General features: G+C 34.2%; 8 protein-coding genes and 1 pseudogene across 15 annotated transcripts in view; 5 read left to right on the top strand and 4 right to left on the bottom strand.

Annotated features, from left to right (window-relative positions):
• LOC140964389 (uncharacterized WD repeat-containing protein C2A9.03-like) overlaps window positions 1–8,407 on the top strand; it is a 15,346-nt gene extending 6,939 nt beyond the window's left edge. For 3 of the 4 annotated variants that reach the window (XM_073424123.1, XM_073424132.1, XM_073424115.1), the window contains 4 exons: window positions 5,633–5,724; window positions 5,794–5,899; window positions 7,581–7,667; window positions 7,793–8,385. In XM_073424123.1, the coding sequence (XP_073280224.1) occupies window positions 5,633–5,724; window positions 5,794–5,899; window positions 7,581–7,667; window positions 7,793–8,206 (699 nt within the window). In that variant the 3' untranslated portion in view covers window positions 8,207–8,385. Of the gene's footprint in view, window positions 1–5,632; window positions 5,725–5,793; window positions 5,900–7,580; window positions 7,668–7,792 lie in introns of all 4 variants that reach the window. The other variant, XM_073424140.1, reaches the window with a different exon arrangement.
• Window positions 8,408–21,831: 13,424 nt separating this feature from the next.
• Window positions 21,832–25,349, top strand: LOC140964382 (probably inactive leucine-rich repeat receptor-like protein kinase At3g28040). The gene is made up of 2 exons (XM_073424101.1): window positions 21,832–23,641; window positions 23,742–25,349. The coding sequence occupies exons 1-2, from the start codon at window positions 22,104–22,106 to the stop codon at window positions 25,231–25,233; spliced, it is 3,030 nt and encodes a 1,009-aa protein (XP_073280202.1). The 5' UTR covers window positions 21,832–22,103; the 3' UTR covers window positions 25,234–25,349.
• A 2,527-nt stretch (window positions 25,350–27,876) lies between these two features.
• On the top strand, window positions 27,877–28,450 carry LOC140958953 (uncharacterized; annotated as a pseudogene).
• A 440-nt stretch (window positions 28,451–28,890) lies between these two features.
• Window positions 28,891–34,349, bottom strand: LOC140964376 (eukaryotic translation initiation factor 3 subunit H). Its single transcript, XM_073424088.1, has 12 exons — window positions 34,214–34,349; window positions 34,046–34,125; window positions 33,815–33,931; window positions 33,462–33,565; window positions 32,315–32,381; window positions 31,244–31,377; window positions 31,079–31,127; window positions 30,293–30,364; window positions 30,108–30,209; window positions 29,969–30,036; window positions 29,706–29,858; window positions 28,891–29,421 (listed from the first exon to the last, which is right to left on the bottom strand). Exons 1-12 carry the CDS (start codon window positions 34,221–34,223, stop codon window positions 29,364–29,366), a joined length of 1,014 nt encoding a protein of 337 aa, XP_073280189.1. The 5' UTR covers window positions 34,224–34,349; the 3' UTR covers window positions 28,891–29,363.
• Window positions 34,350–35,739: 1,390 nt separating this feature from the next.
• Window positions 35,740–63,897, bottom strand: LOC140964367 (histone-lysine N-methyltransferase ATX2-like). Its single transcript, XM_073424075.1, has 25 exons — window positions 63,096–63,897; window positions 62,946–62,997; window positions 62,665–62,739; window positions 62,342–62,561; window positions 59,621–59,744; window positions 59,375–59,479; window positions 57,835–58,043; window positions 57,385–57,477; window positions 57,171–57,268; window positions 56,432–56,599; window positions 50,434–50,568; window positions 49,262–49,309; window positions 48,053–48,170; window positions 47,877–47,942; window positions 47,740–47,801; window positions 47,452–47,508; window positions 46,637–46,705; window positions 46,270–46,465; window positions 45,147–45,428; window positions 44,137–44,198; window positions 43,985–44,062; window positions 37,575–37,670; window positions 36,797–36,900; window positions 36,573–36,719; window positions 35,740–35,944 (listed from the first exon to the last, which is right to left on the bottom strand). Exons 1-24 carry the CDS (start codon window positions 63,737–63,739, stop codon window positions 36,578–36,580), a joined length of 3,303 nt encoding a protein of 1,100 aa, XP_073280176.1. The 5' UTR covers window positions 63,740–63,897; the 3' UTR covers window positions 35,740–35,944; window positions 36,573–36,577.
• A 12,451-nt stretch (window positions 63,898–76,348) lies between these two features.
• LOC140964342 (geranylgeranyl transferase type-2 subunit beta 1-like) lies at window positions 76,349–111,845 on the top strand. 4 transcript variants are annotated; one of them, XM_073424025.1, is made up of 11 exons: window positions 76,349–76,535; window positions 105,633–105,718; window positions 106,698–106,848; window positions 107,283–107,372; window positions 107,650–107,766; window positions 109,587–109,653; window positions 109,833–109,981; window positions 110,871–111,004; window positions 111,107–111,205; window positions 111,304–111,379; window positions 111,660–111,845. In XM_073424025.1, the coding sequence occupies exons 2-11, from the start codon at window positions 105,665–105,667 to the stop codon at window positions 111,752–111,754; spliced, it is 1,032 nt and encodes a 343-aa protein (XP_073280126.1). In that variant the 5' UTR covers window positions 76,349–76,535; window positions 105,633–105,664; the 3' UTR covers window positions 111,755–111,845. The 4 variants fall into 4 exon arrangements, with proteins under 4 accessions (XP_073280126.1, XP_073280146.1, XP_073280135.1 ...); XM_073424045.1 differs by lacking the exons at window positions 76,349–76,535; window positions 107,283–107,372 and adding an exon at window positions 100,707–100,722; XM_073424034.1 differs by lacking the exon at window positions 76,349–76,535 and having other exon boundaries at window positions 105,363–105,696.
• LOC140964360 (zinc finger CCCH domain-containing protein 42) lies at window positions 100,540–103,172 on the top strand. Its single transcript, XM_073424063.1, has 5 exons — window positions 100,540–100,611; window positions 100,871–101,064; window positions 101,152–101,261; window positions 101,416–101,603; window positions 102,508–103,172. Exons 2-5 carry the CDS (start codon window positions 100,892–100,894, stop codon window positions 102,973–102,975), a joined length of 939 nt encoding a protein of 312 aa, XP_073280164.1. The 5' UTR covers window positions 100,540–100,611; window positions 100,871–100,891; the 3' UTR covers window positions 102,976–103,172.
• Window positions 111,846–113,060: 1,215 nt separating the features above from the next.
• On the bottom strand, window positions 113,061–123,049 carry LOC140964332 (importin beta-like SAD2). Its single transcript, XM_073424012.1, has 22 exons — window positions 122,739–123,049; window positions 122,349–122,484; window positions 122,012–122,099; window positions 121,606–121,758; window positions 121,152–121,314; window positions 120,594–120,778; window positions 120,312–120,485; window positions 119,574–119,719; window positions 119,343–119,466; window positions 119,079–119,259; window positions 118,554–118,713; window positions 118,417–118,458; window positions 118,221–118,339; window positions 117,940–118,138; window positions 117,362–117,493; window positions 116,002–116,105; window positions 115,723–115,902; window positions 115,091–115,230; window positions 114,853–114,992; window positions 114,561–114,721; window positions 114,013–114,139; window positions 113,061–113,904 (listed from the first exon to the last, which is right to left on the bottom strand). The coding sequence occupies exons 1-22, from the start codon at window positions 122,826–122,828 to the stop codon at window positions 113,735–113,737; spliced, it is 3,114 nt and encodes a 1,037-aa protein (XP_073280113.1). The 5' UTR covers window positions 122,829–123,049; the 3' UTR covers window positions 113,061–113,734.
• Window positions 123,050–123,893: 844 nt separating this feature from the next.
• On the bottom strand, window positions 123,894–133,414 carry LOC140964324 (ATP-dependent DNA helicase 2 subunit KU70). 2 transcript variants are annotated; one of them, XM_073423997.1, is made up of 19 exons: window positions 133,249–133,414; window positions 133,091–133,168; window positions 132,375–132,491; window positions 132,154–132,268; window positions 131,020–131,125; window positions 130,750–130,867; window positions 130,518–130,601; window positions 130,380–130,438; window positions 129,166–129,299; window positions 129,040–129,083; window positions 128,798–128,874; window positions 128,063–128,210; window positions 126,878–126,939; window positions 126,287–126,347; window positions 125,868–125,960; window positions 125,668–125,788; window positions 125,228–125,330; window positions 124,866–125,046; window positions 123,894–124,192 (listed from the first exon to the last, which is right to left on the bottom strand). In XM_073423997.1, exons 1-19 carry the CDS (start codon window positions 133,309–133,311, stop codon window positions 124,079–124,081), a joined length of 1,878 nt encoding a protein of 625 aa, XP_073280098.1. In that variant the 5' UTR covers window positions 133,312–133,414; the 3' UTR covers window positions 123,894–124,078. The 2 variants fall into 2 exon arrangements, 1 of the variants encoding a protein (XP_073280098.1); XR_012172872.1 differs by lacking the exon at window positions 123,894–124,192 and having other exon boundaries at window positions 124,873–125,046; window positions 125,228–125,322.
• Window positions 133,415–134,400: the final 986 nt, after the last annotated feature.

Below are 134,400 nucleotides of genomic sequence, written 5' to 3'. Positions count from 1 at the left end.
TTCTACAAATATTCATTGATGAAAATTTGATAGGACATAAAACATGAAGATAATTATAATATTTTTAAAAACTTATATTTTTTGAGAAAAAAATATTTAAAAAACATAAGAAAATTTTAAAAATCTTATAAACCATTTTAAGTAACTGTATATGTAAAGTAATTTGTTTTACATAAAAATTATTAGAATTCATTCTTATTTCTCTTTTTCTATCCCTTTAATGCATATAAGAGTAATTATTAGACATAAAATTAATTTAAACTCATTTTGAATCTTTTGAAGTGTTTTCTTATGGTACCAAAAAATTATTTGTGTTTGTCATGCATAGGGTTTTACGATTTGACAAATTGACACGTCAGTGCAATCCTCATTATGTTCACCATTAGCTTAGTATAGGGCTTTGCACGCACAATTATAAGAAATAAAAACGTGTCTTGGGTAACAAATATAACTTTTGACCTGAAGATTAAGAAACGTTTTTACTAAAAGATAAATCTTTCACTATCATTTAGTTTTGTTAGGTTAAGCGTGCATGAGTGAGGGTAGTATTGGGATGAATAAACTCCTGAGAAGTTCTCGTGAGTTAAACTGCTAACATTGTATCGCTTATTTTAAATTCCATTAAAGATATAGTTTCTTTTTTTTAAAAGGGACTATAAATTTCATTCCAAAAATAAAATTTCAGTTTTCTTCAATTATTATAAAATTCATTAATTCATGAAAATGAACAAAAAAAACAAATATATTTATTAATATTATTTAATGAAGATAGAACATTTATGTAAAATCACACAATTTTATTAGATTTTTCAAATTTATTAGTCATGTATTATTTATGTTATTAATAGATGTTAATTTACTTAAGTTAAAAATAAAAATTGGCACAAAAACTTCTATGAGGCTTTCGTGAAACATGTCTCCTATCCAATCTTAATCATGAAAAATCATTGTTTTTCAATTCAAAAATTTACCAGGTTGGCCCATATGAAGAATATATCCATGAGACTGGCTCACAGAAGACTTATTCAAAAATGAGAGAACTATAAAATTTTGAACAATAGTGTAAACTATAATTTTATTCGATTTATTTAAAATTCATTAATTAATGAAAAAATAGAAATCAAACAAAAATATAAATTTCATTATTTTTTATTTAATTTAAATTTCATTAAAGATATANGATGTAAAGTAATTTGTTTTACATAAAAATGATTTGAATTCATTCTTATTTCTCTTTTTCTATCCCTTTGATGCATATAAGAGTAATTATTAGCTATAAAATTAATTTAAACTCATTTTGAATCTTTTGAAGTGTTTTCTTATGGTACCAAAAAATTATTTGTGTTTGTCATGCATAGGGTTTTACGATTTGACAAATTGACACGTCAGTGCTATCCTCATTATGTTCACCATTAGCTTAGTATAGGGCTTTGCACGGTAAATCACAATTATAAGAAATAAAAACGTGTCTTGGGTAACAAATATAACTTTTGACTTGAAGATTAAGAAACGTTTGAACTAAAAGATAAATCTTTCACTATCATTTAATTTTGTTGTGTTAAGCGTGCATGAGTGAGGGTAGTATTGAGATGAATGAACTCCTGAGAAGTTCTCGTGAGTTAAACTGCTAACATTGTATCGCTTATTTTAAATTCCATTAAAGATATAGTTTTTTTTTTTTTTAAAAAAGGACTATAAATTTCATTCCAAAAATAAAATTTCATTTTTCTTCAATTATTATAAAATTCATTAATTCATGAAAATGAACAAAAAAAAAACACATATATTTATTAATATTATTTAACGAAGATAGAACATTTTTATTAGAGTTTTCAAATTTATTAGTCGTGTATTATTTATGTTATTAATAGATGTTAGTTTACTTAAGTTAAAAATAAAAATTGGCACAAAAACTTCTATGAGGCTTTCGTGAAACATGTCTCATATCCAACCCTAATCATGAAAAATCATTGTTTTTCACTTCAAAAAGTGACCAGGTCGGCCCATATGAAGAATATATCCATGAGACTGGCTCACAGAAGACTTATTCAAAAATGAGAGAACTATAAAATTTTGAACAATAGTGTAAACTATAATTTTATTCGATTTATTTAAAATTCATTAATTAATGAAAAAATCGAAATCAAACAAAAATGTAAATTTCATTATTTTTTTATTTAATTTAAATTTCATTAAAGATATATTTTTTTAAAAAAATAGAGTGTAAATTTCATTAAAAATGGTGAATAAATGTCATTTTCTTCAATTTATTTTATAATCAATTAATAGCTGATAACAAATAAACAAAAAACATGTATTTATTATTATTATTATTATTTTAAATTTCATTAAAGATAGTTTTTTTTCCAAAAAAACGGAGTATAAATTTCATCCAAAAAAGAAGAAAAGTTTAGATTTTATTCCAAAAAATGGTAGCTAAATTTCATTTTTCTTCAATTTATTTTAGAAGTCATTAATAGCTAGGAAAGAACATTTATTTATTATTATCATTATTTTTTTAAAATTTTATTAAAGATATATTTTTTTTTAAAAAAATAGAATGTAAATTTAATTTCAAAAACATGCAGGCTAAATTTCATTTTTCTTTAATTTATTTTAGAATATATTAATTAATAGATGAAAAACAAACAAATAGACATATATTAATAATTATTATTATTATTTAGTTTATCATAGATGTTAATTTACTCAAATTAAAAATAAAATTGGCACTTAATTTTGTATGTCGTTCCACAATATATAAAATATTATAAAACAAAATGTAAACTCGATAGAATAAAATTTGTTTTGTTTATGAGATTGAAACTATATCATCCCCATGATATGATGCACGCAATCATTGTTCCAAATCTTCTAAAAAAATGACGAACGAAATGACTTTCCTGAATTGCGTCAAATTAAACGATGACACAGTTCTAAGATATAGTCATTTGAAAAAATTTTCAAGTTTTTTCCTCACATTGATTGANCGAAATCAAACAAAAATGTAAATTTCATTATTTTTTTATTTAATTTAAATTTCATTAAAGATATATTTTTTTAAAAAAATAGAGTGTAAATTTCATTAAAAATGGTGAATAAATGTCATTTTCTTCAATTTATTTTATAATCAATTAATAGCTGATAACAAATAAACAAAAAACATGTATTTATTATTATNGACGTTTATTCTTATGAGTTATAGTTGATGATTGTCAAAAACTGAAAAATCATTCAATAATAAAATAAATATTTGGAAAATAAGCTTACTGGATAAAAATAATGTAGAAAACCGAAAAAACATCATGATAGGGAAGTAAACTACGAGCATGTCAGATCCCAGATGAAGATTTTAAATAACATAATAGATTTTAAAGACGATCATATACTTGCTGAGTATACCAAAATGGTTATATGTATATTATAACAAACTNCTAGAAAAGTGCACGTGCGTTGTACGTGAGCAACTAAATTGATCGATATATAAGTACGAAATTTTGATAATATTTAAATGAATTAAAATATGGCTAATAGCATTTATTAATTGAAAAAAACCAAACCACAAAATCAAAAATCATGACCACAGACGGTATATGAATCGGAGAAGTTATCTTATCCACATGACACACTTTTCAATATATATATTACTTGTAGGTAATTTAACAAACTCGGGAAAGATTCTCTTCAACTTCTTACCGTATAAATATCTATCGATCTTATCTTTCCTCCTCTTTTATCCTAGATTTTCTCCTAATTTTTTTACTTTTCAACTTTCCATGATTTATGTCAATGCAATCATCGCACATCTATGTCTAATTTCAAATTATCGAAGCGCATCTTATTTGCACACACATAATGCGTGTGTTGGGCGCTAGTTCAAATTATACTAGATACTTTTGCCTCTCTCATGTTATCAGTTATCTAGTTGTACACTTCTATCGAGTCAGTTCCATGCCACACGAGCTCACGGGGATCACGATAATCTCTATCCGTCAACATATGTGACACATGAACTAGACAATCAAAGATACATTAGCTCAATATTTACACATAGCATGTCTAATACATTGGGGGAATTCATTGATACTAGGGTTGAATTACCATTTTCCCGAAGTCCATAATTTCTTGATGTTTTCAAATATGCATATAAAATATGAAAGTCCATTTTATTCATTAATAGAGTCGTGCACAACTCTAAATAGAATTTCTCTATTCGATAGTGTGAGTATTAAGGGAATTTTGGGATCTTCAAGTTGGCCATCTAGAACTTTGACCTCCCCTGCTACTGATCTCCTTCGTTTTCGTGGACTCCACCATTAGTACCATTCTATAGTTTATCGTCAACCAAAAATACTAGCAGCCTGCCTTAAATTAATGGTTATGCAAAAGGGTTCAGCAACGCACTGGATAAACTATTGGATCGGCTCTCTTGATAAATTTAAGAACGTATCGATCTTAGATATTTTGAGAGATTGGGCTTATGTGTATCATTGATACAGCTTTGATATTATGTAATTCCCATTGCTAGTGGACAACTAGTCCACTGTTGTAACTAATTCTTATCATATCATTAATAAAATATTGTTTCTTATTTTAAAAAAAAAATATTGGTGGTTGTGGAGCTAGGTAGCACGGATACTTCAAAATTTTTTTTTTTGAAGTATCGGATACGGATACGGATACGACACGCGGATACGGGTGTCAGATACCTCAAAATCCGTGTCGTTGACTTTGTTTAAGGTTGACCAGCCGGATACGTTTTGGACACATGGATACGGCGTGGATACGTTTGGGCAAAATTGCAAATATTTAAAAGTTTTAGGGGTTAATTAAAAAAAATTAAAATTGCTAAGGACTAAAAGAAAAATAATTTAAAATTAATTGGGCTGGGCTTTTAAAACCCCCTAAATACATTTGTGTGTCGTTCTTTCTTTCAATTTCTGCTGAAGACTTCAAGCGGCTCTCAATTCACTATGTCGCCCTTCTCTCAATACTAAATTTATATAAATATAAATATATATAATATTTATATATATTTTAATGATTGTCGTATCCTAGCCGTATCGTGTCTTATATTTTCAAAATTTGACGTGTAACCGTATCCGTATCGTATTCGATACGATACTCGTACCCGTTTCCATACAACATAGTTGTGGAGTATATGAAAGTGGAAACTGCTAATATATTGTGGGAGTCATGGTAGATCGTCAGATGATTTGAGTGCAAGAATTAGATATTTCAAGAAGTTGAGAGTACATATGAATGTAACATTATGAAAAATCTTGTGTCATAATGAAGTTTATTTAGATTTTTGGTCAAGTAATTGGTGCAATGGTGGAACAGTTTGATTTCTCAAGACTTTCTTGGTTCAAGAAACACTAAGAACATGTGTAAAAATTCCTAATCCTAGAAGAAGTGTCTGAATAAATATAGAAAATGTTTTAGTTCAAAGTTAATATACACTCTTCCCCTTGATTACCCCGACTGCATCCTCGAGTTTCTGATCAGCAGAATGCCCCACTGAGAATTGCACCTTTAGCTCCAATTGTTGTGAAATACTGTTCTGGTAATATTGCGATACGGTTGGCATTTCCAAATTGCCACGAGAGAATTTATGTGGTGAACATTTCAGAATGTCGATAAACCAGGCGTAAGCTTCTGCGCAAGGACCACATATGAGGAGAATGCTATTACAAATGCCATCGAAATATTTGACTGCTCCAGGTATTCTTGTGATTTGATGTCCTTTATTTGATGATTTTTTTGCACTGTTTAATTTACTCCTTTTTATAGTGGTGGACTCCATTTCATGGTATCCAACAATGATTGTGGTGTAAGAGAATATGACATGGAAAGGTTTCAGCTCTTAAACCACCTCTGTTTCCCATGGCCAGTTAATGTGAGTTTTCTTTCTGCAATGCATTTTTTCTCTCCTTTTACTTGGTTCTGCATGCTTATTGGTTTTAAATCTTTCCATTGGATCCGTCCTTCGGGTCACGAAGTGGTCTAATAGATGGTCTTTTAGTTATTAAAGTTTATTTCTGGAACTTTCAAATTTTTTGTTGCTTCATATGATTGATCATTAGAGCATCTGCTACTTAAATGATCTTGTAAATTTTTTTAGAAAATAGTAAAATACCACCTACGTCTATGTGGTGCTCGGGGGTTCCCACAGTTATGCAAGCAGACACGAGCCACCTATTTGCTGTACTTTTGAACGTGAAGTAAAATGTGCATACCTTCAAAAGAACAAAATTAAAACATGTGCATGCTATTAAAACCTAATGGTCCACAATTAAAAGGTGTGTGTAATCTTTCAAGTCATTTCAAAATAAAACCTTAAAAAACGTTCTTACTGAGGTGAATAAAATAGGATAACATTTTAACGCATTCCCAAAAGAAATCTGAGGTAACATATTCTCTTACAGGTTAAATATCAACATAGATTACGTGGAGACATCCCTCTAAGTAGCTGGAATAATTTTATTTTGGTATGAAATAAGTAAAAGTTATATCATGCCAAGTTCGAGTGTGCTCTTTCCTCCCCCATCTCCTTTCTTTCCAAATCTATCACGATAACCTTCAGCAAAGAGGTATTTCTTTCCATAGCAAAAAGATATCCCCTTCGACAAAAACTTTGAAAAGCCCGGATAAGTTTGCCGATGTGGCCTCTAAACACCCTTTCATGTTTGAATGATTAGGACTATAGTTATTTGAGGCGGAAGACACTAAATAAAGCGTTACTGTGCCTTGGAGCCTGAAGTGCAAGGTGAAGTAAATAACATTTGGCATAAATTAAAAAGTCACATATACAGTGATTATGCTATAATATTACTTAAATTAAATTAAATATATTTTACAAAGATATGAAACCATATAAATAAAAAAATCTATTAATAAATAATTTTGCGTAAATCATAACTAAAGAAAAACTTCAATCATCTCAAATCCATTAAAGCGCAGTACTTGTCTTAAGCCATGCTCCTGGAAGGTTACCCAGGCGCACCCTGCGCCTAGGAGCTGCGTCTGTCGCCTAGGCGCAGCCAGCCGCTACTATGATGAGGACTGTCAAAAAGTTTGAGTTCGCCCTTTGTTCCCATCATCTCCTTTTTTCCAAATCTATCACCTGTACCTTTTCAATAGAGGTATTTCTTTCCACACCTGTATCTTTTCAACAGAGGTATTTCTTTCCACAGCGAAAAGTTGGAAAAGATATTCCCTCTTAGGCAAGAACTCCTTGAAAAGCCAGGGTAAGTTTCCCGGTGTGGTCTCCAACCCCTTTTATGTATGAATAATTTGGACAATCTTTAGCATGACCAGTCGCAATAATTTTAACCAGCCCATAGACTTTCTATTCGTGTGGAAAATGAGGTAAAAAAAGGACTAATCAGAATAAGAACATGTTGTCATGTGTGCTTGTATAAAAATACCACCTATGCCTGCGTGGTGCCCGGGAGGGGAATATTGAAAATGAAGAAACTTGAAACGTACAGACCTTTCAGATGATTCTGATTGTGCGATAATTTTTGTAAGACAGTATAATGTCCCCTCGAAATTGATAGAAATTCCACATGATACAGCACACATCTATGAACCCAGACGGCAAGCTTCTGACGGTAGTTGGAGACGATTGCGATGGAATACTTTTTGACACTCACAATAGGAAGGTATTCAAGTTACTTTTCGAGTAGATTTTCACTCAGCTTCATCACATAACTTGGTAATATTACATTTTAGGTGCAAAATATCAACCTTACTATTTAGCTTGTTTCCCATGTGTTATTATTTTCAGAAAATCGCCTCAATAGTTGGCCACCTAGACTACTCGTTCGCTTCTGCATGGCACCCAAATGGGAGGATCTTTGCCACAGGAAATCAAGATAAGACGTGCCGAGTGTGGGACTTGAGGAAACTTTCCATGCCTGTAGCAATCCTCAAAGGAAATATTGGTGCATTTAGATCGATCCATTTCTCTAAAGACGGGAAATTTATGGTTGTAGCCGAAGCTGCAGATTTCGTGCATGTGTACAATATCCATGAAAACTTCGAAAAGAGGCAAGAGATTGATTTGTTCGGGGAGATATCTGGTGCATCTCTAAGTCCAGACGACGAATCTCTCTATATTGGACTCTGGGACCGAACATACGCAAGCTTGCTACAGTACAATCGAAGACACTCCTATGGATATCTCGATTCCCTCGTGTGATCGATCATATTCGATCATGTCTGATCACATAGTCATAATTATCGTACAATCTTTTGTCTCAAACAAGTAGAGATTGAATATATGAATCTTGTTTCGTCTTTATATAAGTAGAGATAAAAAAAAAAAAAAGGAAACCATCACTTTGGGTTGAAGTAGGCAGCATAAACAGTTCTAAATTTGGTGTTTAATTTTGTAAGAGATTATTTTTGCTCCAGTCGAAGTAGTACTGAACCACTTGCGTAGCCTATGAATACGAGTAATAATTATATAAAATAAGGAAAATAAATGTTGAGCTTTATTGTATTATCATTCTGTTCATGTTCTTGTAGAATTGTTACTGATATTTTTGAAATTTTAAAATAAAATTAATTAACAACAAACTCATATGATGATTATGAAATAAAATATAATCTATGCAGTGTTGATTATCTGATTTCTACCATTTAGTTTTATACAATTGATTTATAAGTGGGACACACACGATAATCGAATATGAAAAAAAATTAAGGTTTGAAATCGAATATAAGGTTGAATAATTTAAAGATTTGTGCTAGAATTGGAGCTTGAGTTTGAGTTCAATTCAAAAGATTCGAACATGCTTGTGAGTCATTTGAATTATTGTCTGAAAATAAATATTTGAGCTCAAATTTGGTTCGAAAAAGTTCGATAATGTTTGAATTTGACTCAAAATCAATAATTTTAAATATGTGACCAAAATCAATAATTTTGAATAAAATCAAATAATTTGTGTCCTCATATGAACTATCATAATGAATTTTTGTCCTAGATCAAATTAAATTTTCACATTAGTCTTTAATTTATAAAAATCCAAATATATACTTGAAAACCCCTTGCTTTCTCTTCACATTACCTCATCCTTGATGAATTTTATTTATATATAAGGTTGTGGTTTGATTGATTTGATTTGGAGAATGATTTGAGAAATAAATTCTAAATACAATTTGAAATTTTTTGACTTGATCTAAAAAAGATTTGATGAATTTGATTTGGAGAAGGGTTTGAATTCGCAATTGGATTGATGAATTTCAAATATATATTTTTTTGTTTAGAAAAGCAAGACCATGAACTTCAAATTCACGTTTACATATTTATATTGTGTAATTAATGTGTAAATAAGTAAGTTATGAATTTAAGATCTGATTTATTGTTTTATTATTTGAAGTATAATCAAAATTCATTTATTTCAAATACATCTCTTAAATGTATCACAAAGAGAGAATTTGGAATTCACCACAGTTATTATTGAAATTGCATAACTTGATACGAAATCCACTTCAGTTTTGTCTGCACGTCAATGAATTTAAAAGCCATGGATTTGAAATCCATCATATCAGATCCATCGATACAAACACAACATTAAACAATTTCACTAGGAATTGTTATGAATTTCAAATGTATATATAATTTGAAATCATTCCTCAAATCTTCTTCAAATTAAATTTCTCCCCAAATCAAATCTATAAACAAAGGTATTTTCATTTCCCTGTGCGTATGTTGTTTTAATTATTTTTTTGTTAATAATAATAAAAATCAAGATAATAAATTAATAATAATACTGAAACTAGTGGCGAATAAAATTTATGGTAAACCTGAAATAATCAACTCCACCGATTTAATTAGTAAATTTGATTCGTTTTATTTTTAAAAAAATTGAATAAATTGGTTTATTCGATTTGGTTTCAATTACGTTTTATAAACAATGGTTAAATGTTGATTACACATTTTACATTTTTGGTCATGTAAGTAAATTTAAAGGTTAGTCCATTAATTTGTACATTTTTCAATTTCAGTCGTGTTTTAGCAAAATGCTTATTTGACATTGGTAAATGATAATGTGACTCCAAAATTTATTGATGTAGTGCCGAACCATACTGACGTGTCTGTCGTCACATAGCATGTTGATGAAAAGGAATAAACTTGAGAAAAAGAAAAAGTAAAGTAATAGTTATTGAACTAAAATCATAAATTGATATATAATAGAACCAGCATATATCTATACATACATATAAAAGCGTGGACGATGAAATTTTTTACCAATTGTTAACGGACATAATTAGCATTCACATGTGACTTCTTTCTCATTATCAAGTGACATATGTGGTAATTTCACATTTTGTCTATTATTTAATAATTAATACTGATACCCCATGGATGAGCCCATTAAGATAAGACCCAAACCAGATTTTGGACCCTTGGCCCATCCCCAACCAAGGTAAAAGGTCCGTCCCAGGCCCATGTATTCTCCTATAAATACAAAGTTTGAACATTCAATTGATATATTCACTATATTATTTTTCAGCAGCATCCTTAGCTGCTCCCCCTTATATCCTTAGTCTCTGACTTGAGCGTCGGAGGGGCTACGTCAGGACACCCTCCTGGCCCTCTTCTAACGGTCTTATTCGTGATTTCAGGCTTAGGGTAATTTCGAAACCATCGTCTGGATTAGTGACACTTGCTGGAATTGGACCTCAAATTTCCCGTGAGTATCACTTGGCGCTATCTGTGGGAAATTTGGGCTGAGACATAGAGATGGCAGGTAGGAGAATGAGCAGAAGAACTAACACAGATCGCGTCCTCAGATGGGACCCGAACCATCTCATGTCGAGGCAAAACATGAACAACCGCGTCTTGAGACGAGACAGGAACAACCTTGTCAAGAGACAAGAGCCGAGCAGCCCCGTCACGAGACAAGGGTCGAGCAAACCCGTCCCAATGAGAATGTGAGGAACTTGACCCTGGAACAGTTGGGCCAGTTTATCACCCGGACAGTGGATGAGGCCATGAATAGGAACCAAGAGTCTATGTTTACAGAGGAACATGCCGCTTGCCAGGAGCGAGAGGAAAATGTTGAGGGCTACTAGAACAGGGTTGAAGAGATACAGCCCCTCCAAAGTGGAGAAATTATTGAGATGGAGGAGATGTAGAAGGAAATACGAATGTTGAGGCAGCAGGTAGGAAACAGAGCGCCGGCCCCCAAGAGAGGAAGTCCTTTTTCACTGGTCATTTTGGAAGAAAGGCTTCCTCCAAATTTCCGACAGTCAAACGTGGGAGAATATGACGGACATACTGACTCCGAATAACACTTGGGGAGATTTGAGAATGCGGCTCTGTTGCATCAATATTCGGATGAAGTCAGGTGCAGGGTGTTTCTGGGCACATTGGTGAGGTCAGCCCAGTAATGGTTTAACACCTTGCATCCCAACTCTCAACGATCTTTCGAGGATTTTTTCGCTACTTTCTTGCACAGATTCGCTAGCAGCAAGAGGCACCAAAGAAATTATTTGAGTCTGTTCGTGATGAAGCAGTAAGAAACTGAAACTCTGCGAGAATCTATCCGGCCTTTCAATGATGCAGCGCTGGATATACCATATGCTTCCCCTGACATCATGATAAGTCCTTTACCCAATGACTGAGGGGATGATAGTTCTTTAAATCGTTGGTTAAGAAACATCCTTCAAGTTATGATGATATGTTATCTCAGGCGGAAAAATATGTAAATCTAGAATATGCCCAGCGGCATAAGAGGATGGACCAGCGGCCTGGGGAAAGTAGAGTTGAGGGAGCGGACAAAAGAGGTAAGAAGAGAGGTGCGGGCGAGAGGGATGATGATAAAGCTAGGGGCGGAGGACAATTCTCATCCCATGTTCCTCTAGATAGGATTCGTGACGAGATGATAAGGGCGGTGATAGGCGAGAGTCGGCATCGATAAGTTGGACAGGGGCGAACGGTGTGGGCGAAGCGAGGCGAAGGTAAAGAAGTAGGGCGAGATATCGAGAGTGGGTTGGTGTTGGCGAGGGTGAGAGCTGGCAAGGGCGGGGGCTTGAGGAGGGCTGCGGCGTTAGAATGGGGGAGCGTGTGAAGCTGGTGGGTATGGCTGTGCTAGTGCTAGCGCACAGGTGAGACGTAGGTGGAGGAGAGATCGTGAATGGAGTGCATAGGAAATACTGCGTTGGGGAAATGAGGATGAAGTGGCCCCGCACAGATCTGGCCTTTCAGAGTGGAAATATGATTTAATTTGCTTTCGAAATTTTGGAGACTAATGAGCAACAGAGGAAGAACACACAACTCACATGTTGTAAATCGAGGACAACGCGATTAATCGAACTTTGAACCTGCGATTCAATTCGACTTAGGAAGGGGAGACTGGTTATACCCCATGGATGAGCCTATTAAGATAAGGCCCAAACCAGATTTTGGACCCCTGGCCCATCCCCAACCAAGGTAGAAGGCCCGTCCCACGCTCATGTATTATCATATAAATACCTGGTTTGAGCATTCAATTTATATATTCACTATATTATTTTTCAGCAGCATCCTTAGCTGCTCCCCTTATATCCTCAGTCTCTGACTTGAGCGTCGGAGGGGTTACGTCGGGACACCCTCCTGGCCCCCTTCTAACGATCTTATTCGTGATTTCAGGCCCATGAAAATTTCGAAACCTGCGTCTGGACTAGCGACACTTGCTGGAATCAGACCCTAAATTTTCCGTGAGTATCAAATACAAATTAGCCACATTTTACGGTTATGATTTTTTGCTTTTGGTTTTCTCTCGTTACCTTTATTTCATTATAATATTTAATTATGACATATTGCATTTTATTTTATTTTTAAAATATTTTATTTCATTCTATATCTATATATATCTTTTATAAAAGTGTGGATTACAAGCTTTGTTTTTCAATAATGAAAAGATAAAAATGACCTCATTATCAATACACATTTAAAAATTCAATAATGATATATATGTAAAATTATAATTGAAAAAATGGAATATTAAATTTTATATTTATTCTATCTAGTATATAATTAATAGTTAATGAATTATCACAACAATATAAAATGATTAAAGTAATATATATCATTTCAAAAATAAAATGTAACTCTTATATTAATTTTGTCAAATAATCTATCTTTATATTAGATTTAAATATTTTATTCTTTTAATTTTCTCTCTACATGTTTCTTTTATAATTTTAGTGCAAATTTGTAATTATATTTTTAGTGTAATTTCTGATTAAGTAATAAATTATATTATCACAAGAAAATATATCAAAAAATTAACTGCAATAGTAGAATAACATGATAATTATCGAATAACATGATAATATGGAATTTAATACTAACATATTTTATGATTTTTTAAAAACTAAGAACTGAAAGTAAAGATTTTAATAAATTATTTAGGAAAATTTATATTAACAATTATGAATGTTAATATATTAATAATCTCATAAAATATGAATCTCGTAGAATTCTAAAAACAAAAGGTAAAAAAATTTTCATATGAGATTAAATATTATTTAAATTGAATATTATGTGTTATATTTTAATATCAATATTATTATTTCATTAGTTTTGATGAGTTAGTCGCGAGAATTTTAAATTGATAATTATTTGTTCATAATATGTTTCACTTATGTAAATTATGATTTATGCATTGATAAAATCCATGATTTAGTTGATTTTTAGGTTATTCTGCCGTATACGTAGAGTTTGGATATATAATTTTTTTAAACATTTGTTTCAGTTCATTTGCGTCCTATGTATTATATTTACTATCAGTAATTATATAACATAAAATCAACTATTTCGTATTCGTCATCTTTTTACGAAAATGATTAACTCAAATTGCTATTGAAGTCCATTGTATCTCATTGTAAACTTATTTTAAATATTTGATTTTTACCATGTGGGATAAGAGCTATCACAATTTATACACTGATAATGAACATAAAGTTACACTCATTTTAAAATTTGAGTACCAGACATTTTAGTAGTGGCATAAATTTACGAATCGTTAGTACCGATTCCAATGTATGTGACAAACATCAAACACAAATCATGAAACAAAAGACGACATGATGACTAATAAAAACGACTAAAATTAATAATTCACCCGTCCGCCACGGGAAACACCACTTCCCGTCCGTCTTTATTTTGATGGGCCCATAATTCAGATTGGCGTCATGGTTGTTAATTCTTAAGAAAAACAATTTAATAGATTAAATGTGATCGCATATATAATTCTTGTTAGTTTTTTTAATAATATCATCATTAAATTGAGTTTTTGTTGCTTTATTTAATTGATAAAGGTTAGCTAAGATGTTTGTTTCCTAACGAATTGATAATAATAAAAGATGAGAATAATTTTATAATGGTAAATATTCGAAAATAATTAATATTATTTTATTGATCGATTTAGCGTTGACCAAATCATGATTAGTTTTCATTTTATTAATGGTTTTTTTTTTTTTTTCCCTTTTTGGTCTTGGGCCATAGCATTGAATAATAGGCCATAAAAAAATCTTCAATTAATTCACTTTTCTTCTATTGGATTTTGACCCATCTTCCTTGAGAAATGAGCTTATAAATAGTTCTCACGGATCTTTATTCGTAAGACAGATCAATCATGTCTATATTTACAATAAAAATTAATATATTTGATATAAAAAACAATACTTTTTCGTGGGTGACCCGACCCATATAGAATATATGTTTCACAAAATTGACCCGTGAGACCGTCTCACAGGAGTTTTGTGTAAAAATTTTACAAAAATTATCACAAAACTAATTAACTTTGACATCACTCACTTTGTTTTGTGATGATGATAACAAACTATTGAATTCGTTCTTTGGACTATTTAATATTAGTCATTCAGTTGTATCTTCACATACTTCCTGGATCTTCTTGAATCAGGCAATATCAATTTTTATATTTTTTTTACTTGATAAATTAATTTTAAAATTAAATATTTCTTGAATTCTCGATGTCTAAAGTTAAATAATTGCATACAAATTAAGAATGCATGGGCCAATAATTTTTTGTTTTTGGACAGAGTAATAAAACCAAGGAATTGCTTGTGGTCCCAAAAGTTTCTCTGCTACAGAACAAAGCTTGAAGGCCACCCGTGACTTTTCCCCATTTGCATCATGTGAAGTCATTTTAATTTATCTGTCATCACTAAAAATATAAAAAGAAAATTCAATTTTTCTTACACACACACACACACACACACACATATATATATATATATATATATATCATGTAAGCCTTCACAAAACAACAAATATTCCTAGTCATTTTTCTAATTTTTTAATCCCCAAATAATAGTATTATTTTAAGGGAGAACAAAATATTTTATACGGATCTTTATTTGTGAAACGGAACAACTGTGCTCGTAATTACAATAAAAATAAATATTTTTTTATATAAAACAGTAATATTTTTTCATGGATGACCCAAATAGAATATCAGTTTCATAAAATTGACTTGTGAGACTGTCTAACAAGAGTTTTGTGATATTTTATTCGTGAGAAATAAACTTTAAGTTTATAGAACTAGGTATAAATTTTCTATTCGGGATCGTGCCTTATATTCATTCTCATTGGAAGATACCCGAAAATTTAACATAGTTACTATTAGAAATCTTCATTAGAAAAAAATGGTCATAATTCTATACAAAAATAATGAGATAAAATTGGGATTAGAGTATAATGAAATATGGACCATATATCACGAGAAAGGGAAATGTGAAGTCTATTTCAAGTGACAGGGAAAGATCAAAAGATCTGATGCCATTTAAAACGAGACACAAAAAAATTTAAAATGGAAGCATATATTATAATAGTAAAATTATTATTTTATAGATAAATAAATAAATGCATATTATCTATATTATATATGAGCTCATTTTCTCTAAAATATACATTCTCCACGATATCATTATGTTTAAAATAAGGCAAAACATAATAAAAAAATAAAAAAAATTAAATTTAAATAAAAATATTATTTTAACTTCGGTATATTTCACACAAAAAATTATTATATATATTTTATGTTAAAATTTAATTTACATACACATTGTTTGCAAAGATTTTGTGGCGCCCCAAACCTCGCCACGTAATTAACAACATGTGACGTCATATGCATAAAAATATTTTTTTCAACGACGTAATAATATAATACATATACGACAAAATAGTGCAATCATCACACTATCTACATCAATGTAGCAGCAACAATATAATAAATACATACACACAACTCAAATAAGACAATAAACTATAATATCTCTATCTACTATCAACTACAGGACTGTTTGACTAGACACACCTAGTCATTCACCTCTATCCTGTCTCACGGCATAGTCCTATAACACGTCCAACTGAAACAACTCCCAAAGGATGAGCATATACAACAATCATCATCGTAATACATAACAGTTATATTAACAACAACATAAAATATAACTGAAATCATAACAGAAATACCCCTGTGTTGTTTCTGGACAATCAAGCCATCAACGAAATCTCTCTCATACTACTGCAACAACAACATCAACGATACGTCCCACCCCTACTCCGGCGATAACGATACGTCGCACCCCTACTCCGACGACAGCAATATTGTCGAACGAACAACATCAACGATACGTCTCCCAACAACGACAGCCAACAACGTCAACAATAATAAACAACAACTAATATAATATCAAATCACCCAATTTTGGTGATTTACCATCTTTCAACACAATAGTATTTATCAATACTAAACAATAACAACATATACTCGTACGTCAACACATGCATGATAATCGAGTATATAAAAAATATGGCTATTTCTTTGATCCTGAGGCTTGTAATATATCTAAATAATTCAACAACAATTATCAGATCATTGTCACCGTATCAACACAATCATAACAGCCTCAATATATAACATCAAATAGCCAAACAACAATCAATTCAATAAAAATATAAAACTCGATTAGACATCTTCATCGTTCAACAATTAATATTCCGATGTATTTAATTCACAATACTACTATCAAATACACCCTAATTAATTAACCTCAATTAATAGGCTATTTTACAACATTCGTTAAACTACGAAAACTTTATATCAACATGTAGCCTATACTTCGTAGACTCCGAATATATAATCAGAATTAATAACATCGGACAAACAACTCTCCAGTTTCAGTCCAACGATTAAAATCCCTAATTATAATAAATTGAGAATAATTCAAAATAACACCACTATAATCCTCTCTTCTTCGTTAAAATCATACGCTACTCAACAATTTTCAATTTCTGTATGATTTAACAATTTATCATATTTATTCCAGAAATCGACGAATTTCAAACATCACCAAAACTATAAAATTTATACCTCAAATCGAAGACCTCGTGTCAACGATCCCAAAACTGAAGTCGATTCGTCGATTGGATAAACCTATAAGTCACAAGATAAAAAAAAAATCTGAAATCTATTTTCTCTCTGCTCTGCTCTGCTCTGCTCTGTCGTTTGTTTCTATCTTCTGTTCATTTGAGTAAATGAATTCCACCGACTCAAATGAAATTAAATTTTTTTAATATTAAATTATATTATATTAATAAAATAAAATAATATAATATAATATAAAATATTTAACATTTTTAAAATCGGTATGTTCTTTTGGACCAGTCAAACGATCAAATTTATCAAAATTCAGAACATGAAACTTCGATATTTTTGAGTTTTCTACGTCATCACCAAAATTTCAAATCATTTGGACTTCATATGACCAGCATATGTCATATTTCATTCTTTAAAAATCGTTAATTCTTTAGTAATCTCACATTAGTAAATCAACAAATTGTGATATTTACTTCAAACATTACAGATTTATTGTTTACTATAATTATTCTAACATACATATAAATATATGACTTCTAATTGTGAATTTCATAATATACACTTGTTCATTTAAGTTAGCAAATTAAGTCAATAATTTTTTTAATGTGTTCTTTTGTAATTCATTGTACATCTTAAATGTTTTTGGACATTAATACATATTCAATTCATCAATTTACAAACGATTTTTCTTTATTGCAATTAAAATTGGCTATAAAAACGAGTGGATTTTTCATGGTTGTTAATGACTATTTAAAGTTTCTAACTTATATTTTCTTTATTTTATTTTCTTTTATTTACATATAAATACGTGTAGATTTTAAAATATGTTAAAGATTATTTGTAAAAATATTTTAAAGATTATTTATAAGAATATTTTTTAATGTAAAATATTAATTGAATTATTATGTGATTGTGGTTTTGTAATAATTTTTTTCAGATTAATTTTTTTAATGAATTATTCTTTAATTGTGGTTTTGCTACTTGTATCTCTCATTGCACGGGGTAGAAAACTTGATGTCATGTATGGATGTAAGATCATGTCTAATTTACTCAATAGTTTTCTTTCACGGGTTTAAGACATTTCACATGCTCTAATTAATATTTGGTAATTAATATTCATTGATTATTTTTTGTTTATTTTCATTTTTTTTATGTGCATATGTCATTTTGTTTTTGTGACAGTGTTTGTTTCTTTTTATATATATTCATGTTTGCGGGTGTTTGTGCTTATTTTTTTTTATATACCATGGTTGAAAATATTATATGTATAGATAAATTTTAATCATAACGTGTCATTGGTAAAATAGTCCACTAATTTTATTTTACAATGATTATAATATTTTTATTTAATGATTCTTTAATTTTTAAAATATAACTAATAAGATTTGTGAGCTCTTCAACTCTTTTGTATTTTTCATTTTTTTCGTATTATTATAAACACATTATAATATTTTTATGAATTTATATTTTTTTATATATTTAAATTTTTTTAATTAATTAATATCTATAAATTTGTGAAAGTCTTGATATTTTTATTTAGATGGTAAAAAAGACTAAAATCTGAAAATTTCCAATAAAATGTTTAATATTTCAAATATAATTAATAAATTTTGTGAAATCTTCAATTCTATTATATGTTTCTAACTTTATTAAACTATTACAGGTATATTAAATTATTATAAAATAATTTTTTAGGAACTTAAAATTTTTTTATGTATTTAAATTATTTTTATTAGTTAATATCGAAAAATTTATGAAACTCTTGATATTTTTATGTAGATGATAAAAAATGTTAAATGTTGACAAATCCCAATAAATTGATTTAAGTAATAATTAAATAAACGGTTGCTCAATAATTTAATAATTTCACTTATGATTCATTATGTATTATGATAATATTTTATATAATAATGTTTTTAAAATTAAACCTCTTATTATTTATTTTGTTATCCAATTTTCAGTTACATTCTAAACATGATACAAATTGTGATTGTATTAGCATTATTCTACTACGAATCATCATACAAATATTGATTTGTTGTCTTGTTTGTTCTTTTCAACTTATTAATTAATTTTCTGTTGTATATGATGAAAATATATACATAAAAATAATATTTCCTCTTTTCTAGGGGAAGTTGGTGAAAAATCCCCAACCAAAACATTTATTTGGGATCACTCCCTACCCACAAAATTGTGGTACTATGTCATACAAATTGTGGTACACTTCATGTGGAAATGTGGTACACTTCATGTGAAAATGTGGTACTAAAAAAGTACCCAGGGACTGAACACAAAAAAAAAACGGCGGCTGGGGAGTTAAGTCCAATTTCCCGTCTTTTTTCTACCTATTAATTAATTTATCATTATATATGATGAATTTATATACATAAAAAACTATTTTCAACATTTCCAAATAATAAAACAGTTATTTAATATTACTCATTCATTATGTTAATTAAATTATGTTTACCAATTCATTTTGAATTATTATTATGATCTCCAACAATTATTATTTATGTTTAAATTATTATTATTAANTATTTAATATTACTCATTCACTATGTTAATTAAATTGTGTTTATCAATTCATTTTGAATTATTACTATGATCTCCAACAATTATTATTTATGTTTAAATTATTATTATTAATTAAAATTGTTTTGTGTTCGATGTAATTATTTGGTTATTAGAAATATATTTTTGATTTAAAGAAATGATTTCTGGAATGTAAATAACATTCATATCAGATTTGTTAGGTACAATAATTGTTCATGTCAGGTAGAACAATTGAAACGTGACGTTTGAGTTGCTTTATGGTTTTAAAATATTTAAATTATTATTGCATCGTTACAAGCGATTATAACTTTTGTAAAGCGGTAGTAAGCACATTATCTTACAATTGGTATATATCAGGTCATGAATTCGATTCGCATAGATTGTAAGGAGTGTAATTATTGAGAGCGATATTGTTGAAGTGCAATACTTGTTCTTGTCGGATACATCGATCGAATTATGACGATTGAGCTGCTGTAGATCAATATTCATAATACAATTAGATTCGTTACTCACATGCAACTCATGTACAAGTCATGTGCTTTGCTATTAGTCATATATACATATATATAATATTGCGAGGCATCGGGAAAATGAAGGTCATATATCAGAAAGTTTATTTATTGGATTAATACATTTATAACTTTTATTTAAATCCTCATACTCTTCTTTTACTTTCTAAACATTTTTCTTTGTTTAAGATAATAACATTTGGGCAGTACTGACTTATAATTTACTCCTTCAAATGAAAATTATAAATTAACAAAAGCTTATTATTAAATGAATAAGTCTTCTATGAAACAGTCTCACGGATCTATATCTGTTAGATTGGTCGATCCGATCTATATTTAGGTTGAAAGTAATATTTTTTATATAAAAAATATTATTTTTTCATGTATCGAGTCGAATATAATATTCTTCTAAAAAAATTGGCACATGAGACGATTTTATAGGAGTTTTTGTATTTTTAGATTTAATCATATCTGATCGTTGTTTTAAATAGATCAAAGATATATGAAAATATCTAAAAAAATTGGTAAGATTGTTAGAAGAATGAAAGGGCAAAAGGTAAATAAATATACGACCCAGAAAAATCATAAAATCCTATATTTTGAGGGTGAAATATCAGGAATGAACCACATATGATATATTTGCATAATATATCTAGATAAATAAGTTTGTAATATATTTTTATTATAATTTTTTTTAATAATTCACATTAAGTTACTTTTAGAAAGTCCAAATAATTTGTAAAAAATATTTATATTTTTCATGACCTAATTAGTAATTGGACAAGAAAAATTAATTCAACTCAAAAGAATCTTATATACTTGAATATGTCTTTTGTGAAACAGTCTCACGAATCTATTTTCGTAATATCAGTCATTCATACTTAAGAAATAATATTTTTAGTATAAAAATAACATTTTGTAATGAATCGGATCGGATTGGATATTCGTCTCACAACATTGACTTATGAAATCGTTAGATATTCGTCTCACAAAATTGACTTATGAAACGGCCTCACGAGAGTTTTATGTATAGTCTAACATTCGAATGGAACCACCAAAGCTAGAGAAAAAAAAGAACATGGAGATAAAGATAGTACAAGTATGGGAAGAAAAATATAACTACGATAAAATAATCATGTTTAATAAAATAAAAAATGTTTTACGAGTGCATCATATTGAATTTAAATTTGTACATAATAATAAAAAAAGAAGTGATTTTATGTTAATTTTTATTGCAAGAATTATAAAAATTTTGTTAATTTTTTTAAACTTTATTTTAAAAAAAGCTATTAAATTAATTGTGGAACCATTTTGGAAGATGAAACATGACAAACAGTAACCTCACAAAACTGCCAAAACATTCTGCATAGATTCCAATTTTCCATGACTTCATCAAAAGATAAATGAATCCGTTTTCACGTACACTACAACCACAAAATACTTCCCACACTCTCACGTTAACACACTTTCACAGCCATTTCTGTGCAGAATCCAACGATCCCACCTCAAGATCTAGCCATTTCCACTGAAAAAAGAAAAGAAAAAAAAATCTTCTGTTTCTTGACCAGATTCTTCCCTGTTTTGGGATGGATAATTAGCCATTCTTCTTTTCTTTCAAGATTTGGTGATCAAAATGAAGTCTTTTGCGGTGTTGATGTTTGCTACATTCCTGTCAGCAGCATTTCTAAGAGGGTGTTTCAGTGAAGAAACTCTGCAACTCAACGACGATGTATTAGGCCTTATCGTGTTCAAATCAGCTCTTCAAGATCCTGGGAGAAACCTGGAATCATGGAATGAAGATGAAAACTCCCCCTGTGGATGGAAATTCGTGAAATGCAACTCCAAAACAGGCCGTGTGACGGAGATTTCACTCGATGGGCTGGATTTGTCGGGGAAGTTTGGTAGGGGCCTGGAGAAGTTGCTTTCCTTGAAGGTACTTTCTTTATCCAGTAACAAGATTTCGGGTGGTATAAATCCAGAGTTGGCTCTTGTTACAAGTCTTGAGAGGCTGAATCTCAGCAACAATAATCTTTCAGGCAAAATCCCTTCGTTTCTTGATAACATGAGTTCGATTCAGTTCATTGATCTGTCACAGAATTCTTTATCAGGGCCTGTTTCTGATAGCATGTTTGAAAACTGTCCCACTCTTCGGTTTTTGTCTTTAGCTCGAAATTTTCTTGAAGGACAAATTCCAGGCTCTGTTGCTAAATGTGCTGTTCTGAATCACCTTAACTTGTCAAACAATCGTTTTTCTGGAAACCCGAGATTTTCCGGGGGAATTTGGTCGCTAACAAGGCTTCGAACGTTGGATCTTTCAAACAATGCTCTATCCGGATCAGTACCAGTTGGTATTGCTGTTCTACATAACGTGAAACATGTGTTTTTAAACGGAAATCAGTTTTCAGGATCCTTGCCAGCTGATATTGGCCTGTGCCCACATCTAAATACATTGGACCTTAGCAGTAATCTCTTTGCAGAAATGATTCCAGATAGTTTTCAAAGGCTAACAGCTCTTAGTTATTTGAATTTATCCGATAACTCGCTTACAGGAGATTTCCCTCAATGGATCAGTAAACTGAGCAGCCTGGAATACATTGATTTTTCAAGAAATGGTTTTATGGGATCTCTTCCAATGTCAATGGGAGACATGAAATCTTTAAAGTTTCTGAGTCTCTCTGAGAACAAATTGAGTGGAACCATTCCAGAGTCCATGGGAGATTACTCAAGCTTAACGGTAATCAGGTTGAGAAGAAATGGCTTCAATGGAAGTATTCCCAAGGGCTTATTTGATATGAACTTAGATGAAATGGATCTTTCACGAAATGATCTTACGGGTCCGATTCCTTCTGCTTCGAGTAAAATCTTTGAGTCCCTTCAGATATTGGATCTCTCGGATAATAGTCTCACTGGAGAAATTCCAGCAGAAATTGGCCTTTCTGCCAAGCTAGGATACTTGAATCTATCTTGGAACCATCTGGAATCGAGAATGCCTCCAGAGCTCGGGTATTTTCAGAATTTGACTGTGTTGGATCTTAGAAACAGTGGCTTAATCGGAGCGATTCCGGGTGATATATGTGATTCTGTGAGCTTGGCAATCCTACAGCTTGATGGAAATTCATTGACAGGTCCAATTCCTGAAGACATAGGCAACTGCACTTCACTCTACTTGCTGTGAGCTTTAGAAGTTTTGGTGTTTATATCATAACGCAAGATTTTGACTCTCTCTTTTTAATTTTTTCACTATGTGATGTGATCATAAATTGTATTGCAGGAGCTTGTCCCATAACAATTTGAGTGGTCCAATTCCCAGAACAATGTCGATGTTAAACAAGCTCAAGATTCTGAAGTTGGAGTTCAACGAATTGACTGGAGAAATACCTCAAGATCTTGGAAAGCTTGAAAATCTCTTGATTGCTAATGTATCCTACAATCGGCTTGTGGGTCGACTGCCTTCTGGAGGCATTTTTCCAACGTTAGATGTTAGCGCGATCCAGGGTAATTTGGGTATTTGCTCACCTTTATTGAACGGGCCATGTAAGCTTAATGTCCCAAAGCCTTTGGTTCTTGATCCATATGCTTATGGCAATCTAGGAGGGGATCGAGACAAAACTGATCACCAACACCCGAGTAGTAACAATTCCACAAACTTTAGGCATCACAGGTTCCTCAGTGTTTCATCTTTGGTGGCAATATCAGCTGCAGCTTTGATTGCAGTCGGGGTAATGGTGATAAGCTTGTTGAATGCTTCAGCTCGGAGGAAGATTTCTTACATAGAGAATGCTTTAGAAAGCATGTGTTCAAGCTCCACAAGATCGGCTAACTTGGCAACTGGAAAACTCGTTCTTTTCGACTCAAAATCGACTCCTGATTGGCTGAGTACTAGTATTGAACTGATACTAAACAAGGCCACTGAAATTGGTGATGGGGTATTTGGTACGGTGTACAGGGCTTCATTGGGGAGTGAAGGAACAGTAGTGGCAATCAAGAAACTGGTGACAGGCAATACACTCCAGTATCAAGAAGAATTCGACAGAGAAGTAAGAATTCTTGGAAAAGCAAGACATCCGAATCTGATTTCATTGAGAGGATATTACTGGACTCCACATTTGCAGCTTCTTGTATCAGATTATGCAGCTGAAGGAAGCTTACAGGGCAAATTACACAAGCAGACGTCATCTTTTGTCCCACTTCTATGGCCTCACCGGTTCAAGATAGTGCTAGGAACAGCGAAGGGACTCGCCTATTTGCACCATTCGTTCCGTCCCCCCATCATCCACTACAACATAAAACCTGGCAACATTCTCCTAGACGAGGATCTGAACCCAAAAATTTCCGATTTCGGACTTGCAAGGCTTCTAACAAAGCTCGATAAGCATGTTGTGAGCAACCGGTTTCAGAGTGCACCGGGATATGTGGCCCCAGAATTAGCATGCCAGAGCTTAAGGGTCAACGAAAAATGCGACGTTTATGGCTTCGGTGTGCTGATTCTTGAGCTGGTGACAGGTAGGAGGCCGGTCGAGTACGGAGAAGATAACGTCGTGATATTGAGTGATCATGTTAGAGTTTTGCTGGAACAAGGAAACGTGTTGGATTGTGTGGATCCGGGCATGGGAGAGTATCCCGAAGAGGAGGTTCTTCCGGTACTTAAACTGGCCTTGGTGTGCACTTCCCAAATACCTTCAAGCAGGCCTTCAATGGCAGAAGTGGTGCAAATACTGCAAGTCATACAGACCCCAGTAGCACACAGAATTGAAGCTTTCTGAGACTATATGAAGCCAACATGAACATATTCATCTGTTGTGTTTTTCTTAATTTTCTTTGGTAGAAATTGTATCGACACTAGCTTTTTATTTGCAATTCTAGATTTCATTCTTGCAAATTTTGTTACTTTCAAAATAAATTAATGTTAATCTTCAGTAGTATTTGCATAGTTGCATGGCATAGAAAGTCGTAGAGATTGACAAAATTCCAGACTGTTTTACATTTGGGATTTTGGTATAAGATGATTTATAAATCATTGACAAGATGACACACACATATTGTGAGGGTCCGTGCTCTTAATTAATATTTAATTGCCAAACAACAAGTATTAAATGGTGTAAACAGCGAAAACGAGTTTAAAACGTTCATTTGGGCCTACAGAAATTTCGGCATGACCTCCCCGTAAGTAGGACATCCCAAAAATTTCAAAACACAACAATAACATTACACTCGAAAATAACATCAAATTCACAATCAACCACACAAACATCCTAAAGCCGCACTGGCCAAGACTAGACACGACATACCACAATTAAAATCCCAAACAACATAAAAATATCACCATACAGCTACACAGGGCATCTCCCTGGCAAATGTATCAAACCAGCATAATATATATAAATATCTGGGAACTCTGACACAAACCGACTGACTACTGGGTACAACTCGCTGACGCTCCACCAGACGCGTCAAATCCTCTGGAATGACCTGCTATGACATCAAAAACAACCACAACATAAAAAGAAAACAGGGGTCGGACCCCAGTACGACAAACCAGTAAAATCACGACGTATATAAAAGACATGTAATAATACCAAGTAAATGCAATGATATGCGATGCATGAATGGTAACAATGGAATAACGGATACCAAATGGAGTCCAAACGAATAGCATCATCAACAGTAACAGTGGCCACCCGTGCCAGGAATGCAGCATCAAATCGCCGCTCGTCCATGCACGTAGCATCGGGAATGCGAGTAGCTAAGTCGCTCGTCCCTAGCTGTCATCTGGGAATGTGGCTAATCCTAACCCACTCATCCCTCTGATGACTCGATATATCTCAACAGAATCAACATAAATCGTCGTCAAAAGAGTCAAGGCTCAATATGTTATGCCAATACAATTTAATACATGAATGCAACAGAATAAACATTCAAGGCACGTAATAGCAAACAACATTCACCGAATATTCTTACACGCCAATATAAGCGTCATAATAATATAGGTTTGAGCGTACCTCAATTATAAACTTATAATACCACGGTAATTTCTTAAGGACTTCCTGATGAACTCGTCCAACGATAAAACCTACAATATAAATTCACTATATACTTCAATATAACGCATTCCAACTGACTAAAACATTTTATATCGGCTCGGTAAAAATTAAATTTCCGAGCAGCCTATATAAACCTTATACAATCTGAATTCAAGCTTAATACCTCAATAAACGAAACTAGAATGCACAACGGTAATCTCGCGGAGATGGCTCGCCGGAAACACTGTTCACGATCTGAAAACGAGCTGGAAATTAGGGGAAAAGCTTAATTCTTCACTTCTACAAAGTAATTCACCAAAAACAACCAATAATCGAAGACAAAACTTTACCTAAACCGGATCAAAGCCCACGCGCCTAGCTGCTGGAAATCAAACCGATCGAACTCGATAACTTCCGATTCAAGGTAGGAAAGTCTCTAATATACTGGAGGAAGAAGATTGCTACGCCGCTACAATAAAAATCTGGCCGCTGTGGGCGTCGCACGCTTGCTGCAGAAGAAGGAGAAAGGCGACGGGCAAGGCTGGGGAAAAGCTTCTGGATTTGAGCGATCTGATTCATCTATCAAATGAGTTTAATAAATAAAATGAGAAATGGGCTGGGCCTATAGTTATTGGGCCTCACACATATTTTGATTATGAGTAAAAGAAATTTTGAAATATTCGATCATATGTGAATAATCATGACTCAGATTTATCTAGTCTATGATTGATCATAAATAATTGCAAAATCATAGCTTCGGAGTTAGCGAATTGTGAGTTGGTTTAGTGAATAGATTAGCGAATCAGACTGCTCATATCTTAACTAAAGCATCTGCTTTTATATCTGATCTTGTGGGATGGGTTTGTCTCGAATTAGACATATTTGATATCGATTTGAAGCTAGAATGGTTTTTTTCAAAAAAAAAAAATTAAAAATTTAATTTGACTCGAATTAGAGTTCGAGTTCAGCTCTATTTGAACTATTGCTAAGAAATAAACACTCGAAAGCCTAAAATATATATACATAATTATGTTATATTAATAAAATATTATAGCTTGCAAAAGTTCGCAAATTGTCGAACAAAATAATTTGAACTTGAGTGTNAAAAAACATAAAAACTTTTGTAAGATGTTTTTACTGATCAATTTTGTTACACATATTTTCTAACTGGTTACTCACGAAAAAATAATATTGTTTATGTCAAAAAAATAATTTTTTATTGTAAATATGAACAAAATAAACTCATCGATAAAAACCGTTTGACCATCTTACCAGACACTCCATTTTAAAAAATCAAAACAAACAAAGCCAAAATGATTTTTTTTTTTAAATTCAAGAAAAGGCGAACTCTGGGCACTTCTGCCAAAATACGCACAACCGATCGAAATGGATCCATAGCGAATAACACTACGCCCCTTCACGCCCGACGATGCCGACGACTTGCTGTCATGGGCTGGCGATGATCGAGTAACAAGAAACTTAACATGGGACACTTTGACATCAAAAGAAAAGGCCATAAGTTTCATCCAACAAGTGTGTATCCCCCACCCTTGGCGTCGATGCATATGCATCGACAACCGCTCGATCGGGTTCGTGTCGATGTGGCCGGGATCACAGGACCAGAGGTGTCGAGGGGACATCGGATATGCCATAGGATTCAAGTATTGGGGACAAGGGATCGCAACGATTGCTGTGAAGATGGCCATTCCACAGGTGTTGAAGGACTTTCCTGAGATCGTAAGGCTGCAGGCTCTTGTAAAAGTCGAGAACAAGGCTTCACAAAGAATGTTGGAAAAAGCTGGATTCACAAAGGAAGGTTTGTTGAGGAAGTATATGTATTTTAAAGGTAACATTCTAGACTCGTTTTTGTTTAGCATTCTGTCCACTGAAGTGTGTTAATTGTCAAGAATCTGGAATGTGTAAGATTTTAATGTTTAATATAATAGTGTTAATTTGGCTCTGGAAATTTTCCAAGATTTGAATGTAACAATGAAGGTAGGAGAAGCAGTGAAGGGATTCCTTGAACCAATCCTACCTCGATCTAAATCAAACTTTTACATCTAAACACAACCTAAAAAAGATCGTCTCTTTAAGCTATAGAAGTGTTGAGAGTGGACGTGTTCCAAGCTCAATGATCCATATATAGCATGTGGATTTAGATTATTCCATGGGGGCTCACAACAAGTTTGGATTTTCACAACAGTGACAAACTAGTTTTTAAAAGTCATTTTTGTCCGAGCCCGGCACTTGGCATCCAAAGGACTTAAGACAGTTAATTCCGCAAGTGGGCAATTAAACCACTCGGGCCTCTGTGGAGTCATCCGATATTCCGATCACTGTCATTAGCTTTTTAAATTATTGCGACCCCTCACCAAATTACCAAAATATTGCAACCAAAAGGAAAAAATATCATGTAGAAAAAAACAGCTTTTTTCGTGTTCTTTACATGCCCATAGACCGGAAGAAGAAAGGTAAAAAAGACGATTTTTAAAATTTATAAAAAAAAAAGAATAGAAAAGATAAGAAAGCCAAACTAATGTTGCTTTTAAAAAAAGTTGAAATTCTACCGGCCGTCGTCCAGTTTTCTATATCTGTATATTGTCGGGATCTAACTACGATTTTGATCTTCCAGTCTATGCAACTCCATGCCCCCGAATTGAGTATATAAAATCACATGCGAAGTTCTAAATCAAAAGATTGTTTAAATTAAATACAAAATCTACTCTTCAAAATTCACTGAATCTCATCGCGGAACTGTAATTGGATGACACTAAAATAAGCCAAAATGGCTATCATACAAAAACGAATACTGCGAGAACCCATCAATGGCCATAGCCAGACTTCCGTTACTTCTGCTGCGGGCTGGCCTTGCCTTAGTTCTCATGAAGAGCCTTCGTCAGATACAGTCGACTGAAGCTTTGTCCGGCCACCCTGCATTCAAATTAACCATTAAACAGAACCTCAGAAATAGCAATTCAAGAATATCTTACTCTTGTTGAAAATGGCATAAATTCAAAGGTTGCAAAAGTTCAAAGCTAGAAAGAACTGGCATAAATTCAAAACGTGTTGCAGAAGACAAAATATCAAGAACATGTGCTTAGCAGGTATACACAACAAAGAAATGGTGAAGATAGCAGCTGCTCACAAATACGAAAGAAAATTATAGGTCACAGGTAGAACAGAGAACAAGCTGTTTTAATATGTGGACAACATACCCATTAATTTGGTTGCAATAGTTGGCAATTTGATTTGTTATGAGAAAACTATCCAATCTCGATGGCTCAGGAATAGGCTTAAAGATGGGGTTTGAAGGATCCTCTTCAGGTAATGGCTCTTCCCCAGCATTTTTTCGAGACATGTTTTCAGCCCTGCGGGACAAGACAGCAATGAAGCAAAATAGTTCATCAGTAAGTATAGAATAAAGAAGAAATCTGCACCATGCGAAACTGGAGACAGCTAGTAATTTGCAAAAATTTACCTTCTTTTTTGAAGCCACGCTTGCTGTTGGGCTTGTTGACGAGAGAGATTGCGATAATAATATTGAAACTGAGAAACAAAAGATTGCATTGTGTCACCAGCAAATTCGTAGTATTCTAACGGGAAAGAAAAAGTCAGACCTTTTGTTGTTCCAATGACAAATCATCCATGCACTCGATCAGAAACTCTACGTTTCTCTCTAAAAGAGGATTGGTTGACAATTGAAACCTTTCATAGTCACACTACCACAAAGTAACAAATCAATTTAACTCGCTCTCCAAATCAATAAAAAGGAACTTTCAATAAAATTATGATTGATCATTACTCGCGTGACAGGAGTATCAGCTTCCAGTTCGGTCATAAAAGCATTGATGAGAGCAGAATTTGAAACCTTAATCTGACAAGTACAAAAAAATTCAATCAAATCTTCAGTAAGTCGTATCTTGCAAACAGTCAAGAACTTATGAGAACTCAAAGACTGTATTTTTTGCATTTTTACCAAATATTCTAATATTTTGCCAGTTTCAAAATGACACTACAATACATTGAAAATACAACTGTGATATCCAGGTGCTCAATTTGTGTCTGTGTGTTACGTATCATCCAGGAGTTAAATCAAACAAATGCCAGTAACAAAACCCATTGTATGCTCGTTAAGGCAGACCATTGAACCTCATAAAGGAAATTCTACCAAACAATCCAGTTAGAGTGTATTAATTATGTAAGTCGATATCTCAAATTTCATTTTCAACTATTCAAATAACTAAAACTTTTATAGCCTCAATTCACCTCGAAGAAAATAAACTGCACTCTAAGTATCCAGTTATTTCAAAATTTATTAATAAATTCATCATTTATTACTTCATGATAAATGCCATGAGTTTTTTTTATCAACATTTAAAAATTATGTCAAAGAACAAGCGTAAATTACAATCTATGTTAGTCTGTGAGTATGTAACCATATATTTCATCTGAAGCATGGAAGGATGCATTATAAAATACAAGGCCAGCAGCAAGATAACAAAAAAATAATTATGTAGCAATAGAGCTCTTCAACACTAAAGTTATTAAATGGGAAACTGTGCAATAGAATAACCGAGTATCAGCTTACAGGGATCTCCTCAAAGATATCCACCCATGAAAGATTCTTCTCCCTCAACCTGGGGAACAAAAGTTTATTACAGGAAATATTTTGCGATCCTGCATAATTATGCTAGTTCAAGATTCAAGACTAGCAAAAAATTTAAAAAAAGAAACAAATTAATGCAGATCATACTTCTCTCCTGTAAAGTTATTACTGCGATACAGCTCCATGAATGAATCAGAAAGCTTTAAGGCCTTCAATGCCAGGACACCTTGGTTAGATCTTGATGGATCATAAATAATACAGACACATCTCCTTATGTTATCCTGTAACAACAAAACATTAGTATGATACATACTAACTTCCACTAAATCAACACGAGCAGAATTACTATGTTTAATCACAGAACAAAGACGAAAACATCTCAGATCCAATGAACACTAATCTGAGAAAATAAACTCAGCCAGGCCCAGGGGATAATACCTTTAACAAGAAGAAGACACTCCCCTCTCCTTGCCCCGGTAAATGCTAGCCCAAAAACTGATTAATGAAAGTGAATGTCCACTAACCAATTCTAGTGTTGTTTATATTGCTTTTTACCGCTTTCAATATTTTGCCCCTAGTCCAAGTAATTCTAGGCCCAACACATTCGAGCCCATAACAATACTCTCCTCTAAAGTCTGAATTATTTGGGCCCAGCCTATGCTTTTCTACAAAATGACTCATCATGGGTTGATCAGAACTTATGATGAGGCTTCGAGCCAACTTGCAGGTCCCACGATGTACCATCTGTACTAGTTATTGTATACAGCAGAAAACAACAAAAATGCATAAAAAAAAAAGCAAGATAGCACAAGAATGATCAAGCTTCAATTTCAATGACAGATGCCCAATTACCAATCATCTAGACCCAAGTACAAAATGAAATAGGTCAGATATTCTTTCGAAAAACCTCGAGAGAAATCAATGTTTGTATAAACCACAACATATATAATATGCAAAAATTTTGAATTTAAAATGCCGTTGAAGCCTCTGAATATGTTTTTAGTACTCGCAAACAATACATGATCCTTCTACTTTTCCAAATTAAGATAACAGAATTCTCATAGGGATGAAAATAACAAGGAGAAAAAATATTTCCATGAGCCAGAACTAAAGTTACCAACATAGCAGCCACAATCCTCATAGTTTCTTGTTACATTCGAATTATTACACCAACTAGCGCAAAGCAAGAGATTACATCAGGGAAAACAGATCGTTTACCTGGTAATTCATAAAGGTCTCTATTAATTCCACGGTCTGATAAGAGCCAAATAAAGTTGATTGATACCTGTAAAGAGTCGTACAAAATCAGTATGGACAAAGCAGTCTGCACAAATCATATGATAAGATAAGTATTCCAAATTTGCTAATAAACCGGCTGCCTTAATATATTTATAAAAAATTTATGGGTGAGAACCAAATATTTTACTTCATACCTTTGAAGCTTAAGAATGTGATCAGTTACGGTTGCATATGCCAAGGCCATGAACCATAATTACATAATAATATCGACAAAAAATGCGAGATTTAATAAAATTAACCCGCACTACCGACAAAAGTCAAATTAATAATTAAGTTAAAAAAGAGTTGGAACTGCAAATCGAGCATGATAAAAGGATCGGTGCAGCTAAAAATTTAGAATATGGAATGCGACTATGTTTAGCAGTTCAGAATAGCATCAACTCTAGGTATGCAAAGCTGCGGACTCAATAAATGCCCGTTGAAAAAAATATAGCCTCTCCATTAACCAAATTCGCCAGATGTTTAATTCCCATTCCACCAGGATAGGAAACATCCCCCCCCCCCCCAAAAAAAAAAAAAAAAAAAAAGAAAAAAAAACTTTGAGATTACTATGCCAATCCAAGAAGTTTTAATATATAGTGTACACTGTGCGGCAAGTAAAAAAAAAATGATTATATTTTCAGTTGACAGTCTTTAAAACTAAAATTGATTATGAATAACTTTTTTAACATGCATTTTATGTTTATGAATTAAAACTGGAATGAGAGCTCCATGAAAGTTAATTATTTGCCTCTTAAATTCATTCTTGAATTGAATCACTTTAATGTTATACTGAGCCCACCGTAAGTTAGGATCATAATAGTAAAAGATATAATTCTAAGATTGATAAATTAAGCAAGGAAACAATTTGTGGCTTGCACAACTAAGTAGCATCTACATTTGACATGTTGGTATTTTTAAACATGCATAGAGTAATAACAAGAACTTCTACGGGTTTCATTCTGCATACAAACCAAACACACGACCAACCGAACAAATCACTCACATTTACAGTCAAATTTTCTTGTTCTTTTTCTCCTGAAATCTGAAAATTATTATTTACGCGGTGGGGAGAAGATTCACTCACCATCCAACGGTGTTATTGTCAACATTAACTTCTCTAAGGCACCTCATCATCTCAAGCTGATAAGTAGCACCCTCAGCTTCAATCTCCTCATCTTCCTCCCGGATCTATAACAATATATTTGAAAGACGATAATAATTACAATTACAAGAATAAAATTGCCCAACAATGCACCATACTTTGTCCAATATATTTGAAAGACGATAATAATTACAATTACAATATATTTGAAAGACGATAATAATTACAATTACAAGAATAAAATTGCCCAACAATGCACCATACTTTGTCCAATATTATCGAATTTCAGGTAACAAGAATGTTAACGGGAAGGACATGCCATGGAATTCGCATACCGGAAATGGAAAGCAGTTAGTGACTTCAAGAACACTACCAACATCCAACCCCAGAAGCTGCCCAGTTACCAAAGCAGGCGAGAACTCCTTGCAGTGCTTTACTATCTTCAGAATAGCCTGTGCCGAATCCATAAACCAATTGTTTAAAAATTGATTACTTAATGCATACATAAAAGAATCAGCAAAATATCCAAACAAAACTAATTAATCAACAATCCATAATAAGCATACCAATCCTTCGATCTGGACGACTCTGAGTGGCGGCGTCGCCTCCTCCGTCGCCGCAACTTGCAAAAATGACCGCGCAGCATCTGCAATCAATTAAAACCACGACAAATTCACACACTCGCGTCACCACATGGCAATCGAGAAAAAAAAATTAAGGGAAAAGGTACGCACTGTTTGCCATGATTGATTCAGAGCGAAATTATTCAAATAGTACGAATCGAAACAGGTACTGTCGCCGTAGAAGATAAACCCTAGACTTCAGATTCGTTAAAGTTGGAACCATTGCAGGGGGTCGAGTATATTTATACCTGCTACCTGTACATGAGCAAAGAAACTACCAAAATTACCCCGCATTCACGGGTCGGGCTGGTAAACAAAAATTGCACGGCCCATTAAATACTGGATCCGGAAAGAGGCCCAATTTTATCTATGCAGTTAGCATATACACTGATTATAGAGGCAAAAGAGCTCCAAATATGTATTTTTGGATTTTAAAAAATTATTAAAAAAATCTGTGGTAGTGTATTACTTTAATTTATTTATTTATCCTAAAAGTTTAACATAATTCATCCATAAGTTATTTAATTATTTATCACGTCAATATTAAATTATTGGTTTCCACAACTATTTTAAAATTTAATAATTATTAATAATTAAATATACGCTGCTGGATTTTTTACATAAAGTTTCCTCTATAAAATATTTTGTTATACTCAAAATTAATATTTAATAAATATACCCACATTATTTATACGGTCATATGTTATATGCGCGCTTAGCACAACTTTTACTAAATTAATTTTTTATTACATATTAATTAAAATTAAAATTGAGGAAAATATGTTGAAATAGATAGCGTCAAATTGTGTTGCTTCCACTCTTATATTTTTTAAATTAAAATATTTATGTTGTATCATTATCAATAACTATAATTTTTTTAAAAACAGTAACATGAAATCGATAAAAAGACAAGATCATACATACCTTGATTTTAATTTTAATGAGTCAAATGGTGGGGCGATTATTTGAAATGAACGATATTTTCAAAAACAATAACTAGAAAACATACATTAATCTTAAATTTTAAGGTTTCGTAGGATATAAATAATGCGAGTAAAATATTTGATCTATATAAATTAATTTTAACCTCTGATTTTTATTTATTTTTAAACAAAAACTAAATATTAATATTATATTAATTGGTTTTACCATATCACATATTGTATCGTTATTTTTCTCTATTTTTCAAAAAAAAAATTTATTTTCCTTCTAAACAGGAACTAAAAACGAAAACAGAACCATATCCAAACAATTCAGTTCGGCTTCACATTTCATTAAAATCAAAACCATCGAAGGTTTAACATTTCATTGGAATCAAACCATTGATTCTGGAACCGACAACGTTAGTTTTGGAACTGTGGTCAAACCCAGGTGGAGATTAAGGATGTTACATAGAATAAAGAGTATTTTAAAATTATTAAAAAAACCAAATAATTTATCTAAGACTAAGCTTGAATTAATCATACACAAAAACTCGTGTAAAACAGATCAATCTTAATCATGATAGATAACATACCATTTATCTTACTATCCTACGCATTAATGACATTAAAATAAAAACGAACAAGCTTTAAAAAACTGGTTTTTTTTTTTCCTTTTACACTTTTAGAAAACCAATTTACACAGCATTCTGCATGTCAACAAACTTCAAATTTAAATAAATAGTTCCAAAGTTTCTCCTATATCATAAGAACTGGGTTAAACTTTATTGGTTTAATGATAATGTCAAGAATGCAAAGTTGAGCAGAAAGAAAAGCTCAAAGGCTCTCTAACATGGTTCAGGAAGCCGGAAGCTCCAAAAAACAATTCGATCCAATCCCATGTACCAACTACATACAGAACCTGCATACAGTAAGTAAAAATAAGTCATTAATAGCTCACGGATGAAGAAATAATAACCCTCCTGACAGAATTAATTCTTTATCCTGAGCCACTTAGCTAACAGCCCTAAAGCACACATAGTTTAGGTCCTACCTCGTCTTATTTAGTTCCTGTAATTTCCTGCATACACATATAATCTTGAAATAGAAAAGACTTCTGACTTCTACTCTGTAGCAAGGATAATTTCGTCCTACAGAATGTGCCATTTGTATCTCTCCAAGTACCAATACCAGAAACAAATAATTTGCATAGACACTTTAAAATTCAACCCAAACTCGATAGCTTCTATAAATCCAAGGACTCCTCTCTATGTCGGACTGCATAACAAAGGCCTTACTGGCTTCAATGACTTAGGTGACAATAGAACTTCAAACTGTCAAAGTATGCTCTCAAGTTACAGGTTGTACACAAAAGGGTCATGTTTGACGGACTTGACTGCATATCGTGTTTAAGTTCATTAAAGGAACGAGCCAGGTCAAAAGGGTCAGATGGAGAAACTGATAGCTATATTCATCATTGTAACAACTTAAGAATATAAAAGTAAATAAATATTAAAGAAATTAGAGAGATTGTGGGCTGACTGACTGACCTATTTCATTCACCTTCCCAGTCTTTCAGTTCACTACGGGGTACATATATCCCCTTTTCTCGTTCCACAGATTCAGCATCATTCACCACACCCCGACACCTAGGAAATCCACAATAACAAGCTAGCCGTTGGTCTTTTGAAGCAAACCTGAATATCGGAGGAAACACATTAACTGATGTTTTGGAAATCAACACAAAATACAGTTATATGACAAGGCGAAATACCTGTAATCATATGTCAGTTCTTCCCACTGTTTTATATCTCGTTTGGCAAATATAATGATGTGATTGTTGCCATTGATACTAATAGTTCTTGAATAGCAATTCGGCTGAAACAAAAAACGAACTTTTGAGGATAAAATTACTAGAACGTGATGCAAAGGATGACTGATGTGACAGCAATTGCTGTTGAACATAGAATTATTGTTCCACATGGGAGCGAAAACCTCAAACAAAGAAACATGAAAACACAAATCAAGTTTATAGCTATGGCAATAACTTCACAAGATTACCAAAGTCAGCACTACTGCACACCTAATCATAACTTTGCAGGTATGAAGCAATCTAAGTAATATCACATCCCAAACTTCAATTCCGGATGGAATTTTTTTTCCCACCAGCACAAATGAATTATGGGGACGACAATTTAAACAATCTCCAAGACCGTTAGGCTTAGATTGGAGATAGAATAAAACCAATAGATATTCAATTGATCATAATAGCATCCAACAAAATTATAGACAGATTGGTGTCTCCAATAACAGGTAATTGCATGCCTTTTGAAACAAGAATATTACACAACTGAAACAAGTTGGAGATGATGTGCATTTCCATAAAGCACCATAATTTACCACTTCCAGCTGTAGAAAATTTTATTTTAGGTTTTTTCACACCAAAAATCAGTTAAAACCAGAGAACTTAGTATCTGCGTCATTTTAATCTTTCTCCAATAACGAGAACATTGTTTCAAGAAACAAACAATGGTTATATGCTTCATACATACTTCACATGAGTGGTTAATCAAATGTGCTATGCTTCCAGCCCTTGTGGCATCCACAACATGTTCATCATCAACACGAAACATGTAAGTTCCAGCACCCTGCATGAAAGACGTTAAAGATTCAAAAGCAGATTTATTTCACCATTAAAAAAGAATGTACACTTGCTATCTAATGAGCTACTTTTACTCAAAATGCAAATAAATTTCATCCTTAACTGTGAAAAATTATGGACACACAAGCCCAAGATGATATATTATAATACTAAGCTTGGCGAACAAATAATCATTCAAATCAACAAACCATCAAATAATTATCTAGTACCATATTAAATTGTATTGTTATAGGCATTCCATTACATGGAAGTGTTGAAGACAATAGCATGCATACATCTGAAAAAAACAAATGCACTCATCAAACAAGAGTTCACAATTTCAGTAGAAAATGCATCTGGAAGAGTCGATTGCTGTTGGAATGTGATATCCAGGCAGCGGAAAATGGAATTAATTAAATATTTTAACTAATAAACTATGGTGGCTCTTTATATAAGATGAGCTGGAGCATATGCAAAGAGGAGGGGGGAGGGAGAGAAGAGAAGAGAGATCTACTGACCAAGATCGAATTGCAAATCAATTTTGAAAAAGTGAATTGCTCTATAACCAACAAAACCAGAAAATGTGATGAAAGAGATGCCATGTTCAATGGACGAGATACAAATTGATGTTCTTAAATGAGATGTGCCATAAAAATGTTGCATTTCCTGGACAGTCTCTGTTAGAAGGCAGCATTATTATATCTTCCTTCTATCAACGCATATGGGAGTTGTTTAGAATGTCTATTAATCGCGGTTCATAATATGCCTATATCATATTTTGTTCACTTTGACAGTTCATCGTCTTCCCAATCATGGGATCTGCATTTTCCAAGGGCTGTGAAAGATGAGGAATTATTAGAGTTGACTGAGTTAATAGGTGTGTTAGATAGGATTAGGTTGATTGAAAGGGTAGATGATACCCGAGTGTGGAGTGGGATCCTTCTGGTCTTTTCTCAGTCAAATCCTTCTTTGAGTTATTTTTTCCCGAAAGTAGCTTTCCCAATTTTTCATATTTCTATGTTATATGGAAGGTTCCAGTTCCAACAAAGATCCAGGTATTCTCGTGGACATCGATTCTAGGTAAGTTGCCGACCTCGGAGATTATGCAAAAGAAGTGGTCACCAATTGCTATGTGCCCCAATTGGTGTGTGTTGTGTAGGAATGATATAGAAACACAGGATCATATGCTCATTCATTGTGCATTCACGAGCAGCTTTTGGGCTAGAGCTTTGAAAGAATTGGACTTGGTTTGGGTGGTGTCGAAGTCAATGTATGATTTATTCGCTATGGATCTAGGACAGCTAATTGGCAAGAGGGGAAGAATTTTTTGGCAAGTGGTGGTTCACGGCACATGTTGGTCAGCGTGGCTAAAGAGAAATCGAAGAATTTTTTAGAATACGGAAGACAACAATGACGAGTGTTGGGATAAAATCAATATCAAAGTTGCTACATGGATTGGTGCTCATGAAGAATTTAAGAATGTGTTGATCTTAGATATATTGAGAGATTGGGATAATGTGTATCATTGACAGAGCATCGGTCTTATGTAGCTTTTGTTGACAGTGGTGCCCACTGATTGTAATTAAAATCTATTAAATTATTAATAAAATTTCGTTTTTTAATAAAATATAAAAAAATGCCTATTAATTGGGTGATGGAGCAGTCTTCAGGAAATTGACTTGAAGAAAGTAACTTGTTTGGCTTAGAGAAAATTAATAATAACATAAGCAGAAGATATAATGTAATGCATCATTGACATGATATAGTGAATCTTATAACATCATGTATACAAGCAAATAGACTAAACAGTGTGCATGCATTTAATCTCATTGGGATTGAGTGTTGTTATCAAACCAGGTATCCACTAAATTCACTTTTCAAATAGAAGTGACGTAACAGTGAATCAGGGAAAAGAAGGAACAAGAACAATGAACTTGTAATTCTGACTGAGTTGCTAAGGCCAGCATATTTAGATAAGGTTTATCAAAAAAGTAAAAATAATCAAAGATTCCAGTCCAATGCCTAGATTAGCCATGTTTCGGCATCTTATTTGATAAAAATATCTCAGAAATTATGAATCAGTTGCGAAATTAAGAGAAGGGATTTCATTTTGTTCACTTCATTTTGAGAAAAACGCAATGGATAAATAAAAGCACGTCAAGAAGAATAAAAGAAATTTTTATTTTATTTATTATTTTTTATATCCAAGGCTAGAGCAGAGTACACTTAGCAGACACCACAAAATCTCAATAAGTCTTGGAGAATATATTGTCTTACTAAACTTAATTTAAACTAAATCAAATATTATCATAATTGATTCCATTAAATCAATCATCTTGATTCTATCAAATCACCACTCCCACTCAAGTTGGTGCAAAGATGTCCATCTTGCCCAACTTGTTCACTTACTGTTCAAAGAGTTGTATAGATAGGCCCTTAGTTAGGATGTATGCATGTTGCAATGTGCTTGGATCAATTAGCGTGCAAGTAAGTCTTTCTTCAAGCTTCTATTTTATAAAGTGTCCGTCGATTTCAACGTGTTCGGTCCTTTCATGAAGATCAGGATTGTGAACAATATTGATCGCTGCTTTGTTGTCACAAAATAGCTTCAAAGGAAAATTCCCTGGCCTCTTTAACTCATCCATCAACCTTTTTAGCCATAAAACTTCACTCTCCTTGAATCATGGATCTAAATTCGGCTTCTACACTACTTTTTGTAACGAAATTTTGTTTTTACTTCTCCAGGTTACCAAGTTACCCCTGACAAATGTGCAATAACATGAAGTTGATCTACGGTCGGTCATTGATATAGCCCAATCAGCATCATTATACACTTCAATTTCTCTCTTTTCATTTTTTTCAAAGAAAAATCCTTTTCCTGGTGTTCTGTTTGGATACCGTAGAATCCAATATACGGCATCAAGATGTTCTTCATATAGTGAATGTATGAATTGACTTACCAAACTTACAGTGAAAACAATGTCAGGCTGGGTATGAGATAGATTAATTAGTCTTCCAACCAATCAGTGATATCTCCCTGTATCAACTGGGACTTCATTCTTGATATCACCTAGATTCTCAACATGAGTGTCAGAAGGTTAGCATCCAATCATCCTAGTTTCTTTCAAGAGGTCCAGAACGTATTTTCTTTGGGATACCCTTTCTTGGACGTTGCCACCTCCATTCCAAGAAAGTATTTTAACTGCCCCAAATATTTAATCTCAAACTCTTTTGCTAACTTTTCTTTCAATCTAATCACCTCTTCTATGTCATCTGCTGTTAAATTTATGTCATCAACATAAACAATCAATACGGATATTTTGTCCAAATCAGACCTTTTTGTGAAGAGCGTATGGTCAGATTGTCCTTGATGATAGCTTTGTCCATTGACAAATATTGCGAGCCTTTCGAACAACGACCTAGGAGATTGTTTTCGTCCGTATACGGATTTTTTTAATCTGCACACTTTCGATCCAAAATGATAATTAAATCCAGGTGGAGGGTTCATATAGACTTCTTCATCTAAATAACCATTGAGAAAAGCATTTTTCACATCCAATTGATTTAATGACCAATCAAGATTCACTGCAACAAAAAAAATTACTCGAACTGTGTTAAGAGAAAAGGTTTCATAGTTAATGTCATATGCTTGGGTGAAACCTTTACAACCAAGCGAGCTTTATACCGTTCCAAAGATCCATCAGAATTATATTTTGTAGTAAAGACCCACTTACATCCCACAACAGCTTTACCATTGGGTAGTTCAACATTCTCCCAAGTAGAGAGTTCTTCTCCAGAGCTCTCATCTCCTCGGAAATCGCTTCTTTCAACTCTAGTATCTCTAGTGCCTCATGTACATTGTTTGGAATACTAACAGCATCCAACTTAGAAACAAATGAGTAACAGGCGTGTGACAAATTTTTACAAAACACAAAATTAGATAGAGAATGTTTTGTGAATGACCGGGTACCCTTTCTTTGAGCAATTGGAAGATCGATATCACTTGAGGGAATTATGTTGGGGGCGAGAATTACCTGATCCAGTCTTAGAGTTCATTCATGGCTTCGAAGTGGGATATGATCTCCTCAATTCTTTGCATTTTCTCTTCGAGAATAAACAAGACCCTTGAAGGGCTCTTATCTACCTCCGTAAAATGTTCAACTACATGTTGGACAGAAGAATCTTAATCCCCAAATTCAATTGTTAAATCTGAATTAGTTCAACTGCTATCTACACCATTATACTCTGCATGAGAGTTGTAGTATGATTGACATTCAAAAACGTAACATCCATTGAGACTAACAATTTTTTGGAGATAAAATCAAAACATTTGTACCCACGTTGGTCCGCAGGGTAACCAACAAAGATGCACTTGTGAGCTTTGGGGTCGAGTTTCGAGATGCCAGGATTATGGTTGTGGACGAAGGCAACAATTCCAAACACTCGAAGAAGAATATCAAGAAGTAAACGAGTCTCAGGGAAACATTTTTGGAAATGCTTATTGGAGATTTAGAATTCAAAGTTCTTGTAAGCGAGCCATATATCAAAAAAGTAGAGTCAAAATTCTCTTTCCCCAAAGATACTTAGGAACTTTAGTTTGAAAACTAATAGCTAGAGCAAATTCAAGATGTTTATTTTTCCGCTCAGCGACTCCATTTTGTTGAAATGTATTTGGACAAGAACTTTGATGTACAATTCCATGTTCCACGAAAAAATCCACCAGTAAAGGATTGAAGTATTCATTTCCATTATCACTTCGAAATTTTTTTACCTTAGTATGAAATTGAGTGTGAAATCATGGTGTAAAATTTTTTGAAGAGATGGACCACGTCAGATTTATCTTTTAAGAGAAACACCCAAGTCATTCTAAAATGATCATCGATGAACAAGATAAACCAACGTTTGTCAGACAACGTTTTAACTTCGCACGGACCCAAAACATCACTATGAATCATGGTAAAAGGAGTTTATTTTTTGTATGATAGGGGTGAAGAAATAGCACGATGATGCTTTGCTAATTCAAATGCTTCACAATGTAAAGGAAGAAGGTTTGTATTGCACTTCTCGCAAAAAAAGTTTTGATTTTCCACCCTTTTGGTCATCATCAAGGTGGTTGTTCTTACTAACCATGGCATAATTCTCTGTAGCTATCGGCAAATCAATGGACTTTGGTAGTATCACATGGCGTCGAGCCTCTTCCCTACGCACTTTAGAGAAAACCTCGCAAATGTTCGGAAGAGGGTTACGGTCATGTATGCGGCCGTGAACCTTGTCAAGTTCTTTATCCTGACCAACAAGAAACACGAACACACGACTTTTTTCCTCTTTTTCCCATATTCAGTGATGTCCTTGCTACTTTCTCATTCCTCCACTTCAAAGAGATTCAACTCCTGCCAGAGTACAAGCTCATAATATGTAGTAATATCACGAGATCCTTGTTGCATCCTCCACAGACAAGTGTTAAGCTCATGTAGTTCAGAGTAATTTTCCAGATCATAGTACGTCTCTCGAACAACCTCTCACACTTCCCGGGTTGTTGGAAGAAACATAAACGGTTTTCAGATAGCGGTTTCCATTGAGTAAATCAACCATGTTGTCACCAAAGAATATTCAGATCGCCATTGTTTATATTTGGCTCAGTCGAGGGTGGAGGTTTCACCTCTCTATTCAAGTAACCCAATTTGCCTTTGCCATCGATTACAAGACGGACAGATTGTGTCCATTCAAGATAATTTCTCCCATTCAATAAGGGAATCGTTATCAGCCATCGATAGGACAACGTTTGAAGGAGGTTGAGAACCGCTCTCCGATATGCTGCCACCACCACTTGTGGCAGAAGAAGCAGGCCCGACGCCAACCATGGATGCTGTGAAGTTCATGACCGATCCTGAGTCATGCAGAAATAAAAGCAAGACAAGAAGAAAAGAAAATTTTATTTTGTTTATTGTTTTCTATATCCAAGGCTAGTGCATAGTATACTTGCAAACACCACAAATCATATCTAAATAAAATCTCAATAAGTCTGGAAGAATATCTTGTCTTACTAAACTTAATTTATATAAAATCAAATATTATGATAATTGATTCCATCAAACCATTCATCTTGATCCTATCAAATCAACACATACTCCAGTTTTATTTGTGGACACTAACCACAGATCCCTCGGACTTTAAAGTATGTCAGGCGCAGCTATATCCATGGAATATTTTGGATTAGGCACCAGTCTATCCATAGACCTCGTTGGCATGCACCTTAACACCCAAAGTTTCAGTGATAGCGTGTCAAAATACAATTTCATCAAAACAGATGGAGTGACTTACAACTAGTGAATTATATATTGAAAGCTCCCTTTTATCAGCCACCGAAGGTCGAATAATTTCCCCAGTATACTCAACTATCTACAATGAAAGAAAGTAAAATATTTAAGATGTAAATTATCAGAATTAATATGCAATATATCAAAGCAATTTACCATGTCTCCTGCCCTATGCGGACATTTAGTGAAGACACCAAAACCATGTATCCTAGATTTCCCTAAAACCAAGAATAGTTCAGATGTGAAATATTAAATTAACAATTTCCACTGAAAATCCAGAAAAAAGTAAACAATAAATTATTGATTGATATCATAACAAATAACTCAAATCAAATGAGAAAAATGTTAATTAAATAGATCCATCCCCCTCCATTTATCACTTTACTCAGGTGCTGGTTGTGATAAGGCGTCTGTGAACACAGAAGTATTTTTGTGTACCCCATGTAATCTATGACAAATGATTGGTGATCAGGTTAGGGAAATAATGATTCAAAACATTTGCATGCACATAATTCAATTCTCATCCAAAAATGTTACATAGAAGGTTGTGAAAGATGTGCCACGAAGCATACGAGTAACTGACATAGTATTGAATCACGTATAAACAACATGAGGAAACCCCAAACAAGTATGGCTGGATGAATGAAAAAGATCCAGCTGGGATTGGATTAAACACCTTGGCAATGAATGTGAAATTACAGGAAACCAGAATAACTCAAGACCAACTTCTGGTGATGTTCAACAGTCCAATGAATTGAATGGTTCCACGAAAAAGGAGCAGTCTGTAAAGATAATGATAGGATAAAGCAAGTAGCGCGGGAGATGAGAATTTACCAGGCAGAATTTTTTTTCATAAACACAAAACGATATAAGTTACAGATGAATAAGATATAGTTGCAGCAAAAAATCTACTTGTTCTACCACCTCAGGCATTTATAATTAGAAAGACAACTTAGAGGAGAGAAAAACATGTGCTAACGTTAACAACCAAATGTTTACATTAAAACTTTCACGGCAAGGCAAACCACACCGGAGACTCCCAGGATTTGAAATGAGATGAAAGGAGCAGAAGAAAATATTGACAGCATAACAAACATTCAAGTGTGACATTTGCTCCACCAAGCAACAAAAGAAAAATAATAATTAATATCCGCAGAAAAGCTTACCAAATGCTAGTCTCTTTCTGAAGGTGTCCCTCATGAACTTGTACTTATCAGACACCAAAAGCATCTCACTAGATGGGTCAAGTTGATGCATCTGTAGCTTCTGAAGGTCAACAGAATATTTAAAGCCATCAAGTGCACTGGAGGATTTGTTCCAAAATGGCATATGAGGACCGTATCCACCAACCAAGTATGGGTTGTTCTCCAAATACAAGCGCTTTGATGAAGCAGCGGCAAGAACTTCAGGTTCATTTTTCCCTCGCCTTTTGAGAGAATTATAAGGCTCTACTTGCAAAGAAAAACCCATAATGAGATGATAATTTATATACATATTTTTCCAGTCGTAATTCTAGGTACTATTGCATGTAACGTAGGCTTAGCGGTTCTAGAACCATCAATGATTGGTGAACCAGCAGATCCACAGATGAACAACAACTAAAGCAAATGAATTCATTAGCAAATCCGTGATTGATGCAATAAAATTCCAGATAAAGAATCAATCAGAAACTCTCATAACAAAAAATTCTAAATCGGTAGACTAACACAATCTAAATCTTATTTGTAAAATCAGTTGTTGTGCATCATCAACTCAGTACATCAAGTGTTTTGAGTTAAAGAACTGAAGCTTGGTTTGTGTCGAGGTACAGATTAGTGAGGTGAGTGCTCATATTTACAAACAGAAGTTTTTTTCTCAGTCAATAAGAAACATATAAATTATAAAGGATAAAAAATTCTCACAACTAGAGAGCAAATAGAAGCTCTTCCACCAAACCAAACACTATTAAAATCTTCTAAATAAGAATCATTCATATCCCTCACGACAAACTACCACACTCGTGTGAAAGTTCTATATTGAGTAAGACAATCAATATGGCAACGAACTAAAGAGAGATGCAAGAAAAAGAACTGAGCATACAAGATTGCAAGTTTTTTTCCTGGAAAAGATTGCAAGGTTAATAACTAAGTGGATTCGATATTTCACAGTCAACCATTCTCAATCACATAGCACCAAATGAATACATGCACAAGTAGCATTTTCAAATGACACTGATTGTGTATATCTGAGAGAGAGTCATGTATAGAATGCAAAAAATAAATAAAACAAACAAATAATCGATTAGCATACCTGCACGGGCACAACCAGAAGGATTTGAAGGTGGATTATAGTCTCCGAGTTCACAGGCTTGCTGCCCTATTCGTTCATCGGGCAAAGGCTCACTGGATAAGGGCCTGTGTTTCTTGCAGAAGGAAAATAATTGAATGCACTGATCCTCCTCATCCTCATCAAACGGAATCAAATGCAATCGATCAACATCCTCAGGCTTCATATAACATAAAAGTACACGTGAATGTAAGAAATTATTAGCAGACAACAATTGACAACAAAACAGTAGGTGGGAATAAGCTGATATGATTAAAAAAACACTCCTTCAGACAGAGGATAAATATATTCCTCCAGAGTCAGGTGTAGGGAAACTCTAGTCATTTCATACCTCGACACAAAAGCCAGCAACTCGTGCACAGAGAGGATGATATGCCACACGACAAGTATTGTTTGAACACTGCAAAAGGGTAGGAAAAAGATGACGCAGTGCAACTGAACTAAAGAAACCAAAAATTACTTCAGAAGATCACCATCATAATGATTATGTAAATCTGGAGCAATATAAATATTACATAGCTCAAATTTCAATGGCCATGCCTGTAAACTGCGGCTATCTGTTTAGCAATGGAGCGCAAAAAAGAAAAAGTCATCTAGCTTTCGATGAAGATTCTGAAAAATAATATCTAACAAAAGCATACTAACGGAGTAAGATTAAGAATTATGATAAGCAATAATTTTTCCTGGTTCATCATCACTGAAACACGATGCGTGAAGGGCGTATCGTATGAAGATCATTGTGTAATGGCAATGTAAAATTAATCGGACTGGGAGAATATTAGCAATTCATCACACACATATTAAGCATAAATCCAAAAACAAAAACATATCTAATTAGAAATCAGATTTTAATCTCTTAGTTGTAGAATCTCCAAGGAAGTTGATCTCCTACGATTCACGAATCATGAGAACAGAAATTGTCCACAAAAAAAATACGCAGAAGCATAAAACAATTTAATTTGGAAGAAAAATTTTCCATTATTGTTTCAATCAGAGACATGGCACCTACATCTTAGCAACACCTTGAAAACAAACAAGCAAAAGAAAAATAATGGGACATCAAAACCTTGTAAGAAGACAAGAGCAAAAGAAAAAAAAGAGTGTGACAAACCAGGCACAAGGCAGAAAGAACCAGGAATAATCTACCTGAATACATGCACCATAAGGAACACCACATATGCTACATAATAGCTTCCACCGGCCCTTCACAATTAAGAAAGTAAAAATGTAAAAATATTCAGTATTATAATTTTCAGTAACAAAACTAAACTGAACATTAAGAACACTGCCTAGCATTCTGAAGCTTTTTTTCAGGAGTAAATCAGCAGAGTTTGTAAAAAAGGACCTGGGGCACTTCAAAAGTATTTAATCAGGATAAGATTTGAAGAGGAAGTCAGAACTTAACACAAGGGATAATAGAATGAGAGAAGATACCTTGTGGATTCTGTGAATCCCATCGATGGGCTCCATTTTCTTAATATCAGATAAACAAGTTTCTGGTTATAACAAATTAATTGATTAACTTCAATATTTTTATGCACGATGGAAAAAATTGTGAACACAACAGAAACCTGGTATCCATATAGCACAAGCAAGATGAGCCCACTGCCCATCTGTGGTCGGCTTCATGGCACCCCCTAAATCATGACACAATCACATACTTTAATATAACAAAAAGCCAATGCCCCAAATAGATATGCAGACAAAATTGAGGAAGGAAAATTAAAACAGATGAATTTTTAAATACCTAGAATAGGACACAAACAGCAGGGAGGAGGAAGTTCAGGAGCTCCAGGACGACACAAGTTGCACAACCAAAGAGCGCCACCAGTAGGCTCAAGTTCACCATAGCATTTAGCATGCACCTGGATGAATATTTACTGGACGTTACAGGTAATAGAGATCAAGCAAATAAAATAATTCCATTTTAAGAAAACAAAAGATAACAAAAAATTGCAAGTGAGACTGATGGAAGGAGAGAAATTTTAAGGTCGCGTTGCTGATGAAAAGATGGCAGTTTGAAGAGCTTCAAAGATTGCAGAAGTCAATGTCAATTCAATTTAAGGGGCCTTCGAATGTGCTAGAAAATCAGCCAATAAGCTCATGTTATAAGACGGCAATGAGTAGGTAAATTATTTTGCTTTCAGCTACAGAGAGTTTGTTGCTGGATACATATCATATTATCATCAAGCAGCTTTATTCTGGATATTTAAAAAGAAAAGACATATAAACATCACCGATAAACTGCACCATGATACTGCAAAAACTTTTAGCACGAACATATAAGATAAGAAATTTAAATGATAATAGTACCGCCGTAGAATGGCATTCTACCAAATATACAACCAAGATGAAATCAAACAAGTGAAGACAGCCGAGATGAATCAAACAAGTATTTCCAAACATAATCATGACAAACTCCCCACAAGAAGCAACCACTCACCCGCTCGCTCACTCAACAAATATAAAGCCAATAGATATGGGATGCTGGATGCAACTATAACTTTAGGCCATAATGGTTCACAAGAATTGGATAAGATACGAATGAGAAGTTTTGGAATGGAACAGGGATAGAAAATGAATGTCATTTATATACCATTTCTATGATTGGTATCATAAAAAGTTGAAAAAAAGAATGGAATAACGAATCCCAATTTGATTTCAATCTTGTGATTGGTTGGTGAAATAAATGGTAAAATAGATTGGCTATTCCCATAGGAAATGGAAGGGATGACTATTCCCAGATTCTATTCCCATGAATCTGGGAATAGACATTCCTAATACCAATCATGTAATTTTGGAATAGCTTTGGGAATCCTCATTCCATTCCTATGTACTAAGCATGAACAAGAAAACAACCAAAACAGGAAGCTACAGTAGAATATGCATAAAATAGAAGAAAGCAGAAGATTTCAATTTAAAAACAAAGACATAAAAAGGTAAAACACAGACATACCATCATTCGGCATTTGTCACATTGAAGGAATAAATTGCTCTCGTACTCCTGAAATAAAAAATGTGCATCAGCGGATAAAGTGAAAACTTTGTAGAATTGATACATCAAGAGGCTGATAGAGAGTTTAAGAGACAATACCGTTATGTGATTATTGAAAAGTAATAGAGACTAATCCAACTGTCTGGTAAGATTAAATTTGAATACAATTATACCCTCCTTTTTACCTTTTCAAAAACAATGTTTGTTTTCATTCATTCTTATAATTTCTGTACAGCAAGCATCATATTTTCACTGAAAAGTCCAAGCAGTGGGGATGCTCAAGGCAACCCAGCTCTGGAATATATTCAAGGGTGCTCTTCCACTGTCAAACCACTTCCAACCACTCTTTTCCTCAGTTACCAGCACCATCCCCACCCTTTAGTCCCTGCCTCCCTCCAAAAATTAAGTTCCATTTTACTTTCAACATCAACACAGCTCCACACGATGGCAGAGCTCACAACTTCTTCTGCCACCATTTCAAGACAACCCAAGCACCATCATGACCAGCACAAAGCCAGTTGCCACTTTTTCCTCTTTCCAACCCTTCCCATTGCGTCCCCTTGTTCTTTTCTCATTTCTCCACTGGCACCCACCATATATAGTTTTTGCTTTATTATTGAAATATTGAATGCAGTTTTATTTTTCATTCATTAGGTTTTGGAGGAGATTACGTTGCAGAAGCTGCTGATGAATTTGGAAAGGAATTTTGAAATGTTAACGAGAATGAGGATTGAAATAACTCAAGGAATTAATGCTCAACACTATTGCTCTCTTGATAAAAACATCGCATCAATTATGGTGTGATGGTTCATCAATCTAAAATCCAACTTATTACCAACCACGTTCATTTAATGAAGTTTGAGGAAATATAAATCAAATGAGGGAGCGTCATTTATCAATCATCCACCTAAAATAGTAATGAAAACATCTGTGCATACTTAATGTAATTAATGTTGCTAAGCAAGCAAAAATGATATAAAGAGTGAACAAATATCAAATATCTTTTGAGTTATTTTCAAAGAAAAATGAGAGCAAATCGCTCTGAAGAAATTCTTGCTCCATAAGTAAAAGAGGCAAAGTCAAGTCCGAATTTAATTAATACAGCTGACCCATAACTAGAAAATAATATTTACCTCATCCATATGGCAAACATTGCACTTATCAAGGTCCCTCCATTCAACGTGAACAGATCTGTAACCTTCTCTACCCTTGGTTCTTTTAGATGCAGATTGAGAGGCTTTTGATTTCAGCCTGTAATTTGACATTTCCTGCAAATATTAGGAAGAAAATTTACAATCCATGATAGGCATCAGAAAAATGGGTTCAAACAATTTTTCACTGCAACAAGAAATCACTAAATTACCAATGAGGGTTTACGGCAAAAGCAAACAAACTGTAGCCCTCATGTAACAGTAAATATAGAACAAATACGCACATGCATACACGTGTCCTCCCCAGTATTTATGACACGTGTCATTAATTTTAAAGGTAAATGCCGATTACAAAAATACAGAAGTCCAGATAAGATACAACAAAAGGACAAATTTACATGGAAGTGTGACTCTGTGAATTTTGTGAATTTGGCTGAATGAATGATTTTATTCCTTAAACTTGGTATTTATACAAGATGCGTAGAGATAATTACCAAATCTCTCATAAAAATAAAATATTCTACTAATCCTATCAAATCTCTCGTTAAAATAAAATATTCTACTAATCTTACATAAAAATAAAATATTCTACTAATCTTACCAAATCTCTCATTAGCCTATTATAGAATAAAAAAAATAAAATCCTAAATACAAATCTGACTAGGAAAAATTAATAGTAATTCTAACACTCCCCCTCAAGTTGATGGATAGATGTCGATCATGCGCAACTTGGATTTAAAAGAGTCAAACTAAGGTCGATGAAGATTCTTTGTAAGAATGTCAGCAAGTTGACCGTCGGACGGGACGTACGGAATGCAAATTTCCCCCGTGTCAATCTTTTCTTTGATAAAATGACGGTCAATCTCGATATGTTTAGTCCGGTCATGTTGAACTGGATTATGAGCAATGCTGATAGCAGCCTTATTATCGCAGAATAACCGGAGAGGAGTAGTGAAAGACATATGCAGCTCCCGAAGTAGAATCTGTAGCCACAACAGTTCACACACACCGTTAGCCATAGCTCGAAATTCTGCCTCCGCGCTACTTCGGGCAACAACAGATTGTTTCTTGCTCTTCCAGGTGACCAAATTTCCCCAAACAAAAGTCCAGTAACCCGACGTGGAGCGACAATCATGAACCGAACCTGCCCAGTCCGCATCAGTATAGGCCGACACATTCCGAGAGGAATTCTTGCGAAAAAGAAGGCCCGAACCCGGAGTACCCTTAAGGTAATGGAGAATGCGAAAAACAGCCTGAAGATGGTGTTCATAAGGGTCATGCATGAATTGACTGACTACATTCACGGCGTGAGCAATATCTGGGCGAGTATGTGCAAGGTAAATGAGGCGGCCTACCAAATGTTGGTACCGAGACTTGTCAACGGGAACACCGTTAGGAACGTCGCACAATTTCTCATTAGGATCCATTGGAACAGTAACAGGTTTGCAATGTAGAAGACCTGTGTCGCGAAGTAAGTCGAGAACATACTTGGTTTGGGACAGAGCAATCCCTTCAGATGAGCGTGCAACCTCCATCCCCAAAAAATAACGTAGCGGTCCCAAGTCCTTCATAACAAAGGTAGAACTGAGAATTCCTTTAAGCCTTGCTAACTCCGGAAGATCACTGCCGGTAAGAACAATATCATAGACATACACAATCAAAATCGAAACAAGACCCTGAGAAGAGTGCTTAAAAAACAAGGTGTGGTCCGATTGAGCCTGAGAATAACCGTGGGTAGTAATGACTGATGTAAACTTGCCGAACCAAGATAGGGGAGACTGCTTAAGGCAATAAATAGCCTTACGAAGGCGACAAACATGACCCGGAGGAGAGTCTGCAAGGAAGCCCGGTGGGAGCTTTATGTAAACTTCTTCTTCAAGCTCACCATTTAGGAAAGCATTCTTGACATCAAGCTGATAAAGAGGCCAATCAAGGTTAACTGCAAGTGAGAGTAGAACACGGACAGTATTAAGCTTAGCCACCGGGGCAAAGGTCTCCTCGTAATCCACCCCATAAGTTTGGGTATAACCTATGGCAACTAACCGAGCCTTCTCTATTGAACCGTCGGACTTATACTTGATTGTAAATATCCAGCGGCAGCCAACCGCACGATTCCCCGCGGGTAACAGGCCCACCTCCCATGTATTATTAGTAGTCAAGGCATCCATCTCCAACATAACAGCCTCCTTCCATTTCGGATCCTCCATGGCCTCATCGATAGAGGTAGGGACACGGGTAGTCTGTATAGCAGAGGCAAAGGCTCGATAGAAAGTGGAAAGGTTAGCAAAAGAAATAAAATTATTCATGGGATATAAAGGTATCCTGGTACAAGCCCGCGTCGGTTTTCGCAGAGCAATCGGAACATCCAAATCAGAAAAGACCGGGGTAGGTAAAGAAGAAGATGTATTACCTGGATCGTCGGTCGAAGTGGAAACAGGCAGTGGTAGAGGAGTGGCATGACCTGAAGTAACGGCAGGAGGGCGGCGCCGGGAATAGACCTGAAGAACCGGAGGCAGAGCAGGTGAGTTAGGAAGAATAATAGGGTCCGGAATAGGGAGAGAGGCCAAATCCGGGGCCTGGTCAGAGGGCAGGGTCGACACGGAAGAAGGTTGAGTTAATAAGGGAGTGGGTAATGGTATGGGAATAGGGTCGGGAAGGTCACACTCCCCCTGAGATGTAACCGAGTCGTAGTAAGGAATGTTTTCAAAGAACGAAACATCCATGCTAACAAAAGATTTGTTAGTGATGGGATTATAACATCGATAGCCCTTTTGCGTAGGAGCATAACCCAAAAAAATGCATTTTATTGCTCTTGGATCGAACTTGGAGCGAGTGGGGGATGTATTATGGACAAAGGCAGTACAACCGAAAACTTTAGGGTCGACGGAGGTAAAAGAGCGGTTCTGCAGGAAGTAGGAGTGAAACAATGTAAAAAGAGTTTTAAAGCGAAGGACTTTGGATGGTAGCCGATTAATCAAATAGGCAGCGGTTAACACGGCATCGTTCCAAAAGCGAGTAGTAACTTTAGATTGGAAGATGAGGGAGCGGGCAATCTCAAGTAAATGGCGATTTTTCCTCTCTGCGACACCATTTTGTTGGGGGGTGTCGGTACAAGAGCTGTGATGAAGAATCCCGTGAGAGATAAGGTATTCCCCCAGGATGGAATTAAAGTATTCACTACCGTTATCAGTTCGCAGGACTTGAATATTGGTATGAAATTGAGTTTCGACAAAGGAGTGAAAATTTTTAAAAGTGAGGGCTGCCTCAGATTTATCTTTAAGAATAAATACCCAGCAAAATCAAGTATGATCATCAATTAATGTTAAAAACCATCTTTTATTGGTATAACTCGGGGACCGAGATGGACCCCATAAATCACTGTGTATAAGGGAAAATGGTGCAGAATGCGTATATGAATGCGGTGGATAGTGAACACGATTGTGCTTTGCTAATCGACAGATATCACATTGAAGAGAAGACGGATTTTTATTTGTAAACAAAGAAGGGTACAAATGTTTTAAATAATGAAAACTCGGATGAACTAATCGGAAATGTAAAAGCTTAATTGGACAAACATTAGAAAAGGAAAAAAAGCCCAAGTGTAAAGACCGATCTTTAATGGGACCAGCACCGTCTTCGTGGTGAAAGATATAGAGGTCATCCACTCGTCTAACATTGCCAATCATCCTCCCCGAACGACGGTCCTGAAAAACACAGACATCAGGGGAAAAATGTAAGGAGCAATCTAGATCAGTGGTTAATTTACTGACGGATAGTAAATTGCAATGTAAATTAGGGACATGTAAAACAGAGATAAGGGTTAAGGTGGGTGAGATAGTAATGGAGCCTTTGCCAGCAATGGAAGAAAATGAGCCATCCGCAACCTTGACTTTATCACGACCCGAACATGGAGTATATGAAGAAAACAACTCGGAACATCCCGTCATGTGATCGGTGGCACCGGAGTCTATAAACCATGGCCGATGGTGTAAGAGCGAAGCTAAAGCTCGAGGGATGTTACCTTGACGAACATGGGAAGTCGATGCGGAAGCAGGAGTAGGCTTGAGGAGACACAACAATTGATGAATTTGATCAGCGGAAAAAGTCGTAGGGGCAGGGGCAGAAGACCGTGGAGAGGTTGTAGTAGCCACAGCGACACCTTTTCCGGTAGTCTTCGAGCTCGATGGTAACTTTGGGGGCTTGCCATGTAGGGCCCAACACTTCTCCCGAGTGTGCCACGGCTTATGACAGTAATCACACTCAAAATAGTCAGATTTGCCCGATTTCCGGGAGTCATTGGTTCGAACTTTGGCTGGGGTTGGGGCCTGGGTAGCCATGGCAGAAGGCTCAAAAGAGGCGACGTCGGGGCCGAGCATGACCGTACGGCGGCTTTCTTCACGACGAATCTCGGAGAAGACCTCCCGCGGAGTCGGGATAGGATCCCGGCCAAGTATCCGACCACGAACCTCATCGAGATCCTTATTAAGGCCAGCAAAGAATTGGAAGACACGGTCTTTCTCGATCAATTTGAGGAACCGAGCATGATCCGCAGAGCACTTCCATTCAAAGTCATAGTACAGATCGCATTCCATCCACAAGGCCATGAGATCGTTGAAATATTGGGTGACAGATTTGGATCCTTGCTTAGCATCCCTCATCTTAGTAGTCAACTCATAGAGTTGAGCCGAGTTCCCAACATCTGAATACGTATCCTTGACAGCGTCCCACAAAGCTCGTGCTGAAGGTAGAAACAAATAGGAGCGACCAATAGAGAGCTCCATGGAATTGATCAACCACGACATAACCATGGAATTCTAAATTTCCCAGGCATTGTAGGACGGGTCGGTTTTGGCAGGTTCAATCGTGGTACCATTGAGGTGGCCAATTTTTCCTCGTCCTTTGATGAACAAAGTGACCGATTGGGACCACTGCAGGAAGTTGGTACCATTAAGCTTATGAGTAGTGATCAAAAAATTGGTGGAAATTTCATTTTGGTTAAGATTGGTGGAAGAGTGGCCTCCACCAGTGGGTTTTGTGGTAGATTCGCCATCAATTGGAGTGCTCGGGGAAGATGAATCAGCCATAAAGCTTCCAAAAAGGAATTCCGGGTTGCTCATAATAGAAGAGCAATCGGAAAACAGGTAATGGAGATCGTAAGGTTAAAGTATCGGATCGATTATCGCTCTGATACCATGTGAATTTTGTGAATTTGGCTGAATGAATGATTTTATTCCTTAAACTTGGTATTTATACAAGATGCGTAGAGATAATTACCAAATCTCTCATAAAAATAAAATATTCTACTAATCCTACCAAATCTCTCATTAAAATAAAATATCCTACTAATCCTACATAAAAATAAAATATTCTACTAATCTTACCAAATCTCTCATTAGCCTATTATAGAATAAAAAAAATAAAATCCTAAATACAAATCTGACTAGGAAAAATTAATAGTAATTCTAACAGACTGTTATGTTTAGGAACAGTTGACATAAGTAACTAGATATTTTCCTAATACTCTAATCATAACTTTTGGGGGGAAAGAATATGCTCTCCCAGGTAAACTCTTGAGGGCAAATGCAGAAGGTCCAAGCAAACTGTCAAAAGAAAATTTTATATGTCATGAAATGTTGAATTGGGATCACCGGATCAGGCTTTTATTTTGATTCAGTTTCTAGATGGTATAATTTGTCACGCTAAAAGGGAAATTTGAAATTGTTTAAGGTTACACAGGATATTACATTCTAAATGTTATATAATCAAACTGACTCAAAAAAGTATTGAACTGTCATTTTACATGCATTGTCCGATTGAAAAATTACTGATTTTGCCTACATACTTGGAAAACATAAAGCAAGCTCAATGAATTACAGATTCCTAGGGGTAAAACTAGTGCGCAAATCAATTTAACTTGGTAAATGCTTAGGAGAGAAGACTAACTTCTTCGAGTAATAGATAGTACGATTGTACATCCTACCTTGATGAGTTTTGAAACTTTTGGGTGGGAAAAACCAAACATAAATGACCCGGATTTAAAGCTCTGTTCAGTTTTAACAGCAGCTTTGTGATCAGAAAGGCCTGTTCGCACCTTCCTAACTCTTTCATATATTTTATTCCAACAAGCAGATGGAGTTGATCCATTAAACTGCAAGGAAAAATAATTCAACAAAAGGGATAAATCTGTATTAAGGGTGTATATAACAAGGTAAAACAAGTTCAAACAAAATTTACATTGAATCAATCGAAAACAAAAACACATCAAACAGTAGGTAAGGGAACCCCATAATAAAAGGTAAAAAACAACAAGAAAATAAAGTAAAACACGAAAAGAATTGATATGTATAATTTTAATTCATTTCATTTCACACAAGTCTCTAGGATGCCTCAATGCCATAATTCACATACTCGAGAAATTTACATTCACAAGGACGCATACTCAGCATAAATTTGATGCAATCGATTTAGGTTCACATCCAAAAAGCACAAGCGCTGAAGTTAAACATCAGTAATGGCGAGTCTTGAGAACAAGTGAACAACATAGTACAGTACAGATGAAATAGCATCAGAAAATAAAAAATAAAGGGAAAAGGACGTGAAAATAGCAATGAACATGAAAAGTAAAATAATGCAGAGAAAGACAATGAACAAAACGTAAATGCACGAGAATGGAACAAGGTGAAACTGATAATCTTGTAAATAATATCGCTGCCTGATACCTCTTCTCCATCATCTGTTGTAACTCTAAATAGAGGTCTGGTCCTGGAGTCGACATCTCTTAGTACTTGCATCTTATATAAAACGCACACACTTGGATCTGAAGCCGGATTAAAACCAAATATGGAAAAAGGATGACGCCAATAATAATATAGGATACCGTGAAAATAAATAATTAAGCTACAGCCCAAAGAGATATCAAGAGCAGTAAATCACCCGCTATTGAAGAAAACTTCCTCATAGCAGTATACCCCTCAGGCCATATAAATCTCTCATTTTGGAAATTATCAGTGTCTTTGAAAAGCTTTCCTGCATGTCCAATCACTCGTAATGAGCTTGAGAGTTGCTTCATAAATTATATGGGTAAAGATCTACTCCCTTCACAAGTAAAAATGAAGAATCATGACGCCATAGATGCTATCACAAGTATGCAAAATAGATAGAATAATTAGTGTTAAAGGTCCATAGGCTTTGGGACCGCCTTTTCAAAATCGAGCCCCATCGTATTGCAGGCTCTCATATATTTTCAGTATCAGGCAGTGGCAATATGGAACACTCAAAATAGGAGAAGCAAGACTACTTAATAGAAACAGCAAGTCCTATAACATTTAGAGAGAATCAATTCACAAATATAATGTACAGAGATGTTAGTTTATCAAGACCTACCAAGGCTAATCACTTGCAACTCTCCAGATTCAAGTTGGCAGCTCTTGAGGTCTTCAAGTTTCCTTGATATATCTCCATGGCTTAGGCCCTCTTCATCACATGAATCAGCTCCATCTTCTTGCTCCCCACTTCCACTATCATTATTATCAGCCTCACCACTATCTTGCAGCTGTAGCATTATTTTCGGGAGCTTCTGTTCACTAAGATACCTAATCAAATTCATCCAATATTAATAATCGATTATGTTTTAGCAATCATAAAAGATGCAACATTTTGTTCGACTTTTTTTCTCCACAAAATTTTAACGCAAAAATATCTTTAAATTAATCTATTCTTAACATATGATTCATGCTCATGAAAATGACCCAATACAAGCAAATATTTAATATACAACTCATTAACTGTCATTAAAACTTAAATGCATGAAAATCATGGTTTCAGTCTGCAATTCATCCAAAATCCATACAATAAGGCAATGAGGTATTATCTCCCCATTCAGAGATGAGAGAATCCTGAGGATATCAAAAACTTGCCAAGATACTTTTTTCTAGTTTGATTAGAGAAACCGTCATTCTATACAACAAAAATGTTGAAAACAAACCTTTCAAACCATGCAAAGTCAACATCTATAAACATGGGTTCGACCATCAACACATTACATAGAGTACTTTGGTCATTTAAATCGACAACTCGCATCATTTCTGGACAGCTAGCCATGGTTTAGTTTGGTATAATCAGGTTCTAGAAGGTTCTCATAGCATTTGTACAGTCGACTGCGGGTACTCAAGTGAATCAAACTACTCATGAGTAACTCGTGAGCGGCTCGTCAAAACTTGACTCGAGCTTGATTTGACCGATCTCAAGTCGAGTTTGAGCAGCTCATGAGTAACTCGTGGGGATTTTAGAAGGGAAATAGCCGATCACCACAATGTTCAAAATGGGTAAAACAAAGCTAGCAAAAAAGATAAGTATGGTACAAAGTTCATCAAGAACTATGGAGAATTGGAACGAATTTTAATGCACTCTAGGGAAACGTATCAACCAAACAGTAACTCAAGACTTGCCACAATTAAAATTATTTCATCAACCACACTTAGTTTTTAACTTGACAGCCCGGGGATGCCCGGTGTCCCATGCATCGCTTGTGTTACTTTGCTACTTGTATTTGTTGACTCGCCCATATATGGGGGGCTCAGGATTATGATGTAACCTACCTCTTTTGGTCAATAAATTCACATTTACTGATTAAAAAAACAGAAAGCGGAAAAAGAAAAGCATCTGGGCTCTCGCGATAGAGAACGTGCCACATGTTGATGATACAAAGAGCTGAAGAAAGTATAGATGATAGGTGAAGCATTGTCTCATATACCGTTTTAAACCATTTCTGCATATGAAAATTTCTGGACAAAGACACCACACTAGGAAAACATGACGGGGTTCTGCATTCTCACTCTTTCCTCATCTACAGAATGCTGTTTGGCAAATGCACTGGTTCATTTAGAATTCTAAAGGTCTGAGCTTTGAGGACTTAAAAACTCACATTTTTGCCTCCTGCATTGCTCGAGCAAAAGCTGGTTTCTTGCACTTCAAATGGCAGGAAGAAAGAAGGCCCTTGAGAAAAGAGAAAACCTGTTTTTTCGTTACCCTGAATGTTATAAGAAACAATCAAAAATCCATTAGACTACCCAAAAATTACCCGTGATGTCCAGCAGCATAATCACTACAACAAAACTGTCTCATAATCTTGGGTAAGTAAATTTCTTCAAAACATTAAAAGAAAAGGTACCTAGCAAAATCATAGGTGCCAAAGAACTGCACTAGGACTGATTTTTCCCCAGATGTTTTGTTTAAACCTTTGCGTGCACCCACTTGAGATTCATCTAGAACAATAGCTGGCCAAACAGCATGTCCTACATAAACAATTGATAATTTAACCGAATAGGGGCTTTAGCTCTCACTGTTCGATAAAAAGTCATACAATGTGCACCAAAATACAAAATGAATTTTTTCGGTAAAGCCACAGCATTTATGAATGTTTTTTTTTGGGGGGGCGGGGGATGGTATGAAGCCCTACGAGCTCGAAAGAATTTAGTACGTAAGAGGTAACGAACAGGCTAACATCTAAAATTACAAGTAAGAAAGCAAATACCATGTAAACCTAAATGGCAGCCAGTTATTTCCAAAATAACAAAATTTTCTGCGACGATTAGCGCTTTACAAGTAAATGTTACTTTAATAAGCGATCGCTAAATTTTGAAAAATGGTAATGGAACTTTCTCGAGAGCAATTAAACGAGAGAAAGAAAAGCAAGAATCAGACAAATGGCATCAGATATAAATGAAAGAAAATAAAAAGGAAAGTTAATGAGCATTTAATGTTAATTTAGGCATCCATTGAACAAATCTGGAGACCAATTATTATGATCGAACCACCGCTATCGAGTGTTAAATGGAGACTGCAATTCCAACTAATCTTTGTTACGTATTTAAAATCCAAATGTTTAGACAAGTCTCTGAAGCTTATGGGAGGAGGGTCGTGGACACTCTTTCCTTTAAAATAAATTTCTTAGTTCTTCGTCAAATATGCAATTGTTTATTTTCAACGTGTAGGGACTAGGGGTTCGTCTTTTTTTAACAAGTAGTTATTGCGACAATATGTTGTTTTAAATTTAATTGTAACACTATTTTACAACTATTGCCCAGTATGTCAGTACACTATCTGCATTCCAGGGAAGAAATAGGGAAAATGAAACCCGGCCAACTTAAATTGTTTATTCTCTTTTCCGTAACTTAAGAATTTTATTTATGCTAATCAATACAAGGATCAGTAATAACCAAAGAATCAATACATTTAAGTGTTCTACAATTATGTTTGTCAGGAAAGAGTAGTACAAATTCTCGTCGTCGAAGGTACATTAACTCATCATTATTACAATAGCTTAACAAAACCAGCCAATTAAAATATTATGATAATAGACACTGGGGTTCAATCAGCAGCATAAATATATGAAGCAAGGCCAACGGAGTTCGAATGGACTTTCACGAGCTTGTAACTTGTGGACTATGCAGTGCACAAGAACCTTGAAATTCCTTAATCATATACACAAAAGGAGGGCAATACAACTTTGAAGAAATAATTTAATACAATGAATTGAACTCCAAAATCATTATATTATATTCTCTCCCTGTCATATAGAACTGCAATTTCTAATTGTCAGATCAGACATTGAGAAATGAAAGGGTGGAAATAGATGCATGTCTGACAAGTGAAGCGAAAGAAATTAAAGTTATTATGCACTCCATGGCATGAATTAAAGGGATTAATTGCAATTTTGCAACAAACTCATTATTGCTTTTATTTCACTACGCATATATTGATAGCATCAAATATTGTGTAAAATCGTACTTTAGTCCCTCGACGAACCTTAGAAATGGGACAGACTTTGTTTGATCCGATTCAAAGTAATACAACAATTAAAATTAAAATTTATTCATGTTGGATTGCTTCTAGCAACAATGCTCCAAGATACTTGGCTATTTATTTCATCATATAATTTTACAAAACATTTAAGCACATCAATTTTTTCCTACATAGACTAAATTCACTCCAAGTACAGCCATGAAAAAATTTGAGGAAATGTTTTAGGATCTACTATCAATGCTTAGTTTCATTGAACCCAAATTAAATTTTGTTGAACACTTTCTCAGTACCTCATCAAAAAGAATAAGCAAAAATATCTTCTATATCAGTTATTTCACAATTTAAGTTATTAATTTAAACAATGTGCACAAAATGATTTCCCTTCTGCAAACCCTTTATTTCACTGGCATTGCTAGATTATAAGAAATGACTAATTTGAAGCCTCCAATATGAACTTAACGTACGAAAGAACTTGCTTTAACATGGATAATAATTTTCCATGATCAAATGATTGGCTGTGAACAAGGCAACATCTTCTTGCTTTCCACTGCAGTAATCGTGGTGGGATGATATCATTAATTTAACAGCAACAATTATATACATCTTGTTGTGGCACCATGTGCATATTGTTTGAAATGATTGTTCCCTTTATGAACGCTGACTTGCCCAAATTTACTATATCATTCCCAAATGTTCAAAAATCTGTATGCTCAGCCACTAACTGAAAAGCCGCTAAAACAAAATCCGTATCACTCAACTTAATTTCCAGTACCCAGTTATTTAGCAAAAAGTTCTCTTTCCACTTAAAAATGAAGAATCTCTTCAATAATCATCAGAGATGCAATAAATGCATTTTAATCCTACTAGCCAAAGGGAAATCATGAACAATCCTAATGGCACATAGCAGCTCTTTTCGGAAGGATGAGGAATGGGCAATGAAGAAGCAACTTCCTATAACAAATGATTTCAAAAATATATACATCGCAAAGTAACATGAAATCCATTACATTATGAAGGGTAATTCAACAGAAACATATACTGTAAATGATATGCAATGTTTAAAAAAAATCAAAGGGGCGCCGCGCACCAGTAAGTTTAGCCCAAATTATATCCCCACATTCAACCTCCTGGCAATCATCCAAACTTGCAGCCAACACCATCATCTCATTCACATCAATAGCATCAGTTTCTGAACTACTCTCGAGGCAACTCAATTTTAAACTCTGCATTTCCTCATGAGAGACATAGAACTTGACCCGTTCATTTGCCAAAATTAAATTCTCCTCGTCGTCGTCCTCATATTTCACCTACATTACACACAAAAATTACCAAAATTTCAATTATTCGTGTCATAGTATGAAAATGCACAGTATTATTTATCTCAATTAATCAAACGTGTAAGAACAATACATGATGTCGCCTAGCCTCCAAATCATAACCAAGCACACTGCCAGAATACCATCGTGCATCAAGTGGCCAGTACACCTGTTCCATATAAATTCATGCAGGTACAAGTGCATGTAAAATTCACAAAAACTGTCAAATTTTCCACTGTCGATATGATTAGCCCATTACCACCAATAACATTATGAAATTGGATAGAAGTCACGATGGATATATTTATTAACGCAGCAACATCAAATATGCACAAAAAATATCATGCCCACTTTCAATTCAGTTAAAGTTCATACCTTGCATTGTAACCCAATAAATTTCTTAGGATCAATGCCCTCAAAGCGGAGCCTGCATACAACACGAAACACCCAATTTAGATGCCAATCCCAACAGATTGTTCTCAGTAAGTAAACCTGGGAATGATAAAGAAAAGTAATTTACAGTACCAAACCCATTTTTTTGTCCTAACACCTCCGGATTTCTTCAAAACACTTTTGGAAAAAACATCTGGATCATTTTTCCGCTTTTTACTCTTACAATCAACAACACTGGTATCAGGATTAGTATATTTCTCAACACTTCGACATTTAATTTTATCAACATTATGGCAAACGTCTAATTTACTGAACTCCTCGCAGTCAACCCCCAATTTCATCAGCTCCGTGCCGCTCCCAACTTTCCTCCGCTTTACAACACTCTTCCCACATCCCTCTTCTACCTCCGGTGTCCCACTAAAACCGTCCTCACTCAATTCCGTTTCTAAAAACGATCCCTCCTTCCTTTTCTTCTGTCGTGAATAAACCCGAGTTACAGCCGGCTTAATCACCACCACACGCAATTGATCACCGTCTTCCATTTCCTGATGTGATGACTTACGGACGGCGGTCTTAACTTTTTTTAATCCAGAAGCGGTGACGCAAGGCGAAGTCGCGGAGTACACCTCGCAAAGGGTCATGTACTTCAGAGGAGTGTTACCCGTCTGGAACTCATCCTCACCATGCTCTTCCAACGGCGGAGATTTCAATTTCACGCCGTGCTTTTCCTCCGCTGCGGCGGGGGATAGATTTGATGTAGGAAATGCAGCAACCATGGGGAGATTGGGATGTTTTTAGCCTGAATTAATTCACTTTTCTCCTCTCATTTCAAATCTTCCTCTTGATTCCTGTAATGAAAATTGAAAGGGAATTTTTTATTAGGGTTTTTGAGAGGGCGAAATAATCAGATTTCCCTCCGTTTGGCACCACTGGTCGATGGCGAATATATATAGTACATGTGTGTGTGTGAGTGTGTCCTCTCTGTCAATGTCTCCACGTAATAACAGGCGGCAGCAGTTGGATATGCCGTACATATACAAATAGGCGTGTAGAAATATTTTTTTAGGGATATAAATTATGAATTTTGATATTCTATATTATTTAAAAAAAAAAATTGATATTTTTAATTATATATATTTTATTGAATGAATTATAATAGTCTAACTATGTGATTATTACAGTGTCTTCGTTTCGGACCGGTTGATTCGATCAGTTCAATCGGAACTGGTCACGGGCTAGTCCAGAGTACTCTCAAAACCATTTGACCAATCAAGAATATGTTAAATCCGTATTGAAATGGTGAACCGGTTAAAAATCGGTTGGATCGGTTCACATTTCAAAAAAAAATTATTTTTAGTTATATAGATTATTATTTGAATTTTGAACTTTGTTAAAATATTATTGTGGTAGTATTAGAGATATTTTTAAATAAATTCTTGATGAATATATATTTTATTATTTACATACACATTTAATATCTTTATAATTATAATTTAAATATATTATGTTATTATTTTATATAATATAACACTGATCTAATCCGATCGTCTGGTTGAATCACTGTTGTGAGGTAGACCGGTTCAATCATCGATCTAGTTATGAAAACATTGGTTTGTTGATCAATTTTAGTTTTTTTCTCAAAATTATATAATTAAATTGTTAATCTTTTATAATTATGTGGTAAGAAAAATTTTTGTGGCATTCATGTATGTTTAACAATATAATTATAGTTATAAGAAAAAAAATATTTAAGAAAATTTAACAATTGTATTAACAATTTAATTATATTATTTTGAAGAAATTGTCTAAAATTTATCAATAAAAATAATTAAACAACTATCATTAATTCAATAATAGATACTAAAAATATCATACATCAATATATATGAGACTAAAATTAGCATTGCCTCGTGAAAACTCGATTCCATCGGTAATATTTTTTTTCCATTTCTAGTTTTTTTCCATTGTAACACTAATATATAACATCGATACCTTGTCAATGTTTGTTGTCGTGTCAACAATAGTTGGGGCTTTATTGACTATGTTGTAAAAACATTCTCTATTTTAATAATATTTTACGATTTTATCAATCATAACATTTAATTTATTTGTATACTCAAAAAAATTGCATAGATAAAGTCCTTTAATATGCAAATGGCGCCATTAGGTATGCCTCTCAACGTAATATCATGAAACTCATTAGGAAGTGTGCCGTATATTCTAAACAGGTTCTTAGTCGAATCAACAGTCTAAAATAAAGATAAGGATCACTTGAGCTTGAGATTTGCATCTGTGATGTTAACGTCATGTTTCATTGGTAAGGACTTGGATATGTTCATTCATGCAAATGGATGATCATTTGATAATGCACTGAATAACCCTCCATCGAGCTGTCCAAGTGGTTATTACTTATTGAGTTGAATAGTATGCGGTTATGGTTGTACATCATTAGTCCTTTGACCCATGACAATGTAGAGGTTCTGCGTACTAGCGTTACACTTTGACTCGTTTACTGACTCCAATGAAGGTCATCAAGTGACGAGGTAGGGTGTAGTTTCAAAATACATATGAAACAATGTATTATAGTCGGGGGAATCATCATTCGCCTACAAGTGAAGATATCATATATGATCTGATGAGTTAATTGTGCATGGAGTCTTTGGTCAAAGCAAAATATGTGCTTAGGGCAATGTATGTTCGTAGTAGCATATACGATGTCACTATTATTGTTCAATGATATATCACATCTTTTCGAATTCATTTGCAACTCTAGATGTATCAATGATTCCAGATTCGATCGGGATATATGAGTTGAAGGGACTGTACTGTACGCTAACGATAATTGAAGGTTCTTGTAGGTAATATCAGTGATACCTTGGGGATCATGGGACGATGTTACTAGACGTTATTACCATGATTCGATGGTTGCAATCAGAATTTAGTTCTGGCATTCTTAATCAAGGGTCCATGGAAATTTTTACTTTCAAAACAAAAAGTTTTCAATTTTCGTTACTATCTGGATACGAGAAAACGATACTTCAGCAATAAGATCAAAAGAAAACATAGATTAATTTACAAAACAACTTAGCAATAAGATCAAGCCCTCGCGTATTGCTTTCTAAATGAGATTAAATCGAAAACCATAACTTTATCAGTATTACTAACAAGAATATTTAATTTTTTCGAAGAAAAAAAAACAAATGAAAATAGATCAGGTTTTATATTTAAATTTGTTATCACAATTGTATTTATCAGCAGAAATTATGATACCAAAGTTTATATAATATCAATTATTAATTTGACTATGTAATGAACTCTACGTTTGAGTTTTTAAATGATTGCTTGTCGATAAAATCTATAATCACAATCATATTTATCAGAGGAAATTACATTACTAAAGTTTGATAAAATAATAAATATATGTTTGACTATATAATGAACTTTACATTTGAATTTAGAATATTCTCCAACTGAATCTATATTTTTCATATATATAAAAAAATTCAATTTGCTATAAGTCATATTTCATGTCGACTGGATTAGTACCGATGTTATATATGTTAACTGGATGCTGCAAAATCGAGTTGGATAACATGGATACAACAATAGTCAGCGTTCAATTAATGTAGATAACTTCCGAACTAGTTTAGCTGGCCTGAAATATGACTTGTAACGATATCGTTATTTGATTTCCGGCCCTAGAAATTTTCTTTAGTACTACTCGCCTCTCCTTCAGAAGTAAGAATTCAAACTTATTTGCATTAAGTTCTTATTTAGATTTCGATACATCATTCATATACTTTGCAGTAAGTCCTTCATCTTTCGATTTTACTTTTTATATTTTCATGTAGTAGTAACGATACCATGATTTGATTTTGGAGCTTAGGAATTTTCTGTAGTACTCTTCACCTATTGGTGAAAAGTGTATATCTCTCTTTCACACGTTCCCGTCGGGTCACCCATGTTACTTCCAACATCGACGCATAAATCGTTGGTCATCCTTTGCAAGCTTCATGCACTAATCTTTCCTCTAATTTGTAGTAAATTCTTCCTTTTAGATTTAAGTGTTGTACATTTTTTCTGTAGTGGTAATGATACCATGTTTTTATTTTGGAGCTTATCATTTTCTGTAGTTCTCCATGCCTCTTTGTTGAAAGTATATATCTTCTCTATACGTACATATACATGTATATATATATATGCACACAGTGGCGGAGCCAGAATTTGAAATCTACAAGAGCTAAATGTTTTTTTTTAAAAAATAATCCATAACAATTAAAAGCGTAGTTATGATACATGTTCATCATAGTCTAAAAAATTTTCTCATTATCAAGATCTTCAATATTTTCGTTATTGAACTCGTAAGATTCAGAAACCGACAAAACATTGACAGTGTAATATTATATCTCCATCATCTTGGAAGAAAAATTAATGAAGATCAAATAAAATAAATATCTCTAAAACCATTCATTTAATGTTAGATTATTAAATTAAATATTTTAAAACTAAAATATACAAAGATAATGTGTATAGACATTGAAACGTCCACTCATTTTAAAATCCTATTGAAATATTTTTTTAAAAAAGGGTATGACCGAAAATACTCACACACAACAACATTTAAATAAGTTAAACATGTGTTTTAAAAGGTATTCCAACATCTGAATAAAAATAACTGCAGTTAATTAAATCTTAAACTGAAATCAATCTCCTAGTCTACTGATTTAAAAGAGAAACTCGAACATATAACAAAAGTTTGATGAATCGACAACTTATAACAAGATTCAAAAACATTTAACCATATTGCTTAAACTCATGTCTCATAAATATATTATACGGAAGAAATGCAAGGTCATCGGGTTTCCACGTGCACCCCCTGCTCAGCCTACTCGGTCTTCAACGCCTCCAGACGCCTCAACCGAAAGATCACCTGCATCAATCACAACTAGTGAGTCTAAATACTCAACACACCTGAACCGTTATAACAAGTACATATACATAACATGCAGCAGTGAAAAGTACAATAATTAACATATCTTTCATTATCTTAAAAGCATGAACTTAAACATATCAAGTCAAAGCATAAACGTGTCCAAAACATATCTCATCATATCAACATATACATATTCATTTTCTTTATTTGAATTCCGTTCATTGGTTGTGACTTTCGTATCAGCTCTATTCGATGGATCCATCTACGTATAATCGTGGCCCGGTGCCGGGAACATCAGCAACATTATTATCCATCCACTGAGCCTTGGCCTTACATATCATCGTATTCGTATTAGTCACAACCAACTCTCATCTTTCAAAACATGTCATCGTATTCATCACTTATAAAAATCATGCATATAAGTAAATTTTCCTTAAAATCAAGCATACAACGTATTTTTCATATTAGCATAAAAAGTCACGTTCGTGATAATATGAACATTTAAAAACATGTCAAATCGTGTTTAGGAAGCTGTCAGGACTGCTAACTCGACCTGGTGCAAAATGACAATTGACCATTTTGCCCATGGAAACCATAATTGACCATTTTACCCCTGGACCTCAAAATTTTGACCCGAAGACAACCAAACATCTCAAAACATATTTATAATCGTTTCTTAGACGTAAACTTGAGCTCATTTCAAAACTTAATCGATTCGTTTTAAAACTTGGACCGGGGTCCCTGTTTTAATCCGAATCAACCTGAAATTTAACCAAAACTTTCCAAGCTCAAACCATGACTTAACCACACACGACCAGCCCTTAAGCAACCTAATTCAGACCAACCAAGACCCTCGAAAGCCCCTGACCATCTGGTGGAAAATTCTGCGCAACACCGACCGAAACCCTAACTACATTTCCAAGCCAAGTATCTTAACCCTACCCCAAACCAGCTCGGACCAGACCTTAACCAGCCCTTCGTAGCCCACCACTGGACCCTCCTGGATAGACCTAGTCGTGGCCCTCTTCCCCTTGCATGCAAACGTGCAGGAGTTACCCGAAGCAAGCCCATCACCTAACCATATCAACCCGAACTACTTCGACCTGCCCCTAGGCCGTGACCAACCATGCAAGAGTCATCTAGGGTCAAGACTCAAACCCACCGAGGTTAATCCAAGGCCTAGAACAGCCCATCGCTCAATCTCATCCAAAATCGTACATAACCAAGAAACCCGATCGGCCTACTACCATGGCTCGTTCCTGATCTGAAGTCTCCACATAAACCCGCTCTAAACCTCCTATATATCATCTCCTAACCATCCAAAAACTGGCAGCCCCTTCAACTATGTCAAAAGCGTGAGAAGCAAGGCAAAGAACTCTACATTTTCATGTAAAAAGCATATAAAATCAATGCATAATGATAAATCTATTAATTATCTTGCAAAATCATTCAATATGCATATCATGATGTGATCGACAAGAAAAAAAGTTTTAGGATGTGCCTTTACGTAAATACGCTCGAAAACTCAGAGATACTCGTGTAGAACGTGCACCAGAGAGACGGGGAAGAATTTTTCTTGAAAACCTTGAGGATTTCGAGTGGCTGCTGCATTTTGAATGAAAATTTGCTGCTAGAAAAATGGAGAGGGTCGGCCAACATTAGGGTAGTAGATTAGGGTTTTTGGATGGTGGGTTTTATATAATAATTAGTGAATAATGGGTCTTTAATTAAAAATAATGGGATAAAAAAGGATTTTAGGTCCATTATGCAATAAAATAGTCCAATTGAGCCCAAAAACACTCCCACAAAATATTTCATTTAGGTACGTTTTTGAAAATATTGACCAAGCCCTCGAAAAGTGCCCTAACTCGCTAAATTTTGCGTACCGGTTAAAATATGACCCGACGAGTAAAAATATTCCACCAAGGCCCATTTTCAAAAATCACACTTAAATACACCATATATTAAATAATTAAAACTAATTATTTAATAAAAACAATTTTACTTAATTATCCCCAGTCTCCGTTCCTCGTTCGAGCGCGAAAACTACTAAAAACCCTTATGCATGAAACTTTTAATAAACCATAAATTAAAACACATATTCATGCAATGAACATGCATATAATGCATTAAAACTATTTAATAAATCATACAAGAAGTTTGATAACTTGCATGCATGTGGTTCATGTGGACCTTCAAATTTTCGGGACGTTACCGACGACTGTCTCCACTGTACCAAGACGAATCTTTTCAGCATGCTTATGTCCTCACTCACACGCACCCTAGGAAACTTCCCAGGGGGTCACCCATCCCAAAATTACCTCAAGTCAATCACACTTAAATTTTGGAGTTCTTATGTGATAACTACATAAAAGAAGATGCACCTTCTTGATATGAGTAGTACATATCAAATCTTTTAAGCTCTCCTCAACTGCACAGTCCCATACCTGAACAGTTTCGGAATCCCTCTCCTTCCGGTGTAAGATCGCTTCAATCATGTTCCCTCCGCCTAGAAGCCTGCCAGGAGCCGCTCATTGTCCGTGCAATCTCATGGTACCAACGATCACCCCCCGCCCTCTTCGGCCCCGAGCCTCACATGCTCACCAACTTTCGCTTGGTTCGTCCCCGCACCACACCGTACTAGGAGAGGTCGGCTCTGATACCAACTGTAACGCCCCAGATTCGACGATTGTCCCCACTATACCAAGAAGAGTCTTTCGAGCGTGCTTATGTCCTCACTCACATGCACCTTAGGAAACTTCCTAGGGAGTCACCATCCCAGAATTATCTCAAGTCAAGCACGATTAACTTTTGGAGTTCTTATGTGACGAACTACCGAAAAGAAGATGCACCTTCTTGATATGAGTAGTACATATCAAATCTTTTAAACTCTTTTCAACTGCACAGTCCCATACCTGAACAGTTTCGGAATCCCTCTCCTTTCGGTGTAAGATCGGTTCATTCATGTTTTCTCCGTCTAGAAGCTTGTCAGGAGTCGCTCATTGTCCGTGCAATCTCATGTCACCGGCTATCATCCCCACCCTCTTCGGCTCTGGGCCTCACATGGGTATTTTTTGTAATGATCATGGACCATTAGGCTGAACCAACATGGGCCTCGGCCCATGCTCATGCACCACTACTGATCACGGGTCGTTGGGATGGTCCAGCATGAGCCCTAGCACATGCTCATGCACCGTCACTCATAGAATATGATACCCCTGGAATGTGGTTTCTCCTGGGTTCAAGTGTTGGGGGAGGTGAAAGAAACCACTTTCCAAGTGTGGGATATTCTATGACTGACCGTGTATGGGCATGGGCTAGGGCTCATGCTGGATCATCCTAACGACCCGTGATCAGTAGTGGTGCATGTGTATGGGCCGAGACCCATGTTGATTCAGCCTAATGGCCCATGATCGTTACATGCATAATCTTACTATTGAAGATGTGATATACGATTTTTCGAAGTATACTATTCATCAATTATAGAATCCGAGTCTATATTTGAAGAAAACTCTCTCTCAATATAGATAATCATAGAATCTGTTACAAAACAATCTCCCATTTTATTACAAAGAACTGTTTTAACATGCTTCATAGCCTAAAATGCATGCTTCGTAGTTGCCGTGGAAACAGGCAAAGTTAAAACTGTACAGATCAACTTGTCAATCAGATTATAGTGTTGCAACCTTTTTGTTTCAAATAACCATCGGCACAATTATTAGATAGTGGACATTTTCTGAAAATTTTCATGACAAACTACATCGAGTTCATAATGTTGTAACTGACACCTCAAATGATGCATTTCTTGTCCAATGAAGTCCTCGAGATAATACTTCTCAGCGAGAGTACAAATCTTGTTGAATGATCGAGTGTGCTAGTGCCTTCGAAGGCATTTCGAACACTATATTCTCCAATGAGCTACACTAGCTCGTGTTCTAAGAATATTAACACCGATGAATTAAATCGAGTTTGGTTTAAAACCAAGCGGAAGAAACTCGAAGTAATTCTTCGTGAAGAAGACTGTTATTAGAAAACATTTAACTTATGTAAACTGAATAACCGAAGAAATACAGATTAGTTTTTGCATTCTTCAGTTCAATTATGGTGACAACTGAACTAACGAATGTGCTAACTGATCGAAACAATTTTAAAACAGCAGTTAATCAGTTAAATACACAAGATATATTTATTGATGTTCGGAGACTTCAACTACTCCTACGTCACCCCTTCTACCACCACGGGTAGGTTCCACTAAAAGACTTTGATTTATACAATACTTGTACAAACCCACTCAGCTAGGACTTACACTACTGCCTAAACTGAACTCCTAGCCACGACTGAAGGCAGCACCTTCCAGCCAACACTTCTTTAACGTCTATGTGTCAAAGACTACATACACGAGTTTTACGTCTTTGTGCAAGACGGTTTTTGAGTGGATTTGAGAGAGAGTGTGTGTGTGTGTGTGTGTGAGAACTGAACAAGAATGTTCTTACACACTGAGGGAAAATGGCCTCTAAACTAAGCTGATACAACGATGAATAATTCCCTCTGGGCTTTAAGTGCTTCTGAAAGCTGATATGCAACTGAGCGTGCCCTTTACTGTTTTTCTTTTCAACTCTTTTCACTCTCGTATGTGTCTCTCCTTTGAGTCTTCACTGATCTTCTCTTTATATAGACGGGAAAAGCTGATCGTACAGTGAGACTCAATTATTGTATCCATTGCATTTGAATCAGCTCCTTGGACTTTGTGCTTCGACTTTTAACTGCCCTTCTGGAGCGTTTTGTCTTTAATTCTCTGATGCAACGTCCATTATTGTCCTTTGATTGGACAATGGCTTTGTACATTCTCGCACAGCTGGAATCCATTTACTGTAAGCTTGTCTTGATATGCAACTGAAAGATTCTGACTGATGCTTTGAACTGATCAGCTGGACTGATCTTCAGTTGGGCTAGTGAAATCAGTTGACTCGTCAGTTGAACTGATTTCACTCCTTCAGTTGAACTGGTTAGCTGGGTTATTCGTCAGTTGGACACATCATAGGCTGGCCAGGCTTTTGAAATCTTCCTGCTGAATCACCTATCAGTTTGGACAATCAACTGAACTGCTTGTTTGAATAACCAGTTAGACTGATTTAGTCTCGGCAATCAGTTGGTTCAATCAGTTGGCATCTCCGATGGCTTCAGTTGGTTTCGTAAACTGATTAATTCAGTTTAGCTGTCTGCGCACTAAGGTAGATTATTAGAAATAAAATAATAAGTTTTTTTAGCATCAAAATCAAGATTGCGAACTTGAAAAGTTCCAACACTTGTCAATGTTGAACTATTTAAAATTATCTTTAGAATCCAAAGCAGAGTTAAGAATTAGAAGTTCTACCGTTTCATCACCGAATATAGAGTTTAACTCTTCCAACTGACAATCTATTGCAACATTAAATATATCATAATGAAAGTGATGTTCAACTGTGATGGTATCCTTTTTCCGGCATGAACGACTAGAATGCTTATAATGAAAACTCATCTCCAGTATATCGACATCCAATCTTGTGCAAAATGATTTTACATACAAAAGAAGAATATCAAAACCATCATTTATCAATGTCAGGAAAAGTTCTTTAGTCGTAGAGACCAAATCCATTGCACTTATGATATCAAAATATTTTTGTTGCAAGGCATGGCAAAGCAAAGCAAAGCAAATGTGTGATACCCATAATTTTATGCATCAAATGCAAAATAAAAATGAAATCAAAAGACTTCATCACTATTAATGAACCACCAACTTCCCCGCACATTGAAAGAGAGGTGACATCACTGATAATGTTTTTGAGCACATTAATAGTTGCATCATATATATCTATCAAGCTGCAAATACAATCAAAATGCGAGCTCCAACGAGTAGTACATGCTCGATGCAAAGTACCAATCTGATTAGCTCCTCGCCCAATCTCGCGTTCATCGGCAAACAGAACGTGCAATTTCATTAAGTTGAGAAGATTGTAACTCGGCATTGCGCTTGGAAAAAGATGTAATAAGATTGAAAATAGTCATCATATTTGAAAAGAAAATCCATTTAGAGATCTTCTTTTCATCTGTTGCAACTAATGCTAGCTGGATTTGATGGGAAAAACAATGTACATAATATACATAGGGGCAATCTTCAAGAAATAAAGTTTACAATCCATTAAAAGCACCAATCATGTTGCTAGCACCATCATACACTTGATCTCGCATATTATGAATTTCTATATTATATCTAGTAAAGACATTACATATTTCTTTCTTAATTTCTCAAAATTATAGCCATCTGTTCTTTGTTAGATACATCTTTCGCTTCATCCACCAAAATACAAAAATTAGAATCTCCAATTTCTTCACGAATTTTATTTATGATTCTATTACCAATAATATGCAAGATTTCTTTTTTCTGATAAGGTATATATTGCATTTCCCGGAGCCTTTTCTAAGACAACATCACCAATACTAGCATTCCATTTCCCCAATATTTTTAACATCTCAATGAAATTACCATGATTTTGGGAATATGAAGATTCGTCATGACCTCTCAATCCACATGCTTGCAAACTAAGCCAATGGACGCTCTCAATTGTTGTTGCAACCCTTAAGAGATTTTTTTGAATTTTTTCAGAATTTTCTCGATTCATAACTTTATCTATATGACGAGTTACATTCATCAAATCAACAAAAAATTTGAAGATTTATTGTGTGTTGAGTTAGAACTTCTAATGTGAGACAAAAAGACACACTTGGCTCCATCATTAACGTGTTTCCAACTTCTAAACCCTTCAATTATAAAGGTAGATTGTTGTGCTTCCCTTAATTCAAAAAGATAGCACGGAAAACAAAATACTGCATCCTTCAAAGGAGAGTACTCTAACCATGGAAAATTTTTAAACCATATATATTGAAATCGACGATGCTGCTTTCCTTATTCATACCGTGAGTATTCCAACAATTTAGGTTGATATGGCCCCATTTTGATATAAGCTCGTCTAATTTCATGACGATGATTAACAGGATGTCGTCACATCGAAATAATCAATCCAGGATCTCGTTCAAGGGAAGTTTCATCAAATTCAACTCTTTGAGATTTAGAAGGAGGTTAGAGCTCCTCAATCAGAATGGATGCATGAGTCTCAGTCTTCTCGAGTGATGAAAAGATCATCAATTATTGGCTTAAAGAATGATAAAATATTGTTTCTTGTCTCTCTCTTAAATTGATATTAAAATAATGTAATATAAACAAAAACATTAAATTGAAATTAGAACCAAAATTGTATGCAAAATATAGACCAAAACAAGCTGATATATTATGAGACTTCACATTTTATTGGCTTAATTAAAAATTTAAAACTAAAGATATGATAAAATTTGGTATTGAATATAATAAATCAAGAGTTCAAAGCAATAAAAATATACAAAATAAATACCAATAAATTTTTTTTATTTGAACATATACAGATGTTTAAGGTGCATCAAAAGAATCACACTAAAATATCAATAAATCAATTTCTTCTATAATGTTTAAATTTCTTCATACTAAAATGTATCGAAAGAATCACACTATATTTTTTAACAACTATGATCGAGTTCCAAATAATTTCATTATCATTATTTTAAACAATTCATATGTCTCACAATAAATAAATAAAAAAAAACAAAATATATGCCCACAATTTATATTAGTCCAAGACAATATATCTCTTTCACTCATTTAACATGACCTATAAAAATCGAATCATGGAAATTGAATCACGAAAATCAATCGAAAAATAGCTGAGAAACATAAAACAAAATTAGTGTTAAAAATACCTGAAAAGCAGTGGTGGAGCACAAGAAACCGCAAGACCTAGCAAGAGGAAGAACTCGTTTTTCCGACAGAAAAGTGAAATGTTGAAACTCTTCAAATTTTTTTTAAGCCCACTTTCTTAATGGGTGGAGAACATATTTATATACTAGTTACTATGCACACGCGATGCACGGTGTGTGTACAATATTTTTTATTATTATCGATGGACTAAAGTGAAATTTGACAAAGTATGGAGGGACTAAATTGATATTTGAATTGTTGAAATAAAAATAAAAGTGTGTGTTGAAATTAAAACAAAAAACAGAAGTGTAATATTAATATCATATAAGGGTAAAATTGGAAAAAAAAAGTTGGTGTCCTCTCTAGATAATTATTATCATGCCTTCACACTTAATATAATAGTATAGATTTATTATTTTTGTAAACTGGANAGTAATTATTATCATGCCTTCACACTTAATATAATAGTATAGATTTATTATTTTTGTAAACTGGATCACTGGGCTAAATCACATATTGGACCAAAATTTATACATTAAAATAATTTAATTTTTTTGGGCTACCTGGACCCAGGTCTGCCCCCGCCACTGTATGCAGCACACACGCACACTTATCAATCTTTTTTGTAGAACTACAAATTCTCAGATCATGGTTCCATCCCAAAACACTCGACATCTGCACGCAACTCTTACACGCATCTCCGTCGGGTCGCCAGTGTTGCTGCCATCGTCACTGTTACATAGCCGCTTCAATTGAACATTGACCTCCGACCATCCTCTCCAACCTTCGTGCGCTATATCTTCCCTCGTTTGCAGCAAGTCACACCTCTTTCGATTTTGATTTTTTACGTTTTATTATTCCCACCTCACATCTTGGTTTTGTATCTCAAGAATTTTTCTGTAGTACTCCCACCTCACATCTTGGTGAGAAATATATCTCTTATCCATACACACATTCATACAATTAGCAATCGTTGTACAACTTTAAAACCTTAGATCAGTATTCTCTCCCAAAACCATCGACATCCGCAAACACCTTTTTCATGCGTCTCCATCGAGTCCCCCGTGTAGCTTCCATTGTCGCCTCTCAAATAAGGCTCAACCCAGTGATCCACATGTCCCCTACAGTTCTGGAATACCACCTGAATAAGCTCGGGTGCTGGATCAATATCACCATCCTCAAGGTTTTTATCAGCCATAACCTGCAGGATCATTAACACAAAACACATAACTAGATGGTACTAGTTTCCTAGCTCAATTTCAGTTCAGAGACTGAATTCAATAATAATAAATTCACTAACAGATGAAATCATGTTCCAAAGGCTTTGCTGGTAATCTGGTTCCTTGCACGTGAGGAAATGCGCAGTACTTCTAGATATATAGTTGTCTACAGGCACCAAGATGTCTGAGCAAATCAACAAGAACCACATTATTACAGAAGTTCACAGAAGCTGATCATACAAGAAGTCAGTAGTTGTCACAAGGCCAAAGAAAAACAAACACTTAATGGTTTTGTCTCTTTTTACTTATTTGAAAACAATACTGGAAATAAGAATAATACAAAATTGTAACTAATTCAACAGAAAGTCCTATCAAACCACGAATAATATATAGCAAGCTCAAAAAAGCACACAGATATTAAAGATAACAAAGCAGTATATGAAACATCACCCAAACACAATAGGCCAATAAAACTGTTGAAGTTGGACTGCCAAAATCTCTCATAGCTTATCAGTGAGTAATGCCAGGGAAAAATGCTTTTAACTCTGAAAATTTGCCAATAATGACGTACAAAATTGTTTGGCAATGGGACCTTACACATACTTAAAATGCAAGACAAATACATCCCATCAGAACTCAGAATTTAGCAACATGCTGAAAAACACCAATATCGTTAATGCACCCTTTGAACACCACATGTAAACATCATAGAACCACCCAGAAGTGTTGGTAATAATGGTTCTAGTGGTTGTGGTAACAACGGTAGAAGGAATACTTCTCATAAAAGCACCATCTGTTGAAAAGAGCAGAAAAACATTCAACCAGAAAACTGCAATTAATGCAAGGACCAATCAACTCAAGCACCATTTTGTGTGATGGAAGGGGTTACACACCTTTGTTTCCAACATTTGATTCAACTTTTACATATGATCAGAGTTATAAATCATTATATTATCAATATATCATGCATCATTCATCATCTCATCCCATGATCCATCAAACGGTTGTAAAAATTGAGAGACTTGAATCGAGAATGAACCCTAACTATACAGAGACCATTTAATGTATTATCTCTGATTTTTAAACATATTACAGATTCATGGGAATGATGAGAGAAAATATACATCGGTATCGGTCACTTGACTTGTAGACTACTAGAATATAAAGACTTGGATAATTCTATATATTAATACACCATATATAATATAATAATAATCTTTTATAATTCCTTTTATGTTTAGTAAAATTGCCATAGATGAACCTTATATTCATTCTTATTCTGGAAATTAAATACCTCCTTTTATTAGTTCAGTAAATCGAATATGGTATATAGGATGGAAACCAATAATCTCCATGTGTGCGAAAGCCACTAAGGAAACATTTGGTAAAACAATGCCACGTATCAGATTCAATTTGTACAATTTGTATTCCAAGCCTCAGATGGTATCAGAGCCATGGAAATAGTTTTGGTTGATGATTTAACATTGTTTATTCAAATGAATATTTTCAGTATGAAAGAAACTGTTAAAAACAGTTTAAATGAAGAATATGATCTACCTGAAAATTTAGATTTATTAAATAAATGGACAATTCCTAAGATAGAATCTAAAATGATCTATAAATTAGGAACATTTGAAAAAATTGTTTTAAAACAGGTAGTAAAAACTACAGAATCATCAGTACCTCTTCATAATGAAGAAATAGTTATTCGACTATTGAATAATAAAGATATTTTACCTTATAGGAAAAATTACAGATTTATTCATATAGGTTTAATACAAATTGCTTTTAGACCTTTAACTTTAGAAGGTTTACCAGAAAGCTTCATAGCAGCTTTAAGAGATGGTAGAAATTTGAATTGGAAACAGTCCCTTATGGGAATAATTCAATCTAGTCTGGCTCATGGTCCAGTATATTTTGATGTTTATCCAAATTTTTCTTTATCTTTGTCTGATATAAATATCTTAGACTCTTTAACATTAAATGTTAAAACTCATGGTTATAATTATACTCCTGGTACAGAAGTTATATGTATCTGTTATCGTATCTATTATAAACCATTGTTTACACTGAATCATATGTGTAAAAGAATCGATAAAAAATTAAATGAAACTATTCTAATAGAAACTAATTTTAATAGATCTAATATTACAACCCGTAGATCTATAAAATGGGAAGAAATAGAATTTCCAGAAAACTGGATAATTGAACAAGCTGTTCCCAGAAATCCTATAATAAATAGGGATTTACAGCAAGTTATTCAAAATAATGAAGGATCTGTTCAAATAGAGTTTAATAATGAACAAAGAAGATTATTACCCTCTTCTGTTTATGCTAGGTCAAGATCTAGTCATTCTTTTATTTCACCTCTAGATTATATGGTGGATATTCCACAAACTTCTAGAGCTTCAACTTCTCAAATACGAGAAGAAGTAGAATCTTCAGCAGAAGATTTAATTATTAATCAAAATAATATTGTACATCAAGGTAACTTTCAAAAAGTTAAAGAAACTGATACTATTTCAGAAATGAATTTTACTATTTAATGGATAATAAACCAAAAATTGATTTTACTAAAGGATCTTTTGCTAGAGCAAAGATCAATGCAGAATTTTATTTACCCAAATGGAAATCTTTCAGAGATTGGTATTTTAAAAGTTTCTCTGAAGAAGAATTTGAATATATTGTCGCAGAATTTTATAAATACTGTGAAAATCAAAATAGATTAATTCATTTTGTTCCTTGGTTTTTTAAAACATTTATTATAGATTATATTTCTATTCTTGAACGAAATTATAAATTTCCTTCAGGACAGATTCAAAAATCTGTTTATCCTCCTCAACAATCTTTTATTATAGAAAAGAATAATAAAGTTTTGAATTTTACTGCTTTTTCAAGATTATTTGAAAATGATATGTTACAAATAACTGTTAAACATATTAATCAAATAATTGAAAAACAGAATTACACAAATTTATATCTTACGATAATAGGAGAAGAGATCGTTTCTCTTAAAGATCGTATTGATAAAATTATTTTAGCTATTAATAAAATTAAACCAGATGTTCATATAAAAGAACCAGAAACTAATATTGTTTCTATTGCTAGTTCTTCTATTAAATCCCCTCCAGAAATTAAAGATTTTAAATTTAAATCTTCTGTTTCTGATTTAGAAAAATTATTAGAAGAAAAATTTAAAAATCTTAATTTAAATACTCTTAATGAAGAGATTGTTAATCATTCTGATGAAGAAATTAATAAAATAAAATGGGCAGATAAACCTACCCAAACTAAATATTATTATGATAGACCTACTCCCATGGATGTTCTTGTTGAAGAACAAGAATATATTTTCTCTAATAGTTATAATGGGAAAAGTATATATGAATGGAATATTGATGGAGTTAGTGATAAACAAATTTATAATACTGCTCACAGAATGCTTATGTATAGTACTGTGTGTAAAACTTCAGGTAATACTGAAAAAAATATTGCTAGAATGATTATAGCAGGATTCACTGGCCAACTTAAAGGTTGGTGGGATAATTATTTAAATGAATTTCAGAAAAATGATATTTTCAATTCAATAAAAATTGAAGATAATATTCAAGTAGAGAATGTTGTTTATTCATTAATAACAACAATGATTGAACATTTTACTGGTAGATACACTGATAATAGTGAACAAATTCGTACTTTATTAAGTAATCTAAAATGTAAAACACTTACTGATTTTAGATGGTATAAAGATACTTTTTTATCTCGAATTTATGAGATACCAGACTGTAATAATAGTCTTTGGAAAGCCAAATTTATAGATGGTTTACCCTTTCTCTTTGCAGAAAGAATTAGAAAAGTCTTAAGAAAGGATGATATAAATATTTCTTATGATAGTTATACTTATGGAAAATTAATAAGTATTTGTATCCAAGAGGGTTTAGCTCTCTGTAATGAATTAAAATTAAATAATCAAATTAAAAGACAGAATTTACTTGAGAGAAAACAATTAGGTAAATTTTGTGATCAATTTGGTATGGACCTACCTAATAAAGGTAAAAAGAAAATAATAGATAAAGACGAAAGACCTTATAGGAAGAAAAGACATTTGTCTGATAGACAAAAAGATAGAAAGAAGAAAAGAAAAGAAAGCCGTGAATTACGGAAAGCTGAAAATTATAAAGCTAAAAATAAAATAATTATTTGTAGAAAATGTAAAAAGCCAGGACATTATGCTAATCAATGTTGGGCTAAAAACAAAATTAATAATTTAGATATTGATGAAAATCTTAAAGATAAAATCAATAAAATAATAATGGATTCTAATCAGAATTCAGATAGTGAATCTGATAATAGTTTAGAATCTTATAATTCAGAAGAAATTTTAGATAATGATTACAGTTCTTCAGATCAAGAAGAATGTGATAATTGTATACAAGGAGAATCTTGTATCAATAATTTAAGTGATATTGATAATAAAAATGATGAGTTTTATAAACTTATGTCTCAATTTAAAGATTTAAATATTAATGTTTTAACTAATAATAATCTTTTAGAATTCCTTAAAATGATTAAGGATCCAATATTAAAATCTACTATCATAGATCAAATGGAAAACACTGCTTCAACAAGTAGTGGAAATAATATAATTGTTAAACAAGAACAAGCTTATTCTATGCAAGAAGTAAAAAATATTTTACAACAAAAATATAGTAAACAGAATCCTGTTACTATACAAGATTTGGTAAAAGAGATTAATAATCTTAAAGAACAAATAAAAATTTTACATCAGAATAATACTCATTTGAGTTATCGTATCTCTGTTATTGAAAATAACAAAGAAGAATCTGATATTATTGATAATAATCAAAATATTTCATTTAATGATGATAATCATTTATCTGTTTTAAGTATGATTATATCTCAAAAATGGTATACAAATATTACTTTGTTAATTGATAATTCTTATAAAAAGAATTTCATTGCTATGATAGATAGTGGTGCAGATTTGAATGTTATACAGGAAGGATTAATTCCTACAAAATATTTTCATAAAACTACTCATTCTCTCTCTCATGCAGGAGGAGAACCTTTAGAAATAAATTATAAATTACCTAAAGCTTATATTTGCAAAGATAAAAACTGTATTCAAACCAGTTTTTTATTAGCAAAGGATATTTCTAGCCAATTAATACTTGGTTTACCTTTTATTTATCAAATATATCCTTTAAAGCATGTTGATGAAACAGGTATCATAGGAACTTATCAAGGTAATCCTATTTCTTTTCAGTTTATAACTAAACCTGTTCATAGAATTCTTAATGAATTACAAGAAAAGATTGATAGAAAAACTTTTCAAATTAATTCTTTAAAAGAAGAAGTTAAAATTCTAACTATAGATGATACATTAAAAAATCCTAAATTACAGGATAAGATTAAATTTATTTATAATAAATTTTCTTTAGAAATATGTAATGATCTTCCAAATGCTTTTTGGAATAGAAAGAAACATATAATCTCTCTTCCATATGAAGAAGATTTTAAGGAAATTAATATTCCTACCAAGGCTAGACCTTGTCAAATGAACTCTGAATATTTAGAGTTATGTAAGAAAGAAATTCATTCTTTATTAGAAAAAGGTTTAATAACACCTTCTCAATCTCCTTGGTCATGTACTGCTTTCTATGTTAATAAACATTCTGAGCAAGAAAGAGGAGTACCTAGATTAGTAATAAACTATAAACCCTTAAATAAGGTTTTAAAATGGATTAGGCATCCTATTTCAAATAAAAAAGATTTATTAGATAGATTAGTCAATGCCATCATATTTTCAAAATTTGATTTAAAATCAGGATTTTGGCAGATTCAAGTTAAAGAATCTGATAAATATAAAACTGCTTTTAATGTTCCTATAGGACATTATGAATGGACAGTAATGCCATTTGGACTTAAAAATGCCCCTTCAGAATTTCAACAAATTATGAATGATATTTTTTATCAGTATAGCAATTTTATAATTGTTTATATTGATGATATTTTAATATTCTCTAAGGATATTGAATCTCATTTTAAACACTTAGAAATGTTTAAACATATTGTTATACAAAATGGTCTTGTTATTTCAAAATCTAAAATGGTTTTATTTCAAACTTATATTAGATTTTTAGGTCATATGATTGGAAAAGGGAAAATTATTCCTATTCAAAGAAGTATAGAGTTTGGATCAAAATTTCCTGATATAATAACTGATAAAACTCAGTTACAAAGATTTCTAGGAAGTTTAAATTATATTTCTCCTTATATTCAAAATCTTACTAAAGATTTTGCTATCTTATATGATAGACTTAAGAAAAATCCTTTACCCTGGACAGATAATCATACTAAAGTTGTTCAGATTATAAAAGAAAAAGTTAAAAATCTTCCTTGTCTTATGTTAGCAAATCCCCAATGGGATAAAATTGTTGAAACAGATGCTTCTGAAATAGGTTTTGGTGGAATTTTGAAACAAAAAGATCCCCAAACTAAACAGGAATATCTGATTCGTTTTTATTCTGGAAAATGGAATAACGCCCAAAAGAATTATTCTACAGTAGCCAAAGAAATCTTAGCTATTGTTAGATGTATTTTAAAATTTCAAGATGATTTATATAATCAAAAGTTTATTATAAAAACAGATTGCAAATCAGCAAAATTTATGTTTAATAAAGATTTTAAACATGATGTGTCTAAGCAAATGTTTGCAAGATGGCAGGCTCATTTAGCCCCTTTTGATTTTGAAATTATTCACAAAAAAGGTGAGGATAATCACCTACCTGATTTTCTAACTCGTGAATATTTATCTTAATGTCTTCATTTACAGATATGTATTCTCGAGGTCGAGGAGAGTCCTCTTATAGAGGGCGAGGTGGTAGGGGAAAACCCCCTAATATTATTGCACAACATGGAAAACAGAGGTTAATAGCCCAGAACTTATCTAGTTCATCAGCCAGTAATACTGAGCCAAATACAGAGTTATACAATGAGTTTCAAGAATTCTTGAAACAAAAACAGAAAAGTAATACTGATTCTCAAGCTTCAGCATCATATGCTAAAATCATTACAGATGATGACAATGATTCAGCTCTTTATACAGAGACAAAACATAGAGAATTAATTCTTCTTATAGAAGAAAAAGATACCCAATGGGAAAAAACTCCATGGACTATCATGGAAAGATACTTAACCAATACATCATATGTATATGGTGCTTATAAGCAAAGAGGATTTTATGAAAATCTTCTGTTATCCACAAAAAGTGTTGATATAACTCACTTTTTCAGTAATACTCAGCAGAAAGGAAGTTATAACTTCTCCAAGTTCATTATCAAAAAGATCATATCTATTGAAGAATGGGGTATATCTCCATTATTTGAAAAAGAATTTTATTCCGAGACTCATAAAATGAGTTTTAAATTCAATTTTTGGGATTATATTGAGAGTTTTAATAAAACTCTATTTTATGAAAATGAAAAAAGAAAACATACATGGTTTTTGAAAATATGTGAAAATGTTTTCCATTATCCAATTCCTAATTGGTTTTTTATTTGGTGGAAAATATTTGGTCCATCAGCAAAAATTTTGCCTGAGGTTTTTATAAAACCAATGAATACTTGGTTAAATGTTTCTCCAAGAATTAAAAAATCATTTGCTGAGCATTGGATTGACGGAAAGACTTTATGTCTGTTCTTTATGGAATTTGGAATTCCATGGATCTGGAAATGGCAACCAGAGTGTGGTTATACTGATGAAGGTATTCCCTGCCTATGGAGAGTCAGCTCTACCAAATTTTGGGACAAATTATTACGTGAAGATCCAGAAACTGGAAAAATCTATGGCCATGATATTCTTATACAAATGGAGGAAAAAATCTCTTCCTATCAGAAAGATCTACTGCATCAACAAGAAAAAGAAAAAGATGCAATGAGTCCATTTAAAATCTTGACTCAAAAATATTCAGAAATTTACTCCAAAGAGAAAATGGTAGAAATCTACATTGAAGAGATGAAGAAAGATCTCTACAAGAATATTGGATGTTCAGATTCAAAATCGGATAAATCTATGGCTTCTGAATCAAGTGAAAATCAATTTATTCATCTAATGCNCATTGAGAGTTTTAATAAAACTCTATTCTATGAAAATGAAAAAAGAAAACATACATGGTTTTTGAAAATATGTGAAAATGTTTTCCATTATCCAATTCCTAATTGGTTTTTTATTTGATGGAAAATATTTGGTCCATCAGCAAAAATTTTGCCTGAGGTTTTTATAAAACCAATGAATACTTGGTTAAATGTTTCTCCAAGAATTAAAAAATCATTTNCTTATACAAATGGAGGAAAAAATTTCTTCTTATCAGAAAGATCTACTGCATCAACAAGAAAAAGAACAAGATGCAATGAGTCCATTTAAAATTTTGACTCAAAAATATTCAGAAATTTACTCCAAAGAGAAAATGGTAGATATCTACATTGAAGAGATGAAGAAAGATCTCTACAAGAATATTGGATGTTCAGATTCCAAATCGGATAAATCTATGGCTTCTGAATCAAGTGAAAATCAATTTATTCATCTAATGCAAATGCAGGATGCTCAAGATCCAGAGGATGATATTCCTCAATTTTCGCAGATCAATGATATTTTTGAAAATCTCAAAAATTCATTAAAAGATAATATTAAAGATGATTAGGATATTCATCTTTGATCCTCCAGTGGATGGTGACATATCACCTCAAAGATGGAATCTCAGACGTGCCATGAAATCATGACAAAAGTGGGTGGTCTATCACTTTTACTTTTTGACTTTTTTAATCATGTTACTATTTGCTTTAATAAAGCATTTACTGTTTATATTTTTAGTTGGAATCCGGGGTTTCATGTCTGGCACTTCCATCTATTTATAGGTTAGTTCTGTGTTCTTAGAAGGACACGGTCGAGTTTGCTCCCCTCTATTCCTCTTTTGTAAACAACCCTTCTTAATAAAAGCTTCCACTTATTCAATCAAGTTAGCTTCTTCTGATTACAATTCTGTAAGTTTACTGTTTTTATTTTCTGTTTTTATTTATTGTTTTAATATTTATATTTCATATATTAGCCTGAATGACAGGCTAAAACATTTGTGTTAAATCATCTCATTACTAAACCATGATCTTTATTTATTTGTAACTTGGAATTAAATTGAAATGATAAAAGATTTCATTTAAATTTTGGAATTCGATGTAATATAAGGGTTAATGGTTGGACATAAGGTTTAAAGACGAACCAGGAAATAGTAAACACAAGGTTCGAAGTTAATTAAGAGGCATAAATTCATGTTGTAGCCCTTCAGCCTGCTTAGCCGAGAGATGGCGTTTAAGGCGTTCATGGGTGATTTTTATGAATTTATGTTTCTGAAGTTGTCTTCGGGAAATCCTCTGTTGTTTAATTTCTCTGGTATATCTTTTGTAATTCCTTTTATGTTTTGTAAAATTGCCATAGATGAACCTTATATTCATTCTTATTCTGGAAATTAAATACCTCCTTTTATTAGTTCAGTAAATCGAATATGGTATATAGGATGGAAACCAATAATCTCCATGTGTGCGAAAGCCACTAAGGAAACATTTGGTAAAACAATGCCACGTATCAGATTCAATTTGTACAATTTGTATTCCAAGCCTCAGATGGTATTTTTAAATAAAACGGAAACTGTAGATATTCTTTGCGTATGTGCTTTGAGTATAGGGTTTAGAGCGGAGGGCATGTAATTGCGCATCTTACGTATATTTTGCAATACTAGAGAAACTAAAGAATCAAACATGGTTTCAGGGTATTATTTGGAGGTCTGTTTATAAAAAGAAATGGAAAAAATCAATTTTTTTCTAGCTCGATCGGCTAGTCTCCCCTATTCTCAAATGTCAATATAAGTAAAAAAATCACAAAAAAATAATAATAATAATAAAAAATCAACAAGCTAAACAAAATTGTAAAAAAATTAGTAAATAAAAATCTATATATGTGAAAAGATCAAATTATATTTAAGAGTTCGGGTATGTAAGCTCATGAAATTAAAATATTATAACCGACCCTAAAAATACCGATAATTATCGATAAATGTGACTAATCTCTTTCCTGACCGTACGTAGGGAAATCTTTTCATAAATATGAGTTTCAACCCAAAAATTTCATATTAAATTACGTTGGAGAATTTTAATCTTGGTTCCGATTATGTTGGATTTCAATATTTTATGTTATCAAATTTCAGTGTTAATATTGTAACTTTCGAATTTTTTACAGTTTTAGCATAATCGAAAAATCTCCATCCTCCACCCCACGGGATTAAATCCCATGCCTATCGAGTTGGCCACAAATGTTTTCAATTTTCCTTAAACAATATATATATAAGAATCAAATGATATATGTAAATAATAATATTAATTAAATAATGCACATATAATAACATCAACAATCCATGATATCAAATCTCATCATTATATTACTTACTTCTCCATTAATGTCATCCTAGTTGTACTTTACTTTTTGTTAATTTATTTTTTAACACACAATTGCAATTTATAAATCAAAAAGTACAATACAAATAAATATCTAGACATCCATGTTTTTTTATTATAAATATATTAATGTTTTTATTCATTGCTAGCTTTCATCATATTAACAAAATAACCTTTTTATTATTTTTTTATGATTAATATTATTAATGTTAATTTATTTCTTAAATTTAAACTTATTATCATTATTATAATTATCAATCTATTGTTTACTTTTCATAAGTATTATTAATGTTAAAGAAAAGAAAACAGTACATAATTAAATAAGTTTATTAAATTATTTTTAAAAATGAATATTATTTCATTTTTAGTAATTTTTCAGGGGAGCTGATACTTACACTCTATTTTTTTGTTATTTATACTCCATTTACAAATAAATTTGACACATATTTTTATACATGAAATGGAGTGTAGATAACACAAAATAGAATGTAAATATCAACTTCTTTTTATTGAGATGGGGAAAAAGATTTAAAAGGGCATTTTATGTTAGAATTTTAAGGGCCATAATTGTAATTATAAATGTTTAATGTCATCAATTAAATAAGTCATTAATTGATGTGGTCTAATTTAGAATAAGAATTGACTTAATTTCTTAATTGTCATGATATTATTGTATGTATATCATATATGATATTTCTGGTTTGTTGAGGGGCCAAATTAGAAATAGTGAAATTTGTTTAATTATAAAATGATGTTATGGTCCCAATTTTGCAGTACGACGTATTGTTTTGTTTTCCATCAACAGAACTCTCTGGTTTTGGAAGAAAACTGCAAGATTAAAGATCATTTCCAATAATCGTCTACAAATCATGGATTCCGGTACACTTCCGCAATTCTAATTATTATTTGAGTGATTTCTTGAGAATTGGATAAAATTTATGGATTTATTTCTGTGTCGAGATTTGAAATCCAATTGGTTTCATCAATTAGTATCAAAACACTTGTTGGAACTTTTCAAGTTCGCAATCTTTGCTTAATTTTGATGTTAACAAAACTTGTTATTTTGTTTCTAATAATCCATCTTTAGTGCGCAGCAGCTGAAATAGTCGAAACTGAAGCGATCGAGAAGCTAACTGAAATCGCTAACTGATCGCACGAACTGACCAGCTAAACTGATGAATCGTAAGAGCAGTTCAACTGATAAAGAGTCCAGCTGACCAGTTCAACTGATTCAGTGAAATCAGTTAAGCTGAAGAAACAACTGATTTCACCTCACCGCAACAAGACCAGTTCAGAACTTCAGTTAGGGGAAATGAGTTACAGATCACGACAAGCTTACTTAATGGATTACAGCTGTGCGCAAAGGTACAAAAGCAACTATACTATCACAGTACAATCATGAACGTTGCATTAGAAGCTTAAAGCCAAAAGCTCCGGAATGGATTCCAAAGAACAAATTCAAAATGCAACGGATACAATAATTGAGTATCACTGTACGATCAAGCTTCGCCCCTATAAATAGAAGATCAGTGAAGACTCAACAACAACGAAATATACACAGTGTGGCTACAAGAGAGAACACAAGAAAATAAGAAAGGGCACGCATATTGCATATCAGCTTACAAGAAGCATTACGCCCAGATGTGAGGGAACACTTCAAAGTTATATCAGCTTAGATTAGAAGCTTATTTCCCTCAGTGTGTGAGAACAATTTTTGGCAGTGTTCATTGTTCAGTTCTCACACGCACACACCCCCGTCCAAATTACAGTCTTGCACAAAGACAATAAACTTGTGTATGTAGTCTTTGACACACAGACGTTAAACAAATGTTGGCTGGAAAGTGCTGCCTTCAGTCTAGACTAAGAGTTCAGTTAGGCAGTGGGTAAGTCCTAAGCTGTGTAGGATTTGTACAAGGTGTTGTATAAATCTAAGTCTTCTAGTGTATCCTACCCGTGGAGGTAGAAGGGGTGACGTAGAAGCAGTTGAAGTCTCCGAACATCCATAAACATATCCTGTGTCTTTTAACTGTTTAACTGCTTGTTTTGTTCTTAATTGATTTGATCAGTTCAGTTGATATCAGTTCAGTTCTGTCCATAACTGAACTGCTATAAGCTCTAACTTATTTTCCTGTAAATTCAGTTATTCAGTTGCACATTATATAAAACATATCAGTTTTCTTAACGAAGGATTATTTCAAGTGTTTTCCGCTTGGTTTAATACCAAACTTGATCTAATTAATCGATGTATACATTCTTAGAACACGAGCTATTGCAGCTCATTGATTTATTGTGTTTAAAGCATCCCTAAGGTGCCGAGCACACGATCCGTCAATTGGTATCAGAGCTTGGTGTTCTAAGAAGGACATTTGAAAATTGATATCTTAAAATGTATTTTAAGATGGTATTTAAAATGGTTTTCGAAACCCTTTTAAAAATTTTATATATCATGCGTTTGTTGGAGAAGAGTGGATTGGCTCTGCATGTAACATCGTAGCCACTTCACTCGACTCCGTAATTTTGCTGTTTGAGCATCTTGCAGGGTTTTGAGTTCAACTGACAGCAGCTCAGCAAAACTGATCTGTAGACAAGACTTCAGTTGCCCATCTACCAGTCCAACTGATCTGCAGACGAAACCCAACTACCAGCTGAAACTGATGAGTTAAGTGGAGCTTAATCATCAGAAGTGCCGCCGCTTCATTGCCATATCAGATCAGAAGAGATGATCAATGCGGTTCAGCAATCAGTTGAGTCCAATTTGCATCAGCTAGACCAGTTAGCCAGCACAGAAGTCAAGCTCATAGAAGCTAGTTGTTCATCTGGCAAAGAAATTCAAGACTATGCAGTATATCAAGCATTCAAGGCGACCAGTAGTTGGTACATTTAGTTCTACTATGTGTAAACTGATTGAGAACTGATGTTGTTTAAAATTCAGCTAAGTGTAATAGCATTTTTCCCTTACATAACTGATGCGCTTCATTATAATACAAGGGAAGCTTATTTGATTAAATAAACATCGTGTTATCCAGTTAGTTTAAATATAACTGAACTAATATTTCCAGTTTTTTGTAACCTTAACTGCTTGAATGATAAATGCTGCTGAAAATATTTTAAATTCGCGTGACTGATTATATTTTTAAAGGGGAGTTTTTTATTCAGTTCTTGAGGGGGAGTTTTCTTTTCCCTCGAACTGAAAAATGTCTTTAAAATATTTTCAACCCACTTTTAAATTCAGTTTTTGAGGGGGAATGTTTTTTTTAAAACTGATTTTAACTATGTCATCCCTCAAACTGAAATTTTTTTTATCTGTTTTAAGTTTTTATCGCTTTAACTGTTCAAGTTTTGTGAGCATCAAAAAGGGGGAGATTGTTGGAACTTTTCAAGTTCGCAATCTTTGTTTAATTTTGATGTTAACAAAACTTATTATTTTGTTTCTAATAATCCACCTTTAGTGCGCAGCAGCTGAAATAGTCAAAACCGAAGCGATCGAGATGCTAACTAAAATCGCTAACTGATCGCACGAACTGACCAGCTAAACTGATGAATCGTAAGAGCAGTTCAACTGATAAAGAGTCCAGCTGACCGGTTCAACTGATTCAGTGAAATCAGTTAAGCTGAAGAATCAACTGATTTCACCTCACCGCAACAAGACCAGTTCAGAACTTCAGTTAGGAGAAATTAGTTACAGATCACGACAAGCTTACTTAATGGATTACAGCTGTGCGCAAAGGTACAAAAGCAATTGTACTATCACAGTACAATCATGAACATTGCATCAGAAGCTTAAAGTCAAAAGCTCCGGAATGGATTCCAAAGAACAAATTCAAAATGCAACGGATACAATAATTGAGTATCACTGTACGATCAAGCTTCGCACCTATAAATAGAAGATCAGTGAAGACTCAACAACAACGAAATATACATAGTGTGGCTACAAGAAAGAACACAAGAAAAGAAGATAGGGCACGCATATTGCATATCAGCTTACAAGAAGCATTACGCACAGTTGTGAGAGAACACTTCAAAGTTATATCAGCTTAGATTAGAAGTTTATTTCCCTCAGTGTGTGAGAACACTTTTTGGCAGTGTTCATTGTTCAGTTCTCACACACACGCACACACCACCATCCAAATTACAGTCTTGCACAAAGACAATAAACTTGTGTATGTAGTCTTTGACACACAGACGTTAAACAAGTGTTAGCTGGAGGTGCTGCCTTCAGTCTTGACTAGGAGTTCAGTTAGGCAGTGGGTAAGTCCTAAGCTGTGTAGGATTTGTACAAGGTGTTGTATAAATCTAAGTCTTCTAGTGTATCCTACCCGTGGAGGTAGAAGGGGTGACGTAGGAGCAGTTGAAGTGTCCGAACATCCATAAACATATCCTGTGTCTTTTAACTGTTTAACTGCTTGTTTTGTTCTTAATTGATTTGATCAGTTCAGTTGATATCAGTTCAGTTCTGTCCATAACTGAACTGCTATAAGCTCTAACTTCTTTTCCCTTAAATTCAGTTATTCAGTTGCACATTATATAAAACATATCAGTTTTCTTAACGAAGGATTATTTCAAGTGTTTTCCGCTTGGTTTAATACCAAACTTGATCTAATTAATCGATGTATACATTCTTAGAACACGAGCTATTACAGCTCATTGATTTATTGTGTTTAAAGCATCCCTAAGGTGCCGAGCACACGATCCGTTAGCACTCTATTCCAAATTCTTAAGAAACTATTTTGCCTTTGAAATTTTTTAGAAGTTTTTTTGTAATATCCATGATTGTTCATCGGCTGATTAGAATATTAAGATTATAAATTTTTGTTGTTTAAAAAATTATGTTTAATCTGCCGTAATCTTGTGGGCTAAACAATGTTTTGTCCTTTTTTTCGTTTTTTTTTATTCCCCTTCCAAATTAATTTCGGATGGATTATGTGGATTTGATAATTAATTATTCTTCATGCCCAATCCAATGGTGATTGGGTCTCCACCGATTCTGAGCATTTGAAACCACTTGCATATAATATTATTGTCCAAAGATTTAATATTGATACTGCACTAGGTATCTTGAGATGGGATTTGCCATTTATTTTAATTTGTTTGAGATGTGCATGTTATTTATGTTGTTATTATTATGTTCTCTTTTCAGCAAAAGTTGCTACTATATATGCTAATCTAAGTTCAGTGTCGATCCTTAATGGGACAAATTTTAAGGATTGGAAGGAGAACATTCTTATTGTTCTTGGCTGCATGGATCTAGATCTTGCGATCAGGACAGAGCAACCTATCGCTCTTACAGATTCTAGTTCCTCTGAACAGAGGGCTATATGTGAGAGGTGGGATCGCTCTAACCGCATGAGTCTTATGATCATCAAATGCGGTATACCTGAGGCTTTTAGAGGTGCGGTGTCCGACAAGGTCACCAAAGCTAAAGAATATCTCGATGAAATTAAGAAGCGCTTTGCCAAAAGCGATAAGAAGGAAACAAGACAAGACTAAAAGTGTCCATTATGTTCAAAAGGAGAAATGGTCTCTTAATGAGCTCATTTCTTATTGTGTTAAAAAGGAAGAGAGATTGAAGCAAGACAAGACTGAAAGTGCCCATTATGCAAGCACCTCTAAAGATAAGGGCAAGAAAAGAATGAATGAGGCTGTTAAAGGTCCATATGCAAAGAAGAACAAGCAAGATAAGGACAAGAAATGTTATTTCTTCTGTGATAAGGATGATCATGTCTAGAAAGATTGTCCTAAGTACCATGCATGGCGTGCAAAGAAAAGTACATTTTCAAGTTTGGTATGTTCTGAAGTAAATTTAGCTTCAGTACCAAGAAACACTTGGTGGTTAGATTTCAGTGCTACTACTAATATAAGTGTTTCAATGCAGGGTTGCCTGAGCTGCCAAAAGCCAAATGATGCTGAAAGATGCATTTATGTAGGTGATGGCAAGTCGGTCGAAGTGGAAGCCATAGGGCATTTTAGATTGTTGTTAAGTACTGGTTATTATTTGGACTTAATAGATACTTTTGTTGTACCGTTGTTTAGACGGAATTTAATTTCTGTTGCTAGTTGGAAACAATATGTTTAGGTTATCTATTAATTCGAACGTTGTTGGAACTAGTTCACTTATAATTTATGAACGTCTATTTATGCTTGATACAAACGCTTTTTCTATTGAAACCCTAAATGTGGAATCATGTGGTACTAAGCGTAAGTTTAATAATGACAATTCTGATGCATTATGGCACAAGCGATTAGGACACATCTCTAGAAATAGAGTTGAACGGCTTGTATCAGATGGAATTTTGAACTCCATTGATTTTACAGATTTAAATAATTGTGTTGAATGCATCAAATGCAAACATACCAAAAGAAAGAAGGTGCATATAGAGCCACCGAAATATTGGAATTGATACATACTGATATTTGTGGACCATTTTCAACACCTTCTTTGAATGGTCAACAATATTTTGTATCATTCATTGATGATTACTCTAGATATGCATATCTGATACTTATTCATGAAAAATAATAGACATTGGACGTTTTCAAGTCATTCAAGACTGAAATCGAGAATCAACTCGACAAAAGAATTAAGAAAGTTAGATCTGATCGTAGAGATGTCAATGGGTCAGGGTTTTACCCAGACCCGCAATGGACCTGCCCCGTTTGGGGCGGGTTTGGGCATACTAAATGGGTCATGGGGTGGGTCTCGGGTCCAATTTTTCAGACTCATCAAGGTATGGGGCTGGTCATGGGTTCTATAATACCCGCCCCATACCCGCCCCATATATGTGGATATAAATGATAAATTTGATATATATTGGGATAATTGTCATATTATGATGGGGGTTGCTACTGTATTGGATCCTAGATATAAGATGAAGCTTGTTGAATTTTATTTTCCCCTAATTTATGATGAAATATCACAATCTAAAATTGATGAAGTTCGACAAAATTGTTGTGATTTATTGGTAGATTACCAATCCAAGACAAAAAAAATCATTGGAAAATAGTGGTGGTTCAGAGATTGATGGGACTTCGTCTGTTTTTAATATTGATGCATCTAATATTAATATTTTAGATATGTATGATAAATTTGTGGCTTCAAGTTCAAGCCAAGCTGCGTCAAAATCCCTAACCGAGTTGGATATGTATTTGGAAGAAATTGTCTTGCCACGAACTCAACATTTTGATATTCTTAGTTTGTGGAAGACGAATGAGGTCAATATCCAAATTTACAGAAAATGGCAAAGGATATTTTAGATATTCCTGTGTCAACTGTTGTATCTGAATCTACTTTTGCAATAGTGGAAGAATAGTTGGTCCTCATCGTAGTAGGCTTAATCCAACGACTTTGGAGGCATTGATGTGCTCACGAAGATGGTTGTTAGGGGAGGTGGAAGGTTATTTTGTTATTGTACTTTCATTTTAATTTTGTTACTGTACTTTTTCTCTTTAAATTACATTTTTTACGGTTTTAAATTACAGTTTTATATTTTCAGTGTACTTTCTCTCTTAAATTTCTTAGGTAATTCTTCAAGTAATTACCAACTTGTCCCACCATTCTTGATGAAGAAGAAGATGATCCCGAAGAATGTGTCTGAAATCATGCTTACTCGCTGATTTTATATTGATCTGTTTAAATTCTGTTATGACTTATTTTTGGGGATGTCAAGACTTTTTTTTGGAGAGCTAGTAACTCTTTTTTTATGTAATTCATTATGTTATGAAAATACTTTGTTTGTTATTATTAAGTGTGGTCAAAGATATGAATTAGTTTTCTATTGTGTTATATTTAGAGGCTTGTTTGTTTCATAATTCAATCATATGATAAGAAGATTACTGTTTTCATATAAAAAAATTCGGGTCTCATGGGTCTGGCGGGTCTACCCGGCCCCATTTCGTATACGGGGTGGGGAGGGTTCGAAGAATATTTAATCGGGGTGGGGCGGGTAATGGGTCCGAGTTTTCTTCATGGGACGAATCTTGGGTTTAGCCATACCCGCCCCATACCCACCTCATTGACATCTCTGTCTGATCGTGGTGGTGAATACTACTGTAGAAATGACGGTTCAGGGGAACAACGTCCAATAACTTTTGCTCAATAGCTAGAGGAATGTGGAATCGTCCCGCAGTACACCATGACAGGCTCACCAAGCATGAATTTTGTAGTTGAACGACGAAATAGGACTCTTAAGGATATGGTAAGGAGTATGATTAGTAATTCAACCTTACCAGAGTCACTCTGGGGAGAAGCATGATCGAGCAAAACTTGCACTGTGGAATCTTTAATAAAAATATGGTTAAAAATGCTCAAAAACTAATCGCAAGTGCACGATGTCAAGTAATAGTATAATGTACGTGAGTACGAGTATCGTTCCGCTGAAAACTGTATTTGACAATTATTATTTTCAGTTATTAAATCTTTAGTAACGAAATTTGGATGATTGTTTTAATACTACTATGCTCAAATAAATATGCAAATAAAAAGATTCAAGAATTGAATTATGAAATATAATATCTAAAATGGTTGATTAAAATTCAATGAGAAATGAATTTTTTGGGAATATCGGTTCACCTACCCCTCATTAATTAATTAATTTGTTCGATAGTGATTGTATGCTTCCGACAAGATTTCCTACTCAATTGAACACATTCTCTCGAGCTATGCCAAACTAATTCTACTCAGTGAAATAATTAAATATCTTTAATTATTTATCAAGAGTGAATCGCATGTCGATCTATGAAATCCCCTAGTTTTCGCCCTACCGGACTATGACTATCGGTGTGTGTCCAATTTCATATATCTATGTAAATTATAGATCCACGGACTATGCTACTCGTTCCTATCACAAGCTATTCTCTCGAACTCACTCGCAATAAAAAACCGTTGTTAAAGTTAGCTACGCTCTAACAACACAATGAAAAACAATAGCACATTCAAGAACAAAGCAACAATCGAAATATAAATTAAGTAAATCAAAGTTTGGGGTAGGATCCCCTTAAATCCCAACAAATATTTTGGTTTAGCTACTAGAATTCATGATAGAAATAAACACAACAATGTTTAAATGATAAAAAAACTATATTAGAAATACTATTCGTGACGAAAGTGCGAGGAACGACGCTCGGAAAATCTTCGACTCTCAACTCCAAGCGCAAAAAATCCTCTCCAAGGCTTGTGGTGGCTGATGAATTATGTCTGAATCCCTTTAAAATCGTCCCCTCAACCTCTTCATATCATCCATATCATCAAAATAAGGTAAGGAATCGGACAAGAAATCTTCCCAAAAATAGGTGGCACTCGGGCGGTCGAATATTACCGCTCGAGCACCACATCCTCTGTAATCTACTTGGGTAGTGCGGCAATCACGCTCGAGCGGTATAATATTACCGCCCGAGCGCCAAGTATTCTGTATGTTTCTTCTTCGGAAGGCAATTCTTGCGCCCGGGCAGTAAAATATTACCGCCCGAGCACGACACTTTCTGGAAATTGGCTGCGTGAATCATTTCTCGCGCCCGAGCGGTAAATTTCTGCCGCTCGGGCGCCAGTCTTTCTGTCCATTCTTGCACATTTTGCTCCGATTTCAGTTTTCCGGTCATTTTTCCTGCAATTTCACCACGCCCTAGTGAGACATGATCACATGCATATGCTTACTCTAAAACGAAAAAAATGTAAATGAAATGTACGCATGCACAATGCAAACACACACAAAACTAATGCAGTAAAACACGTAAAAACCATACTTATCAAAGCATTAAAAACAGCAGCTTACATTCTAAATAGAGTACCAACTAAAGCAACTATTAAAACACCTTGTGAGCTTTGGACAGGGTGAAAGCCAAGTCTAAAATATTTTCATATTTGGGGATGTCCAGCTGAGGCTAGACCATATCGACCATATGGAAAGAAACTAGACTCCAGAACAGTCAGTAGCTACTTTATTGGGTATTTTGAGCGATCACGTGGCTATAAATTTTATGATCCCAAAAAAAGAAAATATTTGAGACGGGAACTGCAGTATTTTTTGAGGATATTGAGTTTGGGGGGAAGAATAAAATAATAGACTTTGTCTTCGAGGAGGAATTTGATCCAAATACTCTTCAATAGGAAATGGTTCATATTCCTATGACTGATACTGATAATGTTCAGGAATGTATTCATGTCATTGATCAGGATATGATACAAGAACAATAAAACATTGTCAATCAAGTTCCAATCGAACAAACTCAACAACCTCAAGAACCAGCGTCTGAAGAACAAGTGTCTTTACGGAGGTCCACTAGAGAAAGGAAGAGCGCTATTCCGGATGATTACATAGTGCTACTCCAAGAACATGAGGAAAATGATGGTATGGCGGAGGATGATCCAATCGATGTTCGTCAAGCCATGCAAGATTCAAATTCTCAAAAGTGGGCTGAGGCAATGAGTGAGGAGTATAAGTAAATCCAAGACAATAAAGTTTGAGAACTTGTCCCGTTACCAGAAGGTGTGAAACCCATTGGTTGTAAGTGGATTTTCAAAACCAAACGGGATTCAAAAGGTAATGTGGAAAGGTACAAAGCACGTCTTGTAGCTAAAGGCTATACTCAAAAGTATGGGATTGACTTTAAGGAGACCTTCTCTCCAGTTTCATCGAAGGACTCTTTTAGGACCATCATGGCACTTATCGCACAGCTTGATATGGAACTCCATCAGATAGATGTCAAGACAGCTTTTCTCAATGGAGACATTGAGGAAACAATCTATATGGTTCGACCAAAACACTTTGTATTTGGAAATCCAAATAATATGGTTTGGAAACTTAAGAAGTCCATCTATGGGTTAAAGCAAGCTTCTCGTCAATGGTACCACAAGTTTCATCAAATAATTATCTCATTTGGTTTTGAGGTAAATGTATTAGATGATTGTGTCTATCATAAGTTCAGTGGGAGTAAACATATATTCCTGGTTTTATATGTGGATGACATTTTGCTTGCCACAAACGATATAGGCATGTTGAACGATACTAAGAAATTTCTATCTAGATATTTTGAAATGAAAGATCTTGGTAATGCCTCATTTGTACTAGGAATCCAAATACATCGAGATCGTTCTTGAGGTATTCTTGGATTTTCGCAAAAGAGCTATATCGATAAGGTACTTAAAAGATTTGGCATGCAAGATTGTAAGCCAGGTAATACCCCGGTCGTTAAAGGAGACAAATTTAGTCTTAAACAGTGCCCTAACGGAAGCCTCTAGATTCACGAAATGCAAAAGATTCCCTATGTTTCGGCTGTAGGAAGTCTTGTGTATGCTCAAGTTTGTACGCGTCCAGATATTGCGTAAATTGTTGGAGTGTTGGGCAGATATTTAAGCAACCCAAGAATGGATCACTGGAAAGCAGCCAAAAGAGTAATGAGATATCTAAAGAGAACTTGTGATTATATGCTCACATATAAGAGGTCGAATAATCTTGAGATCATGGGATATTCGGACTCCGATTTCGCGGGATGCCAAGATAGCATGAGATCCACTTCAGGCTATGTATTTCTATTGGCTGGCAGAGCTATCTCTTGGAGAAGTGCCAAACAAGCACTAACAGCTTCTTCCACCATGGGGGCTGAATTTATAGCATGTTACGAGGCATCTAATCATGCAATATGGCTGAAGAATTTTGTCACCTGGCTGCGTATTCTAGAAGAGGTTGAAAGACCATTGAAATTGTTTTGTGACAATAGATCAACTGTATTATATTTCAACAATAATAGGAGCTCGACAAAATCGAAGCACATTGACATCAAGTTCCTTGTTGTGAAAGAAAGAGTACAAAGTGGACAGATTTTGATAGAATACATAGGCACAAACTCCATGATAGCAGATCCTTTTACGAAGGGTTTGCCACCCAATGTTTTCCATGAGCACACTATTCATTTGGGTGTTATTCAGTTTGATGAAGTCTAGATCTAGTGGGAGTTTGTACTATACATTTTATGTTTGGTTCTGTTGTTCAAATTTATATATTTGGATATTTTCTGATCAGAAATAAAGTTCATTGTTTACTTTACACTTTTTCTAACTGAAATTAAGGTTTTGATCTCACTTTGGTAAAGAAAGACCAGTTGAAAATTGACATGAATAGATTACCTTGCATATAATTTTCATGCCACACATTCATGATTGATCTATGTCATTTGATTGTATTGATATGTGTGACCATTGATGGTTCACTTGTGATAGATACAACAAAGACTGCATTGATCTTATGTCGATATAATTAATGGACGAGATTGTTTAAGAAGTCCCATGGATGTGATGCCAAAAGTTTTGAGCTCGTTAAGTTTAACACATTTATAAGTTTACACATATGGCCAGTGGGAGATTGTTAGAATTTTAAGGGCCATAATTGTAATTATAAATGTTTAATGCCATCAATTAAATAAGTCATTAATTGATATGGTCTAATTTAGAATAAGAATTGACTTAATGTCTAACTTGTCATGATATTATTGTGTGGAACTGTGGATACCATATATGATATTTCTGGTTTGTTGAGAGGCCAAATTAGAAATAGTGAAATTTGTTTAATTATAAAATGAGGTTATGATCCCAATTTTGCAGTACGACATATTGTTTTGTTTCCCATCAACAGAACTCTCTGGTTTTGGAAAAAAACTGCAAGATTGAAGATCATTTCCAATAATCGTCTACAAATCATGGATTCTGGTACGCTTCCGCAATTCTGATCATTATTTGAGTGATTTCTTGAAATTAGATAGAATTTATGGATTTTTTTCTGTGTCGAGATTTGAAATCCAATTGGTTTCATCAATTAGATTATTAAATTATAAAGGATTATATTATGTAATCTTTAATGAAAGGCTAATTTTTAAAATATATATTTGATATAGACTAGAGTAGAATAATAATTTTCTTAATTTCTATTATCATCATTATCATCATCATCATCATCGGGGAGGGTACATCCAATAGGCGAGTTACACATCATANGATTTTATTTGTGTTGGGCTTTCTTGCAAAAACTGATATTGGGCCTGAACTAACACCCAATCAGCGATCAACCAGACACAGAAAACTCCCATCGGCGTTGTCTTGCACATTGTCCTAACCCTAACTTTTCAATCGAAAAAACCTGAAAAACTACACGTCTTGTGAAAGGTACGGCCCGCAATTTTTCTACAATCTGTTTCTCCTCTTGCCTAGGCTTTGAACGCCGCCACCGCCACCGCCACCGCCGCGACTACCGCCTCCGGAACCTCCTCTCATCTGGTAATTTCTTGCAAGTCCTATGATTTGTTGCTCCTAAGCTTCTGTAGTTGTGAATGAAATCTTTTAGTTTCTGCCTTGGATTGGTTGTCTGAATTTTTTTTAAAAAAGATAGCAAGATTCTGATTACTTATATATATATATTGTTTAGTTTTTTAGGGAAATATCTTCAATGAACCCTTTGACATTGGTGAAACGAATTCAGAATATCAACCAGAAGGAAGCAAGTCTTGGCATCTCGGAAGGGGCCTCTTGGCATGCTAAATATAAAGACTCTGCTTATGTTTATATTGGCGGCCTCCCATTTGATCTAACTGAAGGGGATCTCCTTGCTGTCTTTGCACAGTTTGTTCACTTCTTGCTCTTTATCTTAAAATATTTCTTCACAATTGCTGCCAAGAAACGGTTTACATAGTTAATTTGATAATGTAGGTATGGGGAGATTGTTGATGTTAACTTAGTCAGAGACAAATGCACTGGAAAATCCAAAGGGTTTGCTTTTCTTGCCTATGAGGATCAAAGAAGTACAAATCTTGCTGTAGGTCTGTTCCTTTCCTGAATAAATCTATTTTAATATTAGGAATAACATCTGAGTACAAATCTTCTTGTAGGTCCGTTCCTTTGCTGAATAAATCTATTTTAATATTAGGATTAACATATTTTTCAACCTCTTGTTGATTTTTTTGTCACTTGTAGATAATCTAAATGGAGCTCAAATTTTGGGTCGAACAGTGAGAGTTGATCATGTGACTAAATACAAAAAACTTGAGGAAGAGGATGAGGAAACCAGGCAGCAGAAGCGGGAGGAACGAGGTGTATGCCGTGCTTTTCAGAAAGGAGAATGCAAGTATGGAGATAGCTGTAAATTTTCTCATGATGAGCAAGTGAGTTTGAAGAATTTCTCGAATAACTGATTTGCTTTCTATGTTCATACCCTGGAATTTTTTTTTAAAAAAAGCTGCTTTAGTTTTTTTTTCATTTTTTCCGTGCTCTCTCTTTTTAATGGAATGCAATTTATTATGTTTATTCCTCCACTTATTTATGGCATTTTATGATTCTCGTGACTGGAAATATTAACTGATTTTTTTTAATGTAAATATTCACTGATTGAATACAGCAACAGGCTATAATTTAATCTTTTTTACTTGCTGAATGTTAATATGGTTGCTGTTATATTTCTAGAAAGGGATTTAACTTACATTTTTACTACGTCTAACACTCACATAACTAAGGGCATATGTTGGATTTTATTGATTCAACACATGAATAAACAAGCTGATTGCATTTTTGATATTCCTAAAAAGCTTGTCTCAGCTAGTCAGTTACTTGAGAGTTCCATATGTTTGCCACCGTGCATCTTTTACGTATTTATATTTGGGTGCTTACCCTACTCTTGGTGCCTCTAAAAGAAAGTAGTTTTATATTTTTCTCCTCATCCTTGAGTTGATGCACACCTCTTGCTGTTTGATTGGTTATTTTGTATCGTATTGTTTTGTTTACTTGCCTAAAGCCAAGGGCAGATCCCATCAATCTCCCGTTTCTCCTCCAATGTATCAGGTCATCCTCTACTAGATTCTTGGTTGGCCTCTGACTGAAAAGCATTGTGCCGTTTCATTTAGGACTTCCGAGTGTTTTATCGAGATGGATATTTTCTTTCTTTTTTTTTTTTATCATCGGTAGATGGATATTTTCTTGCTATGGTCTGCATGATATCTGATGCATTTTAAAGTTGCACTGGATTCAGAGTCATGATCTTTTAATAACTCCCTTTTTATTTAAATAATTCAGCGAGCTGCAAATACAGGCTGGGGTGCTGAGGAGGATAGACATTCAAAACGGGGCCACGATAAGTTTGAGGGTTTGGGAAAGGGTGATAGATCCGCCCTTCGGGGAGAAGGGCACAGAAGTAACAAAGATTCGCCGAACTCTCGACCAAAAAGCCATGATACAGACCGAGAAATGTCTTACAAAGGCACTGGAACAAATGCAAAGGATTTCGGAAGAAGATATGTGGATGAACGGAGAGAGAATGAAACAAGACAGAAGAATGAACACCGTAGCCTAAATATTGATAAAAGGCCGATGACCAGGGACGAACACAATGATAGGAATGATAAGAGATCGAAGAAATATGAGTCTGAATCCCATCGCAGAGAAGAGCACAATGGCATGGAACGGGACAGAAGGTCAATTGGTGATAGAGATGTAACTCGCTATCGTCATAGGAGGGATGAGGAGGAACCTAGATCTCGTTGATGAAGAGAACTCGTTCTGGAATTATGGGTTCAGTTTCTAGCGTCCTGGATTTCATGTTCTAGGATTGTATTTTGTACTTCAATCGGAACATAGATATCTTAAAGTTTGTCTCGAATCTTATGTCAGTTCGTGATATTCCTATTCCTATTTTACATTTTTGTGTAAATAGTAACAGAAATCTCCATTTAAGAGCTATATTTCTTCGTTCGAATTGATTGATGGAATGCATGAAGATCCTCTGCTGAACCAGTATGAGAAGACAACATATATAATTGCTAATCGATGCCTTCGAAAGTTTCATTTTTTATTACGTGTTGATTCACAATTTTTTATGCACTGAGATCAAAACCTCCCAGAAGCCACACAATCATGTAGATTGACCAATTTTAAGACCTGATTCGACGTTGAAAGATGATGATACACGAACATATCATAAATCTCACACATTTCCCCTCCTATTATAACCACTGCAGGGGATTATAATGAACATGCCTCAAGCTGACCACAATACTTCTAAAAATGTTACCACTGCATGACAAGGTGACATCTATACCTGCTAGTTACTAGCATCTTCCGACATAGAATTATTTCGCCGTAAAATGTATTACAAAAACCTCTACTCGTTTAAGAATTTGTGGGAGTTCCCCACAATGTATGCCACCTTTTTTTTCAGAAAAAAATGTGGTACAAGGTGGGACGATAATGACCATATAGGCAAGCCGACCAGTGGACTAGAGCGGCTCATTATTCATGCAGCAGCAATAGCTGCTTCTGCTAACTACTTGAGCCATCAAATTCTTGGTTTAGCTTAGTTGGTTCGAGATAAGTTTTCATTAACTTGACATTTTTCGGATCTTTACTAATATTGATTTGAAGTCCAGCCGAAGGTCATAGCGCGACAAAAAGTTATATTTGCTAAAGAAATTTCCAATGGTTTTTAATTTTAAACTTTTGTTTGGTTTTTGTTTTTAGCAGATGTTTTAAGGTTATTTTACAAGAAAATTTTTAAAAAGCCTATAAACTAAAAAATACAAACATTTTACTTAAAATGCTGAATCAAAAAATTGGTTGCACTTTTCTCCATTTTAGGTTAAAAAATAAAGATTTCATGCAATGAAATGAACATGTTAGTTTATTTTAGAAAAGGAATATTTTGGAATCATGCAGTTTTTCTTTAACTACGGGCTTAGTTGCATAAAATACTATCTGTAAAAAAAAAAAAACAAAAAACAACCTATTTAAATCAATAGCGTTTTAGACTTCGTGGTTTTTAAAATCATACATAAAACTTCTACTAGAGGGGTAAATTGTGTTCGAGTTTTTAAAAAATATGAATGAAATATGTTTGATTTTTAATAAATGAAATATATATTAACCTATTACTCGCTCTCTTGTAACTATACAAGATACTTGTATTTTTCATTTGTTTCAAATATACAGACATATACTATATTTATCGATATTATTTACACATTTACTAATATACCCCTATTTAATTACTATGAGAACTCATTAAATAAGGGGAAAATTGAAAAATTGTTTGTATAATTGATATTTTCAATACAAACAAGTGAGACAAAAATAGTAATATTTTTTTAAATATTTAAAAGTCTATTAAACTGGAATAATGATCATTAGATTTATCATAGGTGTAATAATATTTTTTTAAAATATTTAAATGTCTCTTGAAAAGAAATTTATCGAAACTCTACAGTTTAGTCACCAAACGGGCAAGAAATTGTATGTGGTTCTGTTCTTTTCCATCATCGTTTTGATTTTCTTTGTTTGATTACTGGGCTTATAAACCCTGATCTTGTTGATTTAATTAATGTTCAATTTCGATTATTGGTTGTTGGGTTTTTTCTTTTGCCAATTAAAGTAGGATTCTTGGTAGGAAACTCAAGGATTTACTATTGATAATCGATGATGAGGGACGATTTCATGGGTCTTGATCTGAACCAACAGTCGCCTGAATCACCATTGCGTTCGGGGTCGTCGTTAAATGCACCGGAAACTTGTAATAGCGGAATAGGCCATAGAATTCGTTTTTTGGAGGCTGTGACCGGTCGTGCCATTCAACGGCGCCGGCATGAGCAGCAACCAATCGATCATGATACCCGAACCGATCAGATACCCACCACTCGATTTGTGTGAAGGAATTTAATCAATTGGGATTTAGATATTGACACTGCTTCTGCTTTCTTAATTCCAATCTTCCATGTGCTTATACATATAAGATCCGTTTATCGAAATACAAGCAGCTTCTAGCAATAGAGAAGAAAATAAATGAAAACAAGTTCATTTCTTTGCATTGTTTGGGCATTTAATCGTTTGAGTAGTTAATTGTTATGGAAGAAAATGTGTCAGTTTCTGGGTATGTCGAATTTATTTAGAACTTATCGAGATTTTCTGTGGTTTTGTCTACGAATTTTTTATTTGAACTATATATTTGGCTTCTAAGCATATATATAGTTTTAGCATGTACCATAAAATTTATCTTCAAACAGTTGAAGATCTTTACCCAGCTTATTTTATTTCCACGTTCTCTATCTGGCATCACATTCTATAAGAAGATAGGGCACTGCTGCTTGTTGCTTGACTTCTAAAGATATTTTCCCTTTTTATTTTTTTAAAATGTTAGTTTGATGTGTTTTTAGGTGAAAAGATTGATTATTTCATTCAGTAACAGATGGGAGAGCTTAACATTGAAAACCATGCTAGGTACATTTTATCAGTTGAAAAGGTATGCCTATTTTCAATATCTCATGATCGACATGCTTAATGCCTAAATATTATTTTGATATTAAAATTGTTGATGGTACCCTGTGTTTTGTTTTATAAAATATATGGTTCTTATTAGCTTTCTTTCAGAGTATATTATGAAAGTCTGCTGTTATATTATTACAATGTATACCAATTTCTAACGTATTTTTTTGAAGTTTCCAAATTTATTTTGGTCATGCTACTGATTTGCAAGATAGCAAGCTATTAGGCACTGTTGAGCCTTTTTTAAGTAAAGCCACGTCTGCCTAGGTGGAGGACCGGTCAGGGACAAACTGTAGTTCCTACAAAGAATAGATACGTTGATGGGGACATGTAACTTTGAAAATACCTAGACCCTGATATAAGCCTCCCCCATTTCTCATTCAATCTTTTGTGAAGAATTTAGAACAGAGTACATTAAATCTAAGCATTCTTAGTTGTTTCTGAATGAAGCGAATCAAAATATGGAAGAAGCTTTAGGGATTGGTAACTGGTGAAATTCATGTGGCTGTCAGCCAGAAACTTGTTCCTGAAGAAAGATGCAAATTTTGAGCTTCAAAACATCGACATACGGTATAAAGAAGATTGTAAAAGTGATCAGCATATTGGAGATTCCTTGCATGCCCAGTTTCCGTATAATTGAGCTTTGATTAAGCTTGAGCTTCACGTGTAAAATCTGATGTTGAGCTTGAACTTTGGCTTGTATTATATGCAGCCTTAATGAGGGTATTTACCCAAAGTTATTTCACAGTGTTTGAGGGAAAAGATATTACTTTTGTAAATGGTTTGTAGGTTTACATAGGTTAAGCTTTTGTCTTTATGCTGTTAACCGTTTACTAGACATTAGTCTTTAATTAGTTTTTTGTTTAGGGAAATAAATTGCATTTAAGAACACAATGCTCGTCATTATGTTGTGATATTTACTGTTGTTTTGATTGTCTGGCACCCATTATCACCAGAAAAAGGATAGCTTTGAGTCCGTGGTAATGGAGCACCTAAGACTAAATGGTGCTTATTGGGGATTGACCACTCTTGATATAATGGGGAAGTTGGATGCAGTTGATCAAGATGAGGTTGTATCATGGGTTATGCAGTGCCAAGATGAATCTGGTTAGTGTTACAGCATTATGTCATACCACTATAAGTGTAATTTTGTTTTACGAACAGGTAGAGACAAGTCATTTAAGTTCAGCGGGGAAACTTTTTTTTTTTTAGATTTTGGCTGTTCTTTATTCCTCCTTAGATATGATTATTATCCTAAAATGATGCTCGTCAATCACATATAAACACATGGATGCATATCGGTTTGAACGGCCATGCATAAGATCATCTAACTATCTGGACTCAAAAGTTGATGTCATACTAAAGGACAGGCAGAGTGCATAACAACATGCTCAACATGTCTTAGATACATACATAATGTACCTATTCTAAAATGATGCTCATCAATCACATATAAACACATATGGATGCATCTCGATTTGAACAGCCATACATAAGATCATCTAATGATCTGGAACTCAAGATTGGATGTCGTACTATAGGACATAAAGAGGGACTTCAGCATCAAGCCCCCATTTTGAAAGTCACAACATCCACTCAAGCGATTCAAAAACATGTTGAGCTGCCATATGGTATAAGGCACTCAGTATGTCCATCAGGATGGCATCCAGTTTTGAGTTCCAGGTTGTTAGATCTTATGTTTGTATGTAAGACATGTTGAGCATGTGGCTATGCACTCTCTGTAAACACATATTGATGCATATCCATATTTTTTTAAAACAGGTAGAGACAAGTCAAATAAGTTCAGTGGGGAAATTGTTTTATTTTTAAAAAACTTTGGCTGCTCTTTCTGTGTCCATATATATGATTATTATTTTAAGGGCTCGTAACGTTTGTAGTTCTATGCAGGGGGTTTTGGTGGTAACATTGGACATGACCCTCATATATTGTACACCCTAAGTGCTATTCAGGTTTTGGCTCTATTTGACAAGATAGATGTTCTTGAGACCGAGAAGGTCTCCAACTGTATCCTTCAAATCTGAGCTTTCGGTTTTACAATATTTCTTGAGGAGTACCTCGTTGATGGCTACCTTTCTTCTGCTAATTCCCATTATGATTAACACACATGATTGCTGTTATCTTTTTGAAGAATGTGGAAGGCACCCTCTTGGTGCTCATTACATGAAATCTTTATCTTTCATTAATAAAGATAGTTCTTAAGTTTGAGTATTGGCTTTATAAGTAAAACAATGTTCTCTGTGAGAACCCTAGTCACCTTTATCTGCTAGTGATTATTTTTTCAAAAGATATTGTCCTCACAAATGCACAGAGATAACTTGCATTTGGTAGTAATACAACTGATCTTTGTCAGTTATATGGCTTTATTAATTGCATGATCTGAGCTTGGGTTGAAAATACGATTTGCTGCACCTTGTGTTATAGATATTTGACATATCCCGTAAACAATTGTGCCAGTTATGATGTTGCCTCATATGTCAAACATCTTTGGTTAGTGCTACTTTTTGCCATTTTGCATATTGTCTGAGCATTATGAACTGTTGTTAATGCCAATTAATATATCACACTTCATCGATGTATCAATACTGCGAGAGGCGCCACCAGGCGCGATCCCAGGCACAATGATTTACAAAGGTGAGCCCAGGTGTGCGCCTGGGAAGGCGTGCCTGAGATTGCTTTTTTTAAAAAAAATTCAGTAATGCAACTTCTCTGTTTTTTTTAATATTAACTTAAAATGTAAAAGGCCCAACCCAACCTTAAACCCTAGCAGCCCAGTTAACAAATTAAATATCAGAAGGCGACAAGAGCAGAAGTGTGCAGACTGCAACAGAATTACAGAAGCCAACAACGTGACAGCGTGAATAGAGAAAGGCCAAGAACCATTTATTGAAGAAAGCTCAGGTATCGGTTCTTGATGTTGTCGATATCTTATTTATTTATTTTTACTTTTTTAAACCAGAAGTGCCGGTACCTCTTTTAGAATTCATATTAAAGAATGTAGCAAATGTGCAGAGAAAGATAGAGAACTCGGAGAAAGGCATGCAGAAATCAAAGCATATTTGATTGGATCGCCTTACAAAATCGATCATATTTCATTGGATGATATCGATGATAGCAATGAATGGTTGATGGGAGGATTGGACAATGAAGAAAATAATCTAGTCTTTGGGGATGATGATTTGACATGGGGTGATGTAGGCCGAGCGTCTGGGGTTGGGGAACCGATTTATGGTTTTAGATCTCGTGCTTCATCTTCTTCAAACGAGGTAAGGACATCTGCATCCAAAACAACCAGAAAAAGGCCAATATCACATCTTTTGGATGAAGAGGAAGAAGAAATTGATGTTGATCAAGAAAGTGGTGAAGATTAAGAAGAATACAGGTCCGAAAGTTCTACGGACTCTGATGATTCGATGGAAGAAGATGAACTTGATTAGGATGATTGAAGAATTTTAATCGTGTTACTTATTATTATGAACTTATTAATTATTTGTTGTTTTGTGTAACATTATGACTTAATTATTTTATATTTTAATATATTATTCTAAGATAAATATATTTTTTAAAAAAATAAAAAATGTGCGCCTCGCTTCGGTAAGGCTTGCGCCTCGCCTTGCGCCTCAGGCTCCAGAGCCCTCGGTGCGCCTTGCGCCCTTGACAACTATGACTGCGACTCAAAAGCCAGGAGAGGGCGTTAAAAATTTGCAAGCTTTGAGTGTGTTTTGCTGTTGTTCTGAGTGTCAAGTTCTGCCTTTTATTCTTAATATAATTTAAACACATGAACAGAATCAGTTAGTTCAGAGTATAGACTTACATTTGTAAGCTAGATATCGCTGGCCTACAAAATGAGGATGGATCCTTTTCTGGAGACATGTGGGGAGAAGTTGATACAAGGTATACCTTTTCTCTCTGCCTATCTGTTGTTGCTTCTGTACATTTTATTCCCTTCTCGTTCAATATATTCTTTTATTTTCAACACTTCTAAGTTGTGTGATATGATAATTAGGTTTACATTTGGTGTTGATACATTATATACTCGATGGAATACAAAAACAAGCTAACATTTTCTTTAGGTTTTCTTATATTTCTCTATGTTCTCTCGCATTATTACATCGATTGGACAAAATCAATGTGGAAGCAGCTGTAAAGTACATTGTAAGTTGCAAGAATTTGGATGGTGGATTCGGATGCACACCTGGAGCGGAATCCCATGCAGGGCAAAGTATGTTCATGTCTTGAGTGGTTACATTTACGTGTGATAAGTTCTAGTTATTAAGTAAATATATGCATATTTGGGCCATTTTCAGTTTTTACCTTATGACTTTGGAATATGTGTGCTTAGGACTTCATTTGAATTAACCGAGTAAGTTGATAGCTTAAATTAGAAGTATTTTACCAGTCACAATTATCCTAATAAAATGGAAAAGTAAATGAAACAGTGATTTTGATTTTCCAAGTGCTAAATCCAATGTTTAATGGAATGCAAAGTTATTTTTCCCTGTAATTAAGTTGGGACATTTCGTGGTGCACCAAGCTCCACTCACTGACATAGCTGATAAGGTAACTTCTTCAAAACTCTCTGGTGAGCACTTAATCATACCATTATAGCCTTCACAAATCGACTGTCTCCAATGGGCGACTCAGCTCATCTATAGTTATTTACTTCTTTGGCCTGAAGTCGTATACTCGTATTTCAATTGTGTGGATAGAATTTCTGTGATGGCTTGACCAGACGATAAAGGTTTAGTTCTGGTGTTTTACAAAATTCTTTACTGAAAATTCATGTTAATTAACCCATAAACTATTTGTTAAGCTAAGATTTCTATTCATTTGAAATGACACCGAGCGAGGCTGTTCATAACAATTGTTTGTACCAGACAGTTGTTGAGCCTTAGTTGTCATATCAGCTGTTTGTCACTAATTGGTAGAACCTAACTTCCTATTTGATTGGAGGGAAAAGAACTGAGAAGTCATCTTCCTATTCAAGTGTTTGGCTAAAAACAAGTAACTAGAATATGACGGTGTTTCACTTTTCTTTTGTGTGACTTAGTCGAGAAAAACGGGAGAGGTGTGATAGTTGTTTTTTGTCATACCATTGAATGCAATTGCAGTTTTCTGTTGCGTGGGAGCTCTTGCGATTACTGGTGCTCTACATCATATTGACAAGGACCTGCTTGGATGGTGGTTGTGTGAGAGACAAGTAATAACTGGAGGTCTAAATGGGCGTCCCGAGAAGCTTCCTGATGTGAGTTACTGTTTCCATTTTGTATTCTTAATCTTAGTTGAGCACTACTACATTAAGGAAAAAAAGATTTTTTCAATTTTTTTACCTTAATTCTCAACCCAGGTCTGCTATTCATGGTGGGTCCTTTCTAGCTTAATCATGATTGATAGAGTTCACTGGATTGACAAGAAAAAGCTTGTCCAGTTCATCTTGGACTGTCAGGTTTGTTTTGATTCTGACAAAGCAGTTCCAATTTGAAATTTATTTTAATAGGATCATACTATAAGGATTTTCAATTGCCTTTGCCTTTTATTATGTAGGATAAAGAGAACGGAGGAATTTCAGATAGGCCAGATGATGCTGTCGATGTCTTCCATACCTACTTTGGGGTTGCTGGTAAGATATTTACCCTTCAATGTAATGGACATAAACTAATGAGAACTCTGGTTAAAGTCTTGATTTGTCTCTGGACTCAACTTCCGAAGAGGTTTGCAATGTATTTCAAATATTTCTTCTAAAAACCTTGCATTTTTTTAACATGGCCTGAGTTTTAAATTCGATGGTTCTCGTTTTGTAAGAAGTTTTACATAATTTAACTTCTAGATGAAACTCCGTGAACATAAACATGGCATCCTTTTCACTTTCTTTAACATTTCTTGTATGGTGACTGCTGCAGGTCTCTCACTTCTTGAATACCCAGGATTGAAACCTATAGATCCTGCTTATGCATTGCCTGTCGATGTCGTCAACAGAATTTTCCTTCGCAGATAAACAAAGCAAATGCTTCATTTTCTTATTTGCCATTTTACTTGATCCACTGAATTTCAGACATATATTGTGATATGGTTATAAATCAATACCTTTTATTATTATTAACTTTTTTTTTGTACTCAGAAATCTACAAGCTGCTGGAATTTGTGGAAAATATAGTTAGTGTCAATCAACAACAATGTTGTATCTATATTTAAAAAAACCTCTTAGTTTGCATAGACGTCATGTAAGCTGTAAAAACCATGTACCTGGACACAGGCTGCATGCATTTGTTGAGGTTGATCGCGACTCTAACATCGACGATTTGATTCATGAACCGATGTTTCCTGTTTTTGATAAACTGTGGAACTGGAATCAAACTAGTTAAGAGAAGTTTGGTTTCTGATTATTTTGATTTGGTTATGGTTTAAACAGATGTGGGGAGATTATTCTTTTGAATTTGTAACTATCCAGAAAAAAAAAAAAACAACGATGTTTCAATTTGTTAGTTAATCAATCTATTTGGATTCGATCATATAATAGTTATACTTTTTTTTATAGAAGTTAAATTTTATTAACATAAATAAAGTAGTTCTAATATATAAATTAAGTTGTCAATACATCGAATTCGAAACCTAAAAATTTAGTTTGATATGGTTTCGGTTTTAAATTTCGGCAATCAAGGTTCCTCAAACTTGGAGAAACGATTACAAATTTGTACAGTTGTTCCAAGGGAATCATGTTCGGGTCTTTGTTTTCCCTTTTCATTCGACCACTTTGCCAACTTTAAGCATCGAAGGAGTTCTACAAAGAAAACTCTGAGGACTCTGAGGTTGCAAGATTTTCTAATGGGAGACACGCTGAAAGTGAACTCTCTGTCTATAACTTGGGTCATTGGCCTCAAGTTAATCCGTCTTGATTCTCCATCAACTTCTTTACCTCACTCTAGTGAGGATTCCATGTTGGACATGATACATCATTTATATCATTCTTACATTGGAATTAAAAGTTCATATATGCAAGTTTGAGATTATATTATAACCATTAAGTAAGCGTATAATATTCTATATTATCCATAATATTATATCGCAAGTGTTTATGTAGAAAATGTTCATTCATTATAGCAAGTTGCACCAACTTTTTTTGCTATTGTTTCAACCACAGTGATGGAGTCTTCATCGTAGTCTCAACGTTAAGAAACATGAAATACATGACAAATATCTAGTCAATATGGATCACAGGTACGCAATACATTCATCATTCAATTGAGGTAATAATGGTCTTCCCGTACAATAAGCAAAATATCAAGTTTGGGTAGCAGGAAGAAACACGAGTACCACAAAAATTAAAATCGCAACTCTTTCCCAGCAAAAAAGAATACAACCAGTTTTACATCCAGAGGAAGATTCCAATTCTATGCACAGAGATCAAACATCCCAAAACTTGGATCAAAACAGCCCAAAACTTGGACCGACCAATGTGGAGAAAATATGTAGACACAACACAACCATGCCCAAAGACAAATTTCAGGACATGAGTCCGAACCAAAAGAATTCAAAATACAACCACCAATTATTCGACGCACAAACACACCACATGATTCGTCTACACCCCACTTTTATACCAAAGAGAGGGGCTTATAATAAAATTCCTCAAGTTGACCCGGCACTTCATAAAAATGGTACAACTAGACATCCGCAAAGGATTTACAATCTAGTACCTAGTATCTTCTCATAGAGAAGGGCTAAATTCACCTATTGGGGTATTATGAGAACTCACTCATTAAAGTTTGACGGGAACCTGAGTTCCCTACATTGTATGGCCACCTTTGTTTTCAAGAAATATGGCATAAAGGCATAACCATAATGACTGCACAAACAATCTGACACTACCAAAGACCTGAAGCGGCTCCTGGTTTATCTTAACCATTATTGGACTAACCAAAAGAATCAGGTGGAACTTGACCTTGATCAAATCAACAACCATCAAGCAAACAAAAAATTAAGAAGCAGCAGCAGATGTTGCTTCTGCTGCCTTAGCCAATTTTTCTTTTTCAATTTCCATTTTTCTCTGTTCAGCATGCTGGGCAATACCATTTGCTAGGGCCTGATAATGGAAGTCGAGCGTCTGTGTGAGGCTCTGGAACCTTAATGGATCAGATGCTTGCAAAACTACACAATTAAATAAAACAGGGATAAGAAAACCATGTAAAAAAATATACCAAGACATCATCTAAATGCGTTCCCAGGCTAGAACGAGACAAAAGGCTAGAGATTCACCTTTGATAGTGTCCACAAAGAAAACAAAAGGGTCAACATCATCAATGGGTGATTGCAACTCCTCATCATCACTGAAATCGTCATCTGAATCTTCATCATCAGATTCAGTAGTACGGAATGCCTTGGCCTGTATTCCAAAGAGACGGGCCATAAATATATAATTTAAAATATGCATCAGAAAAAATAACAGATACAGCGTATCTAAAATAGAACACAAGGAATTTATAATGATGTTCAAAGATGATCTTCAGTACATATCTAGCCTCCCTCGTAGATGAAGGCTGAACATGTTGCTGTCTTGTGCCAGGGAAAATTTAAGTGCATGAAGAAGCCAAGGTTATTACAATTTTAAAATCAAAGAGAACAAAAACTCAATCAAATTTAAGTAATGTAGCCAGATTGAAGTCGAACAAAAAGAATTTTGAAGTAGCTTCAAGTTCTTCACAAAAAAGAAAAATGAAGGGATTATCATGCCACTGCTTTATTTACAGATCCCATTGTGATAAATCTTCATAGCTAATTTTTAAGCTTTAAGAATTGATACCCACCCGAGCAGCCAATTTTTGTAGTTTCAAGCTGTCAGCTTCATCTCCATCCTCTGCATCAACCCCCATCTCCCTGTCGGACTCATCACCATCATCATCATCGGTTTGAAAATTTTCCATATCATCATCGTCATCACCCTCTTCCTCTTCCTCCTTTGCAGCCTCTGCCCACAAAATTTAAACATTCATATACCATACATAAAAGATGTAAATGAATCACTTATGTCCAAAACTTGTTTCAATATTTCTTGTGAAATAACATAAATATGAGCTGTAAAGAAGAATAAACCAACACCTGCAACTTGATCTTTGTAGGCCACCAGCAGGTCAAGAGTAGACTTGAAAACACGATCCAGAGCTTCTCCGGGTAACCGATCTGCAGGAAGTGGGATCAATGAAGTCAAGCCCAGACAGCAGACTTTTTTGTCTTGCTCCCTGCAAACATAGAAAGGATATAATCCCAAATGGATATTTCTTTCCAGTAAGGGAAAATGATTATGGCAAGGAATCAAGGAGTGGAAATAATCCCAAACCTTTTAAAATTAGTACGTGCTCCACTCTTTTTAGTTTGTTGTAGCATCTGGAACCATAGGTTGAAAACTTCTGTTGCGACGTTAAGCTTTTGCAGTATGTTGAGTACCAAAGATGGGTTATAGTATAGAGCATCAGCAACCTAACAAATATCATCAAACTCACATGTCTTAGCCCCAATTTTTATATTTGAACATAGGAAAATCCATCGATGCATCAGGCTGTTGAATAAATGCACGAAGCCATAAAGTAATAACGACAAGTCTTCGATTCCCTTCCCTCATATGCAACACATCATTATCCAAAATTTATTCCATTCTTGGTCAAAGATGAATAAAAGCCAGGTAACAAGTAGTGCATCACACAATTCAGAGTTGAGATGACTTGTCATCACCATAATATATAAACAATGTCAAAAAAATCTTTGAAAATAAAAAAAAATGATTTTGTGTATTAATAGCAAATATTCAATTCTGGTCACTGGCGCATGTGAAAATGAAAACACATTCAAGAAACAATTTTCAAGTGAATGACAAATGTCGAAAGGTTATTGTAGTCCAGTAGGCTGACTACCATGGCAGAGCAGAATATATGGAAAGGGGCTTTGGCGCATAAAAATAATAATTTTCCTTACCACTAAAATCAAGAGGCATTTCAAACTAGGTCTCTCTGTACGACGTAGACGCTCTATGGTGATTCTCAAATAAGGCTCAACCCAGTGATCCACATGTCCCCTGCAGTTCTGGAATACCACCTGAATAAGCTTGGGTGCTGGATCAATATCACCATCCTCAAGGTTTTTATCAGCCATAACCTGCAGGATCATTAACACAAAACACATAACTAGATGGTACTAGTTTCCTAGCTCAATTTCAGTTCAGAGACTGAATTCAATAATAATAAATTCACTAACAGATGAAATCATGTTCCAAAGGCTTTGCTGGTAATCTGGTTCCTTGCATGTGAGGAAATGCGCAGTACTTCTAGATATATAGTTGTCTAAAGGCACCAAGATGTCTGAGCAAATCAACAAGAACCACAGTATTACAGAAGTTTACAAAAGCTGATGCAAGAAGTCATTAGCAGTCATAAGGCCAAAGAAAAACAAACACTTGATGCTTTAGTCTCTTTTTACTTATTTGAAAACAATACTGGAAATAAATATAATACAAAATAGTAACTAATTCAACAGAAAGTCCTATGAAACCACGGATAATAACAAGCTCAAAAAAGCACACAGATCTTAAAGATAACAAAGCAGTATATGAAACATCCCCCAAACACAATAGGCCAATAAAACTGTTGAAGTTGGACTTCCAAAATCTCTCATAGCTTGTCAGTGAGTGCCAGGGAAAAATGCTTTTAACTCTGAAAATTTTCCAGTAATGACTTACAAAAAATTGTTGGGCAATGGGACCTTACACATACTTCAGATGCAAGACAAATACAACCATCAGAATTCAGAATTTAGCAACATGCTGAAAAACACCAATATCGTTAATGCACCCTTTGAAGACCACATGTAAACATCATAGCACCACCCAGAAATGTTGGTAATAATGATTCTAGTGGTTGTGGTAACAATGGTAGAAGGCATACTTCTCATCTAAGCACCAGCTGTTGAAAAGAACAGAAAAACATTCAACTAGAAAGTAGAAAGCTACTAATGCAAGGACCAATCAGCTCAAGCACCATTTGGTTTGATGGAAGAGGATTAGCTAATTACACACCTTTGTTTCCAGCTTTTGATTCAACTTTTACATATGATTAGAGTTACATATCATTATGTTATCAATATATCATCCATCATTTATCATCTCATCCCACAAGCCACCAAACGGTTATAAATCATTATGTTATCAATGATGAGGGATACAAACAAATTACTTACAATCTTCAAAAACCAAGGTGCTGAATAAAATCTCTACAGTTCTCAGAAGTTAATTTGGCGGAGTTTAACAATACAGGTGAAGAGACTAAAACCTCAAAAACTATCACAGAGGAATAGTCAAGAAAGCTAATAGCATTAGAAATCTAAGTAAGTGACACGGAATGTTATTGTGGCCTTTTCGGATTGGAGTGTCATCAATTAAATTAAATATTAAATAAGTTCCAAATAGTCTAAATATAAACCATAAGCAAAATGTCAAAGAAGCACAAGGAAGTAGCAAATCGCAAAAATGTCAAAGAAGCAAAAATAAAACAAGGAATCAAATGGCATCATACTGATGAGAACGGATTTTTCCAGACAAAACAAAACAGCAGCAGCGTACTTGGGAAAAAGTCAATGGCCCAATTAGCCAGAGTTTCCATCATTAATGGCCATAGACTCCACATCTCCAGGGAGATCGTGGGTGAGAAAAAAGTCATGTATGAGACTATCTCCAAAACTTCCTCAAAGACCTCTGCACAAATGCATATAATCATAAGAACAAAACATAACAGGAGTATTAAAGTTTTTGTGGAGATATAATTCTTTCCCGTTAACAAATTTTTCCATATTTTAAGCTAGCAGGTTCCTTAGACCAAGTCACTAGCCATCACTCCAAGCAGTTTGACTTTGAGGAATCAAGATTACATCAATAAAAACTCGACAGATAAATTATGAAAAAGTGGATGGTAAAAAAAAATATTTAAGTTGATCAAAGTGGTTTAACTAGTGATGCATTGTAAGTTGATCAAAGTGGTTAAACTAACAAAAAGATAGGATTTAGATCAAAACAATGGCAGAATTTTTGCAATACAATTATCCAAAGAATCAAAAAAATTTAAGCATCTGAGAGACGGGAAGAAATGACAAGTCAGATGGGCATGCAAACGGATAAATGATTAAACATGTTCGGATCCCGACCTTGTCCATCTGTAGTCAGCATCCTGCGCATTATCGGGAGTAAAGTTGGTTCAATTTGAACAAATAGATTAGGAAGCCTGCTAATTGACTCAAGAATCGTGCTTATGGCACGCAAGCAACCAACAGCAGCCAAAGCACCGGGATCATCACCTTCATCATTTGCTTCAGCGGTACTCATGCACTTCCAAAATGCAGCAGCCTAAAAATCAAAAGTAAGTAATTTAAAAGATATAATATAAAATCTCAACTCAAGATTCCAAATATGCGTAGAATAGTCTCACCAGATTCTGGCATAAGCCAAGAGCATAAGGAGACATCTCTTCTCCAAACTTGTCCACTATTGTCTCTAGAGTAAACACCAAATCTTCGCTCTCAACCTCATTCATAAGTTTAAAGAATTCTGAAAAAATGGACTCAGAATTTAGATAAGAACTGTTAAGCTTCATGAAAAGAAATGCGGACAGGGTCTTAAAATACCATCAAGTAATTGTGGAAGAATTGGTCTAATCTCGTCCAAGTCTGAACATTAAAAATGCCCGAGTTAATGAATATCAATCATTGAAGAGGTAAATTCAAAACAATTAAAAACAAAGACAATGCCCAGAAAACAGAACCTTGGCAAGCTTCCACATACGACCGCAATGCAAAAACAGAATCAACACGAACAGGAAGTTCTGGGTCGCGCATTCCAGCAACAATGCTGTGCAATGCTCTACTGAAGTTATTTGGATCAGAGAAATTGATATGTGCATATTGTCCTGCAACCCATGCTGCCTAAAATCCAATGCATATCAACAAGAATAAAACAAGAGCAGAATCTCAAGACATAAGAGTGGTGGCAACAAATGGACTTAAACTAATGTAAAGGATCGGATCATAATAGTATGATAAGATCGACAAATCTTCTCAGCGTGGATAAGATCATAAGAACCATGTAATGTCAGACCTTATAACATGATAACTGTATTATGGTAATTATTTGACACAAGTAAATTAATGAAAACAAACTTTCCATATCTACGTTTTGATAACTACCACATGGATAAAATGATGCAAATATAACCTTATAATATATCACCAAGGATGGGAATGAGAGTTAAAAGAAGGAAATAACTGTAATACAAGTTAAGAGACCCTACCTTGGCTCTAAGATGTCCGATAGAACTGCTGAACTCAGGAAATACATGCTGTACAAGCATCCGCTCCAGCTCAGATTTGTAAGGTTCAGTTTGCTTCAGTTTATCACATAAAGCTCCAATGGCAAGAAGGGCTCCATCTTTTTGCCTATACGGCTTATATTCCACAGCTGCTTCATCATATCTAGGTTGAGAAAAGTGGAAAGATTTTAGTCATTATATTCTTATAGGATGGGATAAATGCGTGTAGAACAGTGTCATGTATACCTGGTAAAAATCTGTACAATAAATGATATGAACTTATGAAGGTTCTCCTTTCCACGTTTTCGGACCAACTCGCTCACAAAATCCATAGCAGCAGTTCTGGGACTGTATAAATCTTCGATTATGTCTGCAGAAGCATGGGAAATTTTTTATTATAAATATAGCTAATTAATGCATCCTTAGCTCTTCAAAAAAGAATAACAAATTGCATAGATAACAAGCTATCGAACACACCATATCCCTTCCTCACATACTCAGACGGGTCTTCATCCCAGAGTATTTGATCATTGTCATTGAAGCACATCAGCGGAAAGATGATCTCAAACAGAACAATATCGAGTCTTGGTTGCAGCTGATTATACATATTACTTTTTGAAATACTGCATGGTGGATAAAACATGAATTAAAAACCAGGGCCACTGGATATCATTAGCCACAACCATCCTTCTAAAAACAGATATCACATGTTTACACTGAATGGGTTCCAATGAGAGTAAAATTCAATTGCCATCAATATTCACACTATAGTCATCAGTTGCGCGAAAATGTATATTCAGTTCTTGTCCGTACTGTAAACATTCCCAACCCAGCAATCACACAATTATCATGACAAAAGAAGGTCAAAGATGAACTGCACTTCAGGTCGTTCATAACCAGCTTCTTGAGTTAAATCATATTATAAATACTTTTGCCACAGGGTGATGTCATTGTAAAAGTGCTTGTGTCCAGGCACTCAATGATGTATCATAATGCCAAACACCAAATAGAGAATTTCCTTATTCAGATAAGGGACCTTAGAAGAGTTTATTTTCCTTTAAAAGAGATATTAAGGAAAAAACTAAGTATTGGACCTCATGGTTGGTCATCCCTTACTTGTAAAAATAGGTGGCCAACAGGAAGGTTTTTGGCAAAAAAATTTAAGGAAAAAAATCATTATTTGGATATATATTTATCGAAATCTACGATACAAACCTATTGCTCAGGTATTGCAAAATAAGGTTGATTACTCTGTCAGGCAAATAGCCACCAACACGGATCGCATTCAACAAATTTAGATGGCATTCCAAAATTTTCCCCGCATAATTCTTCTGGAACATCTGGGCAAAAGCTTTATTATCTGGGTTCTGAAGTTTTAGGTCTCCAAATCTAAGACAAAGAAAGAGAGAAGAGATAATTGATTCTGCTCAAGGCAATCAATCCCAAATCACAATCCACGGGATTAGGCCGGAATTAAGCACTTGTTTGTGAACCTACCGAGTGAAAAGGCGGTTTAATATGTGGACGGTCCACTTCTTCACTTCCCACCATCCCCATGACTTTCTCAGCTCGGGATCAGCAGGTTGGCCTTCTACAGGCACAGGCCTTTCTAGTATGTTTAAGAAAAGAACCATCCAGGAATTAAATAGATTGGGATCAGACAATTGCTTTGGAATCTCCAACTGAAAGATGTGTAACAACAGTATGAGATAAAATATAAAATAAAGGTCCTGCAGAGTAAATAAAGCCAGAAATATAATTTTAGCTGCAGCAAGAGATTGGGAAATTTTAACTACAACTTGAGTTTAAAACCAAACAGATGGAGTTTAAGCAATACACTTTATACGATAAACCAGAAAATCAGATAAAATCTGCCAGACTGCACAACCCTTTCTCATGCAAAGCAGGATCTTTCCACCAAATGTTTGCGAAAAGCGGCATCGTATAAAAAAATTCAAGCACCTCTAAGTCAAAATACACCTTCCCTAATCCAGTAACGTGTAAATATAAAAGCCACCTGTGACCCATTTGAACATTTAAGAAACACACACTTACATATATAGATGACCAGAATGTTTTGCAAATCAGCTTGATCAAATCTGCTACTTCAACAGAAGGGTTTGCAATCTCAACGAGCTGTTTAAATATGTATAGCAGATGAGGAAATGTTTCCTCAACAATGTCATGAACTGGTACTCTCTCCTCATCTGATTTAAACCTGATAATGATAAACAGTCAGGAAATGAGATATGAATCAAATAATAACACTTTCGCTATTGAATATCTATTAATTGGAGAATTGGCAGTAGAAGAAAGAGGATTTCACAGGAGAACAACTATATCGCACTGAAACAGACAGTGTTACAAAGAAACATAAGATTAACAGAGATATATTTCTACTCATAAAAAGATATAGGAAACAACACAGACAGTAGAAGCTCCTGATAATTCAACTCCAACATACATGTTATTGTAGAAAATTTGAAAATAGCTAGCTTTACGAACTCACTCGTATTTTCTGGAAATAATTCTAAGGACAAACAAAGCTCCATAAATTTGTTGGTCCTGCTGCAAATTATGCTTCACCCAATTGAGAAGGTTTGGCCATTGCTCTGGGTAGTCTGCATGTATAATCGTTTTCAAGCATTCTCCTAGCTGTGATCTGTTTATATAGAGATATAAGGTCGGCAAACTAAACCAATGACCAGATAAACCATTAAAAACAACCAAGTAGCAGAGATGATTACCAACAATAAAATTGCATTGTGGGGGTTTAAAAGATAAATATTTAGAAAACATGACGCCATCCCAGACTAGACTGAAAAGCAGATAGTTCATTTTAAACAGTAGTGGTTAACAAAGAGGATAATTTGTCCAGTAGGTTAAATAAGAGATTAGAAATTATTGATTAATACCTCAAAAGCTGGGGAACTTGGGTGACAAAATTGAGAATATTCTGCCTGATAACGTCCTTGTCACCCGGCAAAATTTTTGACTGTTCACCTATCACCACAGAACATGGGTCCAAGTAGGTTTTAATCAGACTGCGCTGAATGCAGAATCACCACAGAATGTTTACAGAACCTATGCTTATAAATATTGAGAACATGGTCCTGCTAGTTCTAGGATTCACAAAGGGGAGAATGCATTTATGAGCTATGCCAACTAGGAAACAAAAAACGAGTATCTGATATATAATTCAAAAGGTAAAATAAAACGTTAAAGTACTTATATTGAGACAAAAAAAATTACCAGGATCATGAGGCGCCCAGTTCTTGGCCACGAAATTCTTGAAATGAATGCTGGCCACCTGTCTGACAGCCATATCGCAATTCCCGTCTATTATGATCTGCAACACCCTCACTAAATGCTGAGGCGCATACTGAAACTGCAAAACAATCGATTGACACCATAATTACACTTGCTGCTCAAAATCTTTCCTCCAGATCTTTAAACTTTGACACGTGTAATCAGAATAAATAAACGATACACACAAACAACTTTCAATGCAAAAACTACACCAATCATGAACTCCATAAGTTCGTCTCATTCTAGATTCATCTCATTATCCACAAGCTTCTCACGGGGCCCAGAAACAAACATAGCAAAAAATCTTCGGGAAAAAAACTATTCGGTGTTCACCTGATTGAGACTTTCTTCCGCAGCCTTGCGTTCAATCGGATAGGGGCTCAACGCACCTTGCAAGATCACACACAAGCTCTGAAGATCCATTGCCCGTATTCTTTTTCAGCTCCCAATATGTATATAGTCACACAAATACGACACAAAATATCGTCAAAGTGGGGAATCTAACACAATTAAATTGACTCCAAACCCTAGAAGAGGAGAATTTCCGAGGAATTGATTCTCTTTCTAGGGTTTAGAGAGAGGAATTGGAGGAAGAAGTGGCGGAGAGAGAGAGCCTGTGCTGTGCTACTATAAATAATTAGGGTTTAGTGAGGGGTTGTTTAACCAACACTATATATGCCAACCAAATATTACCCAATTTATTATATCTTTAATCGTTTTAAATATTAATTCATATATTATATTATTTTTAAATCAATAGATTGTATCATTTTTGTCTTATCAATAATAAGAAAATAATCAAAGTAAATTTAACGAGTAAAACACTTAAAAATTTTAATTAATATATGTTTATACATCCTCTGTTTTTTCCAAAAATCAAGCACATTTGACTTTTGTATTAAAAATCTAAAGTATAATTATCTTGTTTACTATAGGTTTTACATTGTTTTGTCTGGAAAAATCTGTTCTCATCAGTATGATGCCATTTGATTCCTTGTTTTATTTTTGCTTCTTCCTCATGCTTCTTTGACATTTTTGCGATTTGCTACTTCCTTGTGCTTCTTTGACATTTTGCTTATGGTTTATATTTAGACTATTTGGAACTTATTTAATATTTAATTTAATTGATGACACTCCAATCCGAAAAGGCCACAATAACATTCCATGGTATAATTAGGTACTAAAAAAATTATATTAAAAAATTCTATAAATTATTTCTTACTCTTGAAAACTCCGTTATTTTTAGTACCAAAACCTAATTCATCAAAATTTGAAAAGTTTTTTATTTTTATTTTTACAAATTCATTGAAAACTTTATTTTTATTTCTTAAAAGAATATTTGATGAAAATATGATTTCTTCATATATTTAAAAAATTATTATTTTCTAACTCAATCTTTTAATAAAGCCTATATGTTAATTTACTTAAATGTTATTATTAAATAAATTTATATGATTGTAAAAACTCAATTGTCATAATACTACCTTTAAGATCTTTTTTTCAGAGGGTGCACAATTCTCGAGGAGCACGAGTATGCTATATTGTTATATTATGATATTTGGAGTCTTTACAATAACACTCCGACATAACCTAACGCACCAAAAATCTTTTCAATTTCGTCCCAAAAAAAGAGTCGAGCTCGAAAAAAAAGTAGGATGATAAATTTACATAATTCATTTACCCATATGGGTTAAGATTCTGCTAATGAGAGCTTCTTTTTTCCCAGTAACAGGAAGGTTGCTCACATTCAGGTAGTACTTCAGCTCTGTAACAGTCAGCTCCTTCAACTGCCAAACATGGTAAGCAAAACAAACAGAGGATTGTTACAGATGCATGAAAATGACAACTGTATTGATTTTCTGTCGCATGCATGGAGTCACCCTTGCACCAACTAAAAAATATGAGTAAATTATCTAAAACAGTATATATAAATAAAAATGTAGCATTCCCCTCAAATCACAATCCCAGTTATGTTCCAGAACTAGTTTTAAAGCTAATTAATGATGAATAAAGAACAGAGAAGAGCAGCAACTTACGTCACCACATGCCAAACATTTTTCCTGGCTGCTTTAAAAAACAATCTCAAGGTGTTATTCTAATGGCAGTGCAAATGATACCGATTTCACAAAATATTCAACATTTCATTATATACAAATGTTCGGGATCAACAAGAGAGTATAATGAGAGAAACTTTGAGTCAATTTACCGACTTCTCTCCAGGTCAAGCGCACAAACATACATCCTTTTTTAAGCTCTGGTTTAAATTTACTCAATCCCCACATGCGGCATATTCTTCGAATTGAAATTCTCATTTGCTATGTTATGTCAACGGTAATAGATTTGCAGGATATCATCAAGTCTAGTGATCTAATTTGCTTTGAGTTCATCAAGCATCTCATCATGACAATATATAATCTTTTGGCTAGGGGAATATAACAGATAAGGAAAGGTCAGTCCCACCTTTCCATTGTCTGCAAGGTCGGTCCAGTTATAGTTTGCATACTCTTTTGTTGCGTTTTCAGCAATTGCTTTCCTTTTTTTGGATGCTTCACTTGTTTTTCCACCAGCCACGTCATTCTCATCATAATTTTGTCCGAAGACCGAGAGCTTGAATTCTTCTACTGCTTTCACTATACCCGGTCTTCCCCAAAAAAGAAAACTCAAAAGGTTTAGATGACAGAGAACACAGATTTCACTTCTGAGCGAGTTATTATTATTTTCTTAATTCTTTCTTCCGAAGAAATCATTATTTTTTATTCAAATTCCATCAAACAGATGAAAAAAAGTATATACAAAGGATTCCCATTCACGTCAATTGTTACCTGGCCATGCCTTCTTCATCTGGGAGAGTTTCATCTCTCACGTCAGGCATATCATCTTCATCCAATGCTAGAGCCTGTAACACTGCATAGTGTCTCTGCAAGGCTGCAAGATGAATTGAGATACTAGTGGCACACTAAAGACAACTGCTTCAAACCAGTGGATTGCAATTTCTTCCACAATGGCAAAAGTGTAAAACTCATCACAGGACTTCAAGATTTCAATTCTAAAAAAGTAAATATATGCTCATAAATTGGCCAATGTATTTTCATTAATGATTGCATATTTTTGTGACAATTATTTTTACAGCGAAGACAAATATCCTGGTACATCTCAAATACTTAAGTTAATCGTTTATGGATCCAAACCTATAAACAAAATCCCTGGCCAAACAACAGAATTCTTGCGATTGTGAGAATGGCCTTCAGAGGATGGAACTTACCTGGGTTAGCAAACTGGCAAACTGAAAATTGTTTCAAGTCTACACGCTTCACCAATGAAGAGGCACTCTTTATTTGGTCATCAGTTGCTCGAGCAGCAATGGGATTTGCTTCAGTGTGAAGCTGCAACCAACCACATAGCATTAGCACTGAAAGCTGGCTTCCATCAAGAAACTCAATAATGTCACAGAAATACTTTTACCTCTTCAATGGGTCTTATATCATCAGAATATGGAAGATATATCATATGCATTCCAGGAGGCTCAACCTGACCACTGCCACTCCTAATCTCTTCCTGCAGTTCAAGAATACATGCAATTGTATATTCAAGTTATGCATTTTAAGAAATATCAAATAAAAGAATAAAAGTACACAAAGCTGTTTGAATTTTTTTCCTGGACAGAAGTAGACATCAAGATTATATAGATAAGAGGATAGAAGATTATATCCTTCATTATTACAATAATAAGCAAGTAATCTGGGTTTCAGCAAATGAAAAGTCATACATAGCTAAAAGAGTCGTGTCACATGAAGTTATTAATCGGGTTCTAACTTTATAAAGCTGACCATCTTAAATTATTACAATTAAATTTCACCGAATAACATAAAATAACAACTTACTTGAGCGACTAAAGCCACCAACTGAGGATGAGAGGGGTTTCCATAAAATGCAACTGCAAAACTGCAACTCAAAATGATTAACTAATGAAAACGAAAGGAACATGTGAAAAAGATGTCCACATAATTCCTTGACCATACTGCTCTCAAAAACTGCTTCTTCCATACCATACTTCACAATTTCTTTTGATGTCTTACAAAATTTTATTTCTCAATGTTTCATGCACCAACTCAGATCATGTCACATTATCTATTAGTACTAAAAAATCGAGTTATGATGTGAAACCTTTGTCAGTGCAACACAACAACAACAAAAACAATGAAATAACAACAAAGGAATTAAGGAAAAGTGATATTGTCCTGTAGTCATTGCATATTAAAGGGAAACATCTGTAAATATGTCTATTCCATTGTTGATGGGTAATCTTCATAAGGAATATAAGCAAGACCGAAACCCATACCTCATAGCTTTCGGAAGCCAAAACTACTTTTGATTCATTAACTAGAAAAAAAACATGTTTCTTTCTGTTCATCCAAAACAAAATTTCCGGGAATATAACAATAAAAATGCATCAAAGTGCAGTTGAACTTCACCGCTTCAGTTTCAACATGGATCTGTAAATAGCGATGAAAATACACGTACTTCCAATCACTTCCTGCACCAAAACAGAAACATTTAGCACATAACCGATATTCAAATCAGCGGCAACAAAGTGTTGAACAGATAATATAGTGTTAAACGAATAAGAAAAAATCAATAGGCTGTGGAACACCAAATAAGAGCAGCCAAAGTCACTCACAAATGAAATTCCAGATTTTGAGCTTGAATAGTTGAACTGAGCTCAAAATGTCTAGAGAAAGGTATGGAGACAGGTACATGCTTACATGTTGATATGTTAGGTTTTCCAAAGTTATAATTTATTTGATCACACAATTTATTATTCTAAAGAAAAACAGCTTGCTTCAATTATCAAGTTTAAGCAAAGGTTTGAATTTTGTGTCATAAGACAAGCTTGGCTTCGCTTAAAAAATTAAAAGTAAGTTCGCCAAGAGAATATAAATACCACCAACATTTCCTCCAGTGGAGCTTGAATAAGTTTGAAGTCACCAAAGCAGCAGATGAGAGAGTCGATTCCTCTCTCATCAGATCCCGATGATTGCCATGTTCATAGGAACAAAGATAAAAGTACAGAGCTCAAAAAAAGAAACAAAAATAGAAGTACTGAAAAAAGTAAACCATTCTGACCACAACTGCCATAAAGTGCCATTAGTTTGAGGCTGCCAACAACTTGTCTGCTCAAGATGTTGGTAACAATGACCACAACCATAGCTGTTAGCTGCATGTATTGGCAGAGCTCTTAAGTTGGAATTGGACATGATTTACAAGGGAGTTCTCATGCTTACCAGAAGGTTGAGTATCTCGCTAAAGATGTGCAATAGTTTGAACAGGTGCTACATTAAATAGTTCTAGTCACCAAATCAAATTAAAAAACCACAGTGCTCTCCTCGACTTTTTTCACAATTCTTCACTCTAGGTACATAATATTAAGATCTGATGTAGTTGTGCGAGGTGACTACATGGCCTTAGCATAATTGTCAAAAGTCAAAATGTTTTAATCATAGTGTCTGTTTATTTAAAGCAAATGTTTAGTACTCATAAAAAAGTAAAGAAACAACTTCAAAACAAATTTCACAGCACAAGTTAGAGTACCGTGTGCATGTGCATCAAAACAATAAAACCAAAATAGGCATCATAATAAAGGAATGGAAATCGGTAACCTCGTCGCTTGGGAAAACGAAGGTCGATGGCCGCAAGTTGTGATAATCTTTTAAGCAACTCAAAGGTTTGAACCCAAGAAGACGAAGATGTCCAGTTGAAACCCTCTTAATTTCAGAAAGTTCACTGGCCGAGAACATGATATTCTCACTGGAAAAACCAACATCAATAAAAACCTTGGAAATGGTATTAGAGTGAAAATCAAATGCTTGTTTAAAACAAAGCAAACATCTGGGACCAAGGCCATAAGAAAAAATATTTCGATAACATCAGAACATTTCTAATTTTAGTGCACTGCTGACAAACAATATAAATAAAAAATACAACCAAATTGTTTGTAGTAGTGTTGGTATTCTCATAAAATACTTGCAACAAAATCTTCATGCTCTTAATTAATAATCATCTCTTGAAGCAACAAATCAAAAAAATACATAATATTAAGATGGAAAGATCAAACTTGATGGATACCAACACTACTATATGTCAATGAAAAGTTACAGCTTTACGCCGACAGACATAAAACAGATGGAAATATCAAACTTGACCTCACACTGAGAGTCCAACAAGTGATGCCGGTAAACTCATAAACAACCACATATAAACCAAACTGCAAAGTGGTATATCAAATTTGACTCATCCACCATCAAAGAAAATAGAGAACCAGGAATCGTTGAAGGTATATTTTCAAGCCCCAGTAAAGTTATAAACCAATGGCTCACACTATAGAATTTCCTCACTTCTTATAACTCTGAAACAATTTTGGTGGCTCCTGCAGCAGAGTACCAGTGTCTGAACAGATGAAAGATCTTTCTGTCTACAAATGTCAATGACGAACTGATATTAGAATCGCAAGCTTCAGAATCAACCATAATTATTACAATTATTTCAAGTTGAAAAGAACGGGAACTCCTAAACTTGCACAAGAGGGGTCTTAAATTTATAGACAACAAATCTAGTCAATTATCCAAAGAATTAGTACCTGTAGAGGAAGGTTAGTGACTGAGTCAAGCCAAGTGATAGTCCCTGCAACCAATACAAGAGAGGATTCAGTGGTAATTAACCTAGATATGATGATAAAATTCATACAACCAAGAGGAATACAAACCTGGATTGGTTGGACGAACTAAAGCATAGGTATTCAGCTCAATGCACACATCACTGGCGATGATGAAGTTTATTCTTCGAACTCTGCGCTTTTGGAACATGCGCTTTCTAAGCTGGTCTTTCATGTCTTCAAATCTGTCATATTTAGCTAAAAATAATAAATTGCAAGCTTATTGTATTTGTCCCTCGAAAGGGTAAACATTCAACTTCTTGACAACAAATTTCTAGTGAAGCCCGTTCCACATTTCCACATGTCATGTATATGATCCAGTGGTAACATAAAGCACGATATTAAGATTCTAGAAACAACAAAGCTACTCCCTTTGGTTTGTCTCTGGTACGAGGTAAACACAGCTATGATGCAGCTGATTTAAGAGTCCTATTTCAACTTCATGTCTTTCCATACACCAACATGATCCCTAGCACATCCACCCTATCCAAATTCATAAAATCTCCAGATTCTAAAGAATACAGAACTGAACCAGTTCAGATGGGTTTCCATTTATTTTGCATCATTTTATCCATAGACATTTGTTCCTATGTTTTGAAGGATTTGTTTGCTTCAGAAGATGAATTGTAGAGCCTTTTTATTTTTCAATTAAGAAACTATACCAAGCATTGCACAACCAAGCACCCTCGTTCATTTACTTTTTAATTCATACAATAATTGAGAAATATCATTTTGGACATAAATGATAAAATTAGGCAAGGACTTCTTCACATCTCGGTTATAACAATTAGTTAGCCAAATTTTCGTCTTATGTGAACAAGTTTTGGTCTGTAGATGAGCAATATTCTAAATTGTTGAATCAGGGAAGGATAAATATTTTCCAAAATGGCTACATTTTTAGTGTAAAAGAGCACACTCACTTTTCCTACTTCTCTTGTTCATTCAACTACCATCTAAAGTCATTTTCTAATGTCAGCTCAAAAACAATGTATCAGATAAACCAAAATGTTCAAGAAACTGACAAACTGCTGTTAATACCATTTTAACATTACTATAGGGTAATATAGATAGCTAACATTACTATAGGGTAATATAGATAGCTCGTACGAAGGTGTTAACTTGACCAAATCCAGAAACAGAAGGAAAAACCAAATACTCGACAATAAATTTGTGACAAAAGCAAAATCTGTCATTATAAATTTTTGGTCTTCGAGGAAATATCAAATAGACACGAAAACAGCCAAAAAACACTGACAAATTCACACCTCTCTCCTGCGAATGCCTTAAATTGAGCCAGCTCGATTTCCTCCATCTCCAGTAATTCCTGAATATATGAAAATTGACTTGAACAAGGTAAACTAAATAGTTTGAACCACAGAGCATCCACTTGAGATTGAACATACAGCATAAAAAGTGGAAATATTGAACTCGTCACCGGGTCTACTCAAGGGAAGGACTTCAATTGAGATGTGAAGATCTTGAGCATCCTGAAAAGAATCCGACAACATTTCTTATAACATCTACAAACCAGTCTACCAACATTCTGATAGAACAAACTTTATAAACATCAGAATTTCTAGAAGTCAATTAAGTAAAAATTTTGAGGGAAGGTGTATGCGCCAAATGAGACATTACTTTGGCACGTTGAAGTGTAGTTCTCATCATGTCCATTTTTGTTACTCCTTTGATACTCCCAAAAGGATCATCCTCATTTGTAAACAACAGAACCCTTTTGTCAACTGTTTTTGCAGACCTGGAGAAAGTACATCGACAATGTTACAAGAAATTTATACCTTATCAAAAAATTGTGACCAAATGTTGAACATACTAAATCATAAGCCTCTCGCCCAATTTCTGATTTGTATCAAATAATCTTACAAAAAATCATAGTCACAAAAAGCATACCCTTTACGCAACAGTCCTTGTGCAACCCAAAGAGCATTGTAGAGAGAATTATCACGTGACCCAGACAAAATGCCATATTTACTCCCAATTTCTTTACTAAATGATTCTGCATGTGTTAAAAATGCATAAAAAAATGCATCAAGAGTCAAATAATCCATCGGTGGCAGGATAGGAAGGCCATAAAGAAAAGAACAGATATTTAATGTAAAAATATGTGCCATTGAGTCACGTCATGTTAATGTAAATGTAATCTTACATATTTTCTATTTTATAACACTATCACAAACTTCATTGCGTACTGCTAAGGTCAAGAGGGCAATCAAAGCACGAGGAATGGGCAAAAAAAACTTTAGGAAACTATGCACCGGCCAAAAATATTCCTAGCCTCAGGAAATTACAAGGACCAATGAAAGGGAAAAAAGACAAGTTTATTAAGCAACTATTACACTGGTCAACCATGTTGTTCCACAAGCCGTGTAAACAATTTTAAGATGTATTCAAGTTACGTCAAAAGCAACTTAAAACATCTCATAAAATTCTTTGCACAACAATGTATAACAAATAAGTAACAGATGAGCATACAAGCACCAACATATTGTGCTAATGAGTAAATGTTTTATAAAAATAAAAGCAAAAATCCCAAACTATATTAAATAATAACTTCTAAACTATTATCTTTCTCCCATAAAATATCGTCATAAAATAAATAAATATTTCAGATGGTGAGTAGAGCTGTGAAAGCATCATAAAGGTCTCAGAGCTTGATACTGATGTTTAAAATTTAAGTTTAACCAAGTACCTTCTAAACCTAGATTGTTATTCAGAGCTTGCGGCTACCAACCATGTCAAAATTTTCTTAATCATGAATGAGTGAAAAATAAGAACTCTGTCAAAGAAAAGTTAACGTCTAATTTCATATTCATACCACAATGTGTGTTATTACAGGGTATCAGCATGTAATCATTAGTCAAAGACTAATAAAACATATGTAAGTGATGTTTTGAGTAAGGAAGCAGTAATTAGCCTCAAAGCACAATCATCAAGAGACAACTTTGGACCTTGGAGATCCAAATATCACAAGCAATTCCACAAATTAATTGGCTGCTAATTCAGATAAGACCACTAAAAACTAACCTTCAATGCGATCGAACTCTTTGATGAATCTGGCGGTGGGTCTATCCAAATCCTCACGTTCAGGAACATTAAAAACATACACGCCATTCAAATCCTGAAAATTCTTCTTCTCCCTCTAGAAATCAAGGAAACAAAAACAAATAAATAGATAACTTCAATTTGCGAATTTATAACTAGATGAGGGGTTGATATGACTAGATTTGTCAAAAAAAGAATCTTACGGTATTAAAGAAGCATATTGAAACTTCATCATAAGACCTATTAATTATTTGAGTCTTCAAAGACTGTGCAATGCAACGGACAACAATTTGAAAGTGAGTGACATCCTTCTGATCTTCCTGAAAGTATTGACATGTCAACAAGGAACATTCATAAAAACATCTCACATATTTGTCTGTTATAGAAAAGGTGATACTGCTTCATTGTGCGTCCGCGGAGGATGGGAAAATGAAGTAGGCCTCAGCTTTTAAGAATTAAATGTTATGTTCTGAATCCAGAACATAACTGGAAATAATTGTCCTAGACCTCAAACCAAAGAATAAAACCAAAAAAAATCAGATGTCCACTAGTTTAATGCTCCGCATTGTTATATCGGACAGAAAAACTGCTTTTAGCATCAAGGGTGTGCATCATGCTTCCATGTAGCTCACACTCCGGAAAAGAAGAATCCAAGAGAAAAAAAGAGCATAAGGAAAACATACATCATAATGACCAATCATGAATCCACAGCTGCAGAAGTGCATCTATTTTCCATGTGCATATTTGTCTCTTCACTCAAAGTACTAATTTTTGGCAAACAACCAACTGTAACAAACTATTTACAAATAAAATCTCATCTAAAAATCATTACAATGTAGTAGAAAAGCGGTCAGACAAGGCTAAAAAAAAAATTGCAAAAAATTAAAGTACAAAAACGGAGTAACAGTAGACAAATTACCGGAGAGCAAGCGGTGGAGAACATTTTGGGTGAAGCGTCGACCAAATACACGAGCTCCTCCTTGGTTGCGTATTTTTCCTGCACATTTTGAAGCATGTCGATAATTGCACGCAGAGCTTCAAAGCTTGTACGGTGAAAGGGGGTATAAAGCAGAAAACCTGGTAGAATTCGTCCTCCGGGTCATCGTCGTCTCGGAAAACATCGTCGGGATCGATATCCATTGGGAGCGGACCTCTGATACGACGTCGCGCAGTTGCACGGAGTAAGAAGGAGCTGTCTCGCCCCGCCTTCTTCTTGGAGAAGCTTTGACGTGGTTCAAATGGCAGACCGATATTCTTCTTATTATTTAAAAAAAAATATATATATATATATATATATATAATGAGTTTAATGTTTCTAAAAATAATTATTATTAATTATTTCTCTCAAAATAAATTAAATCACGGAGCTCTAAATAAAAATATATATTAAATAATGTTTACAACTACAAAAAAAACTTTTGTGATGCAGTTTCATAAATAAATTATGTGAATATATATTATTTATTATTGTAAATATGAGCATGATTAATTTATATCACAGACAGAATGGATCTATATCACAGATAAAAATTTATAATACAGTCTGACCAAGATCTACTAAACTAATGAGTAATGACACAAACAAATTTATTTTTTAAGTGATTTTCTTAAAAAGCCTCTTGTAAAATAGCATAATCAAATTTGGTCTTAAATTAGTTCATTCGTAAAATTAGTCCATTATTTATGTTAAATTCCAATATATCCTTTAAAAAAATTATTTTTACCTCAATTTGCAATTTTAGGGGGTGTATTAGTTCTAAACTTTTAATAACTTTTATGAAGTTATAAAGTCTATAGGTATTCTCAATCTAGACTTTTATATACTCTATAAAAGTTTAGTGGTATTCAAGGTAAACTTTTGTATAATTTTTAAAAGTCATGTGGTATTCAAACTTGACTTTTAAAAACTTTACGAAAATCTATATGTATTCAAAATGTCAATAGACTTTTAATGACTCCGTGGAATTCTATTAAGTACATGAATTATAGCTTAAGGTAAAACAATAAAATGTCAAAAAAAAAATTTTGATTCAACATAAAGATTTGGATGTACATTTAATTGAGAAATTTCCAAACTCACATATTCAATACAAACACTAAAATTTTCAATCTTTTCTTTATCTATTTATTTTTCTTTTTATTTGTACTTTTTAAAAAACATATTTTTTTATTGCTAACAATAATTTAAAATCAAATTATTAACATTGTTCATTTTATTTTTAGAGTTCC

Source organism: Primulina huaijiensis, chromosome 2 (genome assembly GCF_012295235.1).
Source record: "Primulina huaijiensis isolate GDHJ02 chromosome 2, ASM1229523v2, whole genome shotgun sequence".
NCBI lineage: Eukaryota > Viridiplantae > Streptophyta > Magnoliopsida > Lamiales > Gesneriaceae > Primulina > Primulina huaijiensis.
Note: the sequence above shows the minus strand (reverse complement) of the source record. Positions and strands in the feature narration are given on the sequence as shown.

Coding starts and splice junctions, on each gene's coding strand:
- LOC140964382 (XM_073424101.1), top strand. CDS start 22,104: ATGAAGTCTTTTGCGGTGTTGATGTTTGCTACATTCCTGTCAGCAGCA. Junction 23,642..23,741: donor TGCACTTCACTCTACTTGCT/GTGAGCTTTAGA, acceptor ATTGTATTGCAG/GAGCTTGTCCCATAACAATT.
- LOC140964376 (XM_073424088.1), bottom strand. Junction 33,932..34,045: donor TCGTCCAGATCGAAGGATTG/GTATGCTTATTA, acceptor GATTCGGCACAG/GCTATTCTGAAGATAGTAAA. Junction 29,422..29,705: donor TATTGCAACCAAATTAATGG/GTATGTTGTCCA, acceptor ATTTGAATGCAG/GGTGGCCGGACAAAGCTTCA.
- LOC140964367 (XM_073424075.1), bottom strand. CDS start 63,739: ATGGTTGCTGCATTTCCTACATCAAATCTATCCCCCGCCGCAGCGGAG. Junction 57,478..57,834: donor GTTGCAAGTGATTAGCCTTG/GTAGGTCTTGAT, acceptor TTGGACATGCAG/GAAAGCTTTTCAAAGACACT. Junction 56,600..57,170: donor CAACAGATGATGGAGAAGAG/GTATCAGGCAGC, acceptor TTTTCCTTGCAG/TTTAATGGATCAACTCCATC.
- LOC140964360 (XM_073424063.1), top strand. CDS start 100,892: ATGAACCCTTTGACATTGGTGAAACGAATTCAGAATATCAACCAGAAG. Junction 101,065..101,151: donor CTCCTTGCTGTCTTTGCACA/GTTTGTTCACTT, acceptor TTGATAATGTAG/GTATGGGGAGATTGTTGATG. Junction 101,262..101,415: donor AAGTACAAATCTTGCTGTAG/GTCTGTTCCTTT, acceptor TGTCACTTGTAG/ATAATCTAAATGGAGCTCAA.
- LOC140964342 (XM_073424025.1), top strand. CDS start 105,665: ATGGGAGAGCTTAACATTGAAAACCATGCTAGGTACATTTTATCAGTT. Junction 111,005..111,106: donor GTCCCGAGAAGCTTCCTGAT/GTGAGTTACTGT, acceptor TTCTCAACCCAG/GTCTGCTATTCATGGTGGGT. Junction 111,380..111,659: donor TACCTACTTTGGGGTTGCTG/GTAAGATATTTA, acceptor TGACTGCTGCAG/GTCTCTCACTTCTTGAATAC.
- LOC140964332 (XM_073424012.1), bottom strand. CDS start 122,828: ATGGATCTTCAGAGCTTGTGTGTGATCTTGCAAGGTGCGTTGAGCCCC. Junction 121,315..121,605: donor ATTATTTCCAGAAAATACGA/GTGAGTTCGTAA, acceptor TATCATTATCAG/GTTTAAATCAGATGAGGAGA. Junction 118,139..118,220: donor TTGGCTTATGCCAGAATCTG/GTGAGACTATTC, acceptor TTTGATTTTTAG/GCTGCTGCATTTTGGAAGTG.
- LOC140964324 (XM_073423997.1), bottom strand. CDS start 133,311: ATGGATATCGATCCCGACGATGTTTTCCGAGACGACGATGACCCGGAG. Junction 130,868..131,019: donor CAAGGACTGTTGCGTAAAGG/GTATGCTTTTTG, acceptor TACTTTCTCCAG/GTCTGCAAAAACAGTTGACA. Junction 125,331..125,667: donor TTGCCAGTTTGCTAACCCAG/GTAAGTTCCATC, acceptor TTCATCTTGCAG/CCTTGCAGAGACACTATGCA.